Here is a 144,179-nt window from a genome sequence, read left to right as displayed (position 1 = left end):
GAATCAGAGAGTCATTGATGCAGCCGCTCATCTCTACTGACTTTCTGCCTCTCTCTCCTGCTCGTATCAGCCAAGCAGACCGGATATTGATGATGATGTAAATCAAGTGTTATCAAATGTTATGCTGCTAATGAGGCACATTCTTTTCTTTATTTAAACGACTGATACCAGTATATATAATACTTTTTTTCACACTGAATGAAAGATAAAATGTAAAGACATTGTACATTTTTCCCCTTTTTGTCCCACTTCAACCTCCTGGCCAAATCCAAGATGGTGGCCAAACTTCTACTTTCATCTATGCCATTTCTATCAGGAATGGGAACAGTGGCAAGGTCCAAGCAAGGCATTTTTTTGGGAGGGATACAGCTAACTTCTTACAGTTTCATAGCAAATCTTTAATTGTGCCCATTTTGCCATGTGGCCGAGAGAAAATGTTGCAGTTTTAAAGCTAATGTCCTGAAATTCAAAAAATGTTGCTATGAGGCAGAGAGAAAAACGTTCAGTTTTATAGCTAATATCATGCTATTTTACCATGTAGACAGAAAAATGTGCAGTTCTAAAGCTAATTCACTGCGGGGCAGAGCTCATGCACACTCATGCAGGGGTGTGTGGTAAATGGGAAACGTTCTGCTTACACCTCTATGCAGCCTTGGCACTGAATGTCTGTCAGACATCAGTTGATTCTTCAACATATTTTAGAAAATAAAGATGATAGATGCCAAAGGCCAAATCCTAAAACCTTGAGAAGCAAACCAACATTGTCACCAAAACAAATATAAACCCTCGCACATGAATCCTTATCATAGCAAACAAACTGCATATCACATAAGATTTTATAAAGACAAAGTAAACAGATGAGTAGTGAATACCAAAGAACTTAATTTTAACCTACAGTGAGGGAAAAAAGTATTTGATCCCCTGCTGATTTTGTAACTTTGACCACTGACAAAGAAATTATCAGTCTATAATTTTAATGGTAGGTTTATTTGAACAGTGAGAGAGAGAATAACAACAAAAAAATCCAGAAAAACACATGTCAAAAATGTTATAAATTTATTTGCATTTTAATGAGGGAAATAAGTATCTGTATCTCTATCTGTAGTGTATCTGTATACACTACAGATAAAGTCGACACTTCTGCAAACCCAGGTGAGAAATGGATAGAATTATTCAGTGGTAAATATGCACAGTGGTAAACATTTTACAGTCAGTGGTAAAATGTGTCTTTCTATGCATGTTCAACACTCATACCATCTTTTACATAGTGTGTGTCATTTCCAATACAGATTGCTCAACGATCCAGTACACAACAAACAAAGGACACTTCTTTTTTTTGTGGTCATGCTCCAAGAATCATCCATGCTCCTCAAAAGTGGATGTGTTCTAAGAACAGCACAACAGCACTGGACATGTGCCAAACGTGAGGACTGTGTGGTCACAAAGGTCAGGCAGAACCCAGCACTTTGAGTGCCAGCCCCCCAATCCGAACTGTGTTATTACTTCCTTTGTTATAAATATTTTGACAAGACAAACGCCACTCACACCCTCTGCTTTTAGCTGCTTTTTGATGTATGTCAGACAGACGTGTCCTCTGTCTCCATACATTCTGTTTGATTGCCATGCAGCTCCAGCTGAAAAGGCGGTTTCAAAGAGCAGAGGGAGAGAGAGAGCGAGAGGGTGAGACACAGACAGAGAGAGAGAGAGAGAGAGAGAGTCAAAAAACAGCTAGAGTGAGAGAGCATTCTGTGTTTTCATCCATCATTGTTGCTTACATGTGTCAACAGTGACATGTCAGCTGTCATGGCCTGTTGGAAAAAGTCAGAAAGAGAACTTCAAAAAGTAATCCAGTTGACAAATCCCAATGAGATTTCTCCATAAAACAAACTTAAAGCAACTTAAGCAACTTTTCATATTGTCTTAATGGAGTAGTTCACTATTTTACAAGTTGATGTTAGATTTTTTTCTCACCCTGAAAGTAGTCTATTGGCCAAGAGAAACTGTAACCCATGGTTCAGTTTTCTTTAATAAACAGCCATTTGGCCATTTATAAAAAACAAGCTCACGTAACCCTGGCCCATCACAGCACAGCTCAACCAGACCCGCCCACCTCAGCACAGCTCCACGAGACCCGGCACATCACAGCACAGCTCCACCAGACCCAGCCCATCACAGCACAGCTCCACCAGACCCGGCCCATCACAGAACATCTCCACCTGACTCGGCCCATCACTGCACAGCTCTGTCAGACCTGGCCCTTCACAGCACAGCTCTACCAGACCAGGCCCACCTCAACTCAGCCCAGCTCTACACAGCACCGACCACTACCCTAGGGTCTGGCAAAACACATTTGAGGGTAGTGCACCAAATGATGCAGTCCACACCATGTATCATTCACATCATCAGCCCTCATATGCTGAGAGTTTGGAGCTTCGCCAGCCACACTGCCCTCCGCACAACCCTCCTAAATTCCCCCCACAACCTCCCGCCCAGGCTAGTTTTGGTTACCCTCGTTACTCCCATCCCCAAGACAGGACTGACATTCTGGTTCTCTCGGAAACATGGTTAAATGGTTATGTATCTGATAAAGACTTTGAAGTAAATTATTTTAATGTATTTAGATGTGACAGATTAGAGAAAGGGGGAGGAGTGGCCATATATGTAAGATCTCATTTCATAGTGTCCCAATCTTTAAATATTTCTGATTGCAATAAATTTCAGCTCCTGGTTGTAAATGTGTCCATGAATCAGAATACACATTTATTTGTAGCTATTGGTGCTATATCCGAGTGTTAAACATCTTTTTTTGTCCCCGGAGTTGGTCATTTTAGGGGATTTGAGTCTGGATTGGCTGTCCTGGCCAATTTTAATCAGACTCAATTGATCTCAAAACCCACACGGATAAATGTGAAAAACCCTAGCAATTCCTCATTGATTGATACAATTCTTACTAATAATCCACTGGGGCTGATCCATTTTTACTGCAGCTCTCTGCCCCACTGATTTCTTAATCAGTAACCCATATTTTTTACCTTTTTTACCTGAATGTACTCCCCCTTCACAAAGGTGGTGACCCTTGTGACCTAAATAATTATTGGCCTATTTCTAAACTTTCTTGCCTAGCTAAAATATTTTAATCCTTGATTAATTGTCAGCTAAGATCTTTCTTATCTTTGAAATGTATTCTAAATGTACATCAGTCGGGATTTAGACCAGGTTATAGCATTATCTCTGCTGCCCTCTTCATTGACCTGTCAAAGGCTTTCGATACTGTTGATCACTCACTGCTAATTCAGAGGCTCCTCAATTGGCCTAGACCAGGCTGCATGTAACCGGTTTAAAAATGATTTGACAGATAGAACTCAATGTGTATCTACTGATGGTGTTAAATCAGGTTTCCTGGATATAACGAAAGGTGTCCCACAGGGGTCGATTCTGGGTCCTGTACTTTTTACTGTTTACATTAACAATATCGACTTGTCTGTAAAAAACTGTAACCTGCACTTGTATGCTGATGATACTGTTGTGTATACTATTGCACCCACGGTTGACCAAGCTCTATATGAACTACAGTCTGCTTTCATTGTATTACAGAAAAACTTTATTGACCTGAAATTACTATTGAATGCAGGTAAAACTAAGTATATGTTGTTCTCTGGAGCGCATAAAAATAACTCTGATGATTTAAGCATATGTATTTTGTCCCTGCTTACAAATACCTGGGAATCCGGATAGATGAAAAGCTGTCTTTTAAAAAGCATATTGATGAGTTAGTAAAGAAGCTGGGAATAAAAATGGGTTTCTTCTATAGAAATTGGTCCTGCAGATTATTCAGTCGACTTTCCTATCAGTGACTATGACGACATCATACATATGAATGCAGCTGCCACTTCATTAAAGCCGTTAGATGCAGTTTATCAAAGCGCACTGCACTTTATTATGGCCGAAAATGTTTGTACTCATGACTGCATTCTCTTCCAGAAAGTTGGTTGGCCCAATTTGATGTCACGTAGGTTGATACATTGCTATGTTTTCATTGATAAAGCCCTTTCACAAAAAATCCCAATGTACCTAAAATCTTTACTAAACTTTAGACGTACAAGTTACCACACCTGGTCTCAGGGATGGTTAACTATGGAAATTCCTTTGGCCTCTACGGAGTTAGGTAAATCAGCTTTTACTTTGTGGAACAATCTTCAAAATGTTCTTACATTTGATGTGTTGGTGCCTCTAGTGCAATTCAGAAGGCTGATTGACGACATAATTACTGATGAATGTGGGTTTTTTTATGACCATGTTTTTCTTTCTACTTGCATTTTGTATTTATATTGATGTGTGTATTTTCTGTAATTTATGTAATTCAAGGCTCATCTGTAAAAGAGACCTTGGTCCCAGTATGACTCCCTGATAAAGTAAAGGTTACATTAAAAATTAAGAATGAAAACACCATCACTTCCATTGACTGTGAGCTTGCGGTTGGGACAACCTGCCCACTCCTCCCTTCTTCAGACCATCTCTGGAGACCATTTTACATTCCTGACTTCCCTCATTAACTCATCCCTGACCACTGGCTGCGTCCCCACTGACATCAAAATGGCCCTAGTCGCTCCCCTCCTCAAGAAACCAACACTCAATCCTACTGACGACAAAAACTACAGACCGGTATCCCTTCTTTCATTTCTTTCCAAAAATCTTGAGCGGGCTGTCTCTGACCAACTCTCTCGCTATCTCTCTCAGAACGATTTTCTTGACCCTAACCAGTCAGGCTTCAAGATGGGTCACTCAACCGAGCCTGCTCTTCTCTGTGTCATGGAGGCTCTCCGCACTGCCAATACTGAGTCTCTTTCCTCTGTTCTCATCCTCCGAGATCTATCCGCTGCCTTTGACACAGTGAACCATTAGATCCTCTTCTCCACCCTCTCAGGGCTGGGCATCTTAGGCTCTGCACACTATTAGATTGCATACTACCTTGCAAGCCGCTCCTACCAGGTGATGTGGAGAGGCTGTGCTTCTGCACTACACGCTCTCACTACTGGTGTCCCCCAGTGCTCAGTTTTAGGCCCTCTCCTCTTCTCTCTATACACTAAGTCATTCCGCTGTGTCATATCCTCACATGGTCTCTCCTATCATTGCTATGCAGATGACACGTAACTACTTTTCTCCTTCTCCCGCTAGGTGGTGACATGCATGCCTGGCAAATATCTCAACTTGGATGTCGGTCCACCAGCTCAAGCTCAACCTCGAGATCAAGCTCAAGCTCAACCTCGAGATCAAGCTCAAGCTCAAGCTCAACCTCAACTGCGGAAATTCACTGTTGGCTGGGCTCCCCGCTTGTGCCATAAAACCCCTGCAACTTATCCAGAACCCAATGGTAGAACGAGCTTCCCCCTGAAGGTAGGACAGCAGAGTCCCTGCCCATCTTCCGAAAACATCTGAAACTGTACCTCTTCAAAGAGTATCTTAAATAATGTCACAACACACCCCCTCTCACCCCCTTCTCACCCGTCCCCCAGCCCCCACCAAAAAACATTTATAAATAAAAACATTAAATAAAAATGCCTTTCGTCAACTAACACTCGCACTTTACTTTTTCCCACCCTTACTAGCTTTGACTTTGCTGATAGCTACATTATTTAGGAAAAATGCTCTTACTATGACTGTAATATGTGGTTGTCCCACCTAGTTATCTTAAGATGAATGCACTGTAAGTCACTCTGGATAAGAATGTCTGCTAAATTACAAAAATTTCAAATGTAAATGGTTGCTAAAGTTAGCTGAAATTTTTAATGGCTGTTTAAAGAAAACTAAACCATTGATAAAAGTTTATCCTGGCCAATAGACAACGTTCAGAGTGAGGTATAATCTAACATTAAGTTGTAAAATTGTGAACAACTCCTTTAAGTTTATAATGGTGAGAATTTAGCAAAGCTTCTTTCCTGTTCAACATGATAATTTTGCAGTATGCCACAACTATAATCCCCCTTGTTGAGATGGAGATGTCAATCTTCTTCCGCTAGAGGCCAGTCGACTCCTGATAAATACTATGTTTTTTGACTGTCAATGCATGCACTGAACCAAAGTACTGTTGGGAGATAACGTCAAAATAAGTAAAAAATGATGTATTGGAATTGGGACTAGTGAACAGCACTGCACCATTTGCACTTATCTTATGGACAGTAGTTTGGTGTTGTCTGTGCACTGCAAAACAGTCTTTCCAAAATTGGAACTTAGTTGCAACCAATTCCTTCTTGGTCAAGGCTTAGCCTGTCTGGGCTGGGGGTATACAGCACGTATTGTTTGGTTAATTTAGGGGGACAGGAATTTTCAAAAGGCTTTATGTGTCAAAAAACTTGGCAACCACTCCTGTAGAATACAAAGAGTAGTTAGCATCCTAAGAAACTCCACACTATAGCTAGAAAAGCAAGTGAGTATAAGGATTATTGATGATAATAAACATTGCCCTGACCCTTAAAACTTCACTCCTACTCTTTTATTAACTGAAAATTCCAATGGATTTTGTCATTTCAGTTCTTATTACGCAGTCTATTTCTTATTCACATTCACACGAAGAATGGAGCGTGCTCCCTTTCATATGATTAATAATGTGTCAATATTAGAGGGCAAAGGCTGATCGTTATCGCACAGAAAGAACGTCTCAGTTGCACACCATTCTTCAATGTACTTACTGCCCTTGAGAGTTCATTACAAAGTAAACTTGGAAAATCATCTAAAAGGTCAAAATGCTGCTGCATTCACTTGTTATTTAGTATTAAGGTAGATTAGTATTCTGCAACATTTAAGTCCAGGAGGCTTACAGAGCTTTTATTGATAAGATCAATGACTAATAATTGAGTCATGTGCCAATCATACTTATCCCCTTAGGCATGTGTGCGTTTGTTCTGTATTGTATTGTAGACATAGACACTGAAGATGTTTGGGGGTGCCCGTGCTACAGACGGCTATATCGTTCCACTAATACAGGACTAGGAAAGGCCCAGTACACTACTTTTGTGAAAATATACATTTTTCAACAGCAACCAAAAAATTGCCTGCGCTACAGAAGGCTATATCGGTCTGCTAATACAGGACTAATAAAGGCCCAGTGCACTACTTTTGTGATATTTGCATATTTAAAAAAATAAAATAAGTATTATTATTCAGATGTTTTAGGGGTGCTGCAGAACCCTCAGCGCCCCTACTTCCTGTGGCTATGATTGTAGAACTTGTATTTAAGCCTTTCCACTAACTTACAAAATAATACTATTAAGCAATTACTTAAAAATCGAATAATATTACAAAAATTATATAATTCAGCAATTAATTCAGTTCAATTGAATTAGGTCTCCTTTTCCTACCATCAACCCTTTCCTCTAGGGGTTACATATCCCAGGCCCATCTTATAAATATTAATATGCCGATATTGAGAGGTGTGTGTGAGTGGCATGACCTGATCATTCATTCTTGATTAGCTCTGGTTGACACTGGATAAGTGTCAAAGAAGAGATACACCTGTCTTTGACAAAGATTGTTATAAATAGACTTCCAAAATTGGACTCCCCACTCCAAAACTCTCCCTACTGAATGAACGTGCTATTCAGCACAAAGCCTGCCAAATTATCTCCAGGTCAGACCATCCACCTAATCACTGCTTTGATCTTCTCATCAGGCCAGAGGTATTAAATGCCACACTGCACGCTTCAGGAGGAGATTCGTCCTTTTTCTCATCCTCCTAGTTTTGAACCTTGCCTGTCCTGACTCTGAGCACACCTGCCTGACTACTCTGCCTGCCCCTGACCTCGAGCCTGCCTGCCACCCTGTACCGTTTTGGACTCTGCCCTGGCTATGAACGCTTGCCTGTCCCAGACCTGCCTTTTGTCTATCCCTTGGATTATAATAAAAACCAGCTCAAACAATCTGCCTCCTGTGTCTGCATCTGGGTCTCGCCTTGTGTCGTGATAATTGCAGAAAATCCAGTCCTCCTTCCCTATGTGAGCCCAATACATTGATGTAATTCAACGTTGTTCTGAGGATTCCATGCAATATAATTAAGGCTTGAGAACCCAATAACTGCCGACTATAAGGCCTGTTTCTTAGGCCCAATGCAAAGAGGACAGGGGACACAGCACTTAGGAGGGTGTTAATATTGATCATTCCCAGGATCGAGGGCCTTATTGCATTTTTATACAACGGGTGGGTCTAATCCTGAATGCTGATTGGTTAAAACCGCATTCCAGCCAGTGTCTATTCCACAAGTTACCACCAGCTAAATCTATGATGTTAAAATGCCTATTTACTCTGTTCCATCTGACTGTGCAATCCACTGTCTCATCAGCCCAGCACTTTATAAACTTGATCTCCACTATAAAAAGCATCTAGAAATGATCTCACATTTCTTTTAGACTAACATTTAGTTTTCATTTAGTATATGTGTATATAAATATACACTGCTCAAAAAAATAAAGGGAACACTTAAACAACACAATGTAACTCCAAGTCAATCACACTTCTGTGAAATCAAACTGTCCACTTAGGAAGCAACACTGATTGACAATAAATGTCACATGCTGTTGTGCAAATGGAATAGACAACAGATGGAAATTATAGGCAATTAGCAAGACACCCCCAATAAAGGAGTGGTTCTGCAGGTGGGGACCACAGACCACTTCTCAGTTCCTATGCTTCCTGGCTGATGTTGTGGTCACTTTTGAATGCTGGCGGTGCTTTCACTCTAGTGGTAGCATGAGACAGAGTCTACAACCCACACAAGTGGCTCAGGTAGTGCAGCTCATCCAGGATGGCACATCAATGCGAGCTGTGGCAAGCAGGTTTGCTGTGTCTGTCAGCGTAGTGTCCAAAGCATGGAGGCGCTACCAGGAGACAGGCAAGTACATCAGGAGACGTGGAGGAGGCCGTAGGAAGGCAACAACCCAGCAGCAGGACCGCTACCTCCGCCTTTGTGCAAGGAGGAGCAAGAGGAGCACTGCCAGAGCCCTGCAAAATGACCTCCAGCAGGCCACAAATGTGCATGTGTCTGCTCAAACGGTCAGAAACAGACTCCATGAGGGTGGTATGAGGGCCCGACGTCCACAGGTGGGGGTTGTGCTTACAGCCCAACACCGTGCAGGACGTTTGGCATTTGCCAGAGAACACCAAGATTGGCAAATTCGCCACTGGCGCCCTGTGCTCTTCACAGATTAAAGCAGGTTCACACTGAGCACGTGACAGACGTGACAGAGTCTGGAGACGCCGTGGAGAACGTTCTGCTGCCTGCAACATCCTCCAGCATGACCGGTTTGGCGGTGGGTCAGTCATGGTGTGGGGTGGCATTTCTTTGGGGGGCCTCCATGTGCTCGCCAGAGGTAGCCTGACTGCCATTAGGTACCGAGATGAGATCCTCAGACCCCTTGTGAGACCATATGCTGGTGTGGTTGGCCCTGGGTTCCTCCTAATGCAAGACAATGCTAGACCTCATGTGGCTGGAGTGTGTCAGCAGTTCCTGCAAGAGGAAGGCATTGATGCTATGGACTGGCCCGCCCGTTCCCCAGACCTGAATCCAATTGAGCACATCTGGGACATCATGTCTCGCTCTATCCACCAACGCCACGTTGCACCACAGACTGTCCAGGAGTTGGCGGATGCTTTAGTCCAGGTCTGGGAGGAGATCCCTCAGGAGACCATCCGCCACCTCATCAGGAGCATGCCCAGGCGTTGTAGGGAGGTCATACGGGCATGTGGAGGTCACACACACTACTGAGCCTCATTTTGACTTGTTTTAAGGACATTACATCAAAGTTGGATCAGCCTGTAGTGTGGTTTTCCACTTTAATTTTGAGTGTGACTCCAAATCCAGACCTCCATGGGTTGATAAATTGGATTTCCATTGATTATTTTTGTGTGATTTTGTTGTCAGCACATTCAACTATGTAAAGAAAAAAGTATTTAATAAGATTATTTCTTTCATTCAGTTCTAGGATGTGTTGTTTAAGTGTTCCCTTTATTTTTTGGAGCAGTATATATATATATATATAAAAATATATGGGGGATTGGAAATGAAGCAGACAATTACATTGATAGAATCTACAATCTATCTGCACTGTTAAAGCTGATCTACCCCTAAATAAAAAATGTAAACATAAACCTTGCTGTCTGTCTCTCCAACTTTTGCAACATTGTTTACATATTCAAATTCAATCTCCAGATGTTCCATAGTAATGAACGTATCGGGATGAGACAGACAGGCAGGCAGCTTTTCTCAGCCAGTCGAAATCATGAATCAGCATCATTTTTATGGATATATACAAAGAACTATCAATAGAAAACAAGTATTTCCAGCATCAGTTTGAAGTGATTGTGTTAGCTGTGTTGTTGGCTAGCTCCCTTGTCCTGAGCTCATTGTTATGGATGTTCCAAATAAGTTTCACAACAACAACAAAACGCTTAAACAAATGCAAATTCAGCTACTTTGACTAAATCTTGTGGAAGGATAAAACAGCATGAATAAATCAAAGTTTGTCATGAAAATATGTAAATCATTATTTGAATATGTTGATAATCTGTTGTATAAAAGTGATAATGTCCCCAAAGCCGGTGTTTGGAGGATATATTGGCACGGTTTGCTGGCCCTTGACGAACATATCCTTCAAACATCGGCTTCTCTGGCATTATCACTTAAATAAAACGGTTGCCAACACTCTTATAAATAAGGCTTCCAAAAGGGTTCTTCGGCTGTCCCCATAGGAAAACCCTTTTGGGTTCCATGTAGAAAAGGGTTCTACCTGGAACCAAAAAGAGATCTTCAAATTGTTATCTTATGAGACCAGACAAAGAAACCTTTTAGGTTCTAGATAGCACCTTATTTTCCAAGAGTGTATTTGCACTTTCATTTGTTTAACCTTTGCTTGTATTGCCATTTCTTTTGGACTTCCACTAGTTACCACAGCCACAAAGTCAAAATTGTCTATATTGTAAATATTCATGAAAAGTAAATGTTGCTTTTTGGTCTTAATTAAATTTAGGGTTAAGCATAAGGTTAGCAGTGTGGTTAAGGTTAGGGTTAGGGATAGGGTTAGTGTTGAAATAATAAGAGTGATTGTAGATATGGGAGGGGTTTATGACTTCGTGGCTGCGGTAACTGATGAGGACCATTACAATGATCCTGATAAAATAATTTTCCTGGCTCAGAGAAGCTGTCAGTCTCATCAAGTTCATATACATGCCATGGTGGAGATATTAAAAAAATGCAACATTGTTTCACAGTTTGGAGAGGCTGACAGCAAGATTTAGAGTTTAGACAAACCCCGACTGTTGTAAAGCAAATGTTAGCCTAGTAGCACTGGGACAATTTGTCTAGACGCTTTTTTCCAGGGAAGATTAAGTTTATAAATTGACTGACTGGACTGTGGGACAGTGGATGCGCATTGATAAATCTAATGTAGCTGTTAACAGGCATTACCCGTATAATGCGGGGATTCCGGGGCTATGGTTCCCTGCTATCAACCAATCAGCATCCAGAATCCAAACAACACTTTTTACAATTCAGCATTAGAATGTTATTGTGCCACTCTATATGGCTAATCAACTCTGCTCTCATGACTTGGTAACAAGCAGTCCTTTAGTTGTAAATACAGTACAGGTTTGATGTGTTAGAGTGATTGACTGAAGCTTTGTTGAGAATACAAATAAGGAGGAAGGAGAATAAGTAGCCTTCATTCACTCGCACGTCAGCCTCCCACGCTCTGGGATTGCACTGTTAGTAAAGACAAAAACAGGTATATCAAGTTTTGCTCCAATGATCAGCAGCTTCTATATCTCTAACTCTTGTTCTACATAAACACAGCAAAAAAAGAAATGCACTCTCACTGTCAACTGTGTTTATTTTCAGCAAACTTAACATGTGTAAATATTTGTATGAACATAACAAGATTCAACAACTGAGACATAAACTGAAAAAGTTCCACAGACATGCGACTGAAAAGAAATCGAATAATGTGTCCCTGAACAAAAGTAACAGTCAGTATCTGGTGTGGTCACCAGCTGCATTAAGTACTGCAGTGCATCTCCTCCTCATGGACTGCACCAGATTTGCCAGTTCTTGCTGTGAGATGTTACCCCACTCTTCCACCAAGGCACCTGCAAGTTCTCGGACATTTCTGGTGGGAATGGCCCTAGCACTCACCCTCCGATCCAACAGGTCCCAGACGTGCTCAATGGGATTGAGATCTGGGCTCTTTGCTGGCCATGGCAGAACATTCCTGTCTTGCAGGAAATCACACACAGAATGAGCAGTATAGCTGGTCGCACTGTCATGCTTGAGGGTAATGTCAGGATGAGCCTGCAGGAAGGGTACCACATGAGGGAGGGGGATGTCTTCCCTGTAACGCACAGCATTGAGATTGCCTGCAATGACAACAAGCTCAGTCCGATGATGCTGTGACACACCGCCCCAGACCATGACGGACCCTCCACCTCCAAATCAATCCCATTCCAGAGTACAGGCCTCGTTGTAACGCTCATTCCTTCGACGATAAACGCGAATCCGACCATCACCCTTGGTGAGACAAAACTGTAACTTATCAGTGAAGAGCAATTTTTGCCAGTCCTGTCTGGTTCAGCGACGGTGGGTTTGTGCCCATAGGCGAAGTTGTTGCCGTTGATGTCTGGTGAGGACCTGCCTTACAACAGGCTTACAAGCCCTCAGTCCAGCCTCTCTCAGCCTATTGCGGACAGTCTGAGCACTGATGGAGGGATTGTGCGTTCCTGGTGTAACTCGGGCAGTTGTTGTTGCCATCCTGTACCTGTCCCGCAGGTGTGATGTTCAGATGTACCGACCCTGTGCAGGTGTTGTTACACGTGGTCTGCCACTGTGAGGATAATCAGCTGTCCGTCCTGTCTCCCTGTAGCACTGTCTTAGGCGTCTCACAGTACGGACATTGCAATTTATTGCCCTGGCCACATCTGCAGTCCTCATGCCTCCTTGCAGCATGCCTAAGGCACATTCACGCAGATGAACAGGGGACCCTGGACATGTTTCTTTTGGTGTTTTTCAGAGTCAGTAGAAAGGTCTCTTTAGTGTTCTAAGTTTTCATAACTGTGACCTTAATTGTCTACCGTCTGTAAGCTGTTAGTGTCTTAACGACCGTTTCACAGTTGCATGTTCATGAATTGTTTATGGTTCATTGAACAAGCATGGGAAACAGTGTTTAAACCCTTTACAATGAAGATCGGTGACGTTATTTTGATTTTTACGGATTATCTTTGAAAGACAGGTCCCTGAGAAAGGGACGTTTCTTTTTTTGCTGAGTTTATTTCCTGAGTTAATCTATGGTATAATGTATATCCTTGTGCAAATGTAGTCCTACTGTACTGTATCTACCTTTAACACCACCTAGCAACCTTATCAAGAGGTTCGGACCTCCTGGTGTTATTTCTAAGGTGTTGGACCAGATCTGAGTCTAAGTCCCAGTTGGTCTACACCCCCCCAATTTGCTACAGGACATTATTTTGCTGCGTCAGATTTCCGTGCACCACCAATGCCACTCAACAAGTATGTTACTGAACAAACATTTTTACAGAAATGAACTGGAGCAAGCTTATCAATGTCAGAGCGTGAAGTGTAAGAAATGGCATAATTGAAAACCATAGCTCAGCACTGTTTCTGATGTTAATCAAATAATTGTTTGGTTCTAAATTAATTGTGTCCGACCTGAAGCTATTTCAGTATTATTGTCTTATCAGCATTTTGTACACAATGGGTTGAAATATTAAACTTATGGCCCAGGGAAAAAGTTTGCACCTGTTCTATACTGTTTTTCTCTCTACAATATAACACAGGAGGAAGAACAAATAGGGAAAATAAGAAGGCCTTGTAGACAAGTGTAAATTTAAACAGTTTGTGGGTTTTAACCCCTGCTGTAAAATCCTTTGTACCTTGTGCAAATCTTTTGTAAATCTGCGATTATGTTTTCATCTGCCAGCAAACAGCTTTCCAGCTAAGACAAAAATAGTCACGTTTTTGGTTAGAGCATGGTAGGTAATTGACCAAAATAGCTAAGAAGTTCATCCTCATGCTTCAACGCTCTTAGTTATTGTGGAAATTGACCCACTATGCTGTTTACTTTGTGCACTTACATCATATCGCTGAGTCTACCCTTAACAAGGAACTTTTTACATCAAACATGCTTCATTGCTGTGGTAAAAATGTATTTATGGAAACTGTTTTCATCGTTTTACCTGCGGACACAAACTACAGTATGGCCACAGCCTGTAATCTCTCTCTCTCTCTCTCTCTCTCTCTCTCTCTCTCTCTCTCTCTCTCTCTCTGTCTGTCTGTCTGTCTGTCTGTCTGTCTGTCTGTCTGTCTGTCTGTCTGTCTGTCTGTGTATATATATATATATATATATATATATATATATATATATCTATGTATGTCTCTCTCTCGCTCTCCCCTGTCTCCATCTTCCTCTGTTGATGACAAACGGTTCGCAAGCGCCCTAGAGTAGCAGTGGAGATTTCAGCGCTCCAGTTGATGGCAATTGATTCTCTGGAGCAGTTGCGAATCGTTTTCTCTCCTGCTGGCACAAGACACGCCACTTACCTTGCTTAACATTATTTCTCAACTACCAAGTAGCCTAGCCCATCATGGTAACTGCAGTTCTTGGTCTACAGTTTTTACGCATTCGGGGCTTGCAAGAAAACTAAAACTTCTGTTTTCTCGTGTTTGCTGTTACAGTTAAATATCATGCAAGCTTATGTCGCTTGGATCCTCATGTATGGAGTGACAGGTATGTTTATTCTATTTATATGTTGCACATAAGTTTGTTAATTGTGAAATGTATCAATATTGATTGATACTATGGTTTAGGACTGTATAATCTCTGTTTTCCCCCCGATTCTGACATTGTTTGCATCTATTTTTGATAGGATTTCTGGAAGTTTACTTAGATCCAATTTCTTAGACTTGCAATAAGTGCAGCCTATATTGCAATAGATGCAGCTAAATGCATCATATACTGTAGCCTTGCTATCGGAAATACTGTGGGACACTTGACAGATTGAATTCATTGTAAATGCCCAATTATTACATTGAAAGACGAAATAAGAAAACTCAGGAAAATTCATTTGTTATGGTATATAATTGCCTTGCTGTGCATGGTCCAATCCAGACTCCAAATCACTGGCTTAGCACACACCCCCACGAGTTTTGTGAAACCCCAACCCCCAGATAGCATATGAACATGTCACAAACCATTAATGCTTTTTTTTTTTGAATGACAGGAAATTAGATTTAAAACTGAAACACTTTCTCAGTCTCATAACAATAATAATAATAATAATAATAATATATTCAGCTTCTATAGCGCTTTTCAGTACAGAAAGAATCTCAAAGCATTTGAAAATAATAATAAATAAGTCTCAAATACAAAACTATATATGTAGCTTCATAACAGAGAGTAGGTCTGGACTACAAACATTTTCAGCTAGAGAGCGAGATGATTTTCAGACGGAAACAAATATAGGTGATCAAGACTTATTTCTAGGCAGTGTAATGAGTGTGTGTGAATAATGGAACAAAGATGTGCTTTTAATACACTAGGTAGGCTAACGCATACAAAGCAGAAAGACGACCGTTTCCAAATAATCTGAAGGATCACAAAAATATTTTCAGCCGAAAGTTGTCTGTCTGACCCCCGCTCCCCACCGTAGCGTGAAAAGTGCTTTTTGATGTGGTTTCGGTTTAGGATATTTGAAAAATAATCACAGGTTTTGGTTTCGATAATTTTTTTTAAACATTAAACCCATTACGAAGTAATGACATTAAAATGATTAGAGCTTTTTAAATGCAATGCCAAAACACTGAAAATACGAAATTTTCTCTCTAAGGTTCACATAGAAAAATAGGAAAGTACTATTAAATAATAAAATATATTCCAGTATTTAGTTTTATATGACGACTATCATTTTTTATTCCTTAAAGTCATCATCTCATCTCTGGTCAGGCAGTAACAGCCAGCCAGACAACCATATAATGTTATTTCGGTTCTCCACATACTGTACTTTCTTTAGACATCCTATTTAACTAGGCTAGCCTGCCTAAGTATACTGCAGCGCTGTCTGACAAAATCATTTTTCTAGTTCTTCAAAGTAGAGAAGGCATACTTTCATAAACTCTATATCCCTCTCTCGTTGTTGTGTACCTTCCTCTCTTATGTGGTATCGTATGCAGTCTGTGTGTATCTAACCTAACATAGCAGGCTAAAAGTCTATCCATCTGTGTCCCAGCCGGAAAAGAACAGGCGCAATAGAATATGGTCATTGTAGTTAATTACCCCGTTTCTGCACTGAACTAGGTTGAATATTTGATAAATGAAAATTACAACTCCCTTCAGCCCAGCGTCCCAATATAGATCTTGACTTCATTTATCTGGTGAATGATTTGATTTCTCTCTAGAGAAACGGCATGTTTGTCACGGTCGTGATAATGGACGGACCAAGGCGCAGCGTGTGTTGAGTTCCACATCTTTATTTGCAGTGAAAACTTAAACAAAAAACAAACATACAACGAATGTGAACTACGTGGTGCTGAATGCACTCACACAAAACAATATCCCACAAACACAGGTGGGAAAAAGGGCTACCTAAATATGATCCCCAATTAGAGGCAACGATTACCAGCTGCCTCTAATTGGGAACCATACAAACTACCAACATAGAAATACAAACACTAGAAACCCCCCTAGTCACGCTCTGACCTATACACCATAGAGAACCCAGAGGGCTCTCTATGGTTAGGGCGTGACAGTACCCCCCCAAAGGTGCAGACTCCGACCGCAAAAACCTGAACCTAGATGGGGAGGGTTAGGGTGGGCATCTAGCGTTGGTGGCGGCTCCGGTGTGGGACGTAGCCCCTGCTCAGACCACGGATCCGGCCATGGAGCAGGACTGGACGCCGTGCCTGGACTGGGCACCAGCGCAGAGGAAGGCTCCGGCCATGGAGCTGGGTTGAAAGCCGCGCCCGGACTGGGCACCGGCGCCGAGGAAGGCTCCTGCCATGGCACTGGCACAGGAAGCTCCGGGCCGTGGACCGTCCATGGAAGCCTCTGGGCCGTTGACCGTCACTGGAAGCTCTGAGCCGTTGACCGTCACTGGAAGCTCTGAGCCGTTGACCGTCACTGGAAGCTCTGAGCCGTTGACCATCACTGGAAGCTCTGAGCTGTTGACCGTCACTGGAAGCGCCGGGCCGTTGACCGTCACTGGAAGCGCCGGGCCGTTGACCGTCACTGGAAGCGCCGGGCCATTGACCGTCCCTGGAAGCTCCGGGCCGTTGACTGTCCCTAGAGGTTCCGGGCCGTTGACCGTCCCTGGAGGCTCCGGGCCGTTGACCGTCGCTGGAGTCTCCGGACCGTACGCACGCACTGGTGGACGAGTGCGGGGAGCCGGCACAGGATGTACCGGGCTGGAGAGGCGCACTGGAGGCCTGGTGCGTGGAGCCGGCAGAGGTGGCACCGGACTGATGACATGCTCTTCAGGGCGAGTGCGAGGAACTGGCACAGGACGTACCGGGCTGGGTAGGCGCACTGGAGGCCTGGTGTGTGGGGCCGGTACAGGTTGCACCGGAATGGTGACACGCTCTTCAGAGCGAGTGCGGGGAGCAGGCACAGGACGTACCGGACTGGGGAGGCGCACTGGAGGCCTGGTGCGTGGAGCTGGCTCAGATTGCACCGGACTGGTGACACACTCTTCAGGGCGAGATAAGCAAACAGGAAAATGCTCATCCAGAGGCGGCGCTCCTGGTGGCCGGGGACTTTAATGTAGGGAAAATTAAATCAGTTTTACCTACTTCTACCAGCATGTTAAATGTGCAACCAGAGTGAAAAAAACTCTAGACCGCCTTTACTCCTCACACAGAGACGCGTACATAGCTCTCCCTCGCCCTCCATTTGGCAAATCTGACCATAATTCTATCCTCCTGCTTACAAGCAAAAACTAAAGCAGGAAGCACCAGTGACTCGGTCAATAAAAAAGTGGTCAGATGAAGCAGATGCTAAGCTACAGGACTATTTTGCTTGCACAGACTTGAATATGTTCTGGGATTCTTCTGATGGCATTGAGAAGTACACCATATCAGTCACTGGCTTCATCAATAAGTGCATCAATGACGTCATCCCCACAGTGACTGTATGTACACACCCCAACCAGAAGCCATGGATTACAGGCAACATCCATATTGAGCTAAAGGGTAGAGCTGCCTTTTTCAAGGAGCGGAACTCTAACTCGGAAGCGTATAAGAAATTCCGCTATGCCCTCAGACGAACCATCAAACAGGCAAAGTGTCAATACAGGACTAAGATTGAATCATACTACACCGGCTCCGACGCTCGTTGGATGTGGAAGGGCTTGCAAACTATTACAGACTACAAAGGGAAGCACAGCTGCGAGCTTCCCAGTGACACGAGCCTACCAGACGAGCTAATTTACTTCTATGCTCGCTTCGAGGCAAGTAACACTGAAACATGCATGAGAGCATCAGCTGTTCCGGATGACTGTGTGGTCACGCTCTCCGGAGCCAGAACCGCCTGGTGCTACCACACGGCAAGCGATACCGGAGCGCCAAGTCTAGGTTCAAAAGGCTTCTTAACAGATAACAGCTTCTACCCCCAAGCCATAAGACTCCTGAACAGCTAATCAAATGGCTGCCCAGACTATTTGCATTGCCCTCACCCCCTCTTGTATGCTGCTGCTACTCTCTGTTTATTATCTATGCATAGTCACTTTAACTCTACTTACATGTACATATTACCTCAATTACCTCGACTAACCGGTGTCACCGCACATTGACTCTGTACCAGCACCCCCTGTATATAGCCTCGCTATTGTTATTTTACTGATGCTCTTTAATTATTTGTTACTTTATTTAAATGCTTTACTTATCTATGTTTTAGTTAATTTGTTTTAAAATCTCCATTGTTGGTTAAGGGCTTGTGAGTAAGCATTTCACTGTAAGCAACACCTGTTGTATTCAGCGCATGTGACAAAATGTTATTTGATTTGCCCATTCAACATGCTCATAAGCTACCATGAAATTGAAACATCTGGTGGGAGTTGTTGTGCTCTATTATACAACTATTATGGATAGGCATACTGAGCAGTGAGCACATAAAGTGAAAGAGAACATTGCTTCAGTATAACCCTTTAAAAATACATATCATAACCTAGTTAAATCAAGTAACCTTTAAAATACATATCACCTAGTTAAATCAAGTAAGGTTAAACAACACACACTGTGCAGATGTTGATTTGCTATCCCTCCTGCATATAGATATGGGGGCAAAGGGAATTTGTATTGCCTTAATGACTGCTGGCTGCTGATGTTTCGCATTCAGAATTTGTTGTTGCTGTGGTGCTGTTTATGAAGTTTGGAGATATTTGCAAGGGTTGGGAAATATTATTCTCAGTCATATAGTGTACTGTATTTTCCCACAATTTGTTTGTAAGGGAGTATTGAGGTCATGTGACCTTTTTAAATAACTGTTCACCTTATTTTAGTGATGTGGAATGAACATCAGTAGAGAGTCAATGATATAGAAATCATCTCCTTCATGATGCTCATACCATAGAGATACATATTGTTGCTCATACATTACATCTAAAACTTTTTAGTCTTGCACTGTGCTTTTCTCAAATTGGCAAGGCAAAGATTTTGGCCCTGAGAGTCATGCTTAAATAAAATTGTTACCACTTTCAGATATCAAACAAATATTGACTAGTAAAATCAATAATTCAACATACTGTATTAGCATTACACATATTGTAAGACACATCCAAGAAAATGTTTGGGACAGAGCACCAGGTTGCTCTGCGGCTCGGTGCTGGAAAGGTTCCACATTGACAGATGGACTGAGAAACTGATCAACATCACTGTTAGTCAACATCAGTATGCCAACATAACTTTCATTTACATGGATTTTGTACACAGATCAAGAGATGTTTTTTGTATTGATTCAGATTTATTTGGCATTGTTAGGTTCTGAACAAACAGAGTAAAAACTCAAACGGACGACTAGGAAAAGATCAAACTAAGTTTATTCACCTACTGGGTCATACAGCTGCAAAGACAAAAAAATATAGCTTGATCTGTGTACAAAATCCATGTAAATGAAAGTTATGTTGGCCTACTGATGTTGACTAACAGTGTTGATCAGTTTCTCAGTCCATCTGTCAATGTGGACCCCCTAACGTCCTACTAGGCAGGGTCAACTCCTTACACATCTAGACAGCCAATACATCTCTGTTGCTAGGCAGGAACTTAATTGGTTCCTCTCACTGGTGTAGTCATGGCCCTGCCTGATGCTAGAACCTCCGTGGGTCTGGAAGTGTATCCATGTGAGATAGGACTGTAGTAGGAGGGTCATTGGGGTGGGCCCCTCCGGCCCCCCTTCCAGAGGTTTCTTCTCACTTCAACTGTTGACTAGACCTGAAGCCGAATTCCTCGCTTCTCCCTAGTTCCGCAGCTGGCCTGCGTTATCAGAAACTGAAACCAGACGGCTGCCCTTTGCCTCCCTCCTTAGTAACAAAATAATATGTTCAAACAGAATATTAACTTTCTGCACATCCCCTACATCAAGCTTCTATCCACCCTTCATCCACCTTCATTGTCCCCAATATATACATTCCTTATACATGTAAAGTTCCTTATACATGTATCAATAAGTTCTAGTATTGTAACATGAATAAGTATATTTCAAGATAGAATCCAACAGCATGAAAAAGTAATTGAGCACACAGGCTAAGGGACCAACTACAAATGCTGTTTATTTTTCACTTTCCATATGTGATATATTCTTTGTTGTATAGTCAAAGTTCCTTTCTTTGTTGTATAGTCAAAGTTGTATAGTCAAAGTTCCCTCCAGGCAGAATCTGGTCATTTCTGACATCAGCAAATAGTGGTGGTGTATAGAATGGAGAAAAGGAAGTGTTGGAAGCTAGTCCAAGGCAAATGTCTTTTAAGGTGTCCCATGAAAACTAATTTAAAGTGCTACTTCATTCCAAAATCAGTGTCAGATGTTTCTTCTTTCTTCAAATGTTATCAAATGTCACCATGAGTCAGCTTTCCCATTCATTTGGGGTTGATCTGGAACTTCATTGCAACAGATGGCATGGAAGGTGGACTCATCTCAGCATCAGACCACTTTAAATATTGGAAAATGCCTGGCAAACTTAGATCTTTGGAGTGGACAAGGACTTTAGTTAGTTGGGAAGCTGTCCTAATTTGGACACCATAGGGGTAGAAGGGGCAAGTGAAGGTACACTTACTGATTATGTGGTATTTATGTGATTAATATCGAATGCCGATTGCAAATGTCAGAGAGGATTAAACGCCAAATGCTATCAAATAGTCAGCCACCAACTAAAAAGTGAACATTGTAGCAAATGCATCCCATGACAGTTACAAATAGAACTTGGCTTGTATGATATACTGTATCTAGAATGTACTGCATCTGGAATGACATGGCTCTGTAAATGCGGTGGATATTTTATGTAAATTACCCTTACTTGAAATGGAAACAATATGTGGATCTCCCTTTTGACCCTAGTAGAGACACAGATTGATTGCTCTTTCCCTTCAACTTTTCAGAGCAACTACTGTATATGACATGCTTATGTCTCGGAGGGAAAATGTTGGAAAAAGGTTGTCAATGTTAACAATTCCATCTTGACTGGCATTTACCTTTATCCCTGGTGAAGAGGACTTTTAATGCGCTGAGGTCAAATGCAATTATCTGTGTCACGTCCTGGCCAGTAAAGGGGTCATTTGTAATTGTAGTATGGTCAGGGCGTGGCAGGGGGTGTTTGTTTTGTGTGTTTACATTTTTTGTTTGGTTCTAGGGGATTTTGGTTCTAGTTTTCTATTTCTATGTTTCTTTTTCTATGTGTGGCCAGGTATGGCTTCCAATCAGAGGCAGGTGTCTTTCGTTGTCTCTGATTGGAAGCCATACTTAGGCAGCCTGTTTTTCCTGTGTTTTTGTGGGTGGTTGTTTTCGGTATAGCCTATGTGCCTTACGGAACTGTTTATTGTCGGTTTGTTATTTTTTGTTTAAGTGTTCACTTTATTAAATAATAAAAGAAGATGAGCACTTTACCCGCTGCATTTTGGTCCCCTTTCATCGACACTTGTGACAATCTGGGATGGTCAGTCAGTATGAATAGACTGGAGTGAGGCTTTTGAGGTTGTAGTTGATGACATGGCCCACGTGCAACCATGCAATTTAACTGACATGACTGTGTGGCTTTACAATATTGGCGTAGGCCGTTCACTGCATCACCTGCTATGGTGGGATCAGATGTTAGATAAATAGCTTTGCAAATCTCTTTTGAAAGATGTTACACAAGAGAGATGGTTTCAAGATTTGTTAAGGAAACACACAAACAGCTCTTATTAGGATGGATGAGCAATGACTTCTGAAAGATAATTGATGTATCTCTTCTCTACATCTGGTAATCTTTGGTGGTAAAATATGAAAGTTCAGCACCAGTGAGCCATGCAGATCATTTTTACGGCCTTCAGGAAAGGTGTTCTGTCTTCGAAAAGATGAGAGCTAAGTTTTGAAAGATAATCCATACATTTTATTCCAGTGACAATCTAAGAAGGTTAAGTGCTCCTTTGGTCTGAAGAATAAAACTGAACTGAATGATGTAATACCACTGTGAAAGGAGAAAATGAGAAAGTGTTTCACTGATGTCTTATCAGGTATAAATGTTACATTGACAACCACTTGGTATAATATAATACAGTATATCAGGAAAAATAAGAACTTTTATTCATACCCTTTGGTTATCATGAGAGATGTACAGTAACTAGATTCCACAAGCTGTGCTCATTAGCTTAAGGTTAACTATGTCAACACTAAAGGAGAAGTCACATTTTTTTTACAACCAAATCTCAATTAATTTGGAAACAGCAAAGCACTCTGTATAGTGATGCAGGTCAATCAATGTTGTACACATATAACATTGTGTATAACGTTTGGAATGACAATTTTGTCTGTACAACATCTAAAGACCTGCATCGCTATATTGAGAGCTTTGACATTTCTAAAAGGACGTACTTGGGTGTTTTTGGAGCCTTTGTTCATGTTTTTCCAGTGCCACCATACTGCAGAACAAGTATGAGAAAGTGATTTACTGTTTGGGGTAAATTATATCACAAAAAGGTGTCTGGATCCTTCTATAACATGCCATTTACATCAAAAGTAGAGATTTAGATGTAAGAAAAACGTATCCTTTAAGCTATTTATAAACTAAAGCAATATGACATCATCCTTCATAGTTGGGCAATTTCCTGCTTACAGAAAATGACCACAGCTGAATGGAAATTTGCCAAGACTGCCATTGGCTCTTCCCAATGTACCCACGCCTCTAGGGAAGGCACAAATTGGGTAGTGGTGTCTCTAAACAAAAAGTTACCCCACTGTGTACCTTCAATGTAAAGTATAGGATAGTGGATAGTGGGTTTGCCAGTGAGATGATCTTATCTAAAGCTTCTATCCAGCCGTAAGGATGGGGAATACCTATTTGTCTAAGAACACACAAATACAGTAGATTAGCCTCTCCATTGGATACCAAGCAGTTAGCCTTGCTAATGCTACCCAGCATTAATGCTCCATTAATCCCTGGAAACTGTGGGATGTGGAATGAGCATTCATCAGAGCAGCCATTGGCAAGTGCCACGGAACTGCTACCAGTAATTGGGGTTTTTCACTTTGGCCGCTGACGCTAATTCATCCTGTCAATATCTGCCTGAGATAACCATTTTACCAAATTAGCATTGTCTGGGAAACCCTGTTCTAGAGCATCAAGTAATGACAGAAGAGAAGCTGCTTGTATCTAATTATATGGCAAGTTGACTACCAAATAGCCTATCAAATGTTGGAATGTATAAGCAGAAAAATATCTAATTGAGGCTTAAAAACGTTGAGTTTTCCGGTGCTAAATTTCCTAATCAGTTTGTTGATCGGTTTTAAGGAAATGAAAAACTGTGAAAATGAACCACCACGTTTCTGATAGTATTTAAATTAATTTTGGATGCATATTTTATGTGGCTAAAAGTCAAAAACTGTCAGATGTTATGTTGCTTGAAATTTTTTCTATTTTAGGCTACACAGAACTTTTTATTATAAGTGCACATTCACATTTTCTCAAGATGAAATTAATGTATATTTTTTTCACTCCTGCTTCTGAGACAAAATGTATATTTGGTTTATAATTTTACTGCAAGAAACACTTAGTTCTGCAGGAGTTCTTATAATAGCTACATGTGAGTCCTACAGTCAGTTACTACTCCAACCATTACTGTTCCCATCTGAACTTCAAAGGTGATACTATGCGAAACTGAGCCTGCACAGACTGCGAAAAACAACAGTAAACAGGATAAGATGTTTACATTCCACAGTATCTCGTCTAAGATCAGCAGAACCGAGGATCTGCAGTTCTTCTCGGTATCTTGGTGGCTATAGTTTACAGTCGGTAGACTTTCCTTAGGTGAGCATGTGTGTAAGCTCAGATGGATGGTTGGAATCATCCTTCTCCTGATACTGTGTTACACAGCATCAGACCCTGCTGATTGAGTTGGAGAGCGGTGAATTTTTTAGAGTGGTTGTGATTCTAGGTCCCTCACTCATGTCACTTTTGTGATTAAGTGCATGGCTGAGGTTTGCCGAAGCCCTTAGGTCCTTAGGTTTGCACATGACTTACCATGGCCCTTAACCATGTTCATCTTCACAATAAGCACGGCGTTGTCACTATCAGCTGTTACACACCCGGCTTTAGGGTTCATGTAGTCTTCAGGCTCATGATCTCAGTGAGAAAATGTGTCATTTTAATTTTCTGATTGTAGAGGTATTGGATAACCAGGTAAAGATGTCTTTTCATGATAACATCAAGACAACTGGGAAATATGTCCTATTTTCTATTGTTATCTGGTCAGTAAACCATGATGACCATGTGTCAACTAGGGCTAGGTATTCCCAGGGACCTCACGATACAATATTATCACGATACTTAGGTGCCGATACGATATGTATTGCAATTCTCTCGATTCTATATGTATTGTGACTCGATACTGCAATTATTTTGCGATTCGATGTTCAAAACATATTGCTAACCAGGGTCAAGAGATTGTCACGCCTGTCCTCCGGCCCAGCCCGAGTGGCCCGCCTGTCCTGTCCGAGGTTCACGTCCCGCACCTGAGCCACCTCCAGGATAGGTGGGTTGGGGGAGGGAGGGTGTAGCACAGTGCCGTCGTTGATGGCAGCCACCCTCCCTTCCCTCCCTTATTGTTTAGGGGATATTGTTTATTGATTTTGTTGGGGTATTGGGGATTTTTTGTGTTTTCTTTTTTTAAGGTGCATTCCGGGGTCTGCACCTTGAGGGGGGGAGTACTGTCACGTCCTGACCAGCAGAGGGCATTATTGTATTAGTTTTGGTCAGGACGTGGCAGAGCTTTTGTGTCATGTGTTAGTTAATTGGGGTTGGACACCCAATTGAAGGCAGGTGTGTTGAGTTGCCTTTGATTGGGAGTCCTATATAGTAGTGTGTGTTTTTCTTTGGGGTTGTGGGTAATTGTTTCCTGTTTAGTGTGTTTGCACCTGACAGGACTGTTGGCTGTCGGTTTTCTCAGTTTGTTTTGTATAGTGGTCTCTGTTGCTTTATTAAATATGACGAACACTAACTCCGCTGCATTTTGGTCCATTCCTGAAGACAGCCCTTACAGAGATAGACATGAGTTTTGATCAGTCATGGAAATAAAAGTGCTCATCTGTACCAAAGAGAGATATATGTGATCGTATACAAATTTAAGCAAGATAAGAAATTATTATTTTAGTCAATATTATATCTGTTTGGGATGAATTATTGTAGTCACTTAGTAGTCTAAAAATTATTTGTAATTATCTTCCAGCCCCATGGGCATCCGCTCAAGAAAAAAATGGTCCCGGGCTGAATCTAGTTGATGACCCCAGGCCTAGGGGTTAGAGAGACAGACCAGCAGCCCCGGGCCGGGCAACATAAAACATGGTAATGGAACTGAACTGGCAGCTGCTGGTCTCTGTTCCCATGTGCCCTTGACCAAGGCACTTTACCCCCCACAATTGCACTCCATCCGGGGGTGCTTTACCACGGCTGACCCTGTGCCTCTCAGTGTGTGTGCGCGCGTGTGCATGTATGTGGGGGTGTTGGGAAAGGTAGAAGACACATTTCTGTTCTAACCAATGGACAATAAAGTATTTGGTCCATTGGTTGAATATGGATTAATATTCCATAATCGAGGCACTCAACCAGTCAGCAGCTTTGCATTGGTTTTTGATTATTTTATGGAAATTGGGATAGAAACTGAGGTTCAAGCCTGTAAGCAGTCAGACCTGTGTGCTTAACCGACTACAGTATGATATGTAGGTATATTTCAGAAACATATATGCAGTGGGTGGCCTTTGTATGTGGGCCTTCCCTGTGGCTCAGTTGGTAGAGCATGGTGTTTGCAACGCCAGGGTTGTGGGTTCGATTCCCACGGGGGGCCAGTACCAAAAAAAAAAAAAAAATGCATGAAATGTATGCATTCACTACTGTAAGTCGCTCTGGATAAGAGCGTCTGCTAAATGACTAAAATGTAATGTAAATGTATGTGAAAGTGCAGCCGTTTAGTTTGATTATCATGAAAGCAGATGCAACTAGCCTATCCTCCAGAGAGCACATAAACACTCTGAACTATGAATAAATCAACTCTGTAAACGGAACACCATGGGAGTCCTGTTAATACTTCATGTTTCACAAATTTTCATAATTGACTGCTAATTGAAACGTTGATAGAAAAACGCTGAAGTGTTTTGGAAAAACACACCCAGAGCTCACTGACTGATTATGTACAGCTAGCTCCCCTTGAGTGCACGATACTGTGAGATGTTTACTTGTATAATTTTTAGAGGGCTCCTTTAATACTTAAATGTGTTCCCACTCAGGAAATACACCCATTTTAAAATGGTCATCCGCTCTTTAATTTTCTGTGGTGTTATGTGTTCCTACTCCCCACTTATATACTGAACAAAAATATAAAGGCAATATGCAACAATTTAAATGTTTTCACTGAATTACAGTTGATATAAGGAAATAAGTCAAATGAAAGAAATTAACTAGGCCCTAATCGATGGATTTCACATCTGGGCAGGGGTGCAGCCATGGGTGGGCCTTGGGGGCATAGGCCCACCCACTGGGGAGCCAGGCCCAGCCAATCAGAATGATTTTTTCCCCACAAAGGGCTTTATTACAGACAGAAATACTCTTCAGCACTCCCCCCACCCACCCACCACACACACACACACACACACACACACACACACACACACACACACACACACACACACACACACACACACACACACACACACACACACACTGGTTGGACGTACTGCCAATTTCTCCAAAACGACTTTGGAGGCAGCTTATCATAGAGAAATTAACATTAAATTCTCTAGCAACAGCTCTGTTGGACAATCATGCAGTCAGCGTGCCAATTGCAGGCTCCCTCAAAACTTTAGACATCTGTAGCATTGTCCCCAGCACAAGGTGCACCTGTGTAATGATCATGCTGCGCAATCAGCTTCTTGATATTCCATACCTGTCAGGTGGATGGATTATCTTGGCAAAGGAGAAATGCTCACTAACAGGGATGTAAACAAATTTGTTCACAAAATTTGAAAGAAATAAGTATGGAAAATTCATGAGATTCTTATTTCAGCTCATAAAACATGGGACCAATACTTAATATGTTGTGTTTATATTTTTGTTCAGTGTAGTATGTGTTTACCCTCATCGAAAGACACCAACTTTGATATTGAAACACGGCTCTTGAATTTTCAGCAGGAACTTCGTTCAACGTCTCAGAGGAGAAGACGAACTGCCCCCTAGGATATTTTCCTTGTGGCAACCTGAGCATGTGCCTGCCCCAGCTCATGCACTGCAACGGTGTTGATGACTGTGGAAATGAAGCGGACGAGGAGAACTGTGGTGAGTCGTCAGTTTATTCATTTATATATTTAGTTATTGCACATGTCAAACTCCAGTCCTGGAAAGACAAGTGCCTGGGGTTTTTACTCCTCCTTTATAGTTGATTAATTGATTCGTTAGGAACTACCCTAATCTGGTTGTCTAGGTCTTAATTGGCCACAAATGAAAAGGAAATGGCAAAAACCAGTAGACACACAGCCCTCCAGGAATTGAGTTTGACACCCCTGATTTACTTGCTAATTTATTATGTTCACAAGTATTCTGACTGTGCCGGGGACATGCCCCACCAGGATATATTTTTTGTAGCACCGTGAGAAAGTCAGTTATTTTTTTTATCAACTGTTTTATTATACAGTATGTTCAAATAGTAGGCAGAATAAATAATTGGACAGCTAATAATTAGATTGTCAGTGCACAGAAGGTCAGTTCTGTTGATTTTTTAAAAGGGCATTCTACTCTAAAATGCAGACAGTAACGGAGTGAATAGTCCGTGGTGATGTCTCCAGCGATGCACTGGGCAGTCTTCACCACTCTCTGAAGGGCCTTGTGGTCATGAACGGAGCAGTTTCCATATCAGGCCATTTTATTTTATTTTTTATTTCACCTTCATTTAACCAGGTAGGCTAGTTGAGAACAAGTTCTCATTTGCAACTGCGACCTGGCCAAGATAAAGCAAAGCAGTTCGACACATACAAAACACAGAGTAACACATGGAATAAACAAACATACAATCAATAATACAGTAGAAAAATCTATATACAGCATGTGCAAATGAGGTAGGATAAGAGAGGTAAGGCAATAAAGAGGCCATGGTGGCGAAGTAATTACAATATAGCAATTAAACACTGGAATGGTAGGATGTGCAGAAGATGAATGAGCAAGAAGAGATACTGGGGTCCAAAGGAGCAAGATAAATAAATAAATACAGTATGGGGATGGGGTAGATTGGATGGGCTATTTACAGATGAGCTATGTACAGGTGCAGTGATCTGTGAGCTGCTCTGACAGCTGGTGCTTAAAGCTAGTGAAGGAGGTAAGAGTCTCCAGCTTCAGAGATTTTTGCAGTTCGTTCCAGTCATTGGAAGCAGAGAACTGGAAGGAGAGGCGGCCAAAGGAAGAACTGGCTTTGGGGGTGACCAGTGAGATATACCTGCTGGAGCGCGTGCTACGGGTGGGTGCTGCTATGGTGACCAGTGAGCTGAGATAAGGCGGGGCTTTACCTAGCAAAGACTTGTAGATGACCTGGAGCCAGTGGGTTTGGCGACGAGTATGAAGCGAGGGCTAGCCAACAAGAGCATACAGGTCGCAGTGGTGGGTAGTATATGGGGCTTTGGTGACAAAACGGATGGCACTGTGATAGACTGCATCCAATTTATTGAGTAGAGTGTTGGAGGCTATTATGTAAATTACATCGCCGAAGTCGAGGATCGGTAGGATGGTCAGTTTTACGAGGGTATGTTTGGCAGCATGAGTGAAGGATGCTTTGATGCGAAATAGGAAGCCGATTCTAGATTTAATTTTGGATTGGAAATGTTTAATGTGAGTCTGGAAGGAGAGTTTACAGTGTAACCACACACCTAGGTATTTGTAGTTGTCCACATATTCTAAGTCAGAACCGTCCAGAGTAGTGATGCTGGACGGGCGGGCAGGTGCGGGCAGCGATTGGTTGAAGAGCATGCATTTGGTTTTACTTGCATTTAAGAGCAGTTGGAGGCCATGGAAGGAGAGTTGAATGGCATTGAAGCTGATCTGGAGGTTAGTTAACACAGTGTCCAAGGAAGGGCCAGAGGTATACAGAATGGTGTCGTCTGCGTAGAGGTGGATCAAAGAATCACCAGCAGCGAGAGCGACATCATTGATGTATACAGAGAAGAGAGTCGGCCCGAGAATTGAACCCTGTGGCACACCCATAGAGACTGCCAGAGGTCCGGACAACAGGCCCTCCGATTTGACATACTGAACTCTATCGGAGAAGTAGTTGGTGAACCAGGCAAGGCAATCATTTGAAAAACCAAGGCTGTTGAGTCTGCCAATAAGAATGTTGTGATTGACAGAGTCGAAAGCCTTAGCCAGGTCAATGAATACGGCTGCACGGTAATGTCTCTTATCGATGGTGGTTATGATATCGTTTAGGACCTTGAGCGTGGCTGAGGTGCACCCATGACCAGCTCTGAAATCAGATTGCATAGCGGAGAAGGTACGGTGAGATTCGAAATGGTCGGTAATCTGTTTGTTAACTTGGCTTTCAAAGACCTTAGAAAGGCAGGGTAGAATCGATATAGGTCTGTAGCAGTTTGGGTCTAGAGTGTCTCCCCCTTTGAAGAGGGGGATGACCGCGGCAGCTTTCCAATCTATGGGACGATACGAAAGAGAGGTTGAACAGGCTAGTAATAGGGGTTGCAACAATTTCGGCAGATAATTTTAGAATGAGAGGGTCCAGATTGTCTAGTCTGGCTGATTTGTAGGGGTCCAGATTTTGCAGCTCTATCAGAACATCAGCTATCTGGATTTGGGTGAAGGAGAAGTGGGGGAGATTTGGGCGAGTTGCTGTGGGGAGCGCAGGGCTGTTGACCGGGTTAGGGGTAGCCAGATGGCCAGCCGTAGAAAAATGCTTATTGAAATTCTCAATTATTGTGGATTTATCGGTGGTGACAGTGTTTCCTAGCCTCAGTGCAGTAAGCAGCTGGGAGGAGGTGCTCTTATTCTCCATGGACTTTACAGTGTCCCAGAACGTTTTTGAGTTTGTGCTACAGGATGCAAATTTCTGCTTGAAAAAGCTAGCCTTAGCTTTCTAACTGCCTGTGTATATTTGTTCCTAACTTCCCTGAAAAGTTGCATATCACGGGGGCTGTTCGATGCTATGCAGAACGCCACGGGATGTTTTTGTGCTGGTCAAGGGCAGTCAGGTCTGGAGAGAACCCAGGGCTATATCTGTTCCTGGTTCTAGATTTTTTGAATGGGGCATGCTTATTTAAGATGGTGAGGAAGGCACTTTTAAAGAATAACCAAGCATCCTCTACTGACGGGATGAGGTCAATATCCTTCCAGGATACCCGGGCCAGGTCGATTAGAAAGACCTGCTCGCTGAAGTGTTTTAGGGAGCGTTTGACAGTAATGAGGGGAGGTTGTTTATCCGCAGACCCATTACGGATGCAGGCAATGAGACAGTGATCACTGAGATCTTGGTTGAAAACAGCAGAGGTGTATTTGGAGGGCAAGTTGGTTAGGATGATATCTATGAGGGTGCCCGTGTTTACGGATTTGGGGTTGTACCTGGTGGGTTCATTGATAATTTGTGTGAGAATGAGGGCATCAAGTTTAGATTGTAGGATGGCCGGGGTGTTAAGCATGTGTTAAGCCATGATGCAGCCGGTCAGGACACTCTTGACCAGGGCAGTGGTGTTGTCAGTCCATGTGTGGTGATGTGTGCACCAAGGAACCTGAAGCTGCTGTCGGGGCATGTCCTCTTCCCTGCTTCCTGAATTCAACAATCAACTCCTTCGTTTTGCTGACATTGAGGGAGAGGCTGTTGTTTTGGCACCACACTGCCAGGTCTCTGACTTCCTCCCTTTAGGCTGACTTGTTGTTGTCGGTGATCAAACCTACCACCATGGTGTCATCTGCAATCTTGATGATGGGGTCGGTGTCATGCTTCACACGCAGTTATGAACAGGGAGTACAGCAGTGGGCTGAGGACACATCCCTGGGGGGCCCCCGTGTTGAGAGTCAGAGTAGGGGAGGTGCTGTTGCCAATTATCACAGCCTGTGGCCTGCCCGTCAGGAAGTCCAGGATCCAGTTGCAGAGGATGAGGGTGGTTTGGAGACCCAGGGCCCTGAGGTTGGTGACAAGCTTGGAGGGAACAATGATGTTGAATGCTGACCTTTAGTCAATGAACAACATTCTTACATAGCTGTTACTCTTGTCCAGGTGTGATAAAGCCATGTGGATAGCAATGGAAATGGCATCTTCTGTGGATCTGCTGGAATGGTAGGTGAATTGGAATGGGTCCAGTGGGTCTGGCATGCTGGCCTTGAAGTGGGTCTTGACTAATGTTGGCTATAACCAGCCTCTCTAAGCACTTCATGTTGAAAAAGCACCCCCACATTTTTTTTATTACATCCACCCGAGATATGAACTGTTCTCCATGTTCCCGTCTGGCAGGTGGTACTGGTCCATCATGGCTCAGACCAATAGACTCTTAAACAGCTTCTATCACCTGGCTGCTGACATACTGTTTACTATTATTATTATTATTATTTATCCTTCTACCAGTCACTTTCTCCTAATCCCTGCCTATATGTACATATCTACCTCAATACTCCAGTATCCCTGCACATTGTCATTTTGGTACTGGCACTTACACAGTATAAAGCTTCCTCTCTTATTTCTTATTTCTCGTGATTTAAAACAAATAAATATATTTTTTCTTATTAGTTATACTTTTTTGACATCAGATACTGCACTTTTGCAAAGGTAAACTAAGGTAAGCATTTCACTGTACTTGTGCATGTCATAAAGCAAAACTTGAACTTGAATTTGAACTTGACGGTGAGTACAATGGGGCGATAGTCATTTAAGCATGTCACCTTGGTGTTCGTCGGCACTGGAACGATGGTGGTTGTAGCATGTGGGGACTACAGCCTGGGATATGGACATGTTGACGCCTGCCAGCTAGTTGGCACATGCCCTGAGGACACGGCCAGGGATGCCATCTAGGCCGGCCGCATTGTGACTATTCACTCTCTTGAAAATATTTGTCAGAGTCAGCTTTGAAGAGCAGTGGGAACCCTACTGGATGGCTTGGTGTTGGTCACCTCAAAGCGAGCATAGAACGTGTTGAGCCCATCTGGGAGGGAGGACTCGGTGGGCATCACACAGCTGGGTATGCCTTTGTAGTTCATAATGGCCTGTAGTCCTTGCCACCTGTGTCGTGTTTCTGAGCTGTGTTATTGTGATTCCAGTTTGAGTCTATATTGTCTTTTTGCATCCCTAATGGAATCCGGAGCGCGCAACCCTGTCACCAGGGTTTGCTCTGCTGATATTGAATTCTGCAGTTTGGGCTCTCGGCATGGCACGGATTCCTCAGTTTATCCAGGGTTTTTGGTTGGGGTATGTCCGTTTTTTTCTGTGGGTACAATATCATCAACAAATGTTTTGATGAAACTCGTGACTGATGATGTTTATGCCTCAATGTTAGTGGATGAATCATGGGTAGATGAGTCCAGGAACATATTTCAATCCATACTCTCAAAATAGTCCTGGAGTATTGAATCAGCTCGCTGCGTCCAGTATTTTACTATTCTCTCCGTCGGTGGCTCCCCATTGAGTTTCTGCTTGTAGGCGGGGAGTAGTAACAGGGAGACGTGATCTGATTGGCTGAAATGGGGGTTGGGGGTGGCTCTGTACTCGTCCCAGATGTTTGTGTAAACATGGCTGACTAAGTTCCGTTCTCTCATAAGAGACATGTTGGTGATATTTTGGCAGATTTTGTTTTGCCTGGTTAAAAGAGTGTGCAATGCTGTTGTCATGACGTTGGCCTCTTTGAGTACAGGGAGGACAGTTGACCCCCTCCCCCTTGCACCATCCCCCAACCTACCTGCCCCCACCCAGGCCCTGTGTGAAGGGGTTGTAAAACTCTAAGAGGAGAATCTCTTGCCACATGGCCCATAGAGAGACACAGAAAATTCTTCCAACTCACAGAATTGGGGAGCCAAGCGACATTTGTGTTCTGGAGAAGGTATGGAAGACTGGTGAAGAATCCAGCTACGAACTGGTCCGCTTGGTACAATTTTGTGATACTCAGAAGAGACAATATAACCATATTACCATAAAACTGTTTATATAATAGCCTCAGCGATGGGACTTGCATCCAAATGGTTGTATAGAATGTATTAATAAGGATAAAGCTATTTGTAATACATTGAGATGCTATGTACTGATGTTAACCTGTTATGGCTAGGGGGCAGTATTTTCACGGCTGGATAAAAAACGTACCCGATTTAATCTGGTTACTACTCCTGCCCAGTAACTAGAATATGCATATAATTATTGGCTTTGGATAGAAAACACTCCAAAGTTTCTTAAACTGTTTTAATGGTGTCTGTGAGTATAACAGAACTCAAATGGCAGGTCAAAACCTGAGAGATTCCTTTACAGGAAGTGGCCTGTCTGACCATTTCTTGAACTTCTTTGCCATCTCTATCTTTTACAAAGGATCTCTGCTCTAACGTGACACTTCCTACGTCTTCCATGGGCGCTCAGAGCCCGGGAAAAACCTGAATGTCGTCATCCCAGCCCCAGGCTGAAACACATTATCGCCTTTCTCAAGTGGCCGATCAAGGGACTGTGGGCTTAGGCGCATGCCCTGGCCGCCCCCGTCTTTGTGATTTGCCGAAAAGGAGATTCCCGGTCGGAATATTATCGCTTTTTTACGAGATAAATTGCATAAAAATTGATTTTAAACAGCGGTTGACATGCTTCGAAGTACGGTAATGGAATATTTAGAATTTGTTTGTCACGAATTGCGCCATGCGCACAACCTTCCTTTCCAATCGGATAGTGTCTGGGACGCACGAACAAAACGCCGCTATTCGGATATAACGATGGATTATTTTGGACCAAACCAACATTTGTTATTGAAGTAGCAGTCCTGGGAGTGCATTCTGACGAAGACAACAAAAGGTAATCAAACTTTTATAATAGTAAATCTGATATTGGTGAGTGCTAAACTTGCCGGGTGTCTAAATAGCTAGCCCGTGATGGCTGGGCTATGTACTTAGAATATTGCAAAATGTGCTTTCACCAAAAAGCTATTTTAAAATCGGACATATCGAGTGCATAGAGGAGTTCTGTATCTATAATTCTTAAAATAATTGTTATGCTTTTTGTGAACGTTTATCGTGAGTAATTTAGTAAATTGTTAGCAAATTTCCCAGAAGTTATGCTAGTTCTGAACGTCACATGCTAATGTAAAAAGCTGTTTTTTGATATAACTATGAACTTGATTGAACAAAACATGCATGTATTGTATAACATAATGTCCTAGGTGTGTCATCTGATGAAGATCATCAAAGGTTAGTGCTGCATTTAGCTGTCTTCTGGGTTTTTGTGACATTATATGCTAGCTTGAAAAATGGGTGTCTGATTATTTCTGGCTTGGTACTCTGCTGACATAATCTAATGTTTTGCTTTCGCTGTAAAGCCTTTTTGAAATCGGACAGTGTGGTTAGATAAAGGAGAGTCTTGTCTTTAAAATGCTGTGAAATAGTCATATGTTTGAAAAATTGAAGTTTTTGTATTTTTGAGGAATTTGTAATTCGCGCCACGCCTATCATTGGATATTGGAGCAGGTGTTCTAGATGTAAGAGGTTAATGTGATAGAATTGTATTTCTGTACCAAGCTTAACTCAGTCATCGGCACGCCCCCAGGGACACAGACAGGACCAGGCGTCATGTGACAAGCCTGTTCTATGTTCACTATAAAACCACCCCACCCTGATTTACTTTCTTCAGACCAGGCCTCCACTCCATTGCGAGTTGGCCAATAGGTTTGACCATCCAATTCCGCTACTGAAAGTGAACTATACCACGTGGTTAACTTTTAGACTATTGATATCGACAGAATAAGAAAAAGTCTTTGATATTAATTAATAGTCTGCAGCTAGAAATTATATCATTGAACAAAGACCGACGAAACATCCATTCTATGACGACATTAATGAATGTCGCTTTGAAAGATCCATTCTAACCGAGAGAGAGAGAGAGAGAGAGAGAGAGAGAGAGAGAGAGAGAGAGAGAACTCTCCAACAGAACAACGCTCCAACAAGGATCCCGACGACACACTGAGCGTAAATATATATTGATTGCAATTGTTCCCGAATGAGTGAGCGTTCATGTGCAAAGGATTAGCATATCAATTGTTAATATTAATGAACTCTGCCCTTTATGACCCATTGTTGAACAAGACACGCCCACTAGGGCACATTACTCTACCAATTCTTTGTGACGATAATTACTGTTTGTATACTTTCTGTGAATTACTTAGTTTAGTAAATAAATGATTTTAAGACAATTGATGTATGGATGATTTTAGTAAAGACTGGGTTCGTGCAGATACAACAATTTACGACATTTGGAATGAGACTGGACGCGAGGTAAAATACACCATTTAAACCAGAAGATAATCGGCCTATACTATAATAGAATATAATATATAATGTTATAATGTAGGAAAGTTATATTAGGAAAATTATAACTTTGTAATCTGAATATTTTCCTTTGTGCCCCGATCTCCTAGTTAATTACAATTAAACGATTAATCAGTTTAATCGCGTGATAATAATTACAGGGAGTTAATTGATAAACATGTCTTCAGTTTAATGGTACCCCAAAGACACGACACTGTCATCAAGGCAAAGGGTAGCTACTTTGAAGAAACTCAATTATAAAATATATTTTGATTTATTCAACACATTGTTGGTTGCTGCATGATTCCATATGTGTTATTTCATAGTTTTGATGTCTTTATTATTATTCTACAATGTAGAAAATAGTAAAAATAAAGAAAAACCCTGGAATGAGTAGGTGGTACTGTAGGTTCCAATTTAATCCGGTCCAGCCTTGATGTGACCTGGTCTGGGCCGCCCTTCATTTTAACCTCCACAGATGTCCGGTCCCAACCAGCCTATATATTGCCCAAATCTAGACGTCTATAATTGGTTCAGATTTGGTCTGGTCCGGGCCGGCCTTGATGTGGCCCAAACATTGACGTCTATGAATGGTTCTGATTGATGAAGTACAGACCGGACAAAATCTGAGCCAATCATAGACAGCTATGTTTCATAAGTTTGGACAGTACAGTATTGTACAGTACATTATAGTACAATAGAGCACCGGAGATTACAGTACAGCACAGTAGAGCACAGCAGAGTACAGTACGGTACAGTAATGTACAGTAAAGAAAAGTAGAGAACAGCATAGTTCAGTACAGTAGAGTACAGTACTGTACATTAGAGTATAATAACCCTAACCCTACTAAACTAATGTACTGAACTAAGCTGTACTGTACGGTACTGTGCTATGCTATGCTGTGCTGTTCAAACTTGGGAAACATAGAGGTCTATGATTGGTTCAGATTTAGTCCAGTCCGTCCCGCCCTTAATTTGGCCCCAAAAAATACATATATGATTGGTTCAGATTTGGTCCGGACAGGCCTTGATTTGACCCCAAAAAAGACATCTTAGATTGGTTCAGATTTGAGCCAGTCCGGACCGGCCTTGATTTAACCGGGAAAAAAATACTGGCAACAGGAACTGAGTACAAATTGCTACATTTGTCCCTTTGTTCATGGTAACCTGTATTTGATTTAATTAATTACAGGACCGTAAGGATGCATTTTCTATCCCATTTTTAACATTGAATCCATTCCCTGTGACCTCATGCTAATGCTTACATAGCTGTCTACAAATATGCCATAATTGAGTGCATGACTCTCGTTTGTAAGCATATAAAAATTGATACTAAACACTACTTCTGCTATGTTCTGTAGTGACAGACTGCACTTTTTCCTTGTGATGTTGTTATATGCAGTCTGACAACAGAATGTAGAAATGTACGGAAAAATCAGCTATGAAGGTATAAGTCAGTGGAGGCTGGTGGGAGGAGCTATAGGAGGACAAATAAACATTCAAATTACATTCTGGAATGTTGTCCTGAGTTAGGGCATTATAGCTCTCAATAGACGACTTCACTCACCTGTCCTTTCCAAGAAAGACACCTCTGACAAGGGCCAATATGATACACTTTCAGGCCGCGGAGAGAGAGCGAGAATAGTCGGCTTAGAAGCTGCTGATCTGCGCCTAGGCAACTTGACTATCTGTGGCATCACGTCATTCTTCACATTCACCACACACAGACACACACACACAACAGTCCCACCCTTCTATCTTAATTCCCCTTTAAGTTAATAGCAGTAATTAAACCATATTTTTATGTGTATTGTCCAATAGAAAGGGCTGTCCAGTTGCAGTGACATGTGGCTGGCTTCTTCGCTCACCTGTGCTAGCTAGTTAATCCATTAGGCTATTATTAACATTTTATATAATAAAGCAGGCAGCAGGCTACAATGCAAATAAGCATTTTAGAAATACTGAAGCGAGGAGGTGGTCATGGCCCATCATCATCCTCAAACAAAAGATCCAGAGTGCAGCATGAAGAGGCAACCACCAGCGGAGGGACAGCGGGACTGTTATTGGCCATGGTGGGGATGGAGCAGGAGGAGCGGGCTGCTGTTGTGGTGGGAAACACGTCTAGGGCAACTAGTAGTGTGGATGCTGTAAATAGTAGACACAGAGGGAACCATTGAAAATGGCAAGGGGATGAACAGTACCCGGGTATTCCCGTCTGTCTGGTCATGTACCCAATATGAGCAGTTCAACAACAACAAAAAACACATGGCTCTCTGCGTCGGAGGGCGAAATGGGCTGCGCGACCTGCCTTGAGCTGCAGGCTCCAAATTGTTTTCTGCCAGGGGTGTCAACATTGCAAAATAGCACCCTATGGTAAAACGAAAGAGACCCACATAGAATCGACGAGCACAAAAACAGCATTGAACACTAGTTTTAGGTACAGCCAAAAAAGTACTCCTTAACTCCTAACCAAAAAAAGTACTCCTTAACACCAACAGTGAGGAGGCAGCATTTCAGTCAACTTCCAATGTTTTTCGCACGGCACATTGCGTTGCAAAACAGAATAAGCCGTACACAGATTTTGAAAGTCTTCTAGACATGCAGGCTGCAAATGGGGTAGATATAGGGCGACTGCTACACAACAAAACTGTGTGTGGGGAAATAATTCATCATCTCCGCTGACATGCGGAAAACACTTGTGCAGAAGATGTTTAACAACAAATCAAAAATGACTGTGCTTGTTGATGAAAACACCATCTTGTTTAAAAAAATCTATCCTCATAATTTTCATGAGAGCAAGTGTTGATGGCATCATGGAGCTCATTACTCTCCCCCTGGACCTCGTAGAGCTCCAAAGCATGAGTGGAGCCCACATAAAATGACAGATACTAACCTATCTCATGCGTAATGACTTCACTGATGAGTTCTTGAGGAAGATGCTCATTGGCTTGGTGGCTACAGTGGGAACTAATGACTAAGTCATTCCTCGACTTGCTTTACACACAATAAAAACAACAGGGAGATAGATGCAATAGCAGAGGAACTAGACTCCTTGCTTAATAAAATAGGGAGGGTATTTAGTGTGAGGTGGGTTGTGTCATCTTGGAGAGCTGTTAGCGCAGTATGGAAATTCTTCCCCGCTCTAGCTAAGCACTTCGAAGAGGCTTCCCAGGATCAACAGCAGGACAGCAAAGACACAGCCAAGTTCCAAGGTATGCTCTCCAAACTGTGCTCTGTGAACTTTGTGAACAACCTTTGGTCAGTGGTGGAAAAAGTACCCAACTGTCATACTTGAGTAAAAGTAAAGATACTTGAATAGAAAATGACTCAAGTAAAAGTTAAGTATCAAAAGTAAATGTATAAATAATTTCAAATTCCTTATATTAAGCAAACCAGATGGCACAATTTTCTTGTTTTTTTTTTTATTTACAGGGGCACACTCCAACACTCAGACATCATTTATAAACAAAGTATGTTGATTTAGATCAGATCAGAGGCAGTAGGGATGACCAGGGATGTTTGGTTGATAAGTGTGTGAATTCGACTATTTTCCTGTCCTGCTAAGCATTCAAAATGTAACGAGTACTTTTGGGTGTCAATGAAAATATATGGAGTAAAAAGTACAATATTTTCTTAAGGAATGTAGTAAAGTAAAAGTCATCAAAAATATAAATAGTTAAGTACAGATACCACAAAAAACGACTTAAGTACTTTACATAAGTACTTTACACCACTGCCTTTTATTGATGCTAGATGTGCTGACCGAACTTAAGAACCTACCTGAACTTCTACAGCAGAGGCAGATGACCATCCCCAGGGTAGACTGCCTGATCAACACGTACATACAGAGAATACATAGTGTAGACAGATATCCTGGGTCAAACAAAGAGCAGGCCCAATGAACCACAGCAAAAACACAGAGATGCAAGGAAAAGGACGGTCCCATCATCAATTCGGCCCAGTTCATCCAGGCATTGGTGGGAAACATGAACTGCAAACTGTTTACCACCACATCCAACAAAGGATGACTGAAAGCAGGGAAGAAGAGTACCGCACTCGGATACACCAGCTGACTGTGCTGGACCCTGAGAGCTGGCATGAACAAACCAAAAACCCATGGTTTGGAGAGGGGGAGACCAGTGCGATTTGCGAGAGGCTATTGGTAGATCACCAGCATGCACAAATGGGGTTCATGGAGTTCAAGTCCTGTGCAGGGCGAAATGTGCCTGAAAAGTTGAAAAAAAACTCCTTGCAGTGGGCACACTTTCTGCAAGCAACGACGACTGTGAGCGTGGGTTCAGTACAATGAACATTATTGTCACTGACCTACGAAGCCAACTGACCATCCCACACGTCTCTGACCTTCTGTTGATCTCAACAGTTGGTACTCCCTGCCAAAAATGGAACCCATCACCCCACGTTAGGTCCCGGTTGGGTAAGCTCATTCAATTGCTGGCATGGAGAAAAAGAATAAGAAAAGAATATAAAAAGTCTGCCTAACTTAATATTTGGAATGGAGGAGGTGTTATCTGTTTGATAGACTATGTTTTGATACCATTAATGGCTACGTGAAGTGGATCGAACTAATGAGAAGTTATACGATTAACTAATTTAGGAGTTTTTTCTTTGAGTTTTAAAGGTTATAATATGTGTCAAAAGTTTGGACACACCTACTCAGTCAAGGGTTGTTCTTTAATTTTACTATTTTCTAAATTGTAGAATAATAGTGACGACATCAAAACTAAGAAATAACACATATTGAATCATGTAGTAACCAAAACAATGTTATTATATTAAAATATATTTTAGATTTTAGATTCTTCAAAGTAGCCACCCTTTGCCTTGATGACAGCTTTGCGCACTCTTGGCATTCTCTCAAGCTTCACCTGGAATGGTTTTACAACAGACTTGAAGGAGTTCCCACATACTGTATGCTGAGCACCTGTTGGCTGCTTTTCCTTCACTCTGCGGTCCAACTCGTCCAAAACCATCACAATTTGGTTGAGGTCGGGTGATTGTGGAGGCTAGGTCATCTGATGCAACATTGCATCCTTCTTGGTCAAATAGCCCTAACACAGCCTGGAGATGTGTTGGGTCATTGTCCTGTTTAAAAACAAATGATAGTCACACTAAGCGCAAACCAGATGGGATGGCGTATCGCTGCAGAATGATCACAGAGAGTGTCACCAGCAAAGCACCCCCACACCATCACACCACCTCGTCCATGCTTCACGGTAGGTTATCATCCGGTAACCTATTCTGCATCTCACAAAGACACAGCAGTTGACAAAGACACAAAAATCTGAAATTTGGACTCATCAGACCAAAGGACAGATTTCCACCGTTTGAATGTCCATTGCTAATGTTTCTTGGCCCAAGCAAGTCTCTTCTTATTATTGGTCTGATTCACACAGTCTCCTCTGAACAGTTGATGTTGAGATCTGTCTGTTACTTGAACTCTGTTAAGCATTATTTGGGCTGCAATATGTGGTGTAGTTAACTCTAATGAACTTATCTTCTGCAGCATAGGTAACTCTGGGTCTTCCTTTCCTGTGGCGGTCCTCATGAGAGCCTGTTTAATCATAGTGCTTGATAGTTTTTGCAACTGCACTTGAAGAAAGTTCTTGAAATTTTCCGGATTGACTGACCTTCATGTCTTAAAGTAATGATGGACTGTCGTTTCTCTTTGCTTATGTGAGCTGTTCTTGCCATAATATGGATTTAGCCCTAAGGAAAGGAATTCCACATATTAACTTTTAACAAGGCACACCAGTTAATTGAAATGTATTCCAACTACCTACCTAATGAAGCTGGTTGAGAGCATGCCAAGATTGTGCAAAGCTGTCATCAAGGCACATTTTTTACAATGACGGCCAACACCGGCCAAACCTTGACGACATTGGGCCAATTGTGCACCGCCCAATGGGACTCCCAATCGCGGCTGGTTGTGATACAGCCTGGAATCAAATCATGGTATGTGGTGATGCTAGTACTGAGATGCAGTGCCTTAGACCGCTGCGCCACTCGGGAGCCTGAAGGGTGGCTACTTTGAAGAATCTCAAATATGAAATATATATTTGTTTAACATTTTTTGGTTACTACATGATTCCATATGTGTTATTTCATAGTTTTGATGTCTTCACCATTATTCTACAATGTAGAAAATAGTAAAACTAAAGAAAAACCCTTGAATGAGTAGGTGTGTCCAAACGTTTGACTAGTACTGTAAATATATTGAAAGATGATATATTGAATGTTTCTATTGTTCACGATGATTCATCTTTGAATATGATGTCATTATGAGTGTAATGATAAATAGTTGGCCTATTTGTTATGTTGACAGGACTTGAGGTACTGTGTGTCGTTAAACGTTTGCTTGATAAAGTCTATTCCAGTCTTAATTTTCTATTGGCTTATTGTGTGGGGGGTATTTGCTATTGTGTGTGTGACTAGAGTTTACTGAAATTTAGCCAAAGCAGAGACGACCGGCCGAGACCAAGACTCAAGAGGACGCATCAACCTAAACACGATCCAGGTTACAAGTGTATCAATAGCTGTTGGATCTGATGGTAGCCTACGGCGCCTTTGAAGTGATTTGTTTGACAATCAGATGAAAACACTATGACTGGTTCTGCTAACCGGTATATTAAAAGGTAATACATTTTCAAAATGAAAAGACAGATCTATATTAATTGGGACCATCAAAAATGCTTGTGAACGCTCAAGTGCGTGCATAGATAGGAGGTCTCGTTCCGGCAAGAATTTGTATCTACTTTCACCCCTGTCCATTCCATTGATTCCATTCCAGCCATAAAATGAGGCCATCCTCCTTTAGCTACCAGCCTCCACTGATATAAGTATGGTGTTAGCAGAAGTAGAGTGTTTAGTCTCATCAGTAAAATGTTGTGCTGACAATTGGTAGCCATGCACTGTGAGCTGTCATGTACCATCTCTGTGGTTCTGCTACCACTAAATTACAGTCTCACATTTGACTGTAATTAAACTAGTGGCAATATTGGAGGAGCTGTGGGCCATAGACAGACTCACAGACCTGGATGACTCAGCCTTCTGTTTCAGGAGACTAGAAACTCTGGAGGACTATCTAGAGGAGTATTTGAGCCTCCGAGTGGTGCAGCGATCTAAGGCACTGCATCTCAGTGCTTGAAGTGTCACTACAGACACCCTGGTTCGATTCCAGGCTGTATCACAACCAGCCATGATTAGGAGTCCCATAGGGCGGCGCACAATTGGCCCGCCGTCGTCTGGGTTTGGCCGGTGTAGGCCGTCATTGTAAATAATTATTTGTTCTTAACTGACTTGCCTAGTTCAATTATTATTATTTTTTTTAATCTGGCGCAAGAGGCCCAGCTAAACAATTCAGACACCAAAAAGCTTATGGTGATATTAAATGTTTTTGCATTAAGAAGACAACAAAAAATGTGTCTGCCACAAATGTAATATTGATCACAATCAACGCAAAGTACTGTATGATGTATCATCTTTGGTATATAAAATGGTACAATATTGTTTTGATATAGATTATGTTTACCATCAGATTGCACAGCTTCCAGAAGTTGGTAGGAGGGATATAAAGGACTGCACCAACAAAATCCTGGAGAGGTATTTGATCGTCTATCGTAATCACTCCTCTTTCACCCCAGCTGCCAAACGAACCCTGATTCAGATAACCATCCTACCCATGCTAGATCACAGAGACATAATTTATAGATCGGCAGGTAAGGGTGTTCTTGAGCGGCTACATGTTCTTTAACATTCGGCCATCAGATTTTCCACCAATGCTCCATATAGGACACCACTGCACTCTATACTCCTCTGTAAACTGGTCATCTCTGTATACTCGTCGCAAGACCCACTGGTTGATGCTTATTTATAAAACCCTCTTAGGCCTCACTCCCCCCTATCTGAGATATCTACTGCAGCCCTTATCCTCCACATACAACACCCGTTCTGCCAGTCACATTCTGTTAAAACCTGTTGGGGCTACAGGTTAGCAATGAACCCCGAGTCGGGATTGCTAACAAGGCTGGAAATTCAAAACATCAAAAATCTAATAATTTCAATTTCTCAAACAATCAACTATTTTACACAATTTAAAAGATAAACATCTCCTTAATCTAACCACATTGTTCGATTTTCAAAGAGGCTTTACGGCAAAAGCATAAAGTTAGATTATGTTAGGACAGTACATAGCCACAAAAGTACAAACATCCATTTTCAATTCAAGGTCAGGCGTCACCAAAAGCAGAAACCAGCTAGAATTATGTACTAACCTTTGTCAATCTCCATCAGATGACACTCCTAGGACATTATGTTATACAATACATGCATTTTTTGTTCCATCAAGTTCATATTTATATCCAAAAACAGCATTTTACAGTAGCGTGAAATTCAGATTTTTCTTCTCTGAAATGCTTCCGGTGAACATAACAAAATTACTATTCGAAAACATTGGTAAATTATAATATTGTCATTCAAAGAATAATATATTATCATCTCGTAATTGCTACCGAATGGCCAGATCTCAAAATAACTTTACTGGGAAATCACATTTTGCAATAAACGGGGTGTTATGCTAAGAACACTAAGCTATGCTATACAGTTAGCATCATCTAAAATCGATAATAACATTGTAAATATCCCCTTACCTTTGATTATCTCCATCAGAAGGCAGGCATCCCAGGTCCGGAAGGCATCCCAGGTCCGGAAGAAATGTGGTTTCTTTTGACAAAGTTCATAATTTATGTCCAAATAACACCAAGTACTTAGCGTTCATTATGCTCCCACAAAACGTGGTGGGGGAGTGTAAAATCACGCCGAAAAGCTAAAAAAACCTAGTAAATAATCTATTTATGTTCGTTCAAACATGTCAAATGTTGTTTAGCATTAATCTTTTGGTCCATTTTTAACGTTAAACATCAGTAATATTTTCACACAACCTATCCTATGTCTAGATAAACAATGATGACAAACTCAAGCTTCTCAGATTTATGCGCAGGCGCAAAAAAAATGAAGTGATGACATGTCAACTTCCTTGGATTCTAATTTGCTCTCTGTTTATCATAGACGCTTCAAACAACTTTATAAAGATCGTTGACATCTAGTGGAAGCCGTAGGTGTTGCGAAATGAATCCTTTCTCACTATGGTATCTATAAAACAATGACACTAAATAGTACAGTCACAAAATTCACATTTTTTTTAAATCTATTTTTCACAGGTTTTTGCCTGCAATATGAGTTTTGTTATACTAACAGACACCATTCAAACTGTTTTAGAAAATTCAGAGTGTTTTCTATCCGAATGTGTTAATAATATGCATATCCTAGCTTCTGAGTTGGTGTAGGAGGCAGTTAAAAATGGGCACATATTTTTTTCAAAATGTCTCAATACTGCCCCCGAGCCCCAACAGGTCCCCAAAGCACACACATCCCTGGGTTGCTCCTCTTTTCAGTTCGCTACAGCTAGCGACTGGAACGAGCTGCAACAAACACTCAAACGTTTTATCTCAATCTCTTCATTCAAAGACTCAATCATGGACACTCTTACTGACAGTTGTCGCTGCTTTGCGTGATGTATTGTTGTCTCTACCTTCTTTCCCTTTGTGCTGTTGTCTGTGCCCAATAATGTTTGTACCATGTTTTGTGCTGCTACCATGTTGTTGTCATGTTGTGTTGCTACCATGCTGTGTTGTCATGTGTTTCAATGCATCTGGTATTTTTGCAAATTACATTAGTGATCACTGTGCTATTGCCTGTGTGAGAGATGATAAAATTCCTAAACAATCTCCACGTGTCATTACGAAAAGAAACTGGAAGCAGTTTGATATTCAAGTTTTTTTGCATGATGTATCTAGCATTGAATGGAATAGAATTTCATTAATCCCTGATGTTGAACTAGCCTTTTCTTACTTCCACAACGCATTAAAAAAAATCAGGATTAAGGGCAGAGAGAACCTTTGGTTTACTGATGAAATTATGAAAATCATAAGGGAACTTAATGCTTTGTCGGCTAAAGCAAGAGGGCTGGTTCGGCAGATGATTGGATGGCTTATAAACATCTTCGAAATATGGGTACGGCTATGACCCGAAAACAGACTACTACAGTACCTTAAATCTACTTCAGATAATTTAAATAATCCCTCCAAATTTTGACAAGTAGTGAAAGGTTTGGAGTGCAAAAGAGATATACAGCTTCCCAAACAATTGTTGTAGACACACAGGTTGTAACTGAGAGAACCTCTATTCTGAAAGCCTTAAATCAGCATTTTCTAGATGCAGGCAGTTTATTTGAAAAGGTTAAAGGTATAAATGAGCCCCCTGTGAATTTATCTGACACCCCTGTGCACTCCTTCGCCAGATTTTTCCTTCTCATCCTTCTCTGTAAAGCCCTGAAAGAAATTGATAGAAAGAAATCCCCAGCCTCCTTCACCTAGCTGCTGACATCATTGCTCCCCCTTAACCATTTCACACATACCAACAAACGGGTGTGATCATTCTATAGTGGTCCCTGCAGCGTACGCTCAAACCGGTGTGATTAGAACGCTTATTTAGAACGTCCAGTTTTGATTGACGCAACAATCAGCGTTTGAGCTGGCCACGCTGTTTTTTCACAGAAACATTTTGCACAAACACAGTCCTTACAAAGTTATGTCCAGAATGTGACCAGTTTATTTTTGGATGCAATGTTTAGACATTCACAGAAGTAGCTACAGCATAACACAATCATCCAAACCGGAAAATGTTGACTACGTTTGTCCTGAGGAAAGATTGATGTAACACAAGCGGTCATATTTTTATAACTCTCGGTTGACATAAACTACAATATGAATTACCTAATAGCAATTACAATTTATAATTAATCACATCACAGGTGAGCTTACCATTAATCGAAATAATTGAGTAAAACACTTTCTAGAAATTGAAAGTAATCCGACAATGGGTAGTTTGTGCGCGCCGCCATGTTTGTTTTTTCGCATCAACCAAAGATAATAAGAGGAGACAAGATGAGTTTGGTCTATAGTATGCATGATGAAGAGGGTTTGTTGTCTACCATCGTTCACAACATATTATTCACTTCCGGAAGTTTACTTGAAAATGACTGAACCATCCCTTCACCTCATTATAACATCTTTGGTCTGACAGATGTTTACGTGACACCCAGAATGCATTGTATAATGTCAAAAAAACATGGTCCAAAACATACACATAGCTGATAAATAGCTTAGCATTAGCTCATTATAATCATTACAAAAAACTAAAGTATTTTACACACATCATAGGTGTCCATTACAATTTATTCAATAATCGGAATGCATTATTTGTTACCAGTGCTTGAAAACATGTGAATAAAACTGTAAATACATTATGCTCCATACATACATACATATATACATACTGTATGCGCCTACAGTGGAAACGACAACACGATATACAGGAAATAAGGAACTTACTTTGATAGGAACGCCCAAAGTTATTATTTTTAAGGAAAACAAGGCATTTCGAGCGCCAGCCAGAAAATGGTCCAATTCGTGCAAGACAGCACAAATATCTGCATACTTATTCTGCGCAAACATTGGTGAAGTGCGTGGGCTCTCCTCGAAGAAAGAAGTTTGTTCGGCTTAGTAAAGCATCAAACATTAATTGTCTACAATGCTGAAATGGGCTACATCTATGTGAATTAATGAGGAGGCGGAACACACCTCAATTCAAAATGATGTTAGAAAATACAACTTGTTCGAAAATAATTTGAAATTGACAAGTTCAAACATAGCCTATAGATAATTAGCAGGCAGCGCATGTTAACTGTCCTGTTGCGTAATAATCACATTTTGGAACAGTGAGTGCATTCTGACATCATGTGCATAAAACAACTCACACTGGAGCGACCGTTAGAGATATTTGGAACTCACATATGAAAAGGTTAACATGTATTTTTAACCTCACGCTTGATGTTAAGGAAATCCCGAAGTTATGGAAATCTGCTGGAAATCTGCCTCTCCTGAAAGCTGGAGATCCTTCACTACTTGACAACTACCGACCAATATAAAATTGTCCGTACTGTCAAAGGTACTGGAGTCCTTAGTTAGTAGGCAGCTGAAGGCCTACCACCTAGAAAACAACATCTTAAATGGAATGTAATCAGGTTTTAAATGACATCCACTGTACTCTTGACAAGAAGTTACATTGTGTGTCTGTCTTTATTGATTTGTCGAGGGCATTTGACACTGTGCGCCATGCTGTGTTGGTGCAAAGGTTAAAATGTTGTGGAATTACTGGTCATGCTCAAGATTGGTTTATAAATTACCTATCAAATCGTACACAATGTGTAATGGTGAATGGTTGTAAATCCATAGAGTTGTGCTCAGGTGTTCCGCAAGGTTCTGTTTTGGGTCCACTGTTGTTCATTTTGTATATCAACAACATTTGGGATCATAGTGAAACAGCAAATGTTCATTTTTATGCAGATGATACTGTTCTTTATTCAAGTGGTAGTTATCTTCAGCTTTTGAAAATGCCCAAAGAGCATATAACACCATACTACAGAATCTATATGATCTCAAGCTGGTTCTGAATTCAGGTCAAACAAAATGCATGGTATTATCAAATGCAAGGCATGTTACTAATCATGTCATTGCTACATTGGATGGACATACTATAGAGCAAGTCAAAGTGTAAAAATATTTGGGAGTGTGGGTTGATGACAAGCTGAGCTTCACTGTTCATGTGGGGAACTTGATAAGGAAGCTGAGAATAGGTTTTTATTACCGGCATAAGGCTTGTTTTTCTCTGGAGGTCAGGAAGGAGCTGGTACGATGTACATTACTGGTGGTTTTAGATTTTAGTGATGTTATATACATGTGACTCACCACCTGGATTCGGTCTTATGTAGCGACATTTGAATTTTTGTTTTTTTACATTGGATAAAAGTAGAGACTCAGAGCTACAAAATGGTATATCATACATTGCATTTGAAGAAACAATGGGAAAATAATTTTGCTTTGAATGTTGATCAACTTGTAAACTCCCTTTTGAGAAAACCTTCTTTCAACTACTATTGGAGAGCCCTTCTTTGTCTACACCTATTCAGTGTTGGTCACTGCAACTGCGCTGTAACATTGTCCGTTCGTAAATTCAGAGCGTTTCGCGTTCAGAGCGCACACTGGACGCTCTGGCCAATAAGTAGGGTTGTTCCGAAAGCTCTGACCTCACAACGACAGACAAGCACCCAAGCTAACTGGATAATATTGCCTAGCTACTTCCAGACACATAACGAGAGAACGTAATTTGTTGCATAATTTACTGACACCGGACATATTCAATGGGTGTTGAGCGTTCAAAAATGTATCAGTTATTCTGCACTCTGGCACACTAAGAAGAGAGTCTTTTAGAGTATTTTGTTAGACATGTAACTAGCTAGCTAAATAATGGACCATAATCACAACTCATGACCTTACTACCCTGCATGAATCTGCAGGTAGCTAACCAACCAGGTATATGTCTATCACTAGTCAAGCAAATATGTCTGAGACTCGAAGAATAAGATCATACACAAAATGTTAGCTAGCGACCCATCCAGCTAATGTTAGCTAGCTAACAGTACACTTCAAATGAAACCACTTTCTGTCAAAAATTTGTAATATATGAAAATGTAGCTAGCTAGACTATCTTACCAGTATACATCATGGTTGGACGCGTCTCCTGTCTGATGCCATTGTCATGACGTTGGCCTGTGGGTAAGGTTTATGACCCCCCCCATAACTACCTTTCTCCCTTCCCCTCTATTTCTGACCCTACTGAAGGACTGTTGAATAGCCTTTGTTAAATATAGAGAGTCTGGGAACATCAAACAAATGGGGAAAAGGAACCATATTTTGGTAAAAAAAAAACAGTTGGAAATATGCTTTGGAACTTAAGGAGTATGGGTGTCAGTTCGGTTGTCATCTGAGACATTATGACTGATGACAGGATGACATAAACTGTACCTGGGAAAGTATACACCCTCTAGTTATCAGAGTCACATGGAATTGTTATGCAATTGAAATGTTTGATATTGAAATTGTTTGTTAGGAGATTAAATGTAATTTTAGCTTACAATTGAGAGAATTGGGTTTTCATAAGGAAAGTGCCCTGCTTGATCAGTGGCCCGCCCCTGTGAAGAGACAGGGGTTATAAACGATGAAACACACCCTCCTCCCCTCGCCAATATATAAGACAATGACCAATGTTCTCCAGGGTTCCACTACGTGAGGTCTGCAGCCTCTGCGTTACAAGGACACACATGTCAAGTACAGAACTAAGCCAACCTCGGCGTGAGCTTTGGTTGTGAATGGTATGAACTTTGAACTTATTCACTACAGAAGTGATACTTCCTAGCCGTTCAGTTAGCAGCGGCCGCTGTAGACGTGGGCTGGGAAAGGACGGACGACGGATCCAGTCTACCACAGACGAAGATACCACCACGTATCGAATTTACCACCAGAGACATTCTTCCGAGGACCGGAAGATCTGTTGGCCAAACCGGCCAGCATCTATGACCAATCTACCGAAGCGCAGCTCAGAGTAATTATTTATTGCATTTTCCTTTTCCAAATGGGCGGTAATTTAGAATGCATAAGATTCTGTATTTACGATAGCATAGCTGCTGTTTCTTTGTTCCCAAGTCTTCCCGCTCTTTCATTCAAGCCCAACCCCCTTTCTGTGTGTAACAAGCCGCCATGTCGGCTCCGTCCACCACGGCTGTTTTCTGCATGACATCATTTGTATTCTGTGTATATGTAATTCTGTGTGATTAGTTAGGTATTTAGTAAATAAATGATTAAACCCAATTTTGTATTGCTGATTCAACTTGTTAGCCAGGGTTCGTGAAGATAACCAAGAATTTACAACTTTCATTATGAGGCTGAAAATAAGGTGACGATTAAGATGATGGCTATCGATGTAAAATATTACTAAGTCTTTTAAGAGTTTATTCGGAAGATAACGGCTCTATAAACACTCTTCCGTGGTGTCCCGACTTTCTAGTTAATTACATTTACATGATTAGCAAATCAGGTGATATTACAGAGAAAGGATTTTATCGAATAGCATGTCATATCACTTAATCCGTTATAGCCAAAGACACGACTCCATGCATGGATGCCCTTAGTTTGATGATGTAATCCAGACTGGTGTTTTCTCCATCTCCTTAGCTATCATACTCGAATTCCACTGATTTCAAAACTCGGTCCTCCAGAAAGTGGAGAGCATACACATAACGTTAGCTAGCTAGTCAGACAGTTTTACTATGCAATAAAAAAATTTAAAAGCCGCGTTCAACACGATTACCTAGACATACTGACCAGCTCCAATAGACAGATGCGTGCTATATGACAGAACAATCCAAACTCATCTCTCGGCATGTCCAGCCCACTCATGATCTCAGCCAATCATGGCTAGCGGGATGGTTCTCTCTTTCTGTGGCTAAACAAACTAGGCTCGTAATTTAACAATGTTATTTGTATTTACAGATGGCATAAAAGTTTCATATTAAGGTACATGAAATTTCACATATTCGGGAAGGCATTTCTGCCCAAAAAAACGCATTTTGATTAAAAAAAAATGTTTTGCATTCAAACGGCACTCCTGTGAAGTCTTGAATTGCGACATATGCCTAGTTTCCAGAATCGGGTCACATATGTAGGCCTCAATCACTACCCTGAGAGCATTTGATTCAGTATATCATGCAGCCCTCAGGTTCATTACCAATCAAAAACGTCTAACACATGTTAGGAGTTGATGTTATTATTCAATAACGCAAACCCCAAAACAAATCAGAGAAAAATAGGTTTATTCAGAGAGGACAAATCATAGATGTTATGCTGGGAGGTAGATGTTCAGTCTCCCCTGTCCTCAGCTTTTCTCCACAGAACAAAGGAACAAGATGCCATTTATACCCCCCCACCCTAGCCTGGGTTTGACCAATCAGAAGTCCTTGCAGTACAACTGGGCTAATGGCCAAGTAAGAAGTATCCTGCTCCAGACTCAATGTAGCACACGCAGCACATGTAGCTCTGAGTTCAGGAGTGACATTCCATTTTAAAAAGAAATATACTTAAAATGTATTTTTAGAAAACATGAAAAAAAATAGACAGAATAGAAATCATTACTAGTAAGCATAAAAATTATATTTTAGATATACCATAAGAGGGAAAAGCAATCGCAAAGAATCTCTCCGTTTCTGTAATCACATGTTTATGACGCTGTGAAAAAGGGAGAATTCACAGAATGTCTTTACATGCGGTATGACATATCCCAAAAAGCACGACCCTTGCCACAACTTTGGTAACCCAGAATAGGCATAGGATCCACAGATAAAGTAAGTCCCCATTAGGAGCTATCATACCATTATTGATGATATTACCAAAGGTATTGGCATAAAAAGTACTCGTAGTGCCATTTACTGAGAGTCAATTCAACAGACGTTAGACATTCCGTACCCTTACACACCGTCACATACAGATAGGTCTGTTGTCTGATCACACTTACTCTGTCCTACTTTGACAAAAGCGTCCTGGTGTAGTTGAGACAAGTTCCGAGAGTGTCCTATTAAAACATAACCACCCAACAGGGGCATGTGTAATAACTAGGTAAGGTGGTCGCTGATTAGTGTCATTGGTGATCTCAAATGAAGGAAGGTACTGCAGAACTAGGTACTCTCGCATGTTGATACTCAACATTCTCACCCCAATTAGTACCAATAATCGCCTTATACCAATTAACATCTCTCCATATATCCAACATTTCACTCTGGTTAAAAGGAATAGCCCCTAATGGAATACCTGCCCTTCATGTGAATGGTGCATACAGTGGGGGGAAAAAGTATTTGATCCCCTACTGATTTTGTACGTTTGCCCACTTACAAAGAAATGATCATCCATTAATTTTAATAGTAGGTTCATTTGAACAGTGAGAGACAGAATAACAACAAAAAAATCCAGAAAATCGCATGTCAAAAATGTTATAAAATGATTTGCATTTTAATGAGGGAAATAAGTATTTGACCTCTCTGCAAAACATGACTTAGTACTTGGTGGCAAAACCCTTGTTGGCAATCACAGAGGTTACCAGGTTTGCACACATCTCAGGAGGGATTTTGTCCCACTCCTCTTTGCAGATCTTCTCCAAGTCATTAAGGTTTCGAGGCTGACGTTTGGCAACTCGAACCTTCAGCTCCCTCCACAGATTTTCTATGGGATTAAGGTCTGGAGACTGGCTAGGCCACTCCAGGACCTTAATGTGCTTCTTCTTGAGCCACTCCTTTGTTGCCTTGGCCATGTGTTTGGGGTCATTGTCATACTGGAATACCCATCCACGACCCATTTTCAATGCCCTGGCTGAGGGAAGGAGGTTCTCACCCAAGATTTGACAGTACATGGCCCCGTCAAATGATGCAGTGAAGTTGTCCTGTCCCCTTAGCAGAAAAACACCCCCAAAGCATAATGTTTCCACCTCCATGTTTGACGGTGGAGATGGTGTTCTTTGGGTCATAGGCAGCATTCCTCCTCCTCCAAACACGGCGAGTTGAGTTGATGTCAAAGAGCTCCATTTTGGTCTCATCTGACCACAACACTTTCACCCAGTTGTCCTCTGAGTCATTCAGATGTTCATTGGCAAACTTCAGACGGGCATGTATATGTATTCTTGAGCAGGGGAACCTTGCGGACGCTGCAGGATATATATTCAATTGTCCTATTGTCAAGGTAATCATTCACAAAGTCTTTTAAAAGTGACCAGTTCTTCCACACTGGTATCAGTTCCACATTGATAACTATTAGAAATTATGTTCTGACAGTCTGCCGGTAGTGAGGAATTCTTCTTCCGTTCCACTGGTTTGTATTTGTATTTATTATGGATCCGCATTAGTTGCTCTTCCTAGGGTCCAGCAAAAGTAAGGCAGTTTATACAATTTTAAAACATTACAATACATTCACAGATTTCACAACACACTGTGTGCCCTCAGGCCCCTACTCCACCACGACCACATATCTACAGTACTAAATCAATGTGTATGTATAGTGTGTGTGTGTCTGTGCCAATGTTTGTGTTGCTTCACAGTCCCTGCTTTTGCATAAGGTGTTTTTTATCTATTTTTTAAATCAAATTTTACTGCTTGCGTCAGTTACTTGATGTGGAATAGAGTTCCATGTAGTCATGGCTCTATGTAGTACTGTCTCCCATAGTCTGTTCTGTACTTGGGGACTGTGAAGAGACCTCTTGTGGCATGTCTTGTGGGGTATGCATGGGTGTCCGAGCTCTGTGCCAGTAGTTTAGACAGACAGCTCGGTGCATTCAATACCTCTCATAAATAAAAGTAGTGATAAAGTCAATCTCTCCTCCTTTTTTGTGGCACCTGACCACATGACTGAATAGTTGCCAAGGTGCGACAAAACTAGGGCCTGTAGGACCTGCCTTGTTGATAGTGCTGTTAAGAAGGCAGAGCATCGCTTTATTATAGACGGACTTCTCCCCATCTTAGCTACTACTGCATCAATATGTTTTGACCATGACAGTTTAAAATCTAGTGTTACTCCAAGCAGTTTAGTCATCTCAACTTGCTCAATTTCCACATTATTTATTACACAATTTAGTTGAGGTTTAGGGTTTAGTGAGTGTTTGGTTCCAAATACAATGTATTTAGTTTTAGAAATATTTAGGGATAACTTATTCCTTGCCACCCACTCTGAAACTAACTGCAGCTCTTTGTTGAATGTTGCAGTCATTTCAGTCGCTGTAGTAGCTGACGTGTATAGTGTTAAGTCATCTGCATACATAGAAACTCTGGCTTTACTCAAAGTCAGTGGCATGTCATTAGTAAAAATTTAAAAAGCAAGGGACCTAAACAGCTACCCTGGGGAATTCCTGATTCTAACTTGATTATATTTGATAGACTTCCATTAAAGAACACCCTCTGTGTTCTGTTAGACAATAAACTCTTTATCTACATTATAGCAGGGTGCGTAAAGCCATAACACACGTTTTTCCAGCGGCAGACTATGATCAATAATGTCAAAAGCTGCACTGAAGTCTAACAAGACAGCCCCCGCAATAATTTTATCAACAATTTCTCTCAGCCAATCAGTCATTTGTGTAAATGTTGTGCTTGTTGAGTGTCCTTCCCTATAAGCATGCTGAAATTCTGTTGTCATTTTGTTTACTGTAAAATTGCATTGTATCTGGTCAAACACCATTTTTTCCAGAAGTTTACTTAACGGTTGGTAACAGGCTGATTGGTTGGCTATTTGAGCTAGTAAAGAGGGCTTTCCTATTCTTGGGTAGCGGAATGACTTTAGTTGCCCTCCAGGCCTGAGGGCACACTCTCTCTAGTAGACTTAAATTGAAGATGTGGAAAATAGGAGTGGCAATATCGTCTGCTATTATCCTCAGTAATTTTCCATCTAGACTGTCAGACCCCGGTTGCTTGTCATTGTTGATAGACAACAATATTTTTTTCACCTCTTCCGCACTGACACAGAATTCTAAAGTACAATTCTTGTCTTTCATAATTTGGTCTGATATACTTGGATGTGTAGTGTCAGCGTTTGTTGCTGGCATGTCATCCCTAAGTTTGCTTATCTTGCAAATGAAAAAGTCATTAAAGTTGTTTGCAATATCAGTGGGCTTTGTGATGAATGAGCCATCTGATTCAGTGAATGAAGGATTCGAGTTGGCTTTTTTCCTCAAAATGTCATTTAAGGTACAAAGCTTTTTACTATGATTCTTTATATAATTGATATTTGTTTCATAGTGTAGTTTCTTTTTCTTTTTATTTAGTTTAGTCACATGATTTCTTAATTTGCAGTACGTTTGCCAATCAGTGGGCTGCCAGACTTAATTGCCATACCTTTTGCCTCATCCCCTCTCAACCATACCATTTTTCAATTCCTCATCAATCCAAGGGGATTTAACAGTTTTTACAGTCATTTTCTTAATGTGTGCGTGCTTATTAGTAACTGGAATAAGTAGTTGCATAAATGCGTCAAGTGCAGCGTCTGGTTGCTCCTCATTACACACCACAGACCAGCAAATATCTTTTACATCATCAACATATGAATCACTACAAAACTTCTTGTATGACCTCTTATACACTATATTAGGCCCAGCCTTTGGAACTTTGGTTTTCCTAGATATGGTTATTATATTGTGATCACTACATCCTATGGATTTGGATACTGCTTTAAAGCAAATATCTGCAGCGTTAGTAAAAATGTCATCAATACATGTTGATGATTTGCACTTCACCGGTGATCTTGTATCGTTTCAGGTACAATCCTTGAATCGAAGGATATTGCTTCAGCTTCAGACTATAGATTCTCATAACCTGTAACGAAGGAAACAAAAAAGAGAAAGTAACATGTCCTGGTTTCAAGAGAAATTAAGCATGTCCCAATTTTCAGGAAAAAATGTGTCATTTCACCTAGGTATCCCTAATATGACGACTGCGGTATACAACATAGAATCTTATCAGGTTCTCATCATCTTACTATGCTTTTCCCCCCCAGATTGGCCCCCGATTGCTAATCAATCAGTTCTGTATTCTCCAGGCTCCGCTTTGTCATCAACATGGTCAACCTTGCAATGAATGACATGTATCCATCGTAATTTTCCCTGGACTTTTACTGCTGACCTCGTTATGAGCAAAACTTGATAGGGACCTTCCCATTTTGGCCCTAATGTGTCTGTCACATATTTTTTTACCATCACCCACTGTCCTGGCACTACGTCATGTCCCCCCTCAGGAGTTATTCCCCATTAGAGAGTTGTATGCAATAGTTAAGCATTGTGTCACTCAAAGTGAACGTCTGCTTCTCTCAAATCTAACGTGCCTGGTATTATCGCACACTGCCCCAGACCATGACGGACCCTCCACCTCCAAATCGATCTCACTCCAGAGTACAGGCCTCGTTGTAACACTCATTCCTTTGACGATAAATGCAAATCCGACCATCACCCCTGGTGAGACAAAACTGTGACTTATCAGTGAAGAGCACTTTTTGCCAGTCCTGTCTGGTCCAGCGACGGTGGGTTTGTGTCCATAGGCAACGTTGTTGCCGGTGATGTCTGGCGAGGGCCTGCCTTACAACAGGCCTACAAGCCCTCAGTCCAGCCTCCCTCAGCCTACAGTCTGAGCACTGATGGAGGGAGTGTGCCTTCCTGGTGTAACTCAGGCAGTTGTTGTTGCCATCCTGTACCTGTCCCGCAGGTGTAATGTTCAGATGTACCGATCCTGTGCAGGTGTTGTTACACGTGGTCTGCCACTGCGAGGATGATCAGCTGTCCGTCCTGTCTCCCTGTAGCGCTGTCTTAGGTGTCTCACAGTACGGACATTGCAATTTATTGCCCTGGCCACATCTGCAGTCCTCATGCCTCCTTGCAGCATGCCTAAGGCACGTTCATGCAGAGACCCTGGGCATCTTTCTTTTAGTGTTTTTCAGAGTCCGTAGATAGGCCTCTTTAGTGTCCTCTAAGTTTTCATAACTGTGACCGTAATTGTCGTCTGTAAGCTTTTAGTGTCTTAGCGACCGTTCCACAGGTGTATGTTCATTAATTGTTTATGGTTCATTGAACAAGCATGGGAAACAGTGTTTAAACCCTTTACAATGAAGATCTGTGAAGTTATTTGGATTTTTACTAATTATCTTTGAAAGACATGGTCCTGAAGAAGGGACGCTACCGTTTTTGCTAAATTTAGAAGAGTGTAAATGTCTTTAGGACAGCTGTTTTTTAGTTGTGACATTCATGTTTTTGTTGTACTAATTGTTGTACTGTCACGACTTCTGCCCAAGTCGATGCCCCTCCTTGCTCGGGTGGTGCTCGGCGGTCGACGTCACCGGTCTTCTAGCCATCATTGATAAGTTTTTCATTTTCCATTGGTTTTGTCTTGTCTACCTACACACCTGTTTCCAATCCAAGTAATCATGTTGTGTATTTAACCCTCTGTTTCCCCTCATGTCCTTGTCGGTGATTGTTTGTGATGTTATGTTACGTGGGTTTGTGTATCGGTGTGCGACGGGTATACTTTACCCATTTATTTTGTACTTTGGTTTTGGAGTTTTTTATTTTTTATTAAATACTCCATATTAACCAACTTGGTTTCTCCTACGCCTGACTTCCCTGCCACCTACATACACGAATATGACATGTACTGTATGTGTGTCTATAGTTTTGTTCAATGTTGTCTATAGTTTTGTTCCATGCAAGTTGTTTTGTCTGAAACGTTGTTCCCCCTGCTGCTGTTGGACCAGGTCTGTCTTGAAAAATACAATTTATCTCAATGAGATAAACATATATAAATAAAGGTCACAATATTTTTTAATAATTAACAGCAATGGACCTGGGTAATTTAAAAAAATTAAATACGTCTTATACGGACGTCTTTTGCCGTCTTTTTGATGTCTGTATAAGACGTCATTTCTCTTTTCATTAACCCGGGTCAGCTGGTATTTGAAATAATGAAGACGTAATAATAAAGATGCCTTTTCACCTTCCATTCAGCAACTAAAGTGCACCTGACGTCAATGTCTGGAAAATAGGTATTTGCAAAGTCATTATCCTTACTGGGTTCAATATGAAATCACAATACTTTGACCTGTACATCAAGCCAGGTTTTCGCAAACTCGGCTTAGGTACACTTCTATGGCAATGAATCCTTCAGAACTAACCTGATATTTACCAAATAAACTAAAGTAAAAAATTATAAAAAGTAGCACAATAAAATAACAATAAAAAGGCTATATACAGGGGATACCGGTAATGAGTAAATTTCCGTGGGTACAGGTCAGTCGGGGTAATTTGTACATGTAGGTAGGGGTCAAGTGACTATGCATAGAAAATAAACAGTGAGTACCAGCAGTGTAAAAACAAATGGGGCGTGGGGTGTCAATGTAAATAGTACGGTTGGCCATTTGATTAATTGTTCAGCACTCTTATGGCTTGGGGGTAGAAGCTGTAAAGGAGTCTTTTGGTCCAGACTTGGGGCTCCAGTACCGCTTGCCGTGCGTTAGCAGAGAGAACAGTCTATGACTTGGGTGACTGAAGTCTTTGACATTTTTTTGGGCTTTCCTCTGATGCCGCCTAGTATATACAGTTGAAGTCGGAAGTTTACATACACTTAGGTTGGGGTCATTAAAACTCATTTTTCAACCACTCCACAAATTTCTGGTTAACAAATTATAGTTTTGGCAAGTCAGTTAGGACATCTACTTTGTGCATAACACAAGTAATTTTTCCAACAATTGTTTACAGACAAATTATTTTACTTATAATTCACTTTATAACAATTCCAGTGCGTCAGAAGTTTACATACACTAAGTTGACTGTGCCTTTAAACAGCTTGGAAAATTCCAGAAAATGGTGTCATGGCTTTAGATGCCTCTGATAGGCAAATTGACATGATTTGAGTCAATTGGAGGTGTACCTGTTGATGTATTTCAAGGCCTACCTTCAAACTCAGTGCCTCTTTGCTTGACATCATGGGAAAATCAAAATAAATCAAGTCTGATTACTCCTTCGGAGTAATTTCCAAACGCCTGAAGGTACCACGTTCATCTGTACAAACAATAGTACGCAAGTATAAACACCGTGGGACCACACAACCGTCATACCGCTCAGGAAGGAGACGCGTTCTGTCTCCTAGAGATGAACGTACTTTGGTGCGAAAAGTGCAAATCAATCCCAGAACAACAGCAAAGGACCTTGTGAAGATGCTGGAGGAAACAGGTACAAAAGTATCTATATCCACAGTAAAACGAGTCCTACATCGACATAACCTGAAAGGCCGCTCAGCAAGGAAGAAGCAACTGCTCCAAAACTACAAAAAAAAAGCGAGACTATGGTTTGCAACAGCACATGGGGACAAAGATCGTACTTTTTGGAGAAATATCCTCTGGTCTGATGAAACAAAAATAGAACTGTTTGGCCATAATGACCATCGCTATGTTTGGAGGAAAAGGGGGGATGCTTGCAAGCCGAAGAAGACCATCCTAACCGTGAAGCACGGGGGTGGCAGCATCATGTTGTGGGGGTGCTTTGCTGCCTGCAAGTGAACCAGGAGGGACTGGTGCACTTCACAAAATAGATGGCATCATGAGGGTGACAAATTATGTAGATATATATTGAAGCAACATCTCAAGACATCAGTCAGGAAGTTAAAGCTTGGGTCTTCCAAATGGACAATGACACCAAGCATACTTCCAAAGTTGTGGCAAAATAGCTTAAGGACAACAAAGTCAAGGTATTGTAGTGGCCATCACAAAGCTCTAACCTCAGTCCCATAGAAAATGTGTGGGCAGAACTGAAAAAGCGTGTGCAAGCAAGGAGGCCTACAAACCTGACTCAGTTACACCAGCTCTGTCATAGAGGAATGGGCCAAAATTCACCCAACTTATTGTGGGAAGCTTAATGAAGGCCACCCGAAACGTTTGACCCAAGTTAAACAATTTAAAGGCAATGCTACCAAATACTAATTGAGTGCATGTAAACTTCTGACCCACTGGGAATGTGATGAAATAAATAAAAGCTGAAATAAATCATTCACTCCACTATTATTCTGACATTTCACATTCTTAAAATAAAGTGGTGATCCTAACTGACCTAAGACAGGGAATAATTTTTACTAGGATTAAATGTCAGGAATTGTGAAACTGAGTTTAAATGTATTTGGCTAAGGTGTATGTAAACTTCCGACTTCAACTGTAGGTCCTGGATGGCAGGAAGTTTGGCCCCAGTGATGTACTGGGACATACGCACTACCCTCTGTAGCGCCTTACGGTCAAATGCAGAGCAGTTTCCATAAGAGGCGGTGATGCAACAAGTCAGGATGCTCTCCATGGTGCAGCTGTAGAACTGTTTGAGGATCTGGGGACCCATTCCAAATCTTTTCAGTCTCATGAGGGGGAAACGGTGTTGTCGTACCCTCTTCACGACTGTCTTGGTGTGTTTGGACCATGATAGTTCGTTGGTGTTGTGGACACCAAGGAACTTGAAACTATCGACCCGCTCCACTACAGCCCCGTCGATGTTAATGGGGGCCTGTTCGGCCCACCTTTTCCTGTAGTCCACGATCAGCTCCTTTGTCTTGCTCACATTGAGGGAGAGGTTGTTGTCCTGGCAGTGTCTCTGACCTCCTCCCTATAGCATATCTCATTGTTGTCGGTAATCAGGCCCACCACTATTGTGTCGTCAGCAAACTTAATGATGGTGTTGGAGTCGTGTTTAGCCACGCAGTCGTGGGTGAACAGGGAGTATTTTTGGTCGCCGGTTCAGGAATGGCTTAAGATTTGCAACATTTACCTGAAGCTAACTCTGCAAATAGCACTGCTGGGTGACTTGAAAAGCCATAGTCAATTGATCATATATTTTAATAATAGAGTTAGCTATTATTAGGATAGGGTTATTTACAGATTTGTATTACTTTTTTATTTAACATTTATTTAACTAGGCAAGTCGGTTAAGAACAAATTCTTATTTACAATGACGGCCTACCCAGGCCAAACCCTAACCCAGATGACACTGGGCCAATTGTGCGCCCTATGGGACTCCCAATCACGGCCAGTTGTGATGCAGCCTGGAATCAAATCAGGGTCTGTAGTAATGCCTCTAGTACTGAGATGCAGTGCCTTAGACCGCTGCGCCACTCGGGAGCCTATGCTGAATCAAGCCACCCCTGCCATTTACATTACAGTAATCAATACAACAGAACCTGGAAAGTCATCTGCATACATACTGTAGGTTTGCTCCTGTAAGAACTCGGCTAAGCGAAGTGAACGTCTGTGCTCGCATACTTCCTTAACATACCTTTGCATGAAAAACGAGCAAAGGCTGTTGCACCTGTCTGTGTGGATGGAACATTTCAGGTTGTCAGTGATGTGCACACCGAGGAACTGGAAGCTTTTCACCCTCTCCGCTCCTCGTCGATCTGGATGGGGGTGTGATCCCTCTGCTGTCTCCTGAAGTCCACGATCAGCTCCTTCATTTTGTTGACGTTGAGGGAGAGGTTATTTTCCTGACACCACTCCACCAGGGCCTAATATGCATGAACTGTTTTGACTGGGAAGCATATAGTAGGCTTATGACCATAGCAGGGCTCCAGACTAAGACTTTCCACTCATGTCACTGGTGCCAATAACTTTTTCAATTAGAGGCACCAGCACATGATTTGGTTGCACCAAAATTCTGTTGCGGCGAAATGGAATATACACTGCTCAAAAAAATAAAGGGAACACTTAAACAACACATCCTAGATCTGAATGAAATAAATAATCTTATGAACTACTTTTTTCTTTACATAGTTGAATGTGCTGACAACAAAATCACACAAAAATAATCAATGGAAATCCAATTTATCAACCCATGGAGGTCTGGATTTGGAGTCACACTCAAAATTAAAGTGGAAAACCACACTACAGGCTGATCCAACTTTGATGTAATGTCCTTAAAACAAGTCAAAATGAGGCTCAGTAGTGTGTGTGGCCTCCACGTGCCTGTATGACCTCCCTACAACGCCTGGGCATGCTCCTGATGAGGTGGCGGATGGTCTCCTGAGGGATCTCCTCCCAGACCTGGACTAAAGCATCCGCCAACTCCTGGACAGTCTGTGGTGCAACGTGGCGTTGGTGGATGGAGCGAGACATGATGTCCCAGATGTGCTCAATTGGATTCAGGTCTGGGGAACGGGCGGGCCAGTCCATAGCATCAATGCCTTCCTCTTGCAGGAACTGCTGACACACTCCAGCCACATGAGGTCTAGCATTGTCTTGCATTAGTAGGAACCCAGGGCCAACCGCACCAGCATATGGTCTCACAAGAGGTCTGAGGATCTCATCTCGGTACCTAATGGCAGTCAGGCTACCTCTGGCGAGCACATGGAGGGCTGTGCGGCCCCCCAAAGAAATGCCACCCCACACCATGACTGACCCACCGCCAAACCGGTCATGCTGGAGGATGTTGCAGGCAGCCGAACGTTCTCCACGGCGTCTCCAGACTCTGTCACGTCTGTCACGTGCTCAGTGTGAACCTGCTTTCATCTGTGAAGAGCACAGGGCGCCAGTGGCGAATTTGCCAATCTTGGTGTTCTCTATGCAAATGCCAAACGTCCTCCACGGTGTTGGGCTGTAAGCACAACCCCCACCTGTGGACGTCGGGCCCTCATACCACCCTCATGGAGTCTGTTTCTGACCGTTTGAGCAGACACATGCACATTTGTGGCCTGCTGGAGGTCATTTTGCAGGGCTCTGGCAGTGCTTCTCCTGCTCCTCCTTGCACAAAGGTGGAGGTAGCGGTCCTGCTGCTGGGTTGTTGCCCTCCTACGGCCTCCTCCACGTCTCCTTCATGTACTGGCCTGTCTCCTGGTAGCGCCTCCATGCTCTGGACACTACACTGACAGGCACAGCAAACCTTCTTGCCACAGCTCGCATTGATGTGCCATCCTGGATGAGCTGCACTACCTGAGCCACTTGTGTGGGTTGTAGACTCCGTCTCATACTACCACTAGAGTGAAAGCACCGCCAGCATTCAAAAGTGACCAAAACATCAGCCAGGAAGCATAGGAACTGAGAAGTGGTCTGTGGTCCCCACCTGCAGAACCACTCCTTTATTGGGGGTGTCTTGCTAATTGCCTATAATTTCCACCTGTTGTCTATTCCATTTGCACAACAGCATGTGACATTTATTGTCAATCAGTGTTGCTTCCTAAGTGGACAGTTTGATTTCACAGAAGTGTGATTGACTTGGAGTTACATTGTGTTGTTTAAGTGTTCCCTTTATTTTTTTGAGCAGTGTATTTTGTATTCAGTATAATTGTATTCTTTTCACTGTCATTTCCAGTATATTATTATTGTGGAGTCACTACAATGTTATTGATCCATCCTCAGTTTCCTTCCTGCCCTGCAGCTCAGTTCTAAAGGACGAATATCTTTGATTTGTCTGGGTGGTTTAATACATCATCCACAGCATAATTATTAACTTGACCATGCTTAATGTGATATTCAATGTCTAATTTATTATTGTTACTCATCTACCAATCATTGCCCTTCTTTATGAGGCTTTCGAAATGCTCACTGGTCTTTGTAGTTGAATCTGTTCTTTAAATTCAATACTTCAATGAAAAAATAATTCAAAATTCAGGTCAACCCCAAATTATTTAACACAGTGAGTCCATGTAACTTATGTAATTTGTTATGCCAAACCTTACTCCTAAAATAATTTTGGCTTGCCTAAACATAAGGGGTGAATACTTGTACTTATGAAACTACTATTTTAGGACACATTTGTATAATGTTCTTTTCACTTTGACATTACGGAGTATTTTGAGTAGATCAATGACAAAAAAAAAATCACAATCAAATCTATTTCAATCCCATTTTGAAATGCAACAAAATCCAAGGGGGGTGAATATTTATGATACCAACTGTAAGCGGTTATTTTCGGGCTTCTAGGGAAATTCAGTTTGGTAAATGAGAGGTAAGGCTGTTGAGCCTGGTACACCCCTAACCTGGTCTCTTTGGAATAGACAGGTTTGCCTGCTACTAAGGATTGTGAGAAATGTGTAAAAATACATTTATTGACCATTGTGTCAATATTGCTCATTGGACCACCTGATTCATCTGTAAATAAAATCACTATGACTTCTACAACAGCTATCTAGATCCGCTGTCACTGCACCCTTCCCACCTGCTCTCAAATCCACTTCTCTAACTCCCCTCCTCCATATTCTAAGCCCCCTCACTCCCCACTTTCAGAGAAGTAGTGTTCCTCCAGCTCTACAGAATCCCAATCGGCTGTGGAAGGGGTGCCCAATTGTTTGCAACACCTGGAGATACTGTATATAATAAGTAAACACAAGAAGCCATGTCTGTTTTAGAAGCTGACTACCTGGGCCTACCTTTCAGCTAAGTAGCTGATCCAGCTTCTACTGCCAGTCTGCCAGACTTATCACCATCAGGTCCGGGTAGAGTGGGATTGTTATGCCCACTTAGACTACAATGCAGGATTATTGGCAGACCTAGACCCTGTCATACTGAATGAGCCAAGACGTCCGACAATCGTTTAGACCAAGGAATTTGCACACAACGTGGAAATGTTGTCTGGGAAGGCAAAATCGTGGCATAAGATGGCTAAAATCATACAGTCTGCACGAACCTTTATCTCCCTAACAAGGTGGGATTGATTTCAGATCGGCACACAATTGTCGAAATTCCTCCCCTTTGGTCGTTGATAAGTCCGAACCAAATTGGAAGAAGGCAGGCAGGGGAGCCTTCTTTCTATATTTTGCTAACATACTCCTGCATAATTGCAAAGCTGAATCACCCTTTTCCCTTGAACTTCATCCTCTTCCTTTAAGTTGTTTTCATCTCCCCTTCTGTGTGCTGTACTCTCTCATCCTAGCCGACAGAGAGCCTCTCATCCTAGCCGCCAGAGAGCCTCTCAAGGAGGTAGAGTGCATATAATCATAATTTGTCAAATGGTGGCTCGCATCGGCCGATAGATACTAGACAATTATGATTCATGTCTGGTGGTTGTTTGCGTCAGTCTCTGCAAATATCATAAAAAAAAATTGTTTTGCTTTATGCATGGTGGTATTCTTGGACAAATATGCTTGGTAAATGTCTCGTCAGTGCAGAGGACTGAGGCTTAGCAGGTGGCCATCTGTGCGACACAGATAGATGGTCTTGTTGGGGAAAGTAGATAAGTCATCCCCATTGCGGTTGGGTGTATGAGTGTACGTGTTCATGAAAATGTGTGTGTGTGATGGAGTGTGTGTATCCTGTGTTTGTTTGCAAGAGGCAGACACCTTGAGGGTAACAACATTGTTTGAGCTTTTTCAGACCTCAACAGTTATTCATTTTGGGCTTCAGCCATCGAAATGGTAGGAGACCATCTGCAATCTTAACTTCTTACATCTAGACGTTCCGCTAGCGGAACACCGCTCCAATATCATATGATAGGGCGTGGCGCGAAATACAAACTCCTCAAAAATCCGAAAACTTCAATTTTTCAAACATATGACTATTTTACACCATTTTAAAGACAAGACTCTCCTTTATCTAACCACACTGTCCGATTTCAAAAAGCAAAACATTAGATTATGTCAGGAGAGTACCCAGCCAGAAATAATCAGACACCCATTTTTCAAGCTAGCATATGTCACAAAAACCAAAACCACAGCTAAATGCAGCACTAACCTTTGATGATCTTCATCAGATGACACTCCTAGGACATTATGTTATACAACACATGCATGTTTTGTTCAATCAAGTTCATATCAAAAACCAGCTTTTTACATTAGCATGTGACGTTCAGAACTAGCATTCCCACCGAACACTTCCGGTGAATTTACTAAATTACTCACGATAAACGTTCACAAAAAACATAACAATTATTTTAAGAATTATAGATACAGAACTCCTTTATGCAATCGCGGTGTCCGATTTTAAAATAGCTTTTCGGTGAAAGCACATTTTGCAATATTCTGAGTAGATAGCCCAGCCATCACAGGCTAGCTATTTTGACACCCTCCAAGTTTGGTACTCACCAAACTCAGATTTACTATAAGAAAAATTGGATTACCTTTGCTGTTCTTCATCAGAATGCACTCCCAGGACTTCTACATCAACAACAAATGTTGGTTTGGTTCCAAATAATCCATAGTTATATCCAAATAGCGGCGTTTTGTTCGTGTGTTCAAGACACTATCCGAAGGGTAACGAAGGGTGGCGCGCCGGCGCATATCGTGACAAAAAAATTCTAAATATTCCATTACCGTACTTCGAAGCATGTCAAACGCTGTTTAAAATCAATTTTTATGCGAATTTTCTCGTAAAATAGCGGTATTATTCCGACCGGGAGATGTCGTTTTCGTTCAAAGACTGAAAATGTAAAATGGACTCTTCACGTGCACACGCGCACCCGTTTCATTGTTCTCAGATCGACCACTATCCAAATGCGCTACAGAGATCCTCTGTTTTCAATAAAGAAGGCCAAGAAATGGTCAGAGAGGGCACTTCCTGTTTGGAATCTTCTCAGGTTTTGGCCTGCCAAATGAGTTCTGTTATACTCACAGACACAATTCAAACAGTTTTAGAAACTTTAGGGTGTTTTCTATCCAAATCAAACAATTATATGCATATTCTAGTTTCTGGGCAGAAGTAATAAACAGATTAAATCGGGTACGTTTTTTATCCGGCCGTGAAAATACTGCCCCCTATCCATAACAGGTTAAAGGGGCCATTAACCCTCTAGAATCTAAGCCCTATCTAAGCGGCGGGGGGGTTCTACATAAATATCTTTCACTGGACTTAGCGCTCTCACTCTCTCTGCACACTTAATAGAACACAATAATACAGTCACTGTTTGTAGGGCCCTATAAAATCTGCGATACGGAGAGCACGGATGGAATCACGGAATCCAGACATTCAAACGGAATTCAACAATATAAAAAAATGTTTTGAACTTTGTAGGAAATCAACTAAATGTATTGAACTTATTGGAATATTTATAAACGTGCCCAAGATAAACATGACATGAACAAAATGGATCAGTGATTTGTATTTTCCTTCAACTTTCTGAAGAAGCAATGGCACAGGAATGCCCCTGTCTGTGGAAGCGCATTCCTACCAAGTTGTGTAGCCCGTAGCGATGATGCTAATAACAACCATCTTCTGATAGATTCCTAAAAACCTTCTCAATTAAATGTTAACTACAAAGTAGTCTATGCCTACCTGATAGAATATCATGAGTATCTGCATCAATTCATTGTTTAGCATACCATTGACTCGTCAATCAGGTGCAGTCCTTTTGAGATATGAATTTCCATGACCTCTGTTACTAATGACTCTGAGTGCTTAAGCGTAAACAACTACAGTATGCAATGTGAAAAATAAGTAAACATACTACTCCCATCAGTCAAATGATTCATAACCTGTGGGTAGCAACTACAAATATTTACTTGATAATAGATACTTTGGTTACAAATTTGTGGAGAATTGGAAAGTCTGAAAAACATTGGACTGCGTTTTTTGTCGTGGATTTTATTATATGCAAAAGAGCACAACTTGACACTCCTCTAGACAACATCAAAGCAACCGGGATAATCTCGATTTTCAAAAGAGAAGAGCATAAAAAAGTGGATTTTTACAGGAATAAATGAAACAGTACTATATAACAGTTATTGAATGGTGGCCTTTGCCTGCCATTAAAGCGTTCTGCAAAAGTGAATGTCATTACCTTGTCAATTGATTATTTCAAGAAACACATGCTCTGCATGCTAATATGTTCAATAGTTTTGCCTGGCACCATACAGGAGAATGTCAGGAGAACAAAATGTGCTCATCTTTGCTATTGTCAGACTTATAGTTGGTGAAAATTCACACTGTGTTTAAAAAAAATCTGTTAATTACTAATCCTGAATGTACCATTCTGTCATTGGAATGTACATTTGTGATGACACTCTCCTGTCACCATTCATTCTGGAAAAACGTTGGGAAGTTTGTGGCCTATTTTAAGTGGGCCAGATGTAGCCAACTACTGTTTTGACGAAATGAAAGAGGACCCAAACCAACTCATTTTGGATCGGGTTGGGTTCCTCAGTGTCTGCCTGTAGTTAATGTACTGTATTTTACTCATAAACAGCTCCTAGGAGCATTGTAATAGCCTAGTCTGAGCAAAGGAAGTGTGTGTGTGTGTGTGTGTGTGTAATTGTTTTCCTACCTTATCAGGACCCCAATGTCCTAACAATTCACCCAAATGTCCTAACAAGTAAGGACAAAAACAACTTGTGTGTATCTGTGCATCCAAGATATGAGTCACATTAATATTTCACCCAAAACAGAATGCAGATAAAACTTTGAAATGACCAAGAGAATTACCCGCAAACTCTTCTTGGGGCCATTGGTTGTGCTCTTAATATATAAACTACCGTTCAAAAGTTTGGGGTCACTTAGAAATGTCCTTGTTTTTGAAAGAAAAGCACATTTTTTGTCCATTAAAATAACATCAAATTGATTAGAAATACAGCGTAGACATTGTTAATGTTGTAAATTACAGATTCTTTATGGAATATCTACATAGGCGTACAGAGGCCCATCATTAGCAACCATCACTCCTTTGTTCCAATGGCACGTTGTGTTAGCTAATCCAAGTTTATCATTTTAAAAGGTTAATTTATCATTGGAAAACCCTTTTGCTGTCACGCCCTGATGTTTGGTTAGGTCAGGGTGTGACTCGGGTGGGAAAATCTATCTTTTCTGTTTCTTTGTTTTTGGGCCAGTGTGGTTCCCAATCAGAGGCAGCTGTCTATCGTTGTCTCTGATTGGGAATCATACTTAGGCAACCTGTTTTATTCCTGTGTTTGAGGGAGGTTATTTTCGGTTTAGCATTCTGTGCCTGACAGAACTGTGCGCTTTCGTTTTTTAGGCTTTTGTTATTTTGTTTGGGTGTGTCCTTGAAATAAAGTATCATGAACACTTACCACGCTGCGCCTTGGTCCACTTCAACTACCACTTACGACGAGCGTTACAGAACCTCCCACCAAAAACGTACCAAGCAGCGTGGCCAGGAGGAGTGGACATGGGAGGACATCCTGGACGGCAAAGGATCCTGGACGTGGGCGGAGATCAAGGCCGGATGGGATCACCTCCCATGGGAACAGGTGGAAGCAGCGAGGGAGGAACGGTGACGAGATCGGGAGTCACGGCAACGACAGAAGCCCGAGAGGCAGCTCCCCCCCAAAATTGTGGGGGGCACAAGGGGAGAGTCAGGGTGTAGACCTGGGCCAACTCCCCGTGCTTACCGTGGGGAGCGTGTGACCAGTCAGTCACCGTGTTATGCGGTGATGCGCACTGTGTCTCCACTGCGCATTCACAGCCCGGTGCGCTCGTTGCCTGCGCCCCGCATTTGCAGGGCTAAAGTGAGCATTCAGCCAGGACGGGTTGTGCCAGCTCAGCGCTCCTGGTCTCCAGTATGCCTCCTCGGTCCAGGATATCCTGCGCCAGCTCTACGCACTGTGTAGCCAGTGCAACTTCACAGCCCAGTGCGTCCTGTGCCAGTGCCCCGCACTTGCCGGGCTAAAGTGAGCATCCAGCCAGGATGGGTTGTGCCAGCCCTATGCTCCAGACCTCCAGTGTGCCTCCTCGGCCCAGTATATCCTGTGCCAGCTCCGCGCACCCGGTCTCCAGTGCGTCTCCCCAGCACGGTACGCCCTGTGCCTGCTCCACGCACCCGGCCATCAGTGCGTCTCCCCAGTCCGGTGAGACCTGTTCCGACTCCACGTACCAGGCCTCCAGTGTGTCTCTCCAGCCTGGTAAGCCATGTGGCAGCTCCACGCACCAGGCTGCCAGTACGTCTCCTCAGTCCGGTTAGACCTGTTCCGGCTCCACGTACGAAGCCTCCAGTGATGATCCATGGCACGAAGCCTCCAGTGACGATCCATGGCCCGGAGCCTCCGGCGACGTTTCATGGCGTGGAGCCTCCGGCGACGGTCCCCAGTCCGGAGCCTGCGGCGACCGTCCCCAGTCCGGAGCCTGCGGCGACCGTCCCCAGTCCGGAGCCTGCGGCGACCGTCCCCAGTCCGGAGCCTCCGGCGACGGTCCCCAGTCCGGAGCCTCCGGCGACGGTCGGCAGTCCGGTTCCACGAAAGTGGGGGGGCCCAAAGCGGAGAGGGATCTGCGTCCCGCACCGGAGCCTCCACCAAGAGGAGATACCCACCTGGACCCTCTCCTATAGGTTCAGGTTTGCGGCCGGAGTCCGCACCTTTGGGGGGGGGGGGGGTACTGTCACGCCCTGACCGTAGAGATCCTTATTATTCTCTATGTTTGGTTAGGTCAGGGTGTGACCCGGGTGGGAAAATCTATGTTTTTTGTTTCTTTGTTTTTGGGCCGAGTGTGGTTCCCAATCAGAGGCAGCTGTCTATCGTTGTCTCTGACTGGGAATCATACTTAGGCAGCCTGTTTTCTTCCTGTGTTTGTGGGAGGTTATTTTCCGTTTAGCATTCTGTGCCTGACAGAACTGTGCGCTTTCGTTTTTTCGCCTTTTGTTATTTCGTTTGAGTGTGTTCTTGAAATAAAGTATCATGAACACTTACCACGCTGCGCCTTGGTCCACTTCTCCTTCTTACGACGAACGTTACATTTGCAATTATGTTAGCACAGATGGAAACTGTTGTTCTGATTAAAGAAGCAATAAAACTGGCCTTCTGTAGACTAGTTGAGAATCTGGAGCATCAGCATTTGTGGGTTCGATTACAGGCTCAAAAATGTATAGAAACTCAAGAGTCTACTCGTTCTGAGAAATGAAGGCTATTCCATGCGAGAACATGCCAAGAAACTGAAGATCTCGTACAACGAAGAGGCAAATCCGGGATGCTGGCTATCTAGGCAGAGTTCCTCTGTCCAGTGTCTGTGTTCTATTGCCCAGCTTAATCTTTTATTTTTATTGGCCAGTCTGCGATATGGCTTTTTCTTTGCAACTCCTCCTAGAAGGCCAGCATCCCGGAGTCGTCTCTTCACTGTTGATGTTGAGACTGGTGTTTTACGGGTGCTATTTAATGAAGCTGCCAGTTGAGGACTTGTGAGGCGTCTGTTTCTCAAACTAGACACTCTAATGTACTTGTCCTCTTGCTCAGTTGTACACTGGGGCCTCCCACTCCTCTTTCTATTCTGGTTAGGGCCAGTTTGCGTTGTTCTGTGAAGGGAGTAGTACACAGTGTTGTACGAGATCTTCAGTTTCTTGGCAATTTCTCGCATGTAATAGCCTTCATTTCTCAGAACAAGAATAGACTGACGAGTTTCAGAAGAAAGTTCTTTGTTTCTGGCCATTTTGAGCCTGTAATCGAACCCACAAAGGCTGATGCTCAAGACACTCAACAAGTCTAAAGAAGAGGCCAGTTGTATTGCTTCTTTAACTCAAAATAACAGTTTTCAGCTGCGCTAACATAATTGCAGAAGGGTTATCTAATGATCAATTACCCTTTTAAAATGATAAACTTGAATTAGCTAACACAATGTGCCATTGGAACACAGGAGTGATGGTTGCTGATAACGGGCCTCTGTACACCTATGTAGACATTCCATAAAAAAATTAAATTAAAATAACAAAAAACAGCCGTTGACAGCTCCAAAAGTCATTTACAACATTAACAATGTCTACACTGTATTTCTGATCAATTTGATGTTATTTTAATGCACAAAAAATTAGCTTTTCTTTCAAAAACAAGGACATTTCTAAGTGACCCCAAACTTTTGAACGGTAGGGTGTCTTTTATTTTCGGTTTGTGAATACAAGATTTCATCATGTAATTATATATTATGTCTATGCAGCTTATATTGGAAAGATACAGAAGCGGTTTCAACTACTGGAGCAGTAGATGAGGTAGATACAGCTGAAGTCGGAAGTTTACATACACTTATGTTGGAGTTAGTTAGTCATTAAAACTCGTTTTGCAACCACTCCACAAATTTCTTGTTAACAAACTATAGTTTTGGCAAGTAGGTTAGGACACCTACTTTGTGCATGACACAAGTATTTTTCCAACAATTGTTGACAGATTATTTCAATTATAATTCACTGCTTCACAATTCCAGTGGGTCAGAAGTTTAAATACACTAAGTTGACTGTGCCTTTAAACAGCTTGGAAAATTCCAGAAAATGTCATGGCTTTAGAAGCTTCTGATAGGCTAATTGACATCATTTGAGCCAATTGGAAGTGTACCTGTGGATGTATTTCAAGGCCTACCTTCAAACTCAGAGCCTCTTTGCTTGGCATCATGGGAAAATCAAAAGAAATCATCCAAGACATCAGAAAACAAATTGTAGACCTCCACAAGTCTGGTTCATCCTTGGAAGCAATTTCCAAATGTCTGAAGGTACCACATTCATCTGTACAAACAATAGTACGCAAGTATAAACACCATGGGACCACGCAGCCATCATACCACTCAGGAAGGAGACGCGTTCTGTCTCCTAGAGATGAACGTACTTTGGTGCGAAAAGTGCAAATCATTTCAAGAACAACAGCAAAGGACCTTGTGAAGATGCTGGAGGAAACAGGTACAAAATAATCTATATCCACAGTAAAACAAGTCCTATATCGACATAACCTGAAAGGCCGCTCAGCACGGAAGAAGCCACTGCTCCAAAACGGCCATAAAAAAAGCTTGACTACGGTTTGCAACTGCACATGGGGACAAAGATCGTACTTTTTGGAGAAATGTCCTCTGGTCTGATGAAACAAAAATAGAACTGGCCATAATGACCATACTTATGTTTGGAGGAAAAAGGGGGAGGCTTGCAAGCCGAAGAACACCATCCCAACCGTCAAGCACGGGGGTGGCAGCATCATGTTGTGGGGGTGCTTTGCTGCAGGAGGGACTGGTGCACTTTACAAAATAGATGGCATCATGAGGAGGAAAATTATGTGGATATATTGAAGCAACATCTCAAGACATCAGTCAGGAAGTTAAAGCTTGGGTCTTCCAAATGGACAACGACACCAAGCATACTTCCAAAGTTGTAAATGTAAATGTAAAATGTAAATGTAAATGTAAATGTGGAAAAATGGCTTAAGGACAACAAAGTCGAGGTATTGAAGTGGCCATCACAAAGCCCTAACCTCAATCTCATAGAACATTTGTGGGCAGAACTGAAAAAGCGTGTGCGAGCAAGGAGGCCTACAAACCTGACTGAGTTACACCAGCTCTGTCATGGAGGAATGGGCCAAAATTCACCCAACTTATTGTGGGAAGCTTGATGAAGGCCACCCGAAACATTTGATCCAAGTTAAACAATTTAAAGGCAATGCTACGAAATACTAATTGAGTGTATGTAAACTTCTGACCCACTGGGAATGTGATGAAATAAATAAAAGCTGAAATAAATCATTCTCTACTATTTCAAATTTTTCAATAAAGTGGTGATCCTAACTGACCTAAGACAGGGACATTTTACTAGGATTAAATGTCAGGAATTGTGAAAAGCTGAGTTAAAATGTATTTCGCTAACGTATATGTAAACTTCTGACTTCAACTGTATTTACATGTAGGCAGGGATAAGGAGAAAGTGACTGGTAGCAGGATTAATAATAATGGAACTGGTAGCAGGATTCCTGCTGCAGGAATGTATAAATACTCATGGTAATATACTAATGATAAAATATGCATATGCATGTAAACAGGAGTAATAGTGACAAATAGATGGATACTCATAGTAATGGAAATCAATAATAATTTAACAGCATTGCAGTGGTAGTAATACATCTAAACAATAATAATTTTAGCAGCAGCGTAGTTGTGTTTGGATGGGCATAGTCAGTGTGGATAGTCTGTGGGAGAGGTAGAACAGTAGTTGTTAGCCATTTAACAGTCTTATGGCCAGGGGATAGAGTCTTCTGCAAATACTTTGGCCTTTCTCAGACACTGCCTGGCATGCATCTTGGATGGCTGGAAGCTCACCCCCAGTGATATGCTGGGCTGTCCTCACCACCCTTTGTAGTGTCTTCTGAGCGAGTGCGGTGCAGTTGCCATACCAGACGTTGATACATCCAGTCAGGATGCTCTCAATGGTGTATCTGTAAAAGTTCCTGAGAATCTGAGCGGCCATGTCAAATGGTTTCCGCTTCCTGAGGGAGAAGAGGCGCTGCCATGCTTTCTTCACGACACAGAGGAACTTGAAGCTTTTGAACCTCTCCATTGCGGCCATAATTGCTTCCCGTGGGCATATAATATTAAAACAACGCAGATTATGGAGAGTCTTACACACATCCAAACTTTTCACAGTAGCTGGACAAAGATCTAATATAAAAAAAGGGAGAATGTTCACTCAATGGCCTCCCGAATGGCGGTCTAAGGCACTGCAGTGCTAGAGGCGTCACTACAGTCCCGGGTTCGATCCCAGGCTGTCACAGCCAGTCGCGATCGGGAGACCCATGAGGCGGTGCACAATTGGCCCAGCATTGTCCGGGTTAGGGGAGGGTTTGGCTGGCCGGGGTGTCCTTGTCCCATCACGCTCTAGCGACTCCTTGTGGTGGGCCAGGCGCATGCACGCTGACTCCGGTTGCCAGTTGTATGGTGTTTCACCTGACACATTGGTGCAGCTGGCTTAAAGGTTAAGCAAGCAATGTGTCGAAGCAGTGTGGCTTGGCAGGGTCGTGTTTTGGAGGACGTGTGGCTCTCGACCTTTCCCCCTCCGAGTCCATATGGGAGTTGCAGTGATGGGACAAGACTAACTACCGATTGGATATCACGAAATAGGGGGAAACCATCTTACAGATCGCATTCACACTTCTCCAGAAGTTGCATTGTATGCGTGCCATGGATGTTCTCACCACAAAACCAGGACAGTGAATCATTCTAGTAAATTTGTTTTTAATAAAATTAAATGAAAAACAAGCACTGTTTTTTTTAACAATAAATACATGTCAAATGTAATGATATAATAAAATTGCCAGCATAAAAAAAGACAATGCATTGCCTTCATTATAGTAGGCCTAGCGTAAGAGTAGCCTACAGAGGGTTTGGGTTTTAAAAATATGAAACGGAAAACAAACAATTGTTACAGGAGAATATGAGGTTTACCGGTATTCACCGAGGTTCTCATCTCTCGTTTCATGATGGGCATGGACACATTTAGCCTACATCATGGAGGGGTTTTACGCATGTCCAAGGCATGGCTAAAATAATGTAGGCCTGCCTACAATACGTAGATAAAAAAGGAATGTCAGCTCACTGTTTTGCTCCTCTCAAACTTTATATTTTAATATAGCTTGGGTGATTAAGATTTATTTCCGTCCGGTCTCATGACCCAAACACTTTATCAACTGTCTTGACTAGCCTACTTGATTACATTGGGCAGGACAAAAAGAAAGACTTCATTGAGAGAAGGGGAGGCTATGCTTGGTTTTTAATCAAATAAAACGAAATTGGGGAAAAAACATTCATGTTTTATGTTTCTTAATACTACGTATACAGGCACCAAATCCCATCTTGTTCCATGTGAATATGGGCGGTGTGCGACACGGGTAGCCTACACATAGGCTGCGTTTCCGCTGTCTAAATTCATGCCATAACCAACTTCTTTACCGCTAAAACCAGCTATTGGTTGGTCTTAAATATCCCTACCAGCGCTGCCTAACATTAGCACTTTGGATCATGTTTTTAAGTACACGCCTCAAATATTTCCACCTCTCCCATCTGAGCGCAAGCTTGCTGATTTTAGACATAGCCGAACATGGCATTAGGGCTGGAAATTGCCAGTGCGACAGTTTTTATGTGACAAGATTGCAAACTAACGTGCGTTTGACACTAGCATCGCCTTAAATAGAGTCCCCAAAGTCATATCAAACTATTATACAAATTTAAAGCAATAGTAGTGTGTGGTCACCTAGATAAAAATTTCAGCACCATTAGATTGGGACAGCGCCATCGCACAGCTTTGAGACAATCGATGTCCGATTTTAGTTTTCACTGAATTTCCGTTTGGATATTTGGAAACAATTAGGCTAAGTTAAAGTGAGTGCTCATGATCATCTTTATTCCCTAGTGGCGCAGCAGTCTAAGGCACTGCATCTCAGTGCAAGGGGTGTCACTGCAGTTCCTGGTTTGAATCCAGGCTGCATCACATCCAGCCGTACTTGGGAGTCCCATAGGGCAGCGCACAATTGGCCCAGCGTCATCTGGGTTTGGCCGGGGTAGGCTTTCATTGTAAATAAGAATTTGTTCTTAACTGACTTGCCGAGTTAAATAAAAAAAGATTGTAGTTTACTCATATATTAGCCGATCAGAATATTTTGCTAGCTTAACAACTGAATTTTGCTCTTCACTCACACAGTAGCCTGTCCTACTCCTGACCAAAAGCCTGTGACATGTCTGAATCAATGTGATTTTCTTTCACTAAATCGGTCTGTGTATTTGGTTAATTGATCTCTGGCTGGGCAAATGGAGGTGGTAGCTCATTTATTTGTGTGCTCATCTATCACTGACCAGAAACATTTAGCAGGCAATAATGTAGCCTAAATCAAGTGTATTATCTTGCTCTGGACTCTACTTGCCTAATACAATCTAACCATCATCAAGCTGTGAGTGTGTGTCCTGTTTTATCTTTCTTAACGTAACTTTGCCTACTTTAATAGAATCAAACAGTCATTCATTCATTCTTTAACCTGTCTGGGAACCTAGTCAACAGGCAGTGGAATCGCGTCGCGCGAAATACAAATACCTCATAAATGCTATAACTTCAATTTCTCAAACATATGACTATTTTACACCATTTTATAGATACACCTCTCCTGAATCGAACCACGTTGTCCGATTTCAAAAAGGCTTTACAGCAAAAGCAAAACATTAGATTATGTTAGGAGAGTACCCAGCCAAAAATAATCACACTGCCATTTTCAAAGCAACTAGCATGCAACACAAATACCCAAAACACAGCTAAATGCAGCACTAACCTTTGACAATCTTCATCAGATGACACTCCTAGGACATCATGTTACACAATACATGCATTTTTTGTTCGATAAAGTTCATATTTATATATAAAAACAGCAATCTACATCGGCGCGTGACGTTCAGAAAATATTTTCCCTCAAATGCTTCCGGTGAATCAGCGCTACAATTTACTATTCGAAAACATTTTTAAAATGTAATATTGTCATTCAAAGAATTATAGATTAACATCTCGTAAATGCAACCGCATTGCCAGATTTAAAAATAACTTTACTGGGAAATCACACTTTGCAATAAACGAGGTGCTATGCTCAGAAAAATAGGCTAGGCGATACAGGTTAGCGCCATCTTGGAACCATCTAAAATCAAATATGCTATTGTAAATATTCCCTTACCTTTGATTATCTTCATCAGAAGGCACTTCCACTTCCCAGGTCCACAACAAATGTAGTTTTGTTCGAAAAAGTTAATAATTTATGTCCCAATAGCTCCTTCTTGTTAGCGCGTTCCGAAGGCTACTCATAATGTACGAGGTGCGCCGGACTTGTCGTCACAAATGTGCAAAAAAAATATATTTATGTTCGTTCAAACATGTCAAACGTTGTATAACATAAATCTTTAGGGCCTTTCTCAATCAGAGCTTCAATAATATTCAAGGGGGACGATTGCATTGTCTTACTAAACATTTCGGAACAAAAGGGTACCCATGGGCACCCGCGTCATAGTAGTAATGGCCCTCCCCCTATGACCAACTTTCCAGGCCTCTCGTTCGGTCAGTTTCTACCGGGGAAGACTCAAATCCCTTTGTAAAGACTGTTGACATCTAGTGAAAGCCTTAGGAAGTGCTAAATGAATCCTAACTCACGGTGTGTTTCATAGGCAAAGTGTTGAAGGTTATTCCACAAATCAGATTTCCACTTCCTGCATGGAATCTTCTCAGGTTTTGGCCTGCCATATGAGTTCTGTTATACTAACAGACACCATTCAAACAGTTTTAGAAACTTTAGAGGGTTTCTATCCAAATCTACTAATTATATGCATATTCTAGTTACTGGGCAGGTGTAGTAACCAGATTAAATCGGGTACGTTTTTTATCCGGCCGTGCAAATACTGCCCCCTAGCCCCAACAGGTTTTAAATAAAATCAAGCAGAGAGAGAGCCGTAGTAGGCTAAAAAGGTACGCAGACACATAGTTCATTTTTTATTCAGACAGCACGGCAAGCCCGTGTCCCGCCCTGCGCGAATCAATTCACAGAATTGTGTTGGGCTGAAAATGAGAACTCTAGTGGGGATTAGACTGGGACAAGAACAAGTTGAAAGTGACTGTGAAGATGAGTGTCCGTGCGTGTGTGCTTGGTCTTACTTTCCTTGTGGGGACCAGAAGTCCTCACAAGGATGATAAAACAAGGAACATTTGGACAAGCGGGTACATTTCGCCGGTCTGCATAAGGCTAAGAGGCTTAGAGGTTAGGTTAAGAGTTACAATTAGAGTTAGGGGTTAAGGATAGGGGTTAGGGAAAATAGGACTTTGAATAGGAATAAATCAGGTCTGCACAGGGATAGTAAAACAAACGTATACTGTCTGTTTTGGTGCATGTATGTTTGGGTATGTGCCTGGGGCTGTGAGTATGTGTGTTTGCTGTATATGGTGTTAAAGGCCCGAACTTGTACAGAAGTAGGATCTTTGATCACCCTGTTGGAAATGTTTTACTTGTAATGTATTTGAGGTTTAAAAAGGCTTCTGAAGTTTATAATTTCCACTTTGAAATGTCAGACTAAATTTACTGAAAATGTATCAACCCCTACAAAAATGTCCATTCATTATAATGCACATAATAATTCACATTTCCTGTTCTTGAACGATTCTTTTCCTGCTGTAGCAAACTGGCTCAAATTACAATCCCACATCAATGCTGAACTTTTCAAATATGTGACAGTCGTGATTGATGATGCTGCAGTAGGTTGAAGGGCAGCACAAACAGCATAACCATTTGCACTGTTAATGGGGGAGCTGTTAAAAAGGACAAATTATTCCTTGTTAACATAATGACTTCTTTCTGTGTCTAAGGAAGTAAAAAGTAAAAATAAATATGGATCTATTGAGATGGTTTGTCCTAAAAGCTTGTAGTATTTATACTGAACAAAGATATAAACTCAACAATTTCAAAGATTTTACAGAGTTACAGTTCATATAAGGAAATCAGTCAATGGAAATAAATAAATTAGGCCCTAGTCTATGGGTTTCACATGACTGGGAATACAGATATGCATCTGTTGGTCACAGATACCATAAAAAGAAAAGGTAGGGGCGTGGATCAGAAAACCAGTCAGTATTTGATGCGACCACCATTTGCCTAATGCAGCTTCAACACATCTCCTTCACATAGAGTTGATTACGCTGTTGATTGTGGCCTGTGGAATTTTGTCCCACTCCTCTTCAATGGCTGTGCAAAGTTTCTGGATATTGGGCGGGAACTGGAACACGCTGTCGTACACGTTGATCCAGAGCATCCCAAACATGCTCAATAGGTGACATGTCTGCTGATTATGCAGGTCATGGGAGAACTGGGACATTTTCAGCTTCCAGGAATTGTGTACATATCCTTGCGACAAGGGGTTGTGCATTATCATGCTGAAACCTGAGGTGATGGCGGCGGATGAATGGCACGACAATATGCCTTAGGTTCTCGTCATGGATTCTCTGTGCATTCAAATTGCCACCGATAAAATGCAATTGTGCTCATTGTGCGTAGTTTATGCCTGCCCATACCATAACCCCACCGCCACCATGGGGCACTCTGTTTACAATGTTGACATCAGCAAACTGCTCGCCCACACGACGCCATACATGTGGTCTGCGGTTGTGAGGCCATTTGGACATACTGCCATATTGTCTAAAATGACGTTGGAAGCGGCTTATGGTAGAGAAATGAACATTCAGTCCTCTGGCAACAGCTCTGGAGGACATTCCTACAGTCCGCATGCCAATTCCACACTCCCTCAAAACTTGAGACATCTGTGGCATTGTGTTGTGTGACAAAACTGCTCATTTTAGAGGGGCATTTTGTCCCCAGCACAAGGTTCACCTGTGTAATGATCATGCTGTTTAATTATCTTCTTGATATGCCACACCTGTTAGGTGGATGGATTATCTTGGCAAAGGAGAAATGCTCACTAACAGGAATGAAAATACATTTGTGCACAACATGTTTGAGAAATAAGCTTTTTGTGCGTATGGAAAATGTATGGGATTTTTTATTTCAGCTCATGAAACATGGGACCTACACTTTACATGTTGCGTTTCTATTTTTGTTCAGTGTATATTGGCAAACCCAAACTTAACTCCAGATTGATTTACCGAAATAGGCAATCTATTTATCTTTTCATGGTTCAATGAATGAGCCCTAGAAAGCCTGGTCCCATATCTCGTAGTGCTCCTGCCAACTCCATTGCTGTTATTGTCAAGCCAAACATGATAATTCCTTAAGGAGTTGGCAAGAGAGCAGAAACCGATTGGCACCTCGTCTAAGCCCTAGACTTCTTGAGTGAGACTCTGCAGTGTCAAAACTTGAGGCCTACTGGCTGATTAATGGATGTCAAGCTGATGTCAGGCAAAAAGTAGATTGTTCCTGCTGTGTTGTAGAAGGTATTACTTGACACCTTGGCATGTATCTAAATTATTAATAAAGTATGATACAATGTTGATGTTTGCTCTGTGGAAGATGGACATAAGGATGTACTATTTCTGACCAGTAAAATAATGTGTTTATACTTTGTTTTCTAGGCGATAACAATGGATGGCCCCATCTTTTTGACAAGTATTTTGGGATGCCCAACATCGACATCGGAACCAAGTCCGATAAATGTTGTAAGTACTGTATATGAAATTTCATAAATGTACTGTCATCCCTTTCTCCAATAACCAATATGTTTATGACAGGTAAGTTGAGTCAAATGTTTTCAAAGAACCAATAAGCAAGTGCATTAGTGCAGAACGACAACCTATCTGCCTACTGGATCAGTGCTTTGAATTGTTTATTTTTTCATCCATCCTTTTTGGCAGTTTTATAACTTCACAACTCACAAGCAGTATAGAGGAACATTTCTTCAAGTCTTCTTGAGAGAAATACTACCAATCAAATACAGTGCGACAGGCGCAGGAATGAGTAATAGGGTTTTTATTTCTTACCCAAATTACAGTGTGCCGTGTAAAGGCACAGGGACGAAGCCCATTCAAACACTATACAAAAAACATAGAGTTGAAACCCAAGCAAAAGAGCGAGGAGTACCTCAAATAAATAACACATGCGTACAATGATTAACACACGGGACGAGACCCGCAATCATATCTGCGCAATCTACAATGGCACGAAAGCCAAAACACATAGCACAAGTACTCACACGCACCAACAGACATAGTAACAATAATGGACAGCCCAATGGAAAACAAAGGGCACATATATAGAAATACTAATCAGTGGGAATAGGGGACAGGTGTGCGTGATGAAAGTTCCGTAGGGATCGTGACAACAGCCTTATTCTAAAATGTATTAAATCAGATTTTTCACTCGTCAATCTACACACAATACCACATAATGAAATTGTAGCAAATGTATACAAAAAAAAAAATCATATGACATTTACGTAAGTATTCAGACCTTTTACTCAGAACTTTGTTGAAGCACCTTCGGCAGCGATTACAACCTAGAGTCTTCGTGGGTATGACGCTAAAAGCTTGGCACACCCGTATTTGGGAGTTTCCCCCATTCTTCTCTGCCGTTCCACTTAAGCACTGTGAGGTTGGATGGGGAGCGTTGCTGCACAACTATTTTTAGGTCTCTCCAGAAATTTCAATCGGTTTCAAGTCCGGGCTCTGGCTGGGCCACTCAAGGACATTCAGAGACTTGTCCCGAAGCCAGTCCTGCGTTGTCTTGGCTGTGCTTTGGGTCGTTGTCCTGTTAGAAGGTGAATATTCACCCCAGTCGGAGGTCCTGAGCACTCTGGAGCAGGTTTTCATCAAGGATCTCGCTGTACTTTGCTCCGTTCATCTTTCACGCGATCTTGACTAGTCTCCAGTCCCTGCTTCTGAAAAACATCCCCACAACATGAAGCTGCCACCACCATGCTTAACCGTAGGGACGGTGGCACGTTTCCTCCCAACATCACGCATGGCATTCAGGTCAAAGAGTTCAATCATGGTTTCATCAGACCAGAGAATCTTGTTTCTCATGATCTGAGAGTCCTTTAGGTGTCTTTTGGCAAACTCCAAGCGGGCTATCATGTGCATTTTACTGAGGAGTGACTTCCGTCTGGCCACTCTACCGTAAAGGCCTGATTGGTGGATAGCTGCAGAGATGGTTGTCCTTCTGGACGGTTCTGCCATCTCTACGGAGGAACTCTGGAGCTCTGTCAGAATAATCATCGGGTTCTTGGTCACCTCCCTGTCCAAGGCCCTTCTCCCCTGATTGCTCAATTTGGCCAGGCAGCCAGCTCTAGGAAGAATGTTGGTGGTTCCAAACTTCTTCAATTTAAGAATGATGGAGGCCACTGTGTTCTTGGGGACCTTCAATGCTGCAGAAATGTTTTGGTACCCTTTCACAGACATGTGCCTCGACCGAATCCTCTCAATGCTTGGTTATTGCTCTGACATGTACAATCAACTGTTGGACCTTATATAGGTGTGTGCCTTTCCAAATCATGTCCAATTAATTGAACTTACCACCGTTGGACTCCAATCAAGTTGCAGAAACATCTCAAGAATGATCAATGGAAACATACAAACCTCCAAACTAGCTTCAATGCCATACAACACTCTTTCCGTGGCCTCCAACTGCTCTTAAATACTAGTAAAACTAAATGCATGCTCTTCAACCGATCGCTGCCCGCACCCGCCCGCCTGACTACATCACTACTCTGGACAGTTCTTACTTAGAATATGTGGACAACTACAAATACTTAGGTGTCTGGTTAGACTGTAAACTCTCCTTCCAGACTCACATTAAGCATCTCCAATCCAAAATGAAGTCTAGAATCGGCTTCCTATTTCGCAACAAAGCCTCCTTCACTCATGCTGCCAAACATACCCTCGTAAAACTGACCATCCTACCGTCCTTGACTTCGGCAATGTCATTTACAAAATAGCCTCCAACACTCTACTCAGCAAATTGGATGTAGTCTTTCACAGTGCCATCCGTTTTGTCACTGAAGCCCCATATACTACCCACCACTGCGACCTGTATGCTCTCGTTGGCTGGCCCTCGCTACATATCCATCGACAAACTCACTGGCTCCAGGTCATCTATAAGTCTTTGCTAGGTAAAGCCCCACCTTATCTCAGCTCACTGGTCACCATAGCAACACCCACCCGCAGCACGCGCTCCAGCAGGTATATTTCACTGGTCATCCCCAAAGCCATCACCTTCTTTGGCCGCCTTTCCTTCCAGTTCTTTGCTGCCAATGACTGGAATGAATTGCGAAAGTCACTGAAGCTGGAGACTTATTTCTCCCTCAATAACTTCAAGCATCAGCTGTCAGAGCAGCTTACCGATCATTGCACCTGTACACAGCCCATCTGTAAATAGCCCACCCAACTACCTTATCCCCATATTGTTTTTTTTTGTTGCTCTTTTGCACCCCAGTATCTCTACTTGCACATCATCATCTGCACATCTATCACTCCAGTGTTAACGCTAAATTGTAATTATTTCGCCACTATGGCCTATTTATCTCCTTACCTCCTTAATCTTACTATATTTTCACACACTGTATATAGATTTTTCTATTGCCTTATTGACTGTACATCTGTTTATCCCACGTGTACCTCTGTGTTGTTTTTGTCGCACTGCTTTGCTTTATCTTGGCCAGGTCGCAGTTGTAAATGAGAACTTGTTCTCAACTGGCCTACCTGGTTATAAAGGTGAAATAAAAAAAATGAAAGAAACAGGATGCACCTGAGCTCAATTTCAAGTCTCATAGCAAAGAGTCTAAATACTTATGTAAATAAGTTATTTCTGTTTTTATTTTTTAATTTGCAAACATTTCTCAAAACCTGTTTCACTTTGTCGTTATGTGGTGTAGATTAATTAGGAAAAAATGTAATTAAATCAATTTTAGAATAAGGCTAACAAAATGTTACAAAATGTGGAATAAGTAAAGGGATCTGAATACTTTCCAAATGTTAGAATCAACTTTGACAGCGATTACAGCTTTACGTCTTTCTGGGTAAGTCTCTAAGAGATTTGCAGATCTGGATTGTACAATATTATTTGAATTTTTTATCTTTATTTAACTAGGCAAGTCAGTTAAGAACAAATTCTTATTTACAATGACAGCCTAGGAACAGTGGGTTAACTGCCTTGTTCAGGGGCAGAACGACAGATTTTTTTTACCTTGTCAGGTCGGGGATTCAATCTAGCAACCTTTCGGTTACTGGCCCAACGCTCTAACCACTAGGCTACCTGCAGCCCCAATATTTGCACCTTATTATTTAAAAAATTCTTCGAGCTCTGTCAAGTTGGTTGTTGATCATTGGTAGACAGCTATTTTCAAGTTTTTCCATAGATTTAAAGCCGATTTAAGACACAACTAACTCGGCCACTCAGGAACATTCAATGTCGTCTTGGTAGTCTAGGAGGAAGGCCATAAAAGGTAGGCCAGCCGATAGAGATTTGTCTTAAGGCCAGTTTTAATAGCAGCCTGAATAGCCCTGAGTTTATCAGGAAATAAGTTCCATAGGCGTGGTAGGAAAAGGCACGGTCCCCCATTATTCGGAGCCTGTTCCTGGGGGCATGGAACAGTTTTGCGTGGCTTGAACGTAGGGTGCGTGGAGGTTCATAGGGGGAGAGTAGGTCTGACAGGTAGGCGGGTCTGACGCCATTTAGGGCTTTATAGACAAGGAGGATCATTTTATAGTAAATTCTTTGAGGAACAGGTAGCCAATGGAGAACAGCAAGGATGGGGGTGATGTGAGCAGACTTTTTTGTTTGTGTCAGAATCCAAGAGGCACTGTTTTGGATGAGCTGTAGTTTATGAATTGAATTTGCAGGCAGGCCTCCAAGTACTGTGTTCCCATAATTCTGCAGAAAATGAATGCATGGATTAGCATTTCTGCATCAGATGTGGTGAGAGTTTTAGGTGGGAGATGTTCTTCAAGTGAAAGAATGACGTTTTACAGACGTGACTACTGTGGGTATTGAAATAGAGCGTGGGGTCAAATGTCATACCCAAATTAGTGATGGCTGAGGAGAGGGGGATGATGTGTCCATGTAGTGGGGTAATAATTATCATATATGCATATTATATACACCTCACATGCGACTCGTAATAAGACTATGCAATTAATGTTAACAAAGTCTATTAAATGAGGTATGATTTAGTAATATGCAAGACTATAATTGTTACAGTAATAGGGAAATAAATGTCTAAGAATGGAATTCTAAATACAAGTGTATTTAATTACTTTGTAAAATATATGGATTCACATACAAAGCATGAAGCTTAAGTTAGAAATCATTAACAAGCCTTACAAGGCATTGTTGTAAGCTTTATCAGAGAAGAAGAGAAAGAAACCATGGCTTGTGCCATGGCCCATAGCTCATAGGAGAGGGAGAGAGAAAGAGTGTAGGTACCTCACCAGCGCAGGTCAGGAACAGAAGTGAAAGAGACAATGAATCTAAGACCCTCTATAACATCTGAGTTGTTTGGATACAAAATCTGATTTGTTGACCAATAGTATTACTGTAAAGTTAAACTCCAATCAGATATCAGACCTACAGACCTCTAAAGACAACAGAGCCTCTGCTTATCAGAGGTGCGACAGATTGGGGGTTGGAGAGATAATACAGAGAAGGCTGAATTCCTGAGAAGAAAATAAAACCTTTTTCATAAGTGTTGATAAGAAGAGTCACTTTGGGGGCTGCCCTACAGCCATCCATGACAGGGCGGATGCTGCAGGAGTTGGTGATCTGCTGGGAGGGGTGCCTATCAGCCTCTGTCTTGCTGCTGTTGAGTTGGAGGAAGTTGTTCTGCATCCAATGTTTTACTTCTTCCAGACAGTTGGACAATGTTGACAGAGCAGATGTTGTGTCAGGCTTTGTTTTAAAGTACACCTGTGTGTCGTCTGCATAGCAGTGGAATTGGACACTGTGCTGTCTGAAGATCTGGATAAGTGGGAGCAAGTAAAGCAGGAAGAGGACAGGTCCCAACACCGACCCCTTGTGGGACACTGCAGGTTAAGGTGGACTCCTCTGATCTTGCCTCACCGAGGGTGATGTACTGCTTGCGGTTAGAGAGGTAGGAGGTGAACCAGTTAAGTGCAGTCCCACAAATGGCAGTGTGCTCTCTGATGCGCTGTAGTAGAATGGTGTGATCTACTGTGTCAAAAGCCTTGAGGTCCAGAATAATCAAGATGGTGGAGGATCCTGTATCTGCAGCATTGAGCATATCATTTACAACCTTCACCAGGGTTGTCTCTGTACTGAACATGGGTGTAAAGCCAGATGGGAGAGCCTCATAAAGCTTGTTAGCACTGAGGTGCAAGTGAAGCCGTGGGGTTGGAGGATACAATGTTCTGGCGGATTGCGTTGATTTTAGCCTTGAAGAACTTAGCAAATCGGTTGCATAGTTCGGTAGTTGTTCTGGGAGGGCCAGAGTCTGTAGGGTGTAGGAGGCGACTGATGGTAGAAAACAAGGTCCTGGGATTTCCTCGGTCGTAAGTCTCTAATGGCAGAGTGGTCTTCTTTTAGTGATTTGAAATAAATTACATGTTTTCTCATTTAGCAGACACCCTTATCCAGAGCAACTTACAGTAGTGAGTGCATACATATTCGTACTGATCCCCTGTGGGAATCAAACCCACAATCCTGTCATTGCAAGTGTGATGCTCTACCAACTGAGCCACACAGGAAATAGCATGCTTGGTGGTCATTATAGGCCAGTAGGTGGACAGTTAGGCCAGTACTTCTCAACAGATGCTCTAAACTGAGGCCATGGGTCTTCATGCTGCGCAGCTCCTCTGGGAACCATGGGGAGGACCGTTGGAAGGATACTTTACATGTTTTTTCAGGGGCAAGGCAGTTGCTTTGAGTGCTATTATATAGATAGACCATTTCGTCAGGGGTGGAGTCAAGGCAGTCAGTCAGCCTGTAGGGCAGAGTGAACAGTCTCCTGGAAGAGGGATGTGTCAAGGGACTTTAATATTGTGCTTGGGGCGGAGCTGAAGTGAAGGAGTACTCACAGACATCGTCACGGCCCTTTGGTCAGATACACCTAGCTCATGTACATCCAGGACTTCTCCAGTGGTCAGGTTTAGTTGTACAACTGTTGGGTTCACCTTGGGGTCATGATAGGGGCGGTACCAAATGTTTATGTATTATAATAATTGATTATGATCATGTTGTATTAATAGAAGGGGGAGAGTTATAAGACCCCTCCCTCTTTAAATGTATAGGGTCCTAGACTACAGATTAACTATATATATATTCATTATAAGGTTTAATATTGTTCCACAGTTATTTTCCAGTCTCTTCTTCTTATAAAGAAATGGTCTGAGGGATGTGTGAATTATGGCAGTCAATACAGGGTGTCTGTGAAGAAAGAACCCTGCAGGGGAGTGAAAGAGAAAACAGACTAGTCAGACATTCCACTATAAATCAACTTGGGGAGTGGACATTTACTGCTGAGCCTTTAGATAACACTGAAACTATTGTTTGTATAGCTGTGTAAGCATGGGCTTGGTCTCATGAGTAGAAGGTAATGACGTAGGCAGTGACATCACTATGGCTGGACTTCGGGCTTAATAAAATACCTTGGACCCTTTACTATTTTCCAGAACTTACTCGGAAACATGCGTGCTATGTTCCTGTTGTCAACTTCTGCATTAATAAAGGTTTTGATTGATTTAATTAAAGATATTGTCAATGCTAATTTCACCAATGAGCCAATGACTGACAAAGAACAAGGAACGAACCCCAACATAACCATGATTGTGTGTGGGGACATTGACATGCTGTACCAAGTTGACAGTCAAACACGTTCAGGAAGTCAGTAGCAGAGGAACATTTTGTTGAATCAATGTGAACGTTGAAATCACCTAGGATTACAACATTGGATAGGGAAGCACACAGAGGTGATCAGCTCAGAAAACTCAATTACAAGATACTTATCTTTCACCTCTCCAAAAAAGTATCACAGTGAGAGGACTGGGAGACTTCATTCTAAAAGCCGTGTACTCAAATGATAAGACAGCAACATTCTAAAAGCCATGTACTCAAATGATAAGACAGCAACATTTTCAGGTCAAAACAGTCTGTGGAAAACACCAAGATCACCACCCCTGCCATGGGCACGAGCCTTTTCCAGATATTTAGTTTCATTGAGTAGGTATAAATGACCATTTCTGTGCCATGTTTCCGTCAAACATATTAGTCCCAGGTCATTGTCAGTGATAAACTATTGTACTAGTAGAGACTTATTTGTTAGACTAAACATTCAACAGTGCCTAGTCTTAAAGGGGCCTAAGATAGAGGTGGTACATGGACTTTTTTAACCTCTTACATCTAGACGTTCCGCTAGCGGAACACCTGCTCCAATATCCAATGATAGGCGTGGCGCGAATTACAAATTCCTCAAAAATACAAAAACTTCAATTTTTCAAACATATGACTATTTCACAGCATTTTAAAGACAAGACTCTCCTTTATCTAACCACACTGTCCGATTTCAAAAAGGCTTTACAGCGAAAGCAAAACATTAGATTATGTCAGCAGAGTACCAAGCCAGAAATAATCAGACACCCATTTTTCAAGCTAGCATATAATGTCACAAAAACCCAGAAGACAGCTAAATGCAGCACTAACCTTTGATGATCTTCATCAGATGACAACCCTAGGACATTATGTTATACAATACATGCATGTTTTGTTCAATCAAGTTCATATTTATATCAAAAAACAGCTTTTTACATTAGCATGTGACGTTCAGAACTAGCATACTTCCGGGGAATTTGCTAACAATTTACTAAAATACTCACGATAAACGTTCACAAAAAGCATAACAATTATTTTAAGAATTATAGATACAGAACTCCTCTATGCACTCGATATGTCCGATTTTAAAATAGCTTTTTGGTGAAAGCACATTTTGCAATATTCTAAGTACATAGCCCAGGCATCACGGGCTAGCTATTTAGACACCCGGCAAGTTTAGCACTCACCAATATCAGATTTACTATTATAAAAGTTTGATTACCTTTTGTTGTCTTCGTCAGAATGCACTCCCAGGACTGCTACTTCAATAACAAATGTTGGTTTGGTCCAAAATAATCCATCGTTATATCCGAATAGCGGCGTTTTGTTCGTGCGTCCCAGACACTATCCGAATGGTAAAGAAGGGTCGCGCGCATGGCGCAATTCGTGACAAAAAAAATCTAAATATTCCATTACCGTACTTCGAAGCATGTCAACCGCTGTTTAAAATCCATTTTTATGCCATTTTTCTCGTAAAAAAGCGATAATATTCCGACCGGGAATGTCCATTTAGCTAAACAGAGGAAAGAAAACAAAGCTTTCGGTCGACGCGGGCACGAGCCTGAGTCTCACAGTACTGTAACCAGCCACTACCCAAACGCGCTACTTTGTTTCAACCAGAGCCTGCAAAGCCACGATTCAGCGTTTTGCCGCCTTCTGAGAACCTATGGCAGCCGTAGGAAGTGTCACGGGACAGCTAAGATCCTCACTCTTCAATAAACAGAGACAAGAAGAACGACACCTTGTCAGACAGGCCACTTCCTGCATGAAATCTTCTCAGGTTTTTGCCTGCCATATGAGTTCTGTTATACTCACAGACACCATTCAAACAGTTTTAGAAACTTTAGGGTGTTTTCGATCCAAAGCCAATAATTATATGCATATTCTAGTTACTGGGCAGGAGTAGTAACCAGATTATATGGGGTACGTTTTTTATCCAGCCGTGAAAATACTGCCCCCTAGCCATAACAGGTTAACCTGTTGGGGCTAGGGGGCAGTATTTTCACGGCTGGATAAAAAAACTTACCCGATTTAATCTGGTTACTAATCCTACCCAGTAACTAGAATATGCATATACTTATTATATATGGATAGAAAACACCCTAAAGTTTCTAAAACTGTTTGAATGGTGTCTGTGAGTATAACAGAACTCATTTGGCAGGCAAAACCCTGAGACATTTTCTGACAGGAAGTGGATACCTGATGTGTTGAATTACCTTTAAGCCTATGCCATTGAAACACACAGGGGCTGATTAATGTTTTGGCACTTCCTATTGCTTCCACTAGATGTCACCAGCCTTTACAAAGTGTTTTGAATCTTCTACTATGAGATCTGACCGAACAAGAGCCTTGGAACGGTGATGGCCGATTAGAATCTGGCGCGAGGTCATGTTGGGTACCCTCGTTCCAATACGTTTTAAAAGAGAATGCATTCGTCCACCTTGAATATTATTCATGTTCTGGTTAAAAAGGCACTAATGATTTATGCTATACAACGTTTGACATGTTTGAACGAACGTAAATATATTTTTTTCCCCTCGTTCATGAAGTGAAGTCCGGCGGGCTTAGATCATGTGCTAACAACACGGAGCTTTTTGGACATAAATGATGAGCTTTTTTGAACAAAACTACATTCGTTATGGACCTGGGATTCCTGGAAGTGACATCTGATGAAGAGAGTCAAAGGTAATGGATTATTTACATAGTATTTTCGATTTTAGATCTCTCCAACATGGCCGTTTGTCTGTATCGCAAAGCGTATTTTTCTGGGCGCAGTGCTCAGATTATTGCAAAGTGTGATTTCCCAGTAAGGTTATTTTTAAATCTGGCAAGTCGATTGCGTTCAAGAGATGTAAATCTATAATTCTTTAAATGACAATATAATATTTTACCAATGTTTTCTAATTTTAATTATTTAATTTGTGGTGCTGACTTGACTGCCGGTTATTGAAGGGAAACGATTTCCTGAACATCAACGCCATAGTAAAACGCTGTTTTTGGATATAAATATGAACTTGATAGAACTAAAAATGCATGCATTGTCTAACATAATGTCCTAGGAGTGTCATCTGATGGAGATTGTCAAAGGTTAGTGCATCATTTTAGCTGGTTTTATGGTTTTGGTGACGCCTGTCTTTGAATTGACAAAACATTACACACAGCTATTGTCAATGTACTCTCCTAACATAATCTAACTTTATGCTTTCGCCGTAAAACCTTTTTGAAATCGGACAACGTGGTTAGATTAAGGAGATGTTTATCTTTCAAAGGGTGTAAGATAGTTGTATGTTTGAAAAATTAGAATTTTTACATTTATTTGGTTTCAAATTTGCCGCTCTTGAAATGCACCTGCTGTTGATAGGGTGCACCACGGGTGGCACGCTAGCGTCCCACATAGCCCCAAGAGGTTTTAACCTGTTGGGTCTAGGGGGCAGCATTTGCACGTCTGGATAAAAAAAATGTACCCGATTTAATCTGGTTACTAATCCTACCCAGTAACTACAATATGCATATACTTATTATATATGGATAGAAAACACTCTAAAGTTTCCAAAACTGTTTGAATGGTGTCTGTGAGTATAACAGAACTCATTTGGCAGGCAAAACCCTGAGACATTTTCTGACAGGAAGTGGATACCTGATGTGTTGTATTGACTTTAAACCTATCCCATTGAAAAACACAGGGGTTTAGGAATATTTTGGCACTTCCTATTGCTTCCACTAGATGTCACCAGCCTTTACAAAGTGTTTTGAGTCTTCTGGAGGGAGATCTGACCGAACAAGAGCCATGGAACGATGATGGCCCATTAGACACCTTGCGCGCGAGTTGATGTTGGGTACCCTCGTTCCAATACGTTATAAAAGAGTATGCATTCGTCCACCTTGAATATTATTCATGTTCTGGTTAAAAAAGGCCCTAATGATTTATGCTATACAACGTTTGACATGTTTGAACGAACGGAAATATATTTTTTCCCCTCGTTCATGACGAGAAGTCCGGCTGGCTTACATCATGTGCTAACGAGACGGAGATTTTTGGACATAAATGATGAGCTTTTTTGAACAAAACTACATTCGTTATGGACCTGTGATACCTGGAAGTGACATCTGATGAAGAGAATCAAAGGTAATGGATTATTTACATAGTATTTTCGATTTTAGATCTCCCCAACATGACGTCTAGTCTGTATCGCAACGCGTATTTTTCTGGGCGCAGTGCTCAGATTATTGCAAAGTGTGATTTCCCAGTAAGGTTATTTTTAAATCTGGCAAGTTGATTGCGTTCAAAAGATGTAAATCTATAATTCTTTAAATGACAATATAATATTTTACCAATGTTTTCTAATTTTAATTATTTAATTTGTGACGCTGACTTGACTGCCGGTTATTGGAGGGAAACGATTTCCTCAACATCAATGCCATAGTAAAACGCTGTTTTTGGATATAAATATGAACTTCATAGAACTAAAAATGCATGCATTGTCTAACATAATGTCCTAGGAGTGTCATCTGATGGAGATTGTAAAAGGTTAGTGCATCATTTTAGCTGGTTTTATGGTTTTGGTGACCCTGTCTTTGACTTGACAAAACATTACACACAACTCTTGTAAATGTACTGTCCTAACATACTCTAAATTTATGCTTTCGCCGTAAAACCTTTTTGAAATCGTAAAACGTGGTTAGATTAAGGAGATGTTTATCTTTCAAATGGTGTAACATAGTTGTATTTTTGAAAAATTTGAATTTTGACATTTATTTGGATTCAAATTTGCCGCTCTTGAAATGCACCTGCTGTTGATGGAGTGCACCACGGGTGGCACGCTAGCGTCCCACCTAGCCCCAAGAGGTTAACAGGCCGCAGAGAGTCAGAATCTGCGCTGTATAGAGGGGGAAGAAAGGGAGACATACAGTTCTGTGTGGACTGTTTTGTGTTATGAATGGAATTCGTACCGCCTGTGAGCTTTTTCTGTACTATATAAATTGAAAAAGTCCATTTTTTCCTACTTACTCAGGGTTTGTTTAATCCTCTTGAGTAAAATATGAGAGTGTCCCCCATTTCTGTACTTTATAGTCCTCAGGAGATAGTAGGTGAGACACTTCAATGCAGGTATTAAAAATAAAACAAAAAAATATATACTTTGTTGGTGGCAGGAAAGTCCAAATGCTTAACTGATTTTAACATTGAGGTTCATAATTACTAGATTAAAATGATCAGTACTTGATTAGCTACTCAAAAACAAAAAAGGTTATTCAAGAAAAATGCACATTTTAAAAACAACACTAAATTGCAACTAAATAGCAGCACAATACTGCCCTACAAAGGCAAAACACAGTAACTACTAATTTGGTTAAAAGTATTTCATCTGTTCTAATGGCCAGGTATATTATCTGATTAATGTGGTATTCCTGACACTAGAACAAGCCAGGTGATAAGAATATATCATAGAGTATCAGAAAATGCTGTCTGTCTAGACAGAAAAAGACTTTGAAGTCAGATTTTGCTTTAAAGAAAATTAGGTAATACTGCGTTTTCCCTTTATGGCAGCCTAGGCTTATTCTGCCCTACAAAGGTGCCATGGCAACCATGGAATCAAATGGACAATTAGAGTATCACATTCATATAGTCCCAGTCGGTATTAGATACAGTGCCTTCAGAAAGTATTCATAGTCAAGGGGACTTATTCCACATTTTCTTGTGTGACAGCCTGAATTTAAAATTGATTAAATCGTTTTTTCTCTCACGCATCTACACATAATACCCTATAATGATAAAGTGAAAATATGTTTTTAGAAATGTTTGCAAATCTATTGAAAATGTAACGCATAAATATCTAATTTACATAAGTATTCACACCACTGAGTCAATACATGTTAGAATCACCTTTGGCAGTGAATCTTCCTGGGTAAGTCTCTAAAAGGTTAGCACACCTGGATTATACAATATTTGCACATTATTCTTATAGAAAATTACTCAAGCTCTGTCAAGTTGTTTGTTGATCATTGCTAGACAGCCATTTTCAAGTCTTGCCATAGATTTTCAAGCAAATGTAAGACAAAACGAACTCGGCCAATGGGGAACATTCAATGTCGTCTTGGTAAGCAACTGTATATTTGGCCTTGTGTTTTAAGTTATTGTTCTACTGAAAGATGAATTTGTCTTCCACTGCAGAATAAACCAGGTTTTTGCCTGTGCTTAGCTCTAGTCCATTTAATTATCCTAAAATACTCCCTAGTCCTTGCCGATGACAAGCATACCCAGAACATGATGCAGCCACCACCATGCTTGAAAATATGACGTAGAACTTGGCGTGTGTTGGATTTGCCCCAAACATAATGCTTTATATTCAGCTTTTTTTCAGTTTTACTTAATGCCTTAATGCAAACAGGATGTATGTTTTGGAATATTTTTATTCTGTACAGGCTTCCTTCTTTTCACTCTATCATTTAGGCTAGTATTGTGGAGCAACTAAAATGTTGTTGATCCATCCTCTCCTATCACAGACATTAAACTCAAACTGTTTTAAAGTCATCCGAAGTGTAATTACAAGCTTCACTACGCTCAAAGGGATATTCAATGTCTGCTTTTTTTTTTTTTACCCATCTACCAATAAGTGCCCTTCTTTGCAAGGCTTTGGAAAACCTCCCTGGTCTTTGTGGTTGAATCTGTGTTTGAAATGTACTGATCGACCGAGGGACCTTACAGATAATTGTATGTGTTGGGTACAGAGATGAGGTAGTTATTCGAAAATCATGTTAAACACTATTATTGCACACAGAGTGAGTCCATGTAACTTGTGACTTGTTAAACACATTTTTACTCATTAACTTATTTAGGTTTGCCATAACAAAGGGGATGAATACTTATTAATTCAAGACAGCTTTTAATTTTTTCTTAAATCGTAAAAATTCCTAAAAACATTAATTCCACATTATGGGGTGGAATTAACACAAAATCAAAAGGTAATCACTTTAAATTCACACTGTAACACCAAAATGTGGAAAAAGTCGAGAGGTTTGAATACTTTCTGAAGGCATTGTAGAATGCTGCGGCCCGCCTGCCTGTGGCTCAAAAGCAAATACTGACTTTTTTCAAACAATATTTTTGTTGACTTCTTTTTTTACTCAGTTACAAAACTACATTTAAGAAAAGTACACATCTAAAGATTAGTTTTCAACATTGCCTGCTCCTGAGCGTTCTCACTACTTCGAAAAACATAATATTGTAGGGCTTCTCTCATGGCCCTTCTCATGACAGTGCTGGCAGCCACGTGAATGAGTGCTAGCTAGCTACTGACCGGAACATTAAGCAAGCCAAGACCAACAACACAAACAAACTGACTATATACAGTAGCTACAAGTAGTGAGTGGAGTTACAAACGGACTATACTAAACAAGTTAAATGTCTTATCTGTGATTAAATGTTTTCCACACACATAGCTACGTGTAGCCTACTTGGACACACATTTCACACTCTCTCATGCCGAATAGCCTGAAGCCACAGGGCTCTTCTTGCATGCTCTATTTCCTTTCGTGGGAGCATTGAGAAACTGTGGGTCGGGAGTTTTTACCTGGTTACATGTACATTGAACAACATCAGCTTTTCTGGCAATATTTCATTATTTCTGTATAACAAAAATTTACGAAATTTGCTCTTTTACAATGGGGTTCAATAGGAAAGAATGTTTGTTTTCCCTAATTTGTGAGCGTGGTCGAGGGGAATTCCTTGTTATTACATGAATATCGACTTGGAGTATTAGGCCTTTCATCGGATGTCCATATAGCACTCTGTGTAGGATGTGGGTCGTGCCTATGCACAATTGGTACTCTTCAAAAGTAATGGACCCAAAAACACAATCCCAGTCCATTTGCTATCTCCACATTAACGTGTAGATTTATTAAGCAGTGCGTCACAGATTTATGAAGCAATTGTAGTTGTCCAGAGATCCAAGGTACCAGTATGTGCTCTGGAGCTAAACATCTTCCGAGCCACTGCATTGTAGCTGACCCTTCAACAGACCCTATGTTCCTCCCAAATGTGTAAGTTAGTTGTTTGAACCCTTATTGTGTTTTGTAATGTGAAAGAACAACTATACTAACTTATTTTTTCGTGATATCCAAATTGGTGGTTACGGTCTTGTCACATCACTGCAACTCCCATACGGACTCGGGACAGGCGAAGGTTGAGAGCCATGCGTCCTCCGAAACACGACCCTGCCAAGCCGCACTGCTTCTTGACACACTGCTCGCTTAACCCGGAAGCCAGCCACACCAATGTGTCGGAAGAAACACCGTACAGCTGGCGACAGAAGTCAGTGTGCATGCGCCCAGCCCCACAAGGAGTCACTAGAGCGTGATGGGACAAGGACATCACAGCTGGCCAAACCCTCCCCTAACCCGGACAATGCTGGGCATATTGTGCGCCGTCTCATGTGTCTCCCGGTTGCGTCACAGCCCGGGATTGAACCCGGATCTGTAGTGATGCCTGTAGCACTGCGATGCAGTGCCTTAGACCACTCCGCCACTCTAATCTCCAAATCAAACATTCAGATGCTTTTGTTTCTTAGGGGCTTCACATCAAAGCTGTGAAACCTATTGTTATTCTTAGATTTGTTTTTCTTGACATGGTCAAATAACCCAAGCATAGATTGGTCACTTTTTTTCTAATTCGGAACACAGAAATTAGAGGCCATGAGTAACTTGTCAAAAATAGTACTGATTGGCCTAAAGGGGCGCTGTTATAAGCAGTCTCACTTAAACCCTCATATCAGTTGCCCCATTTGACCTAGAGACTTGAAACGTTGTATGTCTGTGTCTTTCCTAATGCTGAACAAAATTTGCCTCAGGGACCCATCAGATCTGTCAGGATACATTTTCCCCTGTCTTGGAAATTTGGGAAAACCTTTGAAAAACATATTCTCACAAGACAATTCGGTATGTTGGCCCATTGTATATATCTTAAATTCGTTTGAGAAAAGCTACGGGATTGGTTAAGAGATGGTTGAGTTATTAAGAAATCAGATTTTACATCTCTGCTTAAATCCTTTGTAAATCCACTCATCAATGGCCTATGACTTAACTCTTTGGGCCACCATGATGAACCTTGTTGAGTTTGGCATTGATATCTTAAAAATAAGGAAATTATGAACAATTCACATTTTTCTCTATGTAACACTAATGCTTAAAATAATCATTAAAAAAAATCTTCTCATAAACTAATAGTCAGATTCACTACAAATGTGGTCTTTGGACTCATCACAATAGTCCCTAAAGAGTTTGAGAAATTAATGTTGATGCATTCTAAGATGGCCACACTATACCTGTGGATCAGAGGTCTTCAACATTTCCTTGCCCAGGGGCCCCCTCCCAGGCAAACTGGTGACCCAGGGTCCTCCATCATAAATTAGCCAAAAAAAAGAACGTCTTATCAGGTGAATGATAATGGCAAGGAGAAGTAATCAACATTTAAAAATGAATAGATTTGGTAGATAGGTATTTTTACTTCCCTACATTAGAATTTGTTAGAGGAAGTGTAAACTCTTACATAGCCTATTAGCTAGAAAGGTGACTCCATTTTCACTAAGAGCAGCTGATTAGCTGGTTAAACAAAGGTTAGCCATGTGTTGGCAAAAATGTATGTCCAAGCCAGTGCTTGTCTATTCATGGGTGCTTTTTCAAAGCCTACAGTGCAGTCGGGAAGTATTCAGACCTCTTGACTTTTTTGTTACGTTACAGCCTTATTCTAAAATGGATTTTTTTTTAAATCCCCTTAATCTGCACACAATACCCAATAATGACAAAGCAAAAACTGTTTACATTTTTTTGCTAATTTATTTAAATTACAAAACAGAAATACCTTACTTACATACAGTACCAGTCAAACGTTTGGACACACCTAATCATTCCAGGGTTTCTTTATTTTTTACTATTTTCTACATTGTATAATAATAGTGAAGACATCAACAGCAGGAAATAACACATATGGAATAATGTACTAACCAAAGAAGTGTTAAACAAATCTAAATATATGTTATATTTGAGATTCTTCAAAGTAGCCACCCTTTGCCTTGATGAAAGCATTGCACACTCTTGGCAATCTCTCAACCAGCTTCATGAGGTAGTCACCCGGAATGCATTTTAATTAACAGGTGTGCCTTGTTAAAAGTTCATTTGTGGAATTTATTTTTCTTAATGCATTTGAGCCAATCAGTTGTGTTGTGACAAGTTAAGGGTGGTATACAGAAGATAGCCCTATTTGGTAAAAGACCAATTCCATATTATGGCAAGAACAGCTCAAATAAGCAAAGAGAAAAAACCTTCTATCATTACTTTAAAGACATGAAGGTCAGTCAATCCGGAAAATGTCAAGAACTTTGAAAGTTTCTTCAAGTGCAGTCGCAGAAACCGTCAAGCGCTATGATGAAACTGGCTCTCATGAGGACCGCCATAGGAAAGAAAGACCCAAAGTTACCTCTGCTGCAGAGGATAAATTCAATAGAGTTAGCGGCCCAAATAAATGCTTCACAGAGTTCAAGTAACAGACAGATCTCAACATCAACTGTTCAGGGGAGACTGCGTGAAATCAGGCCTTCATGGTTGAATTGCAGCAAAGAAACCACCACTAAAGAACACCAATAAGAAGAAGAGACTTGTTTGGGCCAAGAAACGCGAGCAATGGACATTAGACCGGTGGAAATCTGTCCTTTAGTCTGATGAGTCCAAATTTGAGATTTATGGTTCCAACCGCTGTCTTTATGAGACGCAGAGTAGGTGAACGGATGATCTCCGCATGTGTGGTTCCTTATTTCATAGTTTGTCTTCACTATTATTCTACACTATAGAAAATAGTAAAAATAAAGAAAACCCCTTGAATGAGTAGGTGTGTCCAAACTTTAACTAGAAATGTAAGTATTCAGACCCTTTGCTATGAGACTCAAAATTGAGCTCAGGTGAATCCTGTTTCCATTGCTCATCCTTGAGATGTTTCTACAACTTGATTGGAGTCTACCTGTGGTAAATTCAATTGATTGGACATGATTTGGAAAGGCACACACCAGTTTATACGTATAAGGTCACACAATTGACAGTGCATGGCAGAGCAAAAACCAAGCCATGAGGTCAAAGGAATTGTCCGGGAAAATTCTGCAGCATTGAAGATCCACAAGAACACAGTGGACTCCATCATTCTTAAATGGAAAAAGCTTGGAACCACTAAGACTCTTCCTAGAGCTGGCCACCTGGCCAAACTGAGCAATCGGGAGACAAGGGTCTTGGTCAGGGAGGTGACCAAGAACCCGATGGTCACTCTGACGGAGCTCCAGAGTTCTTCTGTGGAAATGCGAGAACCTTCCAGAAGGACAACCATCTCTGCAGCACTCCACCAATCAGGCCTTTATGGTAGAGTGGCCAGACGGAAGCCACTAAATCAGTAAAAAGGCACATGATAGCCCACTTGGAGTTTGCCAAACGCCGCCTACAGTAAAGGGCTCTCAGATCATGAGAAACAAGATTCTCTGGTGTGATGAATCCAAGATTGAACTCTTTGGCCCGAATGCCAAGCATCACATCTACAGAAAAACTGGCACCATCCCTACCGTGAAGCATGGTGGTGGGAGCAGCATCATGCTGTGGGGATGTTTTTCAGCGGCAGGGACTGGGAGACTAATCAGGATCGAGGGAAAGATGAACGGAGCAAAGTACAGAGAGATTCTTGATGAAAACCTGCTCCAGAGCGCTCAGGACCTCAGACTGGGGCGAAGGTTCACCTTCAGGCCTCTCAAGTGGCACAGTGGTCTAAGGCCCTGCATCGCAGTGCTAGCTGTGCCACTAGAGATACTGGGTTCGAGTCCAGGCTCTGTCGCAGCCAGCCGTGACCAGGAGACCCATGGGGCAGCGCACAATTGGCCCAGCATCGTTCGGGTGAGAGGAGGGTTTGGCCGGCAGGGATATCCTTGTCCTATCGTGCACTAGCAACTTCTGTGGCGGGCCGGGCACAGTGCATGCTGACACGGTTGCCAGGTGTACGATATTTCCTACGACACATTAGTGCAGCTGGCATTGTGTCAAGAAGCAGTGCGGCTTGGTTGGGTTTCAGAGGATGCACGGCTCTCGACCTTCGCCTCTCTCGAGTCCGTACAGGAGTTGCAGCGATGAGACAAGACTAAGTACCAATTGGATACAACTGGCCCTAAGCACACAGCCATGACAACGCAGGAATGGCTTCTGGACAAGTCTCTGAATGTCCTCATTTGCCCAGACTTGAATCCGATCGAACATCTCTGGAGAGACCTGAAAATAGCTGTGCAGCAACGCTCCCCATCCAACCTGACAGAGCTTGAGAGGATCTGCAGAGAATACTCCCCAAAAACAGTTGTGCCAAACTTGTAGCGTCATACCCAAGAAGACTAAAGTATGTGATCGCTGCTAAAGGTGCTTCAACAAAGTACAGAGTAAAGGGTCTTATGTAAATGTTATTTGTTTTACATTTGCAAACATTTTTAAAAACCTGCTTTTGCTTTGATGTTATGGAGAATTGTGTGTAGATTGATGAGGGTGCAAAAAACCCAATCAATTTTAGAATAAGGCTATAACATTAAAATGGGGAGGGGTCTGAATACTTTCGGAATGCACTGTATGTCAGCTACTACAGTGAGTGTAATTGGCTCAATATTAGTTGATAATTAAAATTGACATTATTAGAAAGAAGATACTCTCCTCTCTTCGACTGTGGGTATGTAATTTAGCGACATTCATAAAAACATTGGGGGAAAAATATGCGGACCCCCAGATTGCTGATTTCCATTCTTCCCCTTTAATCAGAGACTAATTTAGTCAGGACCCAATAAGTGTACTCGATGATCAATTAACTTGCAAGGAAAAAGGAAATCAACACTACAGAACTTTGAATACCATTGATATTTTAGTATTTCCATGGAGTCTAATCATTTCCTTTATGCCTGATTATAAATCCCCTCAGACACAGTATAAAGGAATTATTTCTGATACCCACTTTACTGAATGCTATTATCCTTTTACACATTTCCTGTCGGAACCTGGACTTATTGAATTTGAAAAAATAATTGTCTTTTCCTCTGGCATGAGGCCCCAATTCAATCGATTGCTGCTTCAATTAAATTCTCTGTGGCCGTGTGTAACGGTGTTGAGATTGTGCAGTAACCTCATTCCACATCTTGAAATGTCTCCACTCGTGCTAACGAAATGTTAACTTTCGGTGTCGTAATGGGCAAAGACGTTGTCAAGCGGGCGGTAACGTGTTTGCGAAGCAGAGGGTAGCTGGAGCCTTTGCAAGGACATTGTGCCCGAGACTGGGAAGAAAGCGAAACTGCAAAGCAAGCAGTCACATCCGTCACGTGTGGCTCTACTGTACATATGCAGTGATTAAGGTTGGTCCCCGACACTCTCCCATGTCTCCATGTAATCTTAGGTAAAGCTAGTTCTAAAACAACAGTGTTGTCCAAAGACCTTGTTGACATTTATTTTCATTGTTATTTTTTTTTGTCCAGCTCCTATGTGGATCTGCGTCAGTCATTAATATCTTTCTTCCCTCTGTCCTTTCTCTTCCTCATCCAGTGCTGGAGGCTGTTCCAGAGCTGTGTCAGTGCAGAGATCTGGAGCTGGACTGTGACGGTGCACAGTTTCACTATGTCCCAGCCGTGTCCGTTAACGTCACCATGATGTGAGTTGCCACACACACACAACCACGCATTCGCATACATACATTTGCATCTGACTGGAAGTGTGCAGATACTTTTTCCTGTTTCTCCTATGAATTGGAAGAGAAAAAATATTTAAACAAAGTGTCTCTTGCAGTTATCCAAGTGTCTCTCGCACTTAGCTAATGAGTGTCTCGATGGAATTTTGTTTTTGAAGGTTGGTTTAAGTCTTAGGGCTGTTCTCTCCTGTACTGGAACATTATTTTTCTCAATTGGAAGAGTTAAAAGAGGCATGAACCTCTTTACTGAAGCCTGCTGTAATGTGAGAAAAACTTTAACAGAAGGAAATCATTATGACAAAAGTAATTCATAAACAGTAGGATATATAATATACATTATCATTTCAATCCATACATTATGCAAAATAATGACAATGACTATAAACTATCACATAGAGCTCGCCCTTTCTTGGTCTCACAATATTTTGTCTCACTGTCATATTGTCCACACATTGTTTAGATAATGGAACATTTGGGCCATATATTTATGATCTGTGCCCATTGCGGACATCCAGTTCCACTTGACTATTAATTTGCTCGATGGGTAAACCTCGAAAGCCCAATTTGCAGATGGGGTCATTTAATAGTGTCAATTGCATATCATTGCCGCCTCCTCTTTCCCCAATTGGCTCGTCTTTCATTAAGGTCCTGTAGACTGCTGCGGCACGCTCCGCATTGTTAACTTTCAATTAAAATACTTTCTTCACTAATTCAAAGCTGATCTCCATAACCTCGGGTAACATGGCCACCGTGGTAATCGAGGTGGAATGAGTTTAGATAATGACTAAAATGGCAAAATGATGCATTCCGTCACACTATAAAGAAAGATGCTCCTTCTGTTTGGAATAATGATATGTTCTATCACCAATTCTATTTCAAATGTAATTGGAAGATTGTCCCGAATACACACAATGTGGTCACATAGAAATGTGATTAGTTCCAACCTCAAACAGACAATGAGCCGAGAACCTAGTGATTAAAATGAAAAGGTTTTCATCATTTTTAATTCACACAGTATTGTTTGGTGGCACAATGTTGTGTTTGTTGTTTTTTAATTATCTGGTCGATCTTATGAACTAATCACATCCCATAGGTCCCTTCAAAGGAACCGGCTTCAGATATTGAACGGTGACATATTCTATAAGTACCAGAGTCTTCAGAAACTGTAAGTTGTCGTTGAATTATTGATTGTATTTTAAAAATGTCTTCAGGCGAGAGAAGTCACTTGATTAAGTTGTAGTCGGCAAGTAAATATTTTGATAGCACTTCAAAAACACTCTCTGATAGACTAACCACTCAAGGCCTCTGTGACTGCCAGACAATATCAAAGCATTTCCTGTCCCCTTTTGATGCTTTTGATGGCCAAAACAAGCTTAAATTGGCTGTGTTTAACATTCATTCAGCAAGACTTACCTTCAGATGATAGTTGTGAGGAAAAACAGACTTTCAAGATTGTTCAGCACATCATTCAGTCTTGTTGTGCAATCACATTTGAGGCCAGATTACCGGATGATTCTTTTTTTTGGTAGGGGGCCACACCGATAACATATGAACATGTCATAAGCAATGGCAAAATGTGTAGAATTGCAGCGAATTTGCTTTAAAACAATACATTTGGCCAAAAAATGTAGCTAAGTCATTCAAAAGTGATACTAAGGACATAATTGTTATGTTGTCAAATTAGGCCTCATTTGTTATGCAGCTTGTCAGACCGTGTAATGGTTGCTGCAGCCATTCATTCATTGATTCCATCATCAATATGATTGTTCATTGAAAGATCTTTGATATAGGGGCTTCCTGAGTGGATCAGCGGTCTAAGGCACTGCATCGCGGTGCTAGAGGCATCACTACAGACCAGAGTTCGATCCCGGGCTGTATCACAACCGGCCGTGATCAGGAGTCCCATGGGGTGGCTCACAATTGGCCCAGCATCATCCGGTTTAGAAGAGGGTTTGCCCGGGGAGGCTTTACTTGGCTAATCGCGCTCTAGCAGCTCCTTGTGGTGGGCCGGGCACCTGCAGGCTGACCTCGGTCATCAGGTGAACGGTGTTTCCTCCAACATATTGGTGCGGCTGGCTTCCGGGATAAGCGGGCGGGTGTTAAGAAGCGCAGTTTGGCGGGTAATGTTTCAGAGGACGCATGACTCAACCTTCACCTCCTGAGCCCGTTGGAGAGTTGCAGCGATGTAACAAGATCAAAATTGGGGAGGAAAAAGGGGGTAAAAATAATATATAAAGCAGGGCTGCTTTTGAATTCCAGAGAATGTAAGTGTGTGAGTGTGGAGCAAGGAGCAGAGTTTAATACGAGCAGATTTAAAGAATTGTCTGCCTTCTCTCCCACTCTGGTACTGCTCAGCCACGCTATGCCTAGCATTTTTTATTTCCTGTATCATAATTCTTTTAATTAGGCCTATTCTGTAGTAATTATTTAGCCTACCCCACCCACAGTAGCCTATACAGTGCATTCGGAAAGTATTCAGACCCCTTTACTTTTCCACATTTTGTTATGTTGCATCCTTATTCTAAAATTGATTAAATTGTTTCTTTTCCCCTTATCAAACTACATACAATACCCCATAATTATAAAGCGGAAATCAGGTTTTTAGAAATGTTTGCAAATGTCTTAAAATAAAAAATCTGAAATACCTTATTTACATAAGTATTCAGACCCTTTGCTATGAGACTCGAAATTGAGCTCAGGTGCATCCTGTTTCCATTGATCATCCTTGAGATGTTTCTACAACTTGATTGGAGTCCATCTGTGGTAAATCCAATTGATTGCACATGATTTGGAAAGGCACACACCTATCTATATAAAAGGTCCCACAGTTGACAGTGAGTGTCAGAGCAAAAACCAAGCCATGAGATTGAAGGAATTGTCCATAGAGACAAGATTGTGTCAAGGCACAGATCTGGGGAAGGGTACCAAAACATTTCTTCAGCATTCAAGGTCCCCAAGAACACAGTGGCCTCCATCATTCTTAAATGGAAGAAGCTTGGAACCATCAAGACTCTTCCTAAAGCAGGCCACCCGGCCAAACTGAGCAATTGGGGGAGAAGTGCCTTGGTCAGGGAGGTGACCAAGAACCCGATGGTCACTCTGAAAGAGCTCCAGAGTTCTTCTGTGGAGATGGGAGAAACTTCCGAAAGGACAACCATCTCTGCAGCACTCCACCAATCAAGCCTTTATGGTAGTGGCCACTCCTTAGTAAAAGGCATATGACAGTCCGCTTGGAGTCTACCAAAAGGCACCTAATGACTCTCAGACCATGAGAAACAATATTCTCTGGTCTGATGAAACCAAGATTGAACTCTTTGGCCTGAATGCCAAGCGTCACGTCTGGAGGAAACTTGGCACCATCCCTACGGTGAAGAATGGTGGTGGCAGCATCATGCTGTGGGGATGTTTCTCAGCGGCAGGGACTGGAAGACTAGTCAGGATCGAGGGAAAGATGAACTGAGTAAAGCACAGAGAGATCCTTGATTAAAACCTGTTCCAGAGCGCTCAGGAACTCGGCCTGGAGCAAAGGTTCACCTTCCAACAAGACAACAACCCTAAGCACACAGTCAAAACAAAGCTGGAGTGGCTTCGGGACAAGTCTCTGAATGTCCTTGAGTAGCCCAACCAGAGCCCGGACTTGAACCCGATCGAACATCTCTGGAGAGATCTGTAAAAAGCTGTGCAGTGACGCTCCCCTTCTGACAGAGCTTGTGAGGATCTGCAGAGTGGAATGGGAGAAACACCCCAAATACAGGTGTGCCAAGCTTGTAGCGCCATACCCAAGAATACTTGAGGCTGTAGTCCCTGCCAAAGGTGCTTCAACAAATTACTGAGTGAAGGGTCTGAATACTTATTTAAATTTGATATTTCGGTTTTGTATTTTTTTATCGATTTGCAAACATTTCTAAAAACCTGTTTTTGCTTTGTCATTTGACATTATTGTTTGTAGATTTATGAGGAAAAAGCAATGTAATACATTTTATAATAAGGCTGTAACGTAACAAAATACTTTCCGAATGCACTGTATCTAGTGTATTTTTTACTTTCTAACATTAGGATATGTTGTTTATTTTGAAGGTCTTCAAATTTATTAATGGATGTTTTAGGTAGGCAAGACATATGTATTTTTGTTTTTCTTGGAATAGAAACCCCATAATTTAAATATATTTCATAAGGCTAAAACATCAGGAACAAATCGTAAATAATAAAAGGTGAGTGTCAGTGTCACATCCTGACCAGTAAAGAGGTTATTTGTTATTGTAGTTTGGTCAGGATGTGGCAGGGGGGTGTTTGTTTTATGTGGTTTGGGTTTGTTGGTATATGTGTTTATGTAGAGGGGTGTTTGTTTAGAGTATTCCAGGGTTTTTGGTTATGTTCTATGTTGGTATTTCTATGCTCTATGTTGTGTATTTCTTTGTGTTGGCCTGGTATGGCTCTCAATCAGGAACAGCTGTACATCGTTGTTGCTGATTGGGAGTCATACTTAGGTAGCCCTGTTTTCACCTGTCCTTTGTGGGAAGTTGTTTTTGCACTGCTGTGTTTAGCCTGTAATATTGTGCGTTCGTTCGTTTTTTCTTGTTTGTTTATTTAGTGTTCAATAAAAGTTAAAATGAGCACTCAACCCGCTGCGCCTTGGTCCAGTATATACGACGACCGTTACAGTCAGCTTCATTTCATAAATAAAAATAAATAAATAATCTCAAACTGCAGGAGTCCAGTGATTTGTGCGCAGATGCAAGCACCAACAAGCTTCACATGTGCATTGAGTGTGGGAAAAGCGCTCTACAAATTAAATATTATTATAAAAACAGAAAGGTACACATGTAAAAGCTAAATTACAAAGAAATATTAGTGGCATTATAGCCATAATATGAACAAGAGAAAGGAGAATGGAATGTGTTTAAAAAGCCTAAAATTGAAAAATGCATTGAAATAAAGCCTCCCCATGTGTGAATGCTATTTCTCAAAAATCTATTACGTTTAAGTAGGGACCGGCAGAGTCCAGTTGGACAGTGTCACAAGGCTACATAGACATAGGCCTACACGTCACCAATGCTGGCAGGAATACACAGCCGTTCTCAATTGTGAGCTAGAATGAAATGTGTGTGTAACAATTGCTTAACACTATGGGCTATTGTATTTTTAAGCTTAAACTCCATTGGAGCAGTTCACCACTGGAGCAGTAAGGAGAAATGAAAACTACACAACTGAATCATTTAGGAAAAGAATGCCGGCTTGTATTTTGTAAATAAAAATACTTTCAAAAAAATGAATCACCTTCAGTAAATATTGATATGTTCAAAGTTCAATAGCAATACGATAAACATGAATCCACAGAAAACACAAACCAATTCACAAATACTGGCATTAACCACTATGAGATGGAATCAAATGTGAGTGACTGTGCTTATCAATAAACACTAAACACATATATGCATAGTCACTTTAACCATATCTATATGTACATACTACCTCAATCAGCCTGACTAACCGGTGTCTGTATGTAGCCTCGCTACTGTATATAGCCTGTCTTTTTACTGTTGTTCTATTTCTTTACCTACCTATTGTTCACCTAATACCTTTTTGCACTATTGGTTAGAGCCTGTAAGTAAGCATTTCACTGTAAGGTCTACTACACCTGTTGTATTCGGCGCACGTGACAAATAAACTTTGATTTGATTTAAGGTGTTTACATGTAGCATGTGCTTAAAACAAACCCACTGAAATGTATGATGCAATGATGTCTTGCAAGAAAAATCCTACCACACCGTAGTATGGCAGTGCAAATTCAGTGACCTCCAAGGAAAATAAATATTTGCATGCAAATCTTCTTATCCATGTCCTGGGTTTGGGCGGCTCGCCATCCTTGGTGGAACTGAATCCATACTCCTGAACTGAACTGTTTAACAAACAGGATCACACAATATATATTAGAGGTCGACCGATTAATCGGAATGGCCGATTAATTAGGGCCGATTTCAAGTTTTCATAACAATCGGTAATCGGTATATTTGGACACCGATTTGCCAATCTTTTCTTTTTTTTTACACCTTTATTTAACTAGGCAAGTCAGTTAAGAACACATTCTTATTTTCAATGACGGCCTAGGAACGGTGGGTTAACTGCCTTGTTCAGGGGCAGAATGACCTTACCTTGTCAGCTCGGGGATTCAATCTTGCAACCTTACGGTTAACTAGTCCAACGCTCTAACCACCTGTTTTACATTGCACTCCACGAGGAGCCTGCCTGTTACGCGAATGCAGTAAGAAGCCAAGGTAAGTTGCTAGCTAGCATTAAACTTATCTTATAAAAAGCAATCAATCATAATCACTAGTTAACTACACATGGTTGATGATATTACTAGTTTATCTAGCCTGTCCTGTGTTGCATATAATCGATGCGGTGCACATTCGCGAAAAAGGACTGTCATTGCTCCAACGTGTGTCTAACCATAAACATCAATGTCTTTCTTAAAATCAATACACAAGTATATATTTTTAAACCTGCATATTTAGCTAAAAGAAATCCAGGTTAGCAGGCAATATTAACCAGGTGAAATTGTGTCACTTCTCTTGCGTTCATTGCACGCAGAGTCAGGGTATATGCAACAGTTTGGGCCGCCTGGCTCGTTGCGAACTAATTTGCCAGAATTTTGGCATAACATTGAAGGTTGTGCAATGTAACAGGAATATTTAGACTTAGTGATGCCACCCGTTAGATAAAATACAGAACGGTTCAGTATTTCACTGAAAGAAAAAACGTTTTGTTTTCGAGATGATAGTTTCCGGATTCGACCATATTAATGACCTAAGGCTCGTATTTCTGTGTGTTTATTAAATTATAATTAAGTCTATGATTTGATAGAGCAGTCTGACTGAGCGGTGGTAGGCACCAGCAGGCTCGTAAGCATTCATTCAAACAGCACTTTCGTGAGTTTTGCCAGCAGCTCTTCGCAATGCTTCAAGCATTGCGCTGTTTATGACTTCAAGCCTATCAACTCCCAAGATTAGGCTGGTGTAACCGATGTGAAATGGCTAGCTAGTTAGCGGGGTGCGCGCTAATAGCGTTTAAAACGTCACTCGCTCTGAGACTTGGAGTAGTTGTTCCCCTTGCTCTGCATGGGTAACGCTGCTTCGAGGGTGGCTGTTGTCGATGTGTTCCTGGTTTGAGCCCAGGTAAGAGCGAGGAGAGGGACGGAAGCTATACTGTTACACTGGCAATACTAAAGTGCCTATAATAACATCCAATAGTCAAAGGTATATGAAATACAAATCGTATAGAGAGAAATAGTCCTATAATTCCTATAATAACTTCAACCTAAAACTTCTTACCTGGGAATATTGAAGACTCATGTTAAAAGGAACCACCAGCTTTCATATGTTCTCATGTTCTGAGCAAGGCACTTAAACGTTAGCTTTCTTACATGGCACATATTGCACTTTTACTTTCTTCTCCAACACTTTGTTTTTGTATTATTTAAACCAAATTGAACATGTTTCATTATTTATTTGAGGCTAAATTGATTTTATTGATGTATTATATTAAGTTAAAATCAGTGTTCATTCAGTATTGTTGTAATTGTTATTATTACAAATAGTAATGTTTTTTTTTATTAAAATCGGCCGATTAAATTGGTATCGGGGTTTTTGGTCCTCCAATAATCGGCATCGAAAAATCATAATCGGTCGACCTCTAATATATATACCACGAGTACCTTTTCATATAAACATTAATATAGTGCTTAGCTTTAATCTCTTACAGGAATAAGAAAATAAAACTTTAGTCAAAATGCTTTACACTTTAACTACAGCACTTGGCAATAACTAGCCTGGGCAATGCAAAGGACTTTACACAAATACAGCACCAGGCTCACGTGGACTGAACAATAGACTAGCCCGGGCAAATGAAAAGTACTTGTGCTTACCCCTACACGTCATTTCTTATAAAGTCATCAAAAACATAACAGTGTACCAAAATGGATTGTGATACTATTCACATTTTATAAAAGTATGAAAACTAAAACAGTTTGCCATGCATGATTAGCATGATCACTAATGTTTGCTATTTCAATTGATCGATAGCTGAGCTAGCCTAAATGTTAATGGCTTGTGAGTACGCTTGGTTCAGTATGAACACGCACAAAATGCTAGCAGCTCATTCTCCATACGAAAACTCACAAAATCCTGGCGTCAATTTTTCCCCCAATCCCTTCACAGCACGTTCGTATAGATAAGTAAGTGTTAATATCCAGTTCTCTCTTTTTAGTTCAGTTTTATACAACTCCTCAACAATTTGAAACAGTTTTTCTTCCATGTAATGATGGCAGCTCTTCATGTTCCGTTCTATTTTTATTTTTTCAGCATGTTGGCGCCATCTGGTTTATAACGTGAGGTTAGGAGAGGGACTGAGAATATTGAGTTTTGATTGGCTCAAAATAAACTGCTCGTCATGCAGCTTCTGACAGCTGATTTGTAATAGCTGTCAATTTAAACATATCACTAGCAATATAGTATAATATGATTGGTTACTGGAATCTCACTAGTAACGATAAGTATTCAACATTAGTCGACCTGCGTTACATGCGCAATCAATGTAGGGAGTTAACATATCATAAGGGGATTGCTTAGACCACACTTATCGATAAGACTCGTTATCTCACGCAATCTGGAAGAGAAGTAGCCCATGTGAGCGCTTTAACAGTAACCTAAACGCACAGTTAAAGTATCCATCACTAATAAATGAATGAACTTCAGAAATAATAGGCTGGTTTATGCTGTGAACAACATGCTTTTATTAGCCTACCAGAATCACCTACAAAAAGAGGTTTGTGATAGGCCTTCACTTGAAAGGTAACAGGAAAAAATACATTTAATTACTGAAATAAAATGAAGAGATATTAAACAGTGTCATTATAAAAGTTTACTCTTTGAAGTGTTGGCTAATGGTTTACGGGAAACATAAGTAAGCCATACGATTTTCAATCGCACCGATGACAACAATCTTTTAATTTGATGATAAGGCAAAGAAAAAGTATTGTTTTGAAAGCATCCTGAAATGGAGTACTTCAGAGGGAGAACCTTGCGTGATGGATAGATTTGGCGGACGGGTTGCAGAAAAAAATCAATCTTTGCATTGCAGGGATCAACTTCCTGTTGCAGTGTTATAGTCTCATGCATTAATGGCAGTAATAATAATAATGATAATCAATTGCAACCTTACTATTCTGCACAGGCTGACGTAGACCGATTAAGCTATTTCAAACACTTCAAGCTACCAGGAGTCAAAAGCCACCAACTGGGCAAAACATGTCTGAAGTGTACACTGATTATTTGGACAATAATGTTGTGGGAAGTCATTTTTATTCGCAGGAAGAAGTTTAACTAATGCCTAATTGGGTGTTCTTTGGTAAACAAAATTGTCACAATACATAGCGGCATTTTTATCAATCAGGGCATTTGAAGTCGAGCAGTGATCTTCATGCCTTCTGCCACACCTTGTCTGATATCACAAAGACGATTTGTCCCTTTGGGGATTTAGATAATTAATTAGTACTTTAAGGGCTTAAGGTTACCAGCGTGGATTTGATTTCACGCACCAATATGCTGTCCTCTTTTGGTGATATCACCATTGCGCATGCCCTCAATGACTAAAACACCAGTCTCAACGTCAACAGTGAAGAGGCGAGTCCGGGATGCTGGCCTTCTGCGGGTACTATTTAATGAAGCTGCCAGTTGAGGACTTGTGAGGCGTCTGTTTCTCAAACTAGACACTCTAATGTGCTTGTCTTCTTGCTCAGTTGTACACCGGGGCCTCCCACTCCAGCCGTTTGTGCTGTTCTGTGAAGGGAGTAGCACACAACATTGTACGAGATCTTCAGTTTTTTGGCAATTTCTTGCATGGAATAGCTTCACTTCTCAGAACAAGAATAGACTGACGAGTTTCAGAAGAAAGTTATTTGATTCTGGCCATTTTGAGCTGGTAATCGAACCCACAAATGCTGATGCTCCAAATACTCAACTACTCTAAAGAAGGCCAGTTTTATGGCTTCTTTAATCAGGACAACAGTTTTCAGCTGTGCTAACATAATTGCAAAAGTTTTTCTAATGAACAATTAGCCTTTTAAAATTATAAACTTAGATTAGCTAACACAACGTGCCATTGGAACACAGGAGTGATGGTTGCTGATAATGGGCCTCTGTACGCCTATGTAGATATTCCATAAAAAATCTGCCATTTCCAGCTACAATAGTCATTTACAACATTAACATTGTCTACACTGTATTTATGATCAATTTGATGTTATTTCAAAGTACAAAAACTGTGGTTTTCTTTCAAAAACAAGGAAATGTCTAAGTGACCACAAACTTTTGAACGGTAGTGTATATATTTTTTAAATAGCATACGGGGCGGCTTCATCACAATCTATTTTAAAATGTTAGGCTTTTCAAATATATTCCATTCTCCTTTCTCTTGTTTATATTATGGCTATATTCCCACTAATATTCCTACATGTACAGTTGAAGTCGGAAGTTTACATACACCTTAGCCAAATACATTTAAACTCAGTTTTTCACAATTCTTGACATTTAATCCTAGCAAAAAATCCCTGTCTTAGGTCAGTTAGGAACACCACTTTATTTTAAGAATGTGAAATGTCTGAATAATAGTAGAGAGAATGATTTATTTCTACTTTCATTTCTTTCATCACATTCCCAGTGGGTCAGAAGTTTACATACACTCAATTAGTATTTGGTAGCATTGCCTTTAAATTGTTTAACTTGGGTCAAACGTTTCAGGTAGCCTTCCACAAGCTTCCCACAATAAGTTGGGTGAATTTTGGCCCATTCCTCCTGACAGAGCTGGTGTAACGGAGTCAGGTTTGTAGGCCTCCTTGCTCGCACATGCTTTTTAAGTTCTGCCCACAAATGTTCTATAGGACTGAGGTCAGAGCTTTGTGATGGCCACTCCAATACCTTGACTTTGTTGTCCTTAAGCCATTTTGCCACAACTTTGAAAGTATGCTTTGGGTCATTGTCCATTTGGAAGACCCATTTGCGACCAAGCTTTAACTTCCTAACTGATGTCTTGAGATGTTGCTTCAATATATCCACGTAATTTTCCTCCCTCATGATGCCATCTACTTTGTGAAGTGCACCAATCCCTCCTGCAGCAAAGCACCCCCACAACATGATGCTGCGACCCCCGTGCTTCACAGTTGGGATGGTGTTCTTCGGCTTGCAAGCCTCCCCCTTTTTCCTCCAAACATAACGATGGTTATTATGACCAAACAGTTCTATTTTTGTTTCATCAGACCAGAGGACATTTCTACAAAAAGTACGATCTTTGTCCTCATGTGCAGTTGCAAACCGTAGTCTGGATTTTTTATGTTGGTTTTGGAGCAGTGGCTTCTTCCTTGCTGAGCAGCCTTTCAGGTTATGTCGATATAGGACTCGTTTTACTGTGGATATAGATACTTTTGTACCTGTTTACTCCAGCATCTTCACAAGGTCCTTCAAATTTATTTAACTACGCAAGTTAGTTAAGAACAAATTCTTATTTACACTGACGGCCTACCCGGCCAAACCTGGACAATGGCAATACTGGTATCGTCCTGGCCCTAAAAACAGCCCTGCATTAGGCTATCAAAGAACTGACAATGAAAAATCATATCAATGGATGGAATCAGTGAATGAATGGCTGCAGCAACCATTATATGGTCTGACAAGCTGCATAAAAAAAAATGAGGCATAACTAGACAAAATAACATTTAAGCCGTTCAACCAAGATAACGAGTCATTCAAATTACTTAGTATCTTGTTTGAACGATTTAAGTCATTCGAACGAGATACTAAGTTGTTCACACGAGATAATTCCAATAGTCTTATTATATATTTTCTGCCTTGGGTTTCAGGGCATTTTGTACAAAATGTGTAGAATAGCAGGAAATTAACTGCAAAATGTACTCTTATCCTCATGGCAAAATGTGAACAATAGCACGAGGTTAACTCGAAGGGGGGGGGGGGTGGCTCTGGAGGTAGGTGCCCCGGGGACCCAAATGCAGTAGTCTGGATCACATTGGCCTTGAAACATATTGGCAGCATGGAAGTAGTAGCAAGATGAGGAGACTAAAAACATGCCTCATTGACTGGCAAGAACTATCTTTTGAATAAAGTCAGCTATGCAGTATTGTTTGGGTAATTTTCTTCTTCTAAAAAACTATCAAACCACATACTATAAAAGTATCTACCAATTGGTATTTGTATTTTGTTCTACAGGGACCCGTGAGGCTTCTATACTTGTTGTAACTAATTTTCACTTGTTAGTCATCGTGGCAATTGTTCTCCTGAACACACAAATTAATTTAAGACAAAAAATAGTATTTTGAACACAATGTACTATTAGTACACAATGTGTAGTTTTAGTAAGTGTTAAATTAAACAAGATATTTTTTAACATACTTCTAACATACTATTTTTCAGATATCTACAACATAACAGAATTCGAGCTGTGAGTCCTAACGCATTCAGAGGACTATACAATCTAACAAGACTGTAAGTTCATAATATTCATACATCGATGCGTGCACTTGACAGTGTTATGTTGGACTTTATAATGAAAAGGAAAAGGGGGATAAAAAGTCAGTTGTAGAACTGAATGCCTTCAACTGAAATGTGTCTTTCGCATTTAACCCAACCCCTCTGAATCAGAGAGGTGAGGAGGGCTGCCTTAATCGACATCCACGTCTTCGGCACCCGGGGAACAGTGGGTTAACTGCCTTGGTCAGGGGCAGAACGACAGATTTTTACCTTGAATGTTGTTGATTTAAGTTTCCCTTATCAAGTTGTTTATGTTTGAAATAAATGGTAAATAATTCAATGTGTATATTTAAAATCTGAATTTTCTGCTTCAGATATTTAAGCTATAACAAGATATCCATCCTGATGCCCGGGGTGTTCCAAGATCTACACAAGCTGGAGTGGTTGTAGGTTATCCTTACTGACACATTCTGTATATCCTGTTTGCATATATAGACATACTGCTAACACAATGGGTACAAAGACTACATTTTTAGACAGACTTCAGAACTCTCGCACAAAGCTTGTATCGCTGTAGTTTCCTTTAAACCAATGTTCAACCAAATACTTAATTTAATAAGAGAGCTGAAAATAAACTCTACCCTTTGGTTGTAGGATCCTTGAAAACAACAGTATCCATCAGATATCCCCCATGACCTTTTCAGGCTTGCGTTCCTTGGTACTCCTGTGAGTTTCATTTCTACCTTTGCCTTCTTGAGTTTGGCTTGTTTTGCTTTTTCCATCGAATAAGTTACTTCATACATAGCAGTGGGAAGTAGGTGTGCTGAGGGTGTTGCAGCACCCACTGAAAAATCAGAATAAAAATAATATTATTATTTGTATTTTTCTTTTTTTAAGAAAAACATTATTCACAAAAGTATTGCACTGGACCTTTACTACTGCTGTAGTATTGCAGCACCCCCACCCCCAAACTACTTCCCACGTCTATGCTTTCATATGAACTTTATTGAAGTGCCCCGGTATTATTAAAGGGCCAATGTGATATGCTAAAGTATTTTGGCAGTGAGTGTTGTTTTCTTTGAATGGCACAAAAATCAGACCGCTCTTGTTTTGTTTTTGTTCGCAGGGTTTTGTTGAACAACGCACTGACAAACCTGGATGACATCTGCCTGGAAATGCCAAGACTAAACTGGCTGTAAGTTTGGAAGTCAACAAATCAAAGAGCTTTGTTATCAGCATGATATTACTTTTAAAAATGTTTTTGTGCGCTTGTGTGTCTCCAGGGACATGGAGGGAAATCAAATTGAAAGTGTCGGAAACGTAACATTCTGGTCGTGCAACATGATGACTGTGCTGTAAGTGTGACTTAATTAGTTTAGTTTTCCTCATTTTTATTGTTGTGTCCTTGGCTTTCTCACTAGGCTATAACTATTACAATTCCAAATATCAACATCTATTTGTTTCCCTAAGGGATTCTAAATAGTGGACCCCAAAACAACAATCTTGCTTTTAGAACCAACAGAGAAGATAATAAAGTGAGAAAATGTATGTCTGTTTTATAATTCTTGTTTGACAGTCTTTCCTTAACTCTTTCCAGTGTCCTACAGAAGAACAGAATCAGTCGCATACATGAACAAGCGTTCTCATTTCTAAAGAAACTTGGGGAATTGTAAGTTATTTTTTGTATGCCTCAAGACATGAAATTGCATGACATTTTCCTCTGTCATACCCAGACACAGTTAATTTTGAGTCCCAGACACAGTGATATCTTCACCTATTCCACTGACTTTTTTAAGAATTCAGATAATACCATATAAATCAGTACAGACTGCACTATAAATATACAACATCTTCCCAGGCCAAGATGTTGATTATGATTTATATTTTATGAGTTTTGGTGAATCCAAACAATTATTCTGACATGCATTTACACTTGTTTCTGGATTTGCAGAACAGGTGGTCATGTAAACCTTGTGTAAGTTTCATACACTGTATATGTAATGGATAAATGCCTCCGTTCTGTACATTACCTTTGAAAAATGGACTCCATTATTTCAAAGGTAATGTACAGAATGGAGGTGTCTATCCTGCTTATACAACAGTTGCCAAAGAACACAATACTAAAGCACACATTTACCGGTAGAAATAACTTTTTTTTGTTTATATTTTTAGAAGCAAATTCATACTTTATCATCTTTTGGTTGCTAGAGACTCGACCCAGTCGTTTGATTAGTTCTATATTTATGGACGCGACGAAGTTGCTCGTTCTATATGTTCTGTTGCCATGCTCGCTGGCAACGTTCTTATTCCTTGCTTGCTAGCTAGCCAACTAGCTATTGCTAACACAGTCACGACCCCGGCAGCCAGAATAACAGCAAAGTGGCTGCATATGCGTTTGTTTAATAAGCTGTTTCCCATAACATCCATAACAATGATCTGATGATGCCCAATTTTGCCTGGCATAGCTAGAAAAGTTTGCCTTCTCGTCAGGACACTCGTCGACACTGTTCATTACGAGGAGATCGCATTGCATATCAAACACTAGGCTAGAAGCTAGCTAAATAGTTTGTTATTAGCTGCCAATAAGACAACTGAATTTAAAAAAAACTGTTGTTGAAAACAGCTGGTCCACTAGAAACGCTGGAGGATTTGACAGCGTAGCGCTACTTGCATCATGTCTGAAACAGCAGGGACCGGAGAAATGTATGTTCATCACTCACCATGTTAGGTCATCAGACGCTCCAAAAAACATGTCTAGCTGGCTATGTTTGTCGTTGGACCTGCGTTTACAATGTATCCAATTTTAGTTTGTGTAGTTGTTGGTTTAGCTTTCTGTAACTTTGTAGCAAGTATGGTCTGCGTGTGTAGGCTTATATTGCGTCATGATTGCAAGGTGTCCCGATATCTTTTCCAACTGTCCCGTTATCTGGTTTTAATGCTCATTCTAGAATGTTTTCTGGCCAGTCATGAATGAGTATTCAACAATGCTGTGGTATATTGGTTCTTGTAGTTTGTTTCCAATAAATAGCTTTGTCTCCACAGAGATCTGTCCAGCAACAGACTCGTGGCAATCCCTCCCAATCTCTTTGTTCATCTGGGAGATTTACTACAGCTGTGAGTTAGATCCACACTCGGATCTATGCACAAACATTCGTAGAATATTTTATATGTTTTTGTTGCTCTAACGATGAAAGACATAGTTATACAGCTATGGTGCTATAGTTATCGTTGAATATTATGTCTTATAATTGATGCTGTAACTGGAGCTCTGAGGTCAATACTTGTACATGTTTTTTAGGAACATCTCGTGTAACCCTATCGTGGATCTCCAAGTTGACCACTTTGATAACTTGCATAAATTGAAATCATTGTAAGTAGCCATTGTTTGTTTTACTGCTCACTTTGTGCATGCATGTTACACTTGAAACGGAAAAGCATCATTAGGGTAGTTTGTTTATCATTTATGAATCATTACTCCCACTGTTAATGTTAGTAAGCTAGTTATTCACACATTTATAAAACACTTTTAAAGTATGTAATAATAATTTGAGAGATCATTCATAGTGCCCGGACTGGATTTCCACTAAGCTAACATATGAAATTGTTTTAAGATTATCTTACCAAGGATCATATTGTTAATTTTAGGATCCCTGTAGGTATTTAACAAAAAAAAAGATATAGATATATACAAATATAGATATATATATTACAAAAATGTGTATTTGATGAAACATTGAATTTGGCCTTACTGCTATTAGCCCATAAACACGCATTGCATAATATACAGTCGAAGTTGGAAGTTTACACACTTAGGTTGGAGTCATTACAACTCGTTTTTCAACCACTCCACAAATTTCTTGTTAACAAACTATAGTTTTGGTAAGTCGGTTAGGACATCTACTTTGTGCATGACACAAGTAATTTTTCCAATAATTGTTTACAGACAGATTATTTGACTTGTAATTCACTGTATCACAATTCCAGTGGGTCAGAAGTTTACATACACTAAGTTGACTGTGCCTTTAAACAGCTTGGAAAATTCCAGAAAATTATGTCATGGCCTTAGAAGATTCTGATAGGCTAATTGACATCATTTGAGTCAATTGGAGGTGTACCTGTGGATGTATTTCAAGGCCTACCTTTAAACTCAGTGCCTCTTTGCTTGACATCATGGGAAAATCAAAAGAAATCAGCCAAGGCCTCTGAAAAAAAAATTGTAGACCTCCACAAGTCTGGTTCATCCTTGGGAGCAATTTCCAAACACCTGAAGGTACCATGTTCATCAGTACAAACAATAGTACGCAAGTATAAACACCTTGGGACCACACAGCTTTCATACCGCTCAGGAAGGAGACGCGTTCTGTCTCTAGAGATTAACGTACTTTGGTGCGAAAAGTGCAAATCAATCCCAGAACAACAGCAAAGGACCTTATGAAAATGCTGGAGGAAACAGATACAAAAGTATCTATATCCACAGTAAAACGAGTCCTATATCAATATAACCTGAGAGGCCGCTCAGCAAGGAAGAAGCCACTGCTCCAAAAGTGCCATAAAAAAAGCCAGACTACGGTTTGCAACTGCACATGGGGACAAAGATCATACTTTTTGGAGAAATGTCCTCTGGTCTGATAAAACAAAAATAGAACTGTTTGGCCATAATGACCATCGGTATGTTTGGAGGAAAAAGGGGGAGGCTTGCAAGCCAAAGAACATCATCCCAACCGTGAAGCACGGGGGTGGCAGCATCATGTTGTGGGAGTGCTTTGCTGCAGGAGGGACTGGTGCACTTCACAAAATAGATGGCATCATGAGGCAGGAAAATTATGTGGATATATTGAAGCAACATCTCAAGACATCAGTCAGAAAGTTAAAGCTTGGTCGCAAATGGGTCTTCCAAATGGACAATGACCCCAAGCATACTTCCAAAGTTGTCACAAAATGGCTTAAGGACAACAAAGTCAAGGTATTGGAATGGCCACAAACCCCTGACCTCAATCCCATAGAACATTTGTGGGCAGAACTGAAAAAGCATGTGCGAGCAAGGAGGCCTATAAACCTGGCTCAGTTACACCAGCTCTGTCAGGAGGATTGGGTCAACATTTATTTTCACAACTTATTGTGGGAAGCTTGTGGAAGGATACCCGAAACATTTGATCCAAGTTAAACTATTTAAAGGCAATGCTACCAAATACTAATTGAGTGTATGTAAACTTCTGACCCACTGGGAATGTGATGAAAGAAATAAAAGCAGAAATAAATAATTCCATCTACTATTATTCTGACATTTCACATTCTTAAAATAAAGTGGTGATCCTAACTGACCTAAGACAGGGATTTTTTACGAGGATTAAATGTCAGGAATTGTGAAAAACTGAGTTTAAATGTATTTGGCTAAGGTGTTTGTAAACTTCCAACTTCAACTGTATATACAAAAGTATGTAGACTTCTTCCCTGCTAGAGCTGCCCCGATCACAACACTCATTACCGAGAGTTCCAAACTGCATCTGGAAGCAAAGTCAGCACAAGAATTGTTCGTTGGGAGCTTCATGAAATGGGTTTCTATGGCCGAGCAGCCGCACACAAGCCTAAGATCACCATGCGCAATGCTAAGCGACAACTGGAGTGGAGTAAAGCTCACCACCATTGGACTCTGGGGCAGTGGAAACGCGTTCTCTGGAGTGATGAATCACGCTTCACCATCTGGCAGTCCGATGGACAAATCTGGGTTTGGTAGATGCCAGGAGAATGCTACCATACCGAAAGCATAGTGCTAACTGTAAAGTTTGGTGAAGGAGGAACAATGGTCTGGGGCTGTTTTTCATGATTCGGGCTAGGCCCCTTAGTTCCATTGAAGGGAACTTTGTGGGAACAGTTTGGGGAAGGCATGACAAGGCCTCCGTGCACAAAGCTAGGGCCATACAGAATTGGTTGGTCGAGATCGGTGTGGAAGAACTTGACTGGCCTGCACAGAACCCTGAACTCAACCCCATCGAACACCTTTGGGATGAATTGGAACGCTGACTGCGAGCCAGGCCTAATCGCCCAAAATCTGTGCCCGACCTCACTAATGCTTGTGGCTAAATGGAAGCAAGTCCCCGCAGCAATGTTCCAACATCTTGTGGAAAGCCTTCCCAGAAGAGTGGAGGCAGTTATAGCAGCAAAAGGGGGACCAACTCCATATTAATGCCCATGATTTTGGAATGAGATGTTTGACGAGCAGGTGTCCACATACTTTTGGTGATGTAGTGTGTTTTTTTCCTTACCTCTTAAGCAGTCTATGGACTGCTCTAAACCATGAAATGGCAATGCTCCTCAGTGGCCGACAACTATACTTAAAGCTAATCAGAGAGCATGAATCTCAAAATGGGGGAGCTGACAGGAGTCACAACAAAAAGGAGAAAAGATGTTGTGCAAGCTAGCAAATAATACAAAAATATATAATTATATGGGATTATGAAGAGTGAATTAAATTGTTCCTTTGTCTGGATAGTATCAACAAGGGTTTTCTACAACAATAGTAACATTATCACAGCTAGCTAGTTAGCTAACATTGGATACCTACAAATCAAAATACACAGGGACTAGCATTGCCAAACTTAAAAATGCAATTCTACTCATGTTAGCACTTCACTCAGCATAGTCACACATCATACTATTACAACAGTGTGGCTGTTTTTGGAATAAAATGCTCAATATATTTTCTTAACTTTTACTGCAGTGGGCTAAATCAGGGTCACACAGTTTCTTGGTAGTTTTAAACAAATGTACTTTAAAAAAAAGTATGGTTATGGACTTAAATAAAGAAGACACCTGTACCATGTCAGATATAGAGTTGAAATATTGTTACATTTTGAGTTTCCATCCCAATATAAGTTGTGTAGAGTTAGTACATCTTCTCTATAGATCCATTTCTGTGGCCCTTTCAGACTTCCGAGAAACCCATGATCTATTCCATGCAATTTCACAAATAATCATAGCTTGCATCATGCCCAGACCAAAAGGAACGTGACCTTCCAATGTGCACCCTTTTATCATACAATACAATTATGTGGCTACATAACATGCAATGTGTTTTATGTGTTATCCTATTGGAACAGAGTGCACTCACTGGCCCACACATGAGGAATTCCCTAATTCACACATACCAGGAAAGAAAACAAATAGCATTTTAGGTCATACATCAAAGCTTTCCCCCCCAAAAAAGGTGTAAAAGACCAACAATTTTGGGGAAAGAGTGTGGCAAAGCGGGTCTCTGAAATTCAAATATTTAGTTTAGTTTGTTTTTCTATGTGACCTCCTAAGGGGAACAACTTTTGTTTGTGTTTTTTTAGGAGCATAGAGGGAATCGAGATTGGGAACATACAACGAAGGATGTTTGAACCACTCAAACAACTGACCCACATGTGAGTAGTTTGTTCATTTTGTTTTATCAACTTAATTTGGTGATCAAACACGAAATTACACTTTGAACAAAATCCTTTGCACATTTTAATCTGGCCAAAAAATGATTTGAGTTTAATGATTTCATAAGTTATTTAAAAAGCATTTACACCTCTTAGTTCTTATCCCTCATCCCAATATTTACTTTAACTTTTGCTCTTCCTTTTATCTTTCAAACCATTGCAGTTGCAAACTTTTCCACCACTATTGTAAAAAATTCCTAGTCAATCTGGCCCCAGGTCCTTATCTGAAGCTTCAAGATGTTCACTCTCAACTGTGTGATCACTAGCTGTGCAATACATAATTGATATGACTGTGAGTAAGGTCATCCCAAATCACTGTTGGTCCATGATGAGATGAATTGAAAACCAAATACTTGTCCTCTGACTATATGCTGCACAACTTTGTATCTCGCTTCTATGCAACCTTTGGATGTGCACCCTATCCAGATAAGTGCCCTGAAACAATTCCTTACCCCTACACGCTAGGGACTGGTGTAGATCTGAAAGGACATAATGGATGTAAGCAATATGGCAGAAATACCACCTAGCCTATCAGAGCGCAGGGTAGAGCTTACTCACATATTGCTTCAGATCATGAACTGTCTAGAGAAGTGGTCACCAACCGGTCGAATCCGATCGACAGGTCGATCTCCAAGCCATTCCTCCTCGATCACCAAACATTTCTGTAAAAAACCCAATGCCTTGCATTCCTATTTATTTTATTTGTTTCGCAGTGTTGCCTGTAGGTGCACTTAATTCAGCAGCCCCCAGTGCCGGAAGTCAAAAAGTTTTCAGATTATGATCGGTTTCATGTGTCTGAAGATATAACTCTACCTACCTGGCAGGCCCAGAGAGCAAATCAAGTGCACCTATAGGCAATGTTCCCTCTAAACTGCGCACGTGGGAACTTCCTCCAGGACTGCTGCAGGGAATAAACGCAATGCTGCGCAGAGACGCAAGAGATTGAAATTCCATGGGTTTTCCCGATTAGTTTGCACTATATAGATCGTTTTTTCTGTGAGCGAATCAACATTATATCAGGCCCTTTGCAATGCAACAAACCAAAACAACTTTAACTTTGCAAGATTGAGTCTGTGATTTTGTTATAGGCAGAGCAAGAGTGCGACGGAATTCTACTGGAGGCGGTAGCCCACGAGCAAAGCTTTCAATCCCCGCAAGTAAATGTGCTTTTCAGATCAGTTTAGATCAGAGCCAAGCGTGTGCACATTTGTTGATATTCATTGCTAGTTAGCGAGTTATTAGTTACAGTTATACAAGTTAGTTACAGTTATATAAGTTAGTTATTAGTTACAGTTATATAAGTATAGGTCAGGAAATGGGGAGTCACTGCTTCCTAGAAGAGCACAAAACATGTAGGCTACATTTCAAATCAAATCAAACAATCAAATCAAACACCACATGCACCGAATAAATCAAGTGTAGAAAAAGCATATATATATATATATATATATATATATATATTTTTACCCCTTTTTTTACCCCCAATTTTGTGGTATCCAAATGATAGTAGTTACAGTCTTGTCTCATCGCTGCAACTCCCATATGGCCTCGGGAGAGGCGAAGGTCGAGAGCCATGCGTCCTCCGAAACACAACCCAACCAAGCCGCACTGCTTCTTGACACAATGCCCATCCAACCCGGAAGCCAGCCGCACCAATGTGTCGGAGGAAACATCGTACACCTGGCGACCTGGACAGCGTGCACTGCGCCCGGCCCGCCACAGGAGTCGCTAGTGCCCGATGAGACAAGGATATCCCTGCCGGCCAAACCCTCCCTAACCCGGACAATGCTGGGCCAATTGTGCACCGCCCCATGGGCCTCCCGGTTGCGGCCGGCTGCGACAGAGTCTAGACTCGAACGCAGACTCTCTGGTGGCACAGCTAGCACTGCGATGCAGTGCCTTAGACCACTGCGCCACCTGGGAGGCCATGAAATGCTTTCTTACAAGCCCTTAACCAACAGTGCAGTTCAAGAAGAGTTAAGAAAATATTTACTAAAGTAAAAAATAATAAAAAAGTAACACAATAAAATAACAATAACGAGGCTATATACAGGGGGAACTGGTACCGAGTGTACCAGCTGAATAACTTTTTGAGGATCTGGGGACCCATGCCAAACCTTTTCAGTCTCCTGGGGGGAAAAATGTGTTATCGTGCCCGCTTCACGACTGTCTTGGTGTGTTTGGACCATGATAGTTCGTTGGTGATGTGGACACCAAGGAACTTGAAAAACCCTCGACCTGCTCCACTACAGCCCTGTCGATGTTAATGGGGGCCTGTTTGGCCCACCTTTTCCTGTTGTCCACGATCAGCTCCTTTGTCTTGCTCACATTGAGGGAGAGGTTGTTGTCCTGGCACCACACTGCCAGGTCTCTGATCTCCTCCCTATAGGCTGTCACATCATTGTCGGTGATCAGGCCTACCACTGTTGTGTCGTCAGCAAACTTAATGATGTTGGAGTTGTGTTTAGCCACGCAGTCGTGGGTGAACAGACGTGTTGTTGCCTACCCTTACCACCTGGGGGCGGCCCATCAGGAAGTCCAAGATCCAGTTGCAGAGGGAGGTGTTTAGTCCCAGGGTCCTTAGTTTAGAAATGGCACTATGGTGTTGAATGCTGAGTTGTAGTCAATGAAAAGCTTTCTCACATAGGTGTTCCTTTTGTCCAGGTGTGAAAGGGCAGTGTGGAGTGCGATTGAGATTGCGTCATCTGTGGATCTGTTGGGATGGTATGCGAATTGGAGTGGGTCTAGGGTATCCGGGAGGATACTGTTGATGTGAGCCATGACCAGCCTTTCATGGCTATCAACGTGAGTGCTACAGGGTGGTAATCATTTAGGCAGGTTACCTTCGCTTCCTTGGGCACAGGGACTATGGTGGTCTGCTTGAAACATGTAGCTATAACAGACTCGTTCAGGGAGAAGTTGAAAAAGCTTCTACCAGTTCGAGGTTAGTAATCGCTGTTCTGATGTCCAGAGTTATTTTCGGTCATAAGAGACGGTAGCAGCAACATTGTGTACAAAAGAAGTTAAAAAATAAGTTACAAACAACGCAAATTTTTTTTACAAAATAGCACAGTTGGTTAGGAGGATGTAAAACGTCATCCATCCTCTCCGGCGCCATTTTCAAGCTGTCTTTGAAAAACCAGTCCAGTAAAAAGCTTAGCCTATGTCTTATTAATTAAAGAGGCAGTGTTGGATTTTGAGACAGGCTTGAATATGTAACTAAGCCAATAGGAAAGGGGTAGCCTACATTGTCTAATTCTCTGTATGGCAATAATAATTTATTTTATTTTGTAAAGTGGTTTCTTGCATCATACAATACAATTTACAGTCACCTATTTGACCCATGATTTTACAGAAAATCATTAATTCATGTCAACCCCTTCATAATGTAGAAACGTTAAAAGTCTCAAGCAATGTAGGCCTGCATTGAACACCACATATACAGTAGGCTACTGTAGGCCATAGAAATCAAAAGCTATTCCCATGTGAAAATGTTATGGGATTTGCTCCATTGGTTTTGGTGGTAGGCTTACATTATGCTCAAATAGCTTCCCGAGTGGCGCAGTGGTCTAAGGCACTGCATCTCAGTGCTTGAGGCGTCATTAGACACGCTGGTTTGAATATAGGCTGTATCACAACTGGCCGTAATTGGGAGTCCCATAGGGCGGTGCACAATTGGCCCAGTGTCGTCCGGGTTTGGCCGGTGTAGGCCGTCATTGTAAATAAGAATTTGTTCTTAACTGATTTGCCTAGTTAAATAAAAAGATAATAATTGGCTACTGTCTAAAACTGTAAGGGCACAGCCTCAGTGTTCACTGTAAACGCACACCGGAAGTTGCACAAAATTTCCACTCACAAGACCTACATTTTGCTCAGTGCCCCCAAATTTGAGAGAACATTGTCTATAGACCTACCGCTAACCAATAAGATAGTTCAGATCACAGTGTCTGCACAGTTTCCTTGCGCCAGTCTGTAAAAAGAAGCCTCAAACGCACAGCAGTTGATAATGTGAGATTTCCTTTTTTTATTTTTTAAACATGACTAGAGAGACTCAATGAATACAGCAAAGAGCTGCTGTTTATATGAGTAAGTTCATGTTTAAGTTGTTATTCAGAACTGTCAACAGTTTTATAAGCCATAAAATGTGTGTTACCAGCACTGCAGCTGTAATGAATGAGTAGCCTTTAGCAAACTATTTCGATAAACTTACATTATTATTTGAGACTTGTGTCTTTTTTAATAGAGGAATATTTCACTTTTTCTGGTCATAGGAGTAACACCATGAATTGATGTATGAGGCAAAAATAATGCACTGCGACTTAAGATTCACCGTCAGCTGGAAGACTGTGTCCCCTTTTCACAGTGCAGGGACGGTGAGTTGGGTGAGCAGGAGCCTCACTGCTGCTCCATCCCCTCAGATTGACCATCAGATGCAGGCCATCAGTCCAGTAAAAAAAAGCAAATGATTACGCTCATTCAGCTGTGCCTCACAAGTAGTACAACAAATGATAAATTACCTGTGTGATCAAATAGGATATTTACAATTTTGAAATATAATTTCAAAATGGTCTGAGAACAACATTGGCAGGGCAATTCAAGCTTAGCCAATATGCAGTGCTAATGTATTGGGCCTATAACCTACTGGACAAACCTCATTGTTAGAGAACTGTTTTGAACTGGTTAATGTTGCATAGGCTTACGTTTTCTTAACAGTAGATCTCGGCTTGCATTTTGACTCAAAGTGAACTTGACTCAGAAAAGGTTGGTGACCACTGGCCTAGAGGCTAGGGATGGTATCTGGAGTCTCCTGCTTTCATCCTGGTAATTGATTTCCCTCCTCTTTGTGTTTAGTTACTTTAAGAAGTTCCAGTACTGCGGCTACGCCCCTCACGTGCGCAGCTGCAAGCCCAACACGGACGGCATCTCATCCTTCGAGGACCTCCTGGCCAACATCGTCCTGAGGGTTTTCGTCTGGGTGGTGTCGGCCACCACGTGCTTCGGCAACATCTTCGTCATCTGCATGCGCTCCTACATCCGATCTGAGAACAAGCTCCATGCCATGTGTATCATCTCCCTATGTTGTAAGAGACACCTTTCATATCAATTCAACTCAGGTCCCAATTAGGGCTTGCCCCAATTATTTGACTGGTTGACTGTTTGGTCGAAAGGCTGTTGGTCGACCAAATGTTTTTTTGTCAAGCAGTAGCAAATAAATAAATAAACAAATATAGTACCAGTCAAAAGATTGGACTCACTTACTCGTTCCAGGTTTTTTCTTTATTTTTGATTATTTTATACATTGTAGAATAATAGTGAAGACCTCAAAACTAAGAAATAACACATATGGAATCATGTAGTAACCAAAAAAGTGTTAACAAATCAAAATATATTTGAGATTTTTCAAGGTAGCCACCCATTGCCTTAACAACAGCTTTGCACACTTTTGACATTCTCTCAACCAGCTTCATGAGAAATGCTTTTCCAACAGTCTTGAAGGATTGGTTGAAAGAATCGACAACTTTCGGTCAACCAATCATTTTTTTCATCGGGGACAGCCCTTATTGATTTCAAATAAAGAAAAACCACACTGAAGCTTCAACACATTATTGTAAGGGAAGGTGAGGATTTGTGTCAATATCCAGTGACGATGTCTGTGAGAGGGGCAATGTTCTGGGTGTGTTGATTAAGAAGTGGTGAACACCTCAGAGTGAACATTCTTAGTGAACCCTCACTGCAGGTTTCTTCTATCAGCAAACAAATGAATTGGGGTCTTTAGCTTTGATGTGCAGGCTTAGCTTATGAACTGTCGACATTCACAGTGGCCACCACTAAACCATTGATACATAGTATATTTATTTCTTACTACCGTGGGAGTCGAAGAGAGAGCTACATTATCTGGCTACATAACATGTCTGTGTGCCTTTGCTACAAGCCAGGCCCACCTTACTGCTCTATTAAACTAGCTATGTCACAGATACGGTGATGCAGGGAATGAGATAGACATGTTAATGGCTTACTTCCTTGGAAGTCAGCAGGATAGCGATATTTCTCGAATTTTCCCTGTATCTGTACCCTGCAATGTAAGACACACCTTTCTGTTCAATTTAACTAAGCTTTGATATACAGTATGCAAGGCTTGAGGTAATATTAAAGCTGATCTACCCCCCAAGCCCCCACCCCTGCCCCCCCCCAAAAAAAGCCTTTAGGTATACAGTATATCGAGAGCTTGGGACTATAAGGATCTATCTGCAAAAAGATGAATTGGCTTTAAAGTTCCGAACTCTCATTGGTTTGAATGATGTCAGCAATTTTTATCTTGTACTCTTTTGAACTTAACAACATTAATTGGAGTATTAAGAGTACTATATAGGTAGAGAACATTGAACAGAACAAGGCTGTCAATAATTAAACTGTGGGAAAAATGCAGATAGAACCCTATAGTCCCAAGCTCTTGATGTGTTTAGGACTTATCTTGTGAAGATCAGAATGTGTTTGGCATACCCCCCACCATCCTTTACAATGTAATGTTGGCATGTGTCAGATGAAAAATGCTTTTTTGATTTGCACATTTGGTACCTTTCTACATCAAAGGAAGTACAATGACACGGTCTAGAGCTATGTTATAGAATGAGTCACTGAGTCATGTGAGAGACAGAGAGCCTAGTGCCATACAGAGGACATGTGAGCGGTAAATATGTTGTCTGTTTTGGCATCACCATGACTGCAGTCAAACACCAGCCAGATGAATGTGTTCTACCAAAATGTCATATGTATTCAATTTACGTGACATTTCTGTTTGATTTCCTTGTGCAAATATATCATCTCTAAGTTGATTGATGGCTTACTGAAAAAGGGGACATCTCAGCGGAGTCAAACAGACTTCAAAGTTTGGCTAAAGCTTACTTGCAAATATGGAGGTTTAAGATAAAGTTAATATATTACCAGAAAAGTTTGTCATTGCTGCTCATAACATCAGTTATATTCAGTGCATAATTTGTAACTTGGGATACAAAAAGTGAGCGTGAGAGGGAGGTAACAGGAACGCATGACAAAAAAGTGGCATAGAGCAGTAGAAGAGTAGAGGCACTTACAGAAGTTACACACAAGGGGAATATTTTTAGTATCCTAGGGTCCAGGAAAAATTGGGCCTTTTATAAACACCATTCATGCAATTCCACATCATTTTACATAACTGGAGACTTTGGCAAAACCTTTTTTAATACCGCACAAATGATCGAAATGGGCAGGTTACTTTGACACTGACAAACTGAGAATATGAGATCAATAAAAACGACATTGTCTTGAATCCATCAATAGCCCAGGCCTAGGTGTGTGGAGACAAATATTGTAGGCTACAATATGAGGAGGAAATTATGGTCCTAAAAAACCCAATAATGTGCAGCTCACTCGCTGGTGATGGCTGATGCGCTTGTGCCAAAAGCCTCTCTCTCTCTCTTGTTTTTAGTAAAACAATATTTCGAAGTTGATTAAATATTTTGGTAGCCTACAACAGGAGCCATTTGCTATCCAACCTGTGTTTTCCAATTTTGTTTTTTCACTGACATATGCCACGCATTCTCGACTGTAGGCTATTCATTGTCATTTGGCTACAATCCACAGCTGAGCTATTTTAAAAAAAGAAGCTATTGATCCTCTGTGGCTAAATTATAGGCATTCTCATGGTGAAGTAGTCAATTCTGAATGATTTAATTTATTTCTGAACAGACAGCAGAACTTTCGCAAATGTATTTAAATCCATCAGTGGTGCTGCAGTTCCTTCAGAATCCTTTGCGCGATTCTATAAGGAAATAAATTATATAGTGCAACGCTGGAGAGATGAGTTGCAGGTTCATGTCTATCAGAGCAGATAGATCATATGAAGTGAATCTCATTCTAGTTATGTAAGAGATACTGGCGCGCTTCTCACACAGCCATGGCCACGCGTTGGTCTCAAACGTAGGTTACAATGTTGCGCAAACCTGGGCCAGCCCAAACCGAATCAACTCTTAGAATATTAGACCTGGGCTGAAAATCAACTTTTTCACATTGTTTTTTTTTGTGGGGCAGGATAATTAATGAAGAGGCAACTCGAATGAACTTTGATGGTTTTGTTAGAATTTTTACATTGCAAAAGGTGAAAATAATTGTTCAAGGCACGAGAGGTACCGGATCTGGTCAAATAGGTTCCAGAACAAAACAGTTCAAAATGGAGAGGTGCCAGATCCTGTCCTGGCAGGATGCGGCTCAAATTAAGCACTGGTTATATTACAAAGTTTGTACATGACAATTAACCCTGAATGGATTGTTCACTCTGAAATCAATTTGTCCTTCAAATTTACACCTCAGAAGTGTCGAAGTTGAGCTGTACTTATTCCACTTGTAGATGCTCTGAAGGCCTACTACTGAAACTAAAAGCTTGGCCCATTACATTACTGAAGTTTGCATTGCTCCAAGTCTACAGTTTCTCTTTTCTGCACTTTATGACTCTCAAATGAATGTAGAATTAATTGACTATGGAGTAAGTCCATAGTAACCAAGGAGTTAGATTGAAGAGAAATGAACGTTAACCGATGTATGACGTTTCATTGTAAATAGTTGAGCAGATAGTATTAATGCATATACTGAGTTCAATTTGGTAATAGTAATTACTCTAGCAACTCACTTCCACCACCCAGGTGCCGACGGACTGATGGGCGTTTACCTCTTCATGATTGGTGCCTACGACCTCAAGTTCCGCGGTGAGTACAACCGCCACGCCCAGGCCTGGATGGACAGCGTCCAGTGTCAGGTGATCGGCTCCCTCGCCATGCTCTCCACCGAGGTCTCTGTCCTCCTTCTCACCTACCTCACCCTGGAGAAGTACATCTGTATCGTCTACCCCTTCCGGTATTTAACCCCTGGCTGCCGGCGCACTGTCTCGATCCTTCTGAGCATCTGGTTTATTGGCTTCATCATCGCCTTCCTTCCCCTGGTATTCAAAGGATTGTTCAGGAACTTCTATGGTACCAATGGAGTGTGTTTTCCGTTACACTCAGAGCAGCCTGAGACAACGGGGGCGCAGGTGTACTCCATCGTCATCTTCCTGGGTGGGTGTCTTATCTAATTCAAGGTCAAATGAGTCTATTTCCAATGTCATTCTGAAATGACAATTGTTCCAATGGCTCTCTGCTGCTTTTATTAGATGTAGCCTACATTTTATGCCAGTAGCCGGAGGGTTGCTGCCTGGTTCAACTCCAAAGCCTTGCAACTGAACTGACAACAAGAAAGCTGTTGTCAGAATCTGAACTACCGTATAAACTGAGTGTACAAAACATTAGGAACACCTTCCTAATATTGAGTTGCACTGCCTTTTGCCCTCAGAACAGCCTCAATTTGTCAGAGCATGGACTACAAGGTGTCAAAAGCATTTCACAGGGATGGTGGCCCATGTTGACTCCAATGCGTCCCACAGTTGTGTCAAGTTGGCTGGATGTCCTTTGGGTGGTAGACAATTCTTGAAACACACAGGAAACTGTTGAGCGTGAAAAACTCAGCAGCTTTGTAGTTCTTCACACACTCAAACCCATGCGCCTGGCACCTACTACCCCGAGGAAGCTGGTGGGAGGAGCTATAGAGGACTGGCTCATTCTAATGGCTGGAATGAAATCAATGGAACTGAGTCAAACATGGTTTCCATACGTTTGATACCGTTCCATTAATTCCATTCCAGCCTTTACAATGAGCCTGTCCTCCTATAGCTCCTCCCATCAGCCTCCTCTGCTACTACTCTCGTGTGGCTCGTGTGGCTCAGTTGGTAGAGCATGGTGTTTGCAACGCCAGGGTTGTGTGTTCGATTCCCACGGGGGACCAGTACAGAGAAAAAATGTATGAAATGTACTAGCGTCTGCTAAATGACTAAAATGTAAATGTACTATACCCCGTTCAAAGGCTCTTTTGTCTTGCCCGTTCAACCTCTAAATGGCACACATACACAATCCATGTCTCAATTGTCTCAAGGCTTAAAAATCTTTCTTTAACCTGTCTCTTCCCCTTCTTCTACACGGATTGAAGTGGATTTAACAGGTGACATAAATAAGGGAGCATAGCTTTCACCTGGATTCACTTGATCAGTCTGTCATGAAGGAGCAGGTGTTCCTAATGTTTGTACATTCAGTGTATACTTCCATTGTACCATTGAGCAATTTGCTTCAGGGTTACTACACTGTAGGTGGTAGTGTTCCACTATCAGCCTTTCAATAAGGGGTTGGTGGAGAAGACAATTTTCCATTATCGAAAATGTTTCAATTATCTATCTTGTTATCTGTTACAAAGGAAGTACCACGTTAGGCCCCTAAAACAGACGCATCGCTTTGGTCTCATTAAAGATGCCACACTGGCTTTTATTCCATGTGTGTAAAACTGCAGTAATTATTTTAATTGTGTTGTAAAAGCAATTTCATGTTTTACTTTGTATGATAATGGACCTACCATTATCTACAATTGAATAAATTCCATGGAGCTGATTCATTTATTTTCCTCAACAGGCCTGAACCTGGTTGCGTTCCTTATAATCGTACTGTCCTACGGGAGTATGTTCTACAACATCCAGAGGACAGGGACACAGACAACAAAATATAGTAACCACATCAAAAAGGAGGTGACCATAGCCAAGAGGTTCTTTTCCATCGTCATCACCGACTCTCTTTGCTGGATACCCATATTTGTCCTCAAGATTCTATCACTGTTGCAGGTGGAAATTCCAGGTAGGAGTTTCAGTACTGTCACAATCTGACAATTTTTATAATTTCATACATTTTTTGGGAAAACTAGACAGGCTCAATTTGTTGCCTATTAAACTTATGTAAGCTACTATGCAGTGCCATCTTACATCAACATATAATAATTTCAATTAGTCTCTTTTACAGATATTATATTTGCATCATTCAGATTAGTTCCATAATCAATCCTATTTTCTGGTTGTAAATTGAATAGCAAACTTCCAGGCGGATGGGTGTTTGCATGTTTACAAATGGACCAGCATCACAGAACATCCATCATCTTCTCTTTCAGCCCACCAACCCACCTCACCCCTACTTCCTATGTATGTACTGTATACAGTAATGGAACTTTTGAGGGCTAGTAGAAAATGATTTCAACTAGCCTGAGTAACATTAGGGTACACATTTGTTGCCATGTAATATCTGAAAAGACACCATTTCACTGGCCTGATGGGCTAGTTCTAGCTTAATTTCCATCCCTGCCTGTATGTTATGCATATTGTCTACAGGGAGAATGGTATTACAAAAAACACATTTGCGTTGCTCATGTAGTAAATTGACAATAATGTAATCTTCTTCCCGAATAGGAACCATCAGCTCCTGGGTGGTGATCTTCATTCTGCCCATCAACAGCGCCCTCAACCCCATCCTGTACACCCTGACCACACGGCCATTCAAAGAGACCATCCTCCAGGTCTGGGCCAACTACAGGCAGAGGAGACCTCTGATGAGCAACCACACAGCCCACCAACCCTCATTCACATTGCAGGAGATGTGGCCTCTCCAAGAAAACAGCCAGACCCTGACTTTGCCTGGCGACTACCTGGCAAATCCCTCAAAAATATCCTGCACGTCTCAGCTACTGCCCGTGGAAAGAACAAATGGTGTATAATGCCCTTCGGTTTCAACAATTCATGTGGGTTCATGTGAATGGTACGTTTACAGCATGTTGACAGTTGTAGAGTCGATTAACATTTTGCACTGTGATTTGTACAGACAAAGGATCTCATTGTACACGTTGGACTATGTGCAATTCTACTCTGCTGACGCTTAGACTTTGGCTTTGTGAATGCCTTCAGTTTGATGTGATTATTAACATACTTGTTCCTAAAAACATTCATTTCTGTATAGTAGATTGCTCCTGATGTACTGGAGCCTACAGACTGTGAACAGTATTGTTATAGAATAAAGCAATCACTGTCATTCTCTGTTCTGGACTGGGATTGGTCATGTACAGTACCAGTCAAAAGTTTGGACACCTACTCATTCAAGGGTTTTTATTTTTACAATTTCCTACATTGTGGAATAATAGTGAAGACATCAAAACTATGAAATAACACATATGGAATCATGTAGTCTAAAAAAAAAAGTGTTAAATCAAAATATATTTTAGATTCTTCAAAGTAGTCTTGATGACAGCTTTGCACACTCTGGCTTCCACACATAGCCTACAAGCCATTTTAAAATGAGTAATAAATCCATGTAATATAGCCTACACTTCACAAAAAATCTATTTATGTATTTATTTTAGACAGGTCTAAAGAAACATGATATGAAGAAAATCTAGTCTTTTTCAGAAGAAAATAGCATACTTTGAGTTGTCCTGATGTGGCTATGCCAAATGGCTGTGGGCTACACTAGTTAATTTAGCAGACTATAGTATGAAGAATACAACTGAATAAAATATAAATATTTTCTCCAAATTATTTGAGGGAGTGAGCACATGCGGCTATTCTGTGTTGAGCGGTTAACAAAGAAATAAGTACTCCTATATGCTTCATTTAGAGTTATTAATGTAACTTTAGTTGTTCTACAAACGTTGGGCTATATGTTTGGATTTTTAATACATTGTAAGGCCGCATGATGAAAGTCACTTGAAAGGCATGAGCTCTGCTTTGTTTTTACGCAGGCTGTACACAAGCCAATGGTCTCTCATTCACAATTTGACAAGCACTTGATAATGCCTCGAATTTCACAGCGGCATCCCCTTTGTGGCCGTATGCACCCTAAAAAAAATCTATGCCCTTTGCGGCCCGGAGTGCTGTTTTATGCCCTTCTCCCTGCGTGTACACAGCTCTCCGTCACGTGATCGGGTCTTTCTCACAGGCTACAAGTAAGAAACACATCGAGGACGCAACAACTTATCCAATTCCAAGGCGCATATTGAAGATATTGGATGTCCACATTTACTTTGTCAGCCAACAAGATGACTAGGCCTAACGAACAGCAAAAGCACTAGCATATGTCAATCTACTATCCCCCATAGTACAAAAGTTGACCTAATCCATTCTGTGCGAGAAATAAATATTCCAAACAGTCTGGGACAGTTGTGGGATGCGATAGATCCCAAATTAATACAACCACTAGCATCAAAAAACCTTTTTTATGCAATGTGGCTGACACAACAGATCAGAACGTTTAGCTCAAAATGTTGATAAACTATTAGGCGATTTCTTCACATTATAAGCGCAGCAATGCACACACATTGTAAGCTATAAGCGTGAATGTTCCACTAGCGGGAAACACCATTATCAAAAGTGACTGCAAATGCAATTATGCATGTAATGCTTTTATTATAAAAGGTGAATTTCTATGGTGAAAATGTTCTTCCCTAAACTTGAAACTCACCCACTGCTTGTAATCGGATTAATGTGCTTAATTTTAAGAAGTTATTTGGCCACTATAGTTGGGATACAAATCTTATCAAAACATATAGGCCTAACGGCTAGGCTACATAAGGTGTGCGACTATGATTAGAAAAAGTCGCAAAAAAAGGCAGTTTCTTTTGCTGGGCATCACATATAATTCACATGTGATAGGCTAATATTGTCACCCATCAGACTATACTTGATTTAGTATTGTCTTTACATATACTAAATAATATGTGAAACATTTGCTTTGATTTAGAATGGACCATCATCATGCATCTGTATCAAAACGGGCAGCGGGAAAGAATACATGTCATCTATGCACTTAAATAGCGAATGGAGGACACTTTTCCCCGTGGTTAATTTTCATGCCAGCCAGGTAGACTATACTCCTGTTGTAAAGATAAGCAATGTGCTTAGTATTAGGAAAGTTGACAAATAAATATAGTAAGCCTATAGAAAGCTGAAGGGATCCTCTTTTAATTAGCGGCCATCACTCGGTTTTCTCCTACAATTGCATAGCCTATAGAAATATTGCGCAACATGAGCTCATGGGCTTTCATGTAGTGTTTGATTCTATTTTTTTAGAATACATTTGCATTGATGTCAGAGTGATTAGAGAGACAATAGAATGTGGAGTACTAGGCAGTTAGCAAGTTTGGTAGGCTACTAGTGACCAGCAGCAGCATCAGAGCTTGGAGAAGCCTAATGACCGTGACTAAAACGGTCATGTGGAATTTGACTGCCTTCATGACTCGTGACCGCCGGTGTGGCGGTAATACGGTCACCGCAACAGCCCTAGGTTCACCTTCCAACTATTTAATCCATTTTAGAATAAGGCTGTAATGTAAAAAAAAATTGGGGAAAAGTCAAGGGGTCTGAATACTTTCCGAATGCACTGTAATGATGAAATCATCTATGAGAGGAGCAGTGAACTGCTGAAGAATTTATGTTTCTCATTTTAAGGTACAGGCTATGCAGACTGCAGAGGTGAGTTGTATTTGCCATTGCAACACAAAAGATATCTCTTGTTCCAAGGACGGTTGATCTTGGGTTTCTGACCATCTTTGATGACCACAGGAGGCAAGAAATGACAGGATGTTCAAAGGTCTCAATTTACAGTTGCTGATAACAGTGCTATTGTGTCATTCATTCTTTGTAAGGAAGGATGAGCTATCGTAATATTTTCACTGTCTCTCCCACACTTTACAATATTTGTGTTATCATTCGATATTTTATTTGTAGTAATTATATGTAATAAAATCAACTGATGCCAGAGTTGAGTGGTCTTAAAATATTTCTGATGTATTGATTTTGTGGCTATTCTTTTGCAGACATATTGTTTGATTCTTGCTGAGGATGTATTTTCATGAACTAAATGACATGATAGCAAAACTAACTTTTTTTTTGTTACTCTTTGGTGCTATTTTCACAAGTATAGTACCAGTCAAAAGTTTGGAAACATACTCATTCAAGGTTTTTACATTTTTTTTAATATTTTCTACATTGTAGAATAATAGTGAAGTCATAAAAACTAAATAACACATGGAATCATGTAGTAAGCAAGAAAGTGTTAAACAAATAAATATTTTATATTTGAGATTCTTCAAAGTAGCCACCTTTTGCCTTGATGACAGCTTTGTACACTCTTGGCATTCTCTCAACCAGCTTCACCTGGAATGCTTTTCCAACAGTTCTGAACGAGTTCCCACATATGCGGAGCACTAGTTGGCTGCTTTTCCTTCACTCTGCGGTCCAACAAATCCCAAACCATCTCAATTGGGTTGAGGTCAGGTGATTGTGAATGCCAGGTCATCTGATGCAGCACTCCATCACTCTCCTTGGTCAAATAGCCTAAACACAGCCTGGAGGTGTGTTGGGTCATTGTTCTGTTGAAAAACAAATGATAGTCCCAATAAGCGCAAACCAGATTGGATGGCGTATCGCTGCAGAATGCTGTGGTAGCCATGTTGGTTAAGTGTCTTGAATTCTAAATAAATAACAGACAGTATCACCAGCAAAGCACCATCACAACTCCTCCTCCACAACTCATCCTCCATGCTTCATGTTGGGAACCACACATGCAGCGATCATCCATTCATCTACTCTGCGTCTCACAAAGACATGGCATTTGTCACGCCCTGACCTTAGAGAGCCGTTTTATTTCTCTTTTGGTTAGGTCATGGTGTGATGTGGGGTGGGCATTCTATGTTATCTATTTCTTTGTGTTGGCCGAGTAGGGTTCCCAATCAGAGGCAGCTGTCTATCGTTGTCTCTGATTGGGAATCATACTTAGGCAGCATTTTCCCACCTGTGTTTTGTGGGTAGTTGTTTTCTGTTTTGTTATCTGTACCTGACAGAACTGTACGCTTTCGTTTTTCCCGTATGTTATTTTGTTTGAGTGTTTTTTGACAATAAAATCATGAACACTTACCACGCTGCGCTTTGGTCCACTCCTTCCGACGAAAGCCGTTACAGCATTTGAAACCAAAAATCTAAAATCTGGACTCATCAGACCAAAGGACAGATTTACAATGGTCTAATGTCCATTGCTCGTGTTTCTTGGCCCAAGCAAGTCTCATATTCTTATTGGTATCCTTTAGTAGTGGTTTCTTTGCAGCAATTCAACCATGAAGGCCTGATTTCACGCTGTCTCCTTGATGTTGAGATGTGTCCGTTACTTGAACTTTGAAGCATTTATTTGGGCTGCAATTTCTGAGACTGGTAACTGTGAACTTATCCTCTGCAGCATAGGTAACTCTGGGTCTTCTTTTCCTGTGGTGGTCTTCATGAGAGCCAGTTTCATCATAGCGCTTGATGGTTTTTGCAACTGCACTTGAAGAAAGTTCTTGGCATTTTCCGGATTGACTGACCTTCATGTCTTAATAAGGATCTGACCATTTTTTCCCCAATTTTCGCCTAAAATGACATACCCAAATCTAACTGCCTGTAGCTCAGGACCTGAAGCAAAGATATGCATATTCTTGATACCATTTGAAAGGAAAGACTTTAAAGTTTGTGGAAATGTGAAATTAATGTAGGACAACATAACACATTAGATCTGATATAGGATAATGAACAAAAAAAAAAATCTTTGAAATGCAAGAGAAAGGCCATAAGATAATATTGCAGTTTAGGCGCAACTTAGATTTTGGCCACTAGATGGCATCAGTGTGTACAAAGTTTCAGATTGATCCAGTGAAGCATTGCAATACAGGACAATATTTATTATCAAGTCTGCCCAAATGTGCACGAATTGGTCAGTTGATACATTTTCAAGTATATAACTATAGAGAACATACAACATGTATATGGTAATACAACATTTTAGTTTACACACTCCCAGAAATGTCATACATGATGGATCATTAGCTTATACACTAATTTTCACAGATCTAGATGGCCAGGCGGGGTGGGTGTGGAGACAGAGACAGCAGGGGTTCAAACTGTAGAACCCAGTACCTATATTTGAATATAAACATGTATTTTATCAAACAAAACTATGCTACATTTTATCTCTGGGACCCTCAGGATGACAAATCAGAGCAAGATTACTGAATGTAAGTACATGATTTACCTTCAGAGGTGAATGTACCAAACCAGTTGCCGTGATTAAAAAATGTGTTGAGCTCTCTCCTCAAACAATAGCATGATGTTTTTTTCACTGTAATAGCTACTGTAAATTGGACAGTATAGTTAGATTAAGAAGAATTTAAGCTTTCTGCCCATATAAGACATGTCAATGTCCTGGGAAATGTTATTGTTACTTACAACGTCATGCTAATCACATTAGCGCACATTAGCTCAACCATCCCGAAAAGGACTTTGTAATAACTTTTGTTTCTCTTTGCTTAATGGAGCCGTTATTGCCATAATATGCAATTGGTATTTTACCAAATAGGGCTATCTTCTGTATACCACACCTACCTTGTCACTGCACAACTGATTGGCTCAAACACATTGAGGAAAGAAATTCCACAAATTACCTTTTAACAAGGCACACCTGTTAATTGAAATGCATTCCAGGTGACTACCTCAAGAAGCTGGTTGAGAGAATGCCAAGAGTGTGCAAAGCTGTCATCAAGAAAAAGGGTGGCTACTTTGAAGAATCTCAACTATATTTTGATTTCTTTAACACGTTTTTGGTTACTACATGACTCCATATGTGTTATTTCATAGTTTGTATGTAGAAAATAGTAAAAAAGAAAAACCCTGGAATGAGTAGGTGTGTCAACTTTGACTGGTACTGTATGTGGTGCGTTTTTCAAACTCTTAGTACAAAACTTCAAACTGGTAACACGTAACGCAGCAACATTAAAAACCTTTTATTGTGCATTTATTTGTTTGGAGACATCTTTCACCACACGACCTTTGGCACATAAGTTTACTGTGAAATACCATGAGAACATTGATTTAACCCTTTGATGCATACGATCACTTATTTCTGATCATTGTTGAGTGGTCCCTGCAGCTTACAATCTCAAATATGTGATTGGAACAGTAGCAACCAAACGTATGACGCAACAAACGCGTCTATACAGCATTGTTGTCTGAACAGCATCTAAATATTTCTGTACTGAAGGTCTTAAACTTTATTCCTCAATTGTACCTTTTATTGTAAAAGATAAATGCTAACTTCATCATCCAAGCATCACATGGAACACATCCACAGTCAAACTCATTCCATAAACCAGTCTAAATAACAGGTTGCACTGACAAAAAAAAAAAAAACATAAGTTAGCGACCTAACAGCTAGACTAGTTTACAACGTACCACATCTCTGGTGAGCACAAGAAACGAATGTAATGTTGTTTAGAAAATAAATGTGTGTCAGCTAAGCTAACAGCAACTAAATTCTTTATGGTGGCAGCCATGTTTGTTTATGTTTGACCTGCAGAAAACTCCCTAATCCCAGAATGCCATTCACTATAAGACACAAATAAACAAAGTCAAAGATGGCTGCGCTCATTGCCTGAAAAATATATACTTAGTTTAGCCAATTTTCAGCATATTACAAATCGTTGATGTACTTGTCACAGTGTATACAAGAACCGGAGCACGACTTGATAAGTAGTCAAAGCAACAACAAAAAATATTCAAAATAATTAAATCGCCTCACAGATCACACCAAATACAAGCCTACTGCCTAACCTAACTGTAGTGCGAATGCTAAACAGTGATGAAACCATTTTTTTTTGGGGGGGGGGGGGGGGGGGGTTCATTTCATTTGTGGGGGGTTTAAGTCCATTGGGGGTAAAAATGGGGGACATATCGTGGGGTGATATGATGCAGGAAATATTACTATTTATTTTATTTAACTAGGCAAGTCAGTTAAGCACAAATTGTTATTTATAATGTCGGCCTACCTATGATGATGAATTTATCAATAAATGGGGGACAAACACAAGAGAAGTTTATACGCTAAATAAATAAAAAATAAACTGGAAAGGGAGGGTCTGAGCTGGCAACCCTGAGATACCAAAGTTACAATCTGATGTTGGGTTCAAGACAACTGGGAACTTGGGGGGGGGAACTGACTGGGAAAAATCGTTTTGAACGCTCATCCAACTTGGAAGCTCTGGCCTCTTTTTAGACCTCCGAATTTAAAAGCACCATAAGTCAGTCGAGCAAACTCTCTCGTTATAACATCTTCGGTCTTACAGACGCTTACATGACAACCAGAATGCATTGTATGATGTCAACAAACATGGCGCCACACATAGTTTAGCATTAGCTCATAGTATACAGAAAATAAGCCCCTTACTTTGATTGGACATGTGTGCGTTTCTAAGTCCAATTTGTAAGGAAAACAACTATGAAGGCAATGCGGGCGCCAGTCAGAAAATGTGCCGGGGGAAAATGTTTGTGCAAGGCCTGTTCTGACTAGATATGCGCAATGTCTTCATACTTGATCTCGGGAAACACTAGGGAAGTGCTTGGGATCTTGAAGAGAGAAGTTTGTCCAGCTCAGTAAAGCCTCAAATATAAAATTGTCCACAACAGTGAAATGGGCTTCTTCATGTGACATAACAAGGAGGCGGAACACACCTCAATTCAAACTGTTGTTAGAAAATAAAACTTGCTAGAAAATAATTTGAAATCGAAACAGCCTATAGATAATTAGCAGGCAGCGTGCCTTGGTTTGAGGGCAGCGCAGGTAACTGTCCTGTTGCGTAACAATCACATTTTGGAACAGTGAGATCATTCTGACATCACGCGCATGAAAAAAAACTTACACAGGGGCGGCGGTTAGAGATATTTGGGTTAATTACCAAAAGACAATATAATGATATCTTCTCAATTTAGTTGTTTTAACAACCAGTTAATCCAATAGCAAAAAATGCAAGATACATGTTTCAAAATTGCCATTTGAATGTAATATGCTACTGTACTGTAAATGACAGTACATTAAACTGTTTTCACATTAGGCAATACACTTGCACTACGCGTCAAAATTGACCCATAAAAATGTGAAAATCCCATGTGTAATCAAAGTTGTGATCACTGAAGACATCTTTCATAAATCATTGATGCAAAAAATAAATGTATTTTTCAAATATGACATCATAGGTGTACTGTAATCAAATGAAATGAATGAAGGAAACAATGTTTAGCGGGCACTAGTTTGCATCAAATCTGTCTTGAGCATTTGGCCGTAGGTTGTTCATACACCTGGGGAAAACCTTTTGGCATGAAGAATCCAAGCCTGACAGGTCTGGATTGATGTCATTGCATGCCTCATCCAAGGCCCTGAGGAGGGTGGTACGCTCAAGGGGATGGCGATCATACACCTTCCACCTGTATTGTAATCATGTATTATATTTTACAGTATTGTACTCATGTATTGTAGTGGTCCTGTGTGGCTCAATTAGTAAGAGCATGGCACTAGCAACACCAGAGTGGTAGGTTGCTAGTGCCAGGATTACCACTCTGGGGTTCCATACAAAAATGTGTGGACTCCTCCCACGTAAATGCCATATATTACGGTATTACAGTACGATATTGGCCAACAATTTTTGTAAATATGTACATAGCATCAAGCTTGGAAATAAAAAACTATGCATGATTTGTTTGCTTTCTAGATGTAACGTGGGCATTTTAATATTTTATATCATTCTAATTATATACTGCTCAAAAAAATAAAGGGAAAACTAAAATAACACATCCTAGATCTGAATGAATGAAATAATCTTATTAAATACTTTTTTCTTTACATAGTTGAATGTGCTGACAACAAAATCACACAAAAATAATCAATGGAAATCCAATTTATCAACCCATGGAGGTCTGGATTTGGAGTCAAACTCAAAATTAAAGTGGAAAACCACACTACAGGCTGATCCAACTTTGATGTAATGTCCTTAAAACAAGTCAAAATGAAGCTCAGTAGTGTGTGTGGCCTCCACGTGCCTGTATGACCTCCATACAACGCCTGGGCATGCTCCTGATGAGGTGGCGGATGGTCTCCTGAGGGATCTCCTCCCAGACCTGGACTAAAGCATCCGCCAACTCCTGGACAGTCTGTGGTGCAACGTGGCGTTGGTGGATGGAGCGAGACATGATGTCCCAGATGTGCTCAATTGGATTCAGGTCTGGGGAACGGGCGGGCCAGTCCATAGCATCAATGCCTTCCTCTTGCAGGAACTGCTGACACACTCCAGCCACATGAGGTCTAGCATTGTCTTGCATTAGTAGGAACCCAGGGACAACCGCACCAGCATATGGTCTCACAAGGGGTCTGAGGATCTCATCTCGGTACCTAATGGCAGTCAGGCTACCTCTGGCGAGCACATGGAGGGCTGTGCGGCCCCCCAAAGAAATGCCACCCCACACCATGACTGACCCACCGCCAAACCGGTCATGCTGGAGGATGTTGCAGGCAGCAGAACGTTCTCCACGGCGTCTCCAGACTCTTTCACGTCTGTCACGTGCTCAGTGTGAACCTGCTTTCATCTGTGAAGAGCACAGGGCGCCAGTGGCGAATTTGCCAATCTTGGTGTTCTCTGGCAAATGCCAAACGTCCTGCACAGTGTTGGGCTGTAAGCACAACCCCCACCTGTGGACGTCGGGCCCTCATACCACCCTCATGGAGTCTGTTTCTGACCGTTTGAGCAGACACATGCACATTTGTGGCCTGCTGGAGGTCATTTTGCAGGGCTCTGGCAGTGCTCCTCCTGCTCCTCCTTGCACAAAGGCGGAGGTAACGGTCCTGCTGCTGGGTTGTTGCCCTCCTACGGCCTCCTCCACGTCTCCTGATGTACTGGCCTGTCTCCTGGTAGCGCCTCCATGCTCTGGACACTAC

General features: G+C 41.2%; 1 protein-coding gene across 1 annotated transcript; it reads left to right on the top strand.

The window, feature by feature from the left end:
• The first annotated feature begins 27,907 nt into the window (after positions 1-27,907).
• rxfp1 (relaxin family peptide receptor 1) lies at positions 27,908-134,432 on the top strand. Its single transcript, XM_014211903.2, has 17 exons — positions 27,908-28,050; positions 81,505-81,588; positions 102,332-102,437; positions 103,567-103,638; positions 114,953-115,024; positions 115,384-115,455; positions 115,664-115,735; positions 116,136-116,204; positions 116,293-116,364; positions 116,607-116,678; positions 118,052-118,123; positions 118,308-118,379; positions 122,341-122,412; positions 127,324-127,553; positions 131,148-131,558; positions 132,996-133,214; positions 133,817-134,432. Exons 1-17 carry the CDS (start codon positions 27,978-27,980, stop codon positions 134,119-134,121), a joined length of 2,145 nt encoding a protein of 714 aa, XP_014067378.2. The 5' UTR covers positions 27,908-27,977; the 3' UTR covers positions 134,122-134,432.
• Positions 134,433-144,179: the final 9,747 nt, after the last annotated feature.

The sequence above is a fragment of the Salmo salar genome, chromosome ssa09 (genome assembly GCF_905237065.1).
Source record: "Salmo salar chromosome ssa09, Ssal_v3.1, whole genome shotgun sequence".
Classification (NCBI taxonomy): domain Eukaryota; kingdom Metazoa; phylum Chordata; class Actinopteri; order Salmoniformes; family Salmonidae; genus Salmo; species Salmo salar.
Note: the sequence above shows the minus strand (reverse complement) of the source record. Positions and strands in the feature narration are given on the sequence as shown.

Bases quoted from the DNA above. Each gene is read 5' to 3' on its own strand.
- rxfp1 (XM_014211903.2), top strand. From the start codon at position 27,978: ATGTGCCTGCCCCAGCTCATGCACTGCAACGGTGTTGATGACTGTGGA. The intron at 115,736-116,135 runs GTGAGTTTCATT...TTTTGTTCGCAG, and splicing joins TTGCGTTCCTTGGTACTCCT to GGTTTTGTTGAACAACGCAC. The intron at 118,380-122,340 runs GTAAGTAGCCAT...GTGTTTTTTTAG, and splicing joins TTGCATAAATTGAAATCATT to GAGCATAGAGGGAATCGAGA.